Source organism: Mustela lutreola, chromosome 15 (genome assembly GCF_030435805.1).
Source record: "Mustela lutreola isolate mMusLut2 chromosome 15, mMusLut2.pri, whole genome shotgun sequence".
NCBI classification, from domain to species: Eukaryota; Metazoa; Chordata; class Mammalia; order Carnivora; family Mustelidae; genus Mustela; species Mustela lutreola.
This window is the reverse complement of record NC_081304.1, coordinates 35,912,385-36,034,280: the sequence shown is the minus strand read 5'-3', so window position 1 is coordinate 36,034,280 and position 121,896 is coordinate 35,912,385. Positions and strand designations below refer to the sequence as shown.

Below are 121,896 nucleotides of genomic sequence, written 5' to 3'. Positions count from 1 at the left end.
GCAGGGCATGCCACCTGCATCCAGTGAGGGAGAAGCCTGAACATCCTACAGTGCACAGGACAAGCCATCACAACGAATGTCAAGACTGCCGAGGTCCAGAAACCCTGTTCCAGTGGTGCTCAACCGGGACTACACAGCAGACACATTTGGGACCTTTAACAATCCTGATATCCAAGCTGCCCTCCAACCATTTACATCAGGTTCTCTGGGGGTGGGTCCCCAGTGTCGGTTGTTTCTGAAAGCTTGCCAGATGGTTCCAATGTGCAGCCAGACTGCTCTAAGCTGCTTGTGCTGGGGGCTTCTGCTCCACTTACGGGACCCTGTCGGAGGAGGACCAAACCTGCCTGTACAATTGACAGCAACCCTGCGCTCACTACCTCACAGGTCCAAAGGCCAGTTCTGGGGTTCATCGGTTCCTTTCTCAGAAGTGCACCGATGGGTCGCTGGGGAGGGGTTCTGGAGGGCCAGGGAGGAGAGAGGCGTTTGCTAATCTTTCCCTTGCCTCTCTGGGGGCCATGGCCAAGCTTCTCCCCAGGTAGCCACACAGGCTGCCACGGAAGACTGGGGATCGAAGAGCGAGGCTGTCACCTAGTGGAGGAATAGGACACAGCGGCCCAGGTGATTTTATTTGATCTTCACAAAGACCCCTCGCAAGGCAGGCGCAAAAGGAGGAAGCCCCCACTGGGCCAGGGTTTGAGCCTGGATTTGTACCTGTCTCATCCACAAGAGAAACCCGGGCCTCTCTCTACATTCTCACACTGGTTCAAGAGGAACAGGACACCTGGACTGGCCTGCCTGATTCCCTTCTGATGTCTTGACATCCAGGCAGGGCCCAGGACATCCTGGAGATGAACAAGCCGCCACCTCCAACCACAAGGCCAAAATCAAAACAGGAGACAACCTTCCTCTGGTCTCTTCTGTAGAGCTCCCTGCCCCCCAAGACAGTGGTTAGTAAACAGGAGCCTGGGTGCACGCTCGGGTAAGAGACTCCAGCACATTTGACGGTGAGAGTATGTGTGCCCTCACGCACACACAACTCAGTCCAAGTCAGCTCCCATTCTGCCTCTCTTGTTCCGATCCTGAGGACAGTCCTGGGTGCTGCGCCAGTCCAGGCCCTTCTGATGTGGTGGAGGGTTCTCGGGGGTCTTGGAGAAGGTGCTCTCTCTTCCGTTCCCCAGAGGAACCTTTCCTCTGGCTGCAAATGGAGTGAAGAAGAATTCCTGCACCAACAGACAAAAAGGCCAAGGGGAAGGGAGAGCATGGAGAGAAGGAAGGACCACTTGCTGGCAGTCCCTTGTTTTATCCTCAAAAGGATACACTTTCCCCCTCTGGCACAGAAAGTGACTGAGACAGAGAAAGAGAAACTTGTTTAGGGTGAAGGAGCTGTGCGTGGGGGATCAGAGGGCAGAAAGCCGGGCCACAGGAGACTCACCTGCAGCCACGGAGACATTCAAGGACTCAAGTCCAGGAGGCAGCTGGCGGCCAGGCAGGATGGTAAGGAGAAGCTGACAGGAGGCTTGAACTGCCAGGGACAGGCCAGAGCCCTCGTTCCCTGCAGGGCACAGAGACACAGGGTTAAGGAGGCCCCAGAAGGACACACAGGTGCTTGGAACATGCACATCTGAACACAGAAAAGCAGGGCCAACTACCTACCCAGCACTAGAAGAGTAGGCCGGTCCCAGAGGAACTCCAAGCAGCTAGTGATGGGAATATCAGAGGACGGGGAAATCTCAGGCCCAGGGCAGCTCACTGTGCCAGCCACGAGCCAGCCCTGCCGGGATTTGGCCTGACAAAGAAAAAAAATCAAGTTCTAGCTCACCAAACTTCCATCAGAGCCCCAGGCGAGGGGCTGGACTTGCCCGTATAGTCACTGATCCCTCAATTCAGTCAATAGTTACTAAGCCCTTAGAATGGACAGGCTCTGTTCTAGACTCTGGGGACAGGGCAGGGAACGAAATAGGCCAAAATTCCAGCCACCCAGCATAAAGGTGATTAGGGTGGGCCTCACTGAGGTGACACTGGACAGCAGGGGTGCCTGGGTGGCTCAGTGGGTTAAGAATCTGTCTTCAGCTCAGGTCATGATCTCAGGGTCCTGGGATCAAGCCCCACAGTGGGCCCTCTGCTCAGCAAGGAGCCTGCTTCCACCTCTCTCTCTCTCTGACAAATAAATGAATAAAATCTTAAAAAAAAGAAAGGAAGAAGGAGAATCTAGGCAGAGACGAGTAAATGCAAAGGCTGAGAGGCTGGTGCTTATGGGACATGTGTGAGGAGCAGCACACCAGCAAGGTGGTGGCCTGCAGGGAGGAAGCAGCTGGGACTGGAGAGGGAAACAAAGGGGTACCTAAGGCAGGACCGAAAAGGCCACTGGAAGGACTTTAGCTCTTACTCTGGGAGAGCTGTAAAGGCTTTGAAAGGTTTTGAGCAGAGGTAAGATGGTCTAACATGTTCCAACAGAATCACTCTGCCAGCTATGTTGAGAGCCAACAGGAGAAGCCTGGTGAGGTTGTTTCACCACTAATACAGGCAAGAGAGGCAGGAGTGGGAGCTGAAGCAATGGTGAGGCTTGGTGGGAATACAAAGATAACTTCAAAGTAAAACCAAAAAAATCTGCGGGTAGGTGGGCCATGGGTCGGAGAGCAGAAAGAAGAATCAAGGCCACCACAGCTAAACAAAGGGAACAAACCTTTGGAACCTTAGGCCTGGAACAAACCAGGTCTAAACAAAGGGATGCAGTTGCCCTTGCCTGGGCTGGGCAAGCCTAGAGAAGGAAATGGGGAATTTCAAGTGGGGAGTTTGAAATGCCCCTCTGATAACAAAAGTAGCTGTTGAATCTAGGGCTCACGAGTAATATCCAGGCTAGGATGTACACCTGGGAGGCATCCAAGTATAAATAGAATTTAAAGCCTTGAGACTGGATGAAACTAACAAATGAACACATAAGGAAACAGATCCAAGGACTGGGCCTGGAAGCCTTGAGGGGGTTGGCTGGTCAAAGAAGCCGCCAAATGCAAGGCAAGACTGCCCCCTTGTGTCCAACAAGAGAAGCACAGCTGAAGACGGAAACCTGGACCAGGAGTGGGGTTTCTTAGGTTTACCCCTTCCTGGATATCAAAGCTGTTTCTTGCTGTTGTTGGTGGTGGTTTGTTTGGGTTTTTTATTTTTTTTGTGGGGACAGGGGGAGGGAAAAGGCATAGATTAGTCTGTCCTTGTTCAAACACCCTTTCAAGCTGGGCCCCTACTGCAGGACTCCTGGCCACCAGCTTCCCACAGCTGATCAAAAACAAAAACAAAAACAAAAACAAAAAACATTTCCTGACAACCTACTGAGAAGGCAGTGAGGCTCTGAGGTACACTAGCCTCAGGGGCAAGAGGTACGCCTGGGGAAGGAGTGAGGTAAAGGGAATGAAGCTAGGAAATCTCTAACTTCAGATTCTCCTCTATTTATAATTTCGAAAATTCCAGGATCCCTCTCTTCCCAAAGGGATTTGGAAGGGCGTAGGGAACGATGCCAACATCCCCCCCTTCCTCCATCAGCGGCTGGATGAGTGCCCTTGCAGAGACCGAGCTTGGCTCATTTCTGTTCTTTTACTCACTGCCCCTCTCCCCACCATTACCTGTAGAAAACCGGCTAGGTCATCGGTGGAGAACACGTCCATCACCTCCATAGCCCCGGCGCTGGCTTTGCTGACTACCGGAGTGAGCGGGCAGCTGTAAATTTCCCCACGACCCACTTTAAGCTGGGAAATCTCAACCCCGGTGCCCTGCCCTCCCCTGGCCCCCCAAGGGTTATGGGTGAGAATTCTGACGATGGGGAGGCCTGGCTGAGGGATCAAGGAGCTTAGAAACTCGGCTGCGCCCCCAAATGGGGCACATGGGTCCTAAGGGACGACCGTGCCTGTTTCTCCCGGTGGTGATGACTTTATCCACTCCGAGGAAGTGAGCAGAACGCAGCACGGACCCAAGATTGCGGGGATCCTGGAGCCTCTCGAGGACGAGCCACAGCTGCTGGGGGTCGTCGCCTGGCCTCGCCTCCTCGACCTCTGTCCAAGGCCGAGGCTTCAGCGGACTGACCTCCATGCAAACGCCCTGGTGGACCTGGAAGCGGCACAGTGCGTCCAGCTTCTGCCGTCTGAGCCGCAGAACTGGGATGTCCCGCGCCTCTGCCACCCGGAGCAGCTCGGCCCGCTCTCCCTGCAACCCGGACCTGCCGGCCTGGAGCAGGAGTCTGGCCACGCGGCGACGGGCGGCCCGCAGGGCCAGGAGACAAGGGGACAGGCCAAACAGAAGTTCCTGTCCCCGCTCAGAGCGCGGGGTCGGCGCCAGGTCATCCAGCAGCAGGCGTCTCAGCTCCTCCCCGCCTGGCCGCTCTTCACGCCCCGCAGCTCGGGAGAAATGACGCGCGAGGTGGCGACCCGAACAACCCCAACTCGAGACCCCGACGGCCCAGAGCAGTGCCATGGCCATTGCCCCTGCAGCGTCATCAGGAGCGCTCACTGCCGCCGGTGCCCGCTCCCGGCTCCCCAATACGGATAAGGGGACCAATAGTCTGGACTCAATCGAAAAGACTAGCCAGAACCAGGGAGCGGAACCACAGCGGCCCCTCCCCGCCTCCCACGTGGGTACCGCACTTCCGGGTTCAGGCGGCCCGCCCCCTGCCCGCAGACGCACTGCGCTAGCCCGGCCGCCAGGCCGTGCCCACAGCGCCTCCCACAGGGCTGGATGATCATCGGCCCCACCTGTACCCGCAGCCGGCAGAGCCACCCCTACTGGCCACTTCATTCCGCGCCCTTCCAGGTCCTAAGAGGCCCCTGGAGCTGGAGCGCCACACTCAAGGCCAGGTGTTCAATGAGATCACTGGGAGTGACTCCCTCCCCACATCCAGCCCACCGCCCGGGTGTTGGTGATTTTCCTTAGAAACTTCTGCATCTCAGCCTCTCCACTGCCCTGTCAAACCCTCAGCATCCATCAGCGGGATCCCAGCAGTAGCTTCCTATCCCGTGGCGGCCGATTCTCTAAGTGACAGCTCTGTGCCTGTCCCACGCCAGCTGATAAGCCCAGGGGTCACGGGTAGTCTCCTTGCTCGGCACTTGGCTGATCCCGACAGGAGCTTCCTTTCCAGCCCCGTCTCACCCACGCAGTGTGTCTGTTCCGTGTGGTTCCCACAACACTGCCTGCTCAGTCAGACTCCTACCCTGGTCTCCACTGTTGTCCCCTTTCCTGGCTGGCCAACTCCTACCCATTTTCAAGACCCAACCCAAACCCACGTCTGCTACCTAAGATAATCCACATTCCAGGAGTGATGCCCCAAATCCACCCAACCTCCCACTCACCTGGAAGAAATTCTGAGGCACAACTGCCCCCAATCACAGACAAGGAGGAAGAACTGAAAGACACTCCAGAAGCCAAGGTAGGTTGTTGCAATTTTTCTTTTTTAATTCTCACAGTGAAATCCACTTGGGAGGCAGGCCCGGGTATTCAGCTGCCATAGACAGTGTGGAGTGATCACCCCGGTGGGAGCCAAGAAGCCAAGACTGGGCTGGAGAACTGGGATGGGGGAAGTGAAGGGGGCGGTGGGAGCAGTAGGGCCAGGAGAGGAGGAAGGCTGGAGCTTTGGATAGCCACTCCCATAGAAGGTGAGGGCTTCTCTCTGCCACCTTCCTGCTGAGGGTCAGAGGGAAGCCCCACTTTTGGCCACAGTCCCTTCCCCAGATCAAAAGGAAGAGACGGAAGAGAGCAAACAAAGGCCACGGAGCATAAGAAGGGGACCGAGAATGAGTTAACAGGTAAAATAATCAGGGACACCACCTCCTCTCCCCAGCTCACTGTTCATATTTGTGATGGGAACAATTTGATAAGATATAAAAACTTCGAGTTTTCTAGGCCCTGGTGGGGTGGGGAGAGGAAACGGAATCCAGGAGTCCAGAAATCAACACCTAAAATCCAGAGGCAGGAGCCAAGCTGTAAGGGGCAGGGAGGGAAGGCAGAGCGCCCCACAGGAAACTAGATCACCTGCTCCATGGGCCTCATCTGGATGTCTCCAATCTGTTGGAAGGCACAAGGCTTAAGGCAGCCAGGACGTTCTCCCCACCCCCTCAGGCCTCCCTGCTGTCCTCCTCTGAGATGGCGAGGCTCTTCCAGGGTGGGGGCAGTCAAGACCAGACTCACCTGGACGTGTGGAGGGGTGCTAAGGACATAGAGGACAGCCTCGGCCACATCCTCAGGCTTGAGACACTGGAAAGCACCGGAGCAAAGGGGTAATGTGAAAGCAGAAGGGACCTCCCACCCCTGACATCCTTTCCAGCGTGTTCACCCCCAACCCAGCCCTCTGGGAGGGATGACAGGCTGGCTAGAAGGGTGTGCTCTGAAGGCCAGGGTTCCCTCTGCCTTTATGGAGGGAGTGAGTGGCTCATCCGTCCCAGACAGAGGGCCCACCTTTATGCGTTCATAGGTGGCAGCTGCCTTCTCAGGGTCCTTGTCGTGGAGTTTGAAGGCGAACTGTGTCTCCACCACTTCTGGAGAGATGCATTGCACCAACAGAGAGGACCTGCTCAGAGGCCAAGCCGAGCCCCACCTCCATCCAGTCAGAAGCCAGGCCTTGGGGAGGGCAGGATGGAGACAGCCGGGCCCCCTCCTTCCCCAAGATGGCTACCCGATGTCCAGCAGCCACCTTGTCCTCCCCAAGCTGTGATGATCACAGTGACACCTGCCACCCACAGACCCCATATCAGGTTAAGGGTTTTACGACAGTATCCCTTAAAACATCATAGCCAGGTAGGGGTCATTGTCTCCATTTTACGAGTGAGAAGGCTGAGGCTTGGAGGGGCTGAGTGAGCTGCCCAGGGTCCTGTGGCCTTCGAGGAAAGAGCTCAGAGTCTGGGTTGCCAGCCATGCTTTCCCATGCCCCTTACTCTCCTCCCTCAGTCTCCCCCACTGTGTTCCCTTCCGGTCAGCCCCCGCCGCGCTCATAGGCAAGGACTGGGCAGGGTCATGCAAGCAGCAGCACAGCACTGTGCCCCTCACAGTCCAAGCAGTGCACCCTAACAGCATGCATGCGGGGTGGGGAGGGCCTGCGCCCACCCTGTCCCCAGCAGGGCTGGGCCGTGCCCTCACCGTGGCTCGGATGTGGGTCTGGGCCTCCCGAAGCTCTTGCCTCAGTCCCTCTGTCAGCGCGGTGACGGCATACTTGGTAGCACTATAGAAATGGATCACGGAGTGGGGTGACACTTGGTGACCATACATGCTGGGTGGAGGGAGAGAAGAGAGTGAAGCCGCTGATGGCAACCAAGGCCCCTGCTCCTGCGTCAGGCAGCCCCACCACTGGGATGCCACACGGAAGCCTGCCCGGGACTCCCGCTGGAGGCCACCCTGGGGGCCCGCTATGGTAGCTTCTGGGGTGCCAGCCGCTCTTGCCAGCCCTGTGCTCCCTGGAAGGCCAGCGAGGGGCCAGCACTCGATATACCCTATTCTGTCCCTTCCCGTAACTGTGCCATTTGGCTGTTAACCAGGTATTCAGTCCCTACTTTACCACCCATGAAACTGACACCCAAAGAGGTCAGATGAGCTGCAGCAGATCAGCTGGCTCAGTGGCTGAGTGGTGATCTGAGCATTAGCCCTTGGCCACCTGCCTCACCTGTTGATGTTAATGATATGCCCGTCATCCACCTTGCGCTCCTTCATGGACTGGTAGGCCTCCCGGGCGCAGATGCTGAGGCCCAGCACGTTCACCTGCAGGCCAGGGAGGGCAATGGGGCATCTCCAGCATCTCCATCTCAATTGGGCCCATCTGAGCAGGTAATAGAGCCGCAGAGCACCTCCCGCCCAGGGGAGTGGCATTCCAGAACAGTGTCCAGGGCCTATCAGAGACCACCAATGGCTCCAGGGTACCTTTCTCCCCCTAAGCCACCAGCCCCAGCTGACCGCAGTGCAGCTCCTCTCCCAAGGTGACCTTCTCTCCCTCCAGTTTCTGTAAACAGGAATGGAAACCCCCAAACCCATGCACGACCCCAGAAACCTCCCTGTCTTGGCTGTCTCCTCTGCAAACAGTAGAATATCTGCCTTAGAGAACCAGCTCCTTTTCCTCCCCAAACGCCCTACTCTTCTCTGGGTCTATGTCCCTGGCCCTGCTCTCTTTAAAAAGCCTACAATCCTTCCTAAGATCCTGTAAAAATCTCTGTCCTTAGGCACAGACCCTAGGCTCTCCCCACCCTACCGAGGACCCTCTGCTCCCTTCCTGTCCCCTCCCCTGCGACTCCAGCAAGAGAAGACGTGACCTTCCTTCCTTTTGCACCTTCCTTTACCCTCTGTTCCATCTCAAAACAGACTCGGCACAGAGGTTTTTTAGGGGTTGGGGTCCTTGGTCACAGGACGGCAAGGGGCCCCCCCCAAGCATATGGGGGCTTTCTGTCTTCCATGGCTTCTGCCAGAAGTGACCCAAATCCCTACCTTTCATGAAACAAAGGCCTGAAGCTCCTGCCAAGTGTCCCCTCTCCCCCCATGAGGACAAGCTTTCAGCAGGTCCTCATGTCTCTCCTCCTGAGAAGGAACAAGACCAGCCAGGACATCAGGTAAGGTATCAGAGCCGGGCATTGGGACAGATCACTCCCAGCGTGAACCTGCTTCACGAAAGGCTTTCAGCCCTGTTTCTGGGCCTCTGAGTAATGTATGTTTCTGCAGAGGACTCAACCATGAGGACACACAGAGTGGGAGAAACATGTTCCCTGGACCGGGGGTAGTGATTCTCCGAAGTCTGGTGGGGTGGGGGTAGAGATGTCTTGGAAGACAATCCTAACAGGTTTATATAATGTTGAAGCTGAAAGGGTCTTAAGGTTTTGATGTAAGTCTCTCATTTTACAGATGTGGAAGTTAAGGTCCAGGTTTAGAGACCTACTTCCTGCAGGTGAGGACCACAACTCAGATCTCTCAGAAGGCCTCATTTTCACAGCTCATTTTTTTAAAAAGATTTTATTTATTTATTTGACAGACAGAGATCACAAGTAGGCAGAGAGGCAGGCAGAGAAAGAGGAGAAAACAGGCTCCCCGCTGAGCAAAGAGCCCAATGTGGGGCTTGATCCCAGGACCCTGGCATCATGACCTGAATGGAAGGCAGAGGCTTTAACACACTGAGCCATCCAGGTGCCCCTCATTTTCACTGCTCATTGTTCCAATTTTCATTGTTCGTTTCCAGGCTGACACACCTTTTAGATGCTAAATCAACTGCATGAAAAGATGTGTCCCCATGCACACACTGCTTTCAACTTCTCAGAATACTTTTTTACCCTAATATTGCCCCTTAATATTGTCTACAGGTTGAAAAACCCATGTCCTGAAAACTATGTTTGGTCCATACGAAATTTAAAAAAAATTTTTTTAAATAAATAAAAATAAAAAATTATTTTCACTCCCAACATGTGCTGGAAGGTTTCATTCACTCAAAAAATATCTACTGAGTATCTACTGAATATCTATTATGGGCTGAGGCTACAAAACAGAGAATAAACCAGACAGAAATCCTTGCCCTAGGGCACCTGGGTGGCTCAGTTGGTTAGGTGTCTGCCTTCAGCTTGGGTTATGATCTCAGGATCCTGAGATCAAGCCCCACATCGGGCTCTCTGCTCAGCGGGGAGCCGGCTTCTCCCTCTCCCCCTGTCCTCCCCGCTCTGCTCATGCTCTTGCTCACTCGGTCTCTCTCAAATGAATAAATAAAAAATCTTTATTAAGGAAAAAATCCTCCCCTTTAGAAAGCTGAGGTTTTGGAAAATGGGAGGGGCAGGACGTCCTATAAAAACCCTAGGATCTGGTCCCACTAGCCCCACACCGCACTGCTGCGGCGATGCTGGACGTCAGCAGCTACCCTTGTACTTGGCCATATGCTCCCCCATTTACTGCAGACTCCACCTGACCCACCTCACTCATTTACATATTTACCCAGCCCCAGGATAAATGGAGTTTGGGGCCCTAGATATTGATGGTATAGGTGTGTTCACCCCAATTAAACGCAACAGGACTGCAGCTCATAGAGGCCAGAAGCCATACAGTGACTGGCAGGGCTGGGCGAGAACCTCGTCTCCTATCTTTTGGCTCCTTTGCTTCCTGGAAGACCATGTTCCCAAGCACTTAGCATGGTACTGACACAAGAGGGCATCCAATAAACACTTCTCTTCCCTAAGCCTTTCTTCCAGTAGGAGGAAATCAGCCTGGACTTTAAAAACTGCTCCTTTAAGGGGCTCAAAGGGAAAAAGAACAGAAAAGATATGCTACTCCTCCACTCCCTCTGCCTTTGGTAGGGAAAGAAGCAAGATGGGGGAGTCAAGGTGCCCCAGGTAGGAACCTGAAACTCCCTCGCACTAGATACCACCCCTCCCGCCCCGAGTAGCCCTCTGGTTCACAGAGCCCCGGCTCCCATCCTACCCCCAGCTCCTCTCTCCAGGCCTGCAGCTCTTACATTGAACATGTCCTTCCAGCCACTGGTACTGCCTGAGAGCAGGGTGTCGGGCCGGGCCAAGCCAGCATTGTTGATGCAGATGTCCACACAACTGTGCTGAGAGCGGACGGCCGAGAACATGGAGAGGATGTCCTCCTCACTGGATAGGTCACATCTGTGGGGGATCAAAGTCCCAGGATAGCCTGCACTCTTACATTCAGCAGCCAGCTCCTATGAAACCCAACAGGGGGCTAACTGCGGTGAGCTGCTCACTCCATCTTCCCGTCCAAGACAACCTTCCTCTGCTGTCACCACTCAGACAACTTGATCCTCTGGCAGCCACCTTCCAGCCACACAGATGTTGGAACTAACTCTTTAGTTAAAGTCCCCCAGAGTGAGGGGCACCCAGGGGAGTTGAGATCGTCAATGGAGCAATATCCTGATAAACCGAGTTATTGGGGATTCTTTCCTCTCCATTCCCTCCTCTAGTTGCTCCCAGAAGGCCTAGGTCTGAGCTGTCCCCCTCCGTCCAGAGTGCAGCCTGTTGGCTTTCAAGCTGGGCCCAACTGCCAGTCTCCCCTAGCCCTACCTCTAGGAAAGGGGAGGAAGTTGAGACAGATCTTTTCCTCTGTCCCACATGGTACCATCCTCTACCCTAAAATTTGGGGGGATATAATGAGGCAAGTCAGGTGGCAGGTGACCTTGAGCAGCCCAAGTGTATCAACAGGGACCTCAGCACACTGAGGAGCCGAGAGACAGACTAGAGGAAGCAGAGCCACTAGGAGGTGGCTGTGAGGGATGGGGTCATTCAGAAGCAGGAAGAAACCAAGCTATGTGGCCTTGGAGGCCAGTGGCTGGGTGCCTGAGCCTCGTGAAGGTGACTGTACCTGTGTGGGAAGAAGAGAGTTGGGAGTAGGAGGTGCTGTAGAGGAAGGCCAGCTGGGCCCACTGCCCTGGCCTCGAACCCCTTCCTCCCCAAATCGAGATGGGAATAAAGGGCTGGATCAGGTGACCTAGAGATTCTTTTCTGCTTTCACTTTGCTAGAGTTCAAAAGGTATGGTCCTCTGGGACTAGAAGGCTCCCTTGACCCCCCTTTCACCTACTCACAGTCACCTCAGGAGACAGGGCTTCTCTCTGTCGGAGGCCAGAACTCAAACTCTGTTTCAGTATCCATCAATAAAAGCAAACTAAGGAAGCCTGGGATTCTCCCTTCCCCTGGCATACAACTTCTCCCTCCCGTCTCCGGACTCAAATCCCCACAGGAAAGCCAAATTGGAGGGCCTGGGGACATAGTGCTCCCTGTCACTGCCTTCTCATTGTCCCACCTGCCCTCATTTATCCTCAGAAATGACCCGAAACCATGTCTATCCCCTCACAGCACAGGCATGTCCCCCTCATTAAAGGAGTCACCCTGAGGCTGGTGAGCAGCCTGGGATCCCCTTGGAGATTAGCCCCCCCCACCCCCCTTCCAGGCTAGTTTGGAGTGGGGGAGGAGGGAGAGAAGGCAGCAGGGCTTTAGAATTAAGGAATCCAGCAGTCTAAGTCCTGGTCTGCTCATCTAGGCTCCAAGGCAGGGCCTGGGCCCTGAGATCCTCATATTAAGAGAAAGGGAGGGGTAGAGTAGGGCAGTGGTATGGCTGAGTGACCTTGGGACTATCTAGGCAGCTAGCTATAAAGTGTACCTTTGGTCAGCAGCAGGGGAGGAGACAGTCCTCCTTCCAGTACACCTTCTCCCTCTGTCCCCACCCAAGGCCTCCTTCCGCAGGGACTCTGAGCAATGGTGAAGGTAGTGCTCACTCCCACACCTTCAGCTAAGCACTGACCCAAACCCAGAGAGTGAGTCCTGCTAGGAACAAATCTAAAGATGACCCTGATGGAAATTTCTCATCTTCTTCCTTCCGGTTACAACATGGCCAACTTGATTTCATTTTTCTCTGAGCTCTTGTCACTCACATCTTGGGGCTCCTAACCCCAGGTTAAGAGAAAAACCGGGAGTTCCAGTTCCACACTACTTTGTCCCCTCACGGCTCACATATTCCTTGCCCTATTTCACCTACTCAGTCCCACCTAGGACAGTGAAATTGGAGAAAAGTCTATCTGTAAATATCCCCCTGAGTAAGGGTTAATCCTCAAATTTGGGGGTGAGGAGAGGGCAAGTCTCTTCGGAGAAGCTCCATTCCCACCCCATCCCCACCCTCAGTCCTGGGTAAAAAAAAAAAAAAAAAAAAAAAAAAAGAGCCACTTTGCTCTACTTTGTGGGTCAGGTCTGGGGACTAGAGGAAACAACCAGTAGCCAATTTAGCCCCTGCGACCAGAGAGCTTCCTTTCCTTCTCCTTGGCTTCCCGTTTCCTCAGCCTACCGGAGCAGGCAGATAGGGAGAAAGATGCCAGGTATTCAGAGATTTGGTACACGGGAGTAGAGGCTGTTAGGAGTAGGTAGGGGCTCCTTAAAAGACGGGACTTTCTAAATAAATGGGAAGGGAGAGGCCTGTCCTACTAGGTATCCCTCCCTCCCACTCTGATCCCGTTGCAAATGGCCTTGGGGTGGTGGGCAAGGAAAGACCCCCGCTCAGACCCTACCGCGACGGAAACGACGCCTCCCAGAACGACCCTCTCCCCGGCGGGGACTTACCTCGATGTTGCCCACGGTGCGGGCACAGCCCACTACCTTCAGTCCCTGCTGGACCAGGGCCCGGGCCACAGCCGCGCCGATGCCCCCCGAAGCTCCCGTCACCAATGCCAGCCGGTCCCGCCACCGCTCCATGCCAGCCGTGGCGGTGGCCCCGAGCCGTGCGCCCACCTCGCTCCGCGAGCCGGACATTTGGATCGCGGAGCCTCCGCCACGGGTCCCAGGGGCTCGGCCGCTCTTCGATCACCGCCGAGGTAGCTACAGCAGCCGATCTACCTCGCTCCGAGCCGCGCCCGAACCCGCCTCCATTCCGCTGGGCCTCCACCCTCCGCTCTCCCGCGACCCGCCACATCCAGCCGGTGACGTCCGCGGCCTGGCCAACCCCGCCCCCAGCCTGAGGTTAAGTGGGAAGCCACGTCTCCCGCGGCGCCCGGCGGCGCGGGAAGGTCCCGGGACCTTAAGGTCTTGCTTCCCATAGGGGCAGGAAAACCGAGGTTTTAGCCGGGGCTTGCTCCAGGCCCCAGGCCGCACACTTAAAGTGACTCCAGCGCCCCCGGTGGCTGATGGGAAGGGTTCAGCCCAGAAAAGGAGGAATGTCTACGCTATCACAGCCCAGGTACGTTCAGAGACTCTCAACCCTACCTGATCCCTCGGCGTTGCCAGAATGAGAACGCAAAGTTAATAGTGGAAATACTCCCAAGTACACGTTTACTGGCCTACTGTCTCCAACTGTCCTAGGCGCTCCCACTCCCAGTGAAATAAATGATCACTATGTATACCAGAGATTAAGGCAATAGCTAGTATTTATTGAGCGCTGTGTAATGGGCATTTATGAACAATTTAAATATATTAGCAAATATACACAGCAGCCCTATGAGATACTAATTAGTTTTTATTTTATAAATGACTATACGAGACAGAAAAGGGTGAAGCATGGACTTTAAACTGTCCAGTCCTAGGCCAGGGAATGCGCTCCTCCTAATCTGCCTTCATTTCATTCTCTCCTTTGTCTCTTCTTGGGCTATTGGTTGTGCTCAGAGGGTGTTCACTTTGCTAACTACTGAGGATGTTCCATCAAAGCTCTGGAAACTGCCTTCCTTACCTCTGCATTCTTAATATAGCCATCCTTCCAAAGAAAAAACACCTCTGCCTAAGGAATCCTGCCACTGCAAGCAATAGTATAAGCAGTAAATGTGGCTGGTTTATTCATTCACCAAGTATTCATGTGCTTGGCCCAAGAATAAAGATTAAGATAAAATAAAACCAGCCCTTGCTTTCAGCAATCTCAAGAGAAAACTAGACTGCAAAGATGGCTGAGAGAGGTTTGGGCTTGGACCCTGGGGCTGTGGGAGATCCTTAGTCATTTTTTCTGGATTCCCGGATGAAAGTGAAGAAGTCAGAGAGTCTCATATTACTTCAGCCCCACCCCTACACAACCCTTAGATTTGAAATGGCAACCAAGGGGGTGTATCAAAGAAATGCCACCATCTATAAAAATTAAATCTAAGTTTTTGCTGTTGCCCACCTGAAATCTGATTAAATGGTAGAGAGCCCATAAAATTGACTCCAACCCCACTGCACAGAGAGGTACTGTGCCACTCTTTGCCTGCTACCCACCAAGTATTATCAACATGCAGACACAAAGCTCTAAGCACATGTGTTTACTGAACTAGGGACTCAACCATTTTTTTAAAATGGCAGCCAAATGCTAGTCCTGGGGGAATTTCTCTCCTTCATTACACACAGACAGCTGTGGAAGCAGTAAACTGTAAAGCCATAGTGACTTTATTGTTGGAAACCAGATAAGGAGCATGCATGCACTTACACACTGCAATGTGGTTAGCTCTGGGTGCAGCCTTCTAGTCCCATGTCTACACGCTACAGTAATTCCTTCTCAGGCAACCCTTGGTGGAAATTCTGCCAAGTTCTGTTTCCATTCTTCTAGTTCAATACGAATCTCTGAATTTAAGGTGCTTTATGTTAGGTATCAGGGAATTTTTAATAATAGAAATTAATGTCATGAGAAAGATGCTTATTTAAAGCTATCGCAGCAAATTTATTCTTTCAAAACACAAGACTGAAAACTGCTTTTTTGGCTGTCAACTCTGGTCAAGGGAAGAATTTTGTCCTCAACAATCTGTATCTCTATCCTCATTAGCAGTTCATCTGATATAAACAGTGGCCAAGTACCGAGTTCAAAAGTGGCAAATATTAAAATACTGCCACACATTAAGTAGAAACATGTACACCAATTTTTACTATGCGTATTAATAAATATTCTTTATTTTAAATTTTGCACATTGCGCTTTAACATTACATCCAAACATTTCTCAAGTGGATGTCTACTTTGTAAAACCATATATTCAGCTCATTGTCATTTCTGTACAGAAGTAGAAGTACAACATTACTTTTTGCCACTAAGTTGCTTTAGTAAGTCTCACAGGAAGAGAAACATTTAATGAAGAGAGATGGCTTAAATCATATGGCAGGCCTGCGCAGCCACGCAACTAAAGACACAAGCCTGAAGAAAGAACAAACTAATGAGGTTACCTCCACCGTCTCCCAAAACAAGAAAGAATCACATTGATTTAAGATAAAATTTTGCCATAAGTCACTAAATTAAGAGTTTTTTGAAAGAGAAGGCGCAGTAGTCATCTTGAGTGTTTCATTGAAAGACAGAGCTATTTTATTTATTTAATTTGCTCCAGCCGTTGTCAACCAGCCACTACAAATGGGCCTCTTGTGATCATTTAAGCGGCAGTATTTATTAAATTTCTCCTTCAGATGCTGTCGGTATTGTTCTCTATTGCTGTAGAAAGACTGGTTATTAGCCATAAATGACTGTATTTCATCTTGTGAGATAAAGATTTCCTCATCTGAAGTACATTCAGACTCATCCTGCAAATTAAAGCAGTAGTTAAGATCATGACTTATTTTAGGAATGCCAAATACTATGCTGATGGAGGACAGCTAAAAATTAAGGCAGTCTAGCCTTTTAATTTCAATTTAGTCACATAAAGTCTCTGATTGGACTGTTTACAGAACAAGCATCATGTCATTCTGTCTTAGAAAGTACTAATAAGAATAAAATCCAACTCAACTCAGTTTGAAACTCTGGATCTATAATTTGTCCTGGAACACCTATGAGCCTGACAGACTACCGACATGTCTTTGTCTTAAAAAATGACTAGGGGCACCTGGGTGGCCCAGTGGGTTAAAGCCTCTGCCTTCGGCTCGGGTCATTATCCCAGGGCATCCTGGGATTGAACCCTGCATTGGGCTCTCCATTCAGCAGGGAGCCTGCTCCCCCCACCCCATCTACTTGTGATCTCCATCAAATAAATAAATAAAATCCTTAAAAAAAAAATTACTAACTAGAGATGGTTACAACTAGTTACTAAATTTTAAATAACCAGACTGATCTGGTTTTTAACCATCTGGTCCTATGTTGAAACTTTTATCTCTACAAATTAAGTAAAATATAACCTTTTTAAAACTTATGAAATTTAACCACCATGTAAAAACAAACAAACAAAAAAACCCTGTTCTATAGAATCTGGTTCCATTAGGAGCCGAACTACTATACTGAAGATATAACACCCTTCTCTTTTCTTCCCCTCCTCCAAGCTCCACATTATGTACTGGGTTGCTCATAATCAGGCATAATTCATCTGAAGTATCAAGATGTGAAGTCTGTATAAAAGATTTTCCAAGTTCAGTTATGCCTTTATCCTATATAAACTGAAAGGAAGTAACCTAGAAGAGTGGGCTCTAGTTCAGATTCTACATATTTTCCTGGTCTGGAAGGCAGGCCATAATAAACTGACACTCAGAAAGGCAGTTTGCTTACAAATAACTTTCTCCAAGGAGGCAGATTCCTGGACATGATGCTAACTCTATTCCCCTCTCTCAACTATTCTCTCCTATCTTCAGAGACAAAAGAGGACAAGAAAATGTGCTCTAGAGCAGTTGCATAACTCGTTGAGGGGAAGAGCAGAAATGAAGTCACACACACACACACAAAAAAAAACCCAAAAGACTGCCCTTAATTTCTTAAAAGCTCCCCCACCCAGTCCCAACTTCAAATTCTCAAATATTGCGCCCTCCTCTTCTGTACCCCATAAGCAGTTATTCACAGTTAAGATATCCTTACTTACAAGGAGTTCAACTAAGCTCTTGGCACCTTTTCCGGAATCAGGACCAAATGACGGTTCTGTGGATTCTGCAAACTGTGGTACGTTTTTCCTATGCTCAAACCAAGGCAGTGGCTGCCCACCCTTTTCAGAACTGCAACAGCTTTCAGGATGTGCATCTTTGGTCTTGTCTCGGTGAAACACTGTGTGCACGGTATTTCCTGAGGTCTCTCGATTACCTGGATCTGTAATACAGCTTCCAAGCTTTTGGATCTGGAACCACAGCAAAGGATGTCTCAGGTAAAAAGAGAGGAAATTACAGCAATTACTCTTTAAATAAAGGGGGAAAGGGGCGCCTGGGTGGCTCAGTGGGATAAGCCTCTGCCTTCAGCTCAGGTCATGATCCCAGGGCCCTGGGATCAAGTCCCACATTGGGCTCTCTGCTCAGCAGGGAGCCTGCTCCCCAACTCCTCTGCCTGCCTTTCTGCCTACTTGTGATCTGTCAAATAAATAAAATCTTAAAAATAAATAAATAAATGAATAAGGCGGGGGGAAGGTGCATTAACTAATAGTGTGTTAACTTTTTAGAAGGAATGGGGAGTAACAGCAGCAGGTGGCATTCAGTAGGCGCTTACTACATACCAGATGCTATGCTATCCCATTAATACCATCTATCTCATTTCATCTTCTCGGAACTTAATCTGATAGGGACTGTCTTTCCTTACAGATGGGACAACTAACATCCAGCAAACTGCTCAAGATTACAGAGCTAACTCATTTAAAAGCATTACAAAAAATGGGGTGTCTGGCTGGCTCTTTTGGTTAATTGTCTGCCTTCAGCTCAGGTCTTTGTCCTGGAGATCTGCGATCAGGCCCCTCATCATGCTCCCTGCTTGGCGGGGAACCTGCTTCTCCCTCTCCCTCTGCCCCTCACTTGTGCTCTTGCTCTCTCTCATTCATACATACATACAAGTATTATGAAAAGAATGAACTGGATTTATGACTCAAATGGATTGCTGGTCAAATGACCACATCAGACACACATGCATACAAAACTCACAAGATGAGCAACTGATGGGAACTGCAATCTTTTTTTTTTTTTTTAGTATTTTATTTATTTATTAGAGAGAGAAATCACAAGTAGGCAGAACAGCAGACAGAGAGAGGAGGAAGCAGGCTCCCTGCTGAGCAGAGAGCCAGATGTAGGGCTCAATCCCAGGACCCTGAGATCATCACCTGAGCCGGAGGCAAAGGTTTAACTCACTGAGCCACCCAGGCACCCTGGGAATTGCATTCTAAAGGTACTCATTCTCAAATAATAATAAATACCAGCAACTAAGCTTCAGACTTGCCACTCCAAGGAAAATCGGTTGCTCTCCTCTCAACAGCAAAGGTTTAAGAATTTTAACTTACATGTTCATCACATTTCAACATCTTGCTTTTCTTTTTCTTTTTTTTATTTTTTCCTTTGGTGTTGTTCTCTTCAGAATTTGCCCAACATTCAACACAACTATCACCATCATCCTCTTTGTCTTCACAGTGATGAACACAAGAGTCGTCACCTGTAGAAATCCATAATCTCTTATTCATGTGCTTTAATCAGCCATGTAGTAGAAATAATTGGGAAGCTCATCTGAACCTACCGTGTTCATCATGATTACAAATGCCTTCAGTGCAGGCAACATCCGAACCCTCCCGAGAACCTGTTTCACTCCCTTCCATGCTAGATGAATATCCACAATCACTACCATTACAGTGTGGTGATAAGCCTGCGAATCAATCAGTTCAGAGTTACAATTAAGATACCAATAAACACATTACACAAAGAGTGAACCAACTGGAAACTACAGAAAAATTTCAAAATTGATGGCTTACTGAAAACAGAGAGTGAATTAAGTAACAAAAACATGATTAGGAGCTTACAGTTTTTTGTTTTCATCAGAAAATAACTGACTGAGCCATCCAGGCACTCCAAGAAAAAGGAAATATTAAGTGTCTAAGTTACAGGATCTCTAAAACTTTTTTTTTCTCTAAAACTTCTTATATCTATTTTATTTTTCAAGTTTTGCTTTGTTTGTTTGTTTTTTAAAGTAATCTCTATCCCCAACGTAGGGCTTGAACTCATGAGCCCAAGACCAAGAGTTGTATGTTTTACCGACTGAGCCAGCCAGGTGTCCCATTTACATTTGAAAAAAAGAAAAAAGAAAGAAAGAATACTGGGGTAGGGGGAAACCTGGGTGGCTCAGTTGGTTAAGCATCTGCCTTTGGCTCAGGTCATGATCCTGGGGTCCTAGGATTGAGCCCCACATTGCGATCTCTGCTCAGCACGGAGTCTGCTTCTCCTCTCTGTCAAATAAAATCTTAAAAAACAAAAAACAAAAAACTGTAGAGGCCCCTGGGTGGCTCAGTTGGTTGAGTGCCTGACTCTTGATCTCAGCTTAGGTCTGGATCTCAGGGTCTTGAGTTCAAGCCCCATGTTGGAGCTCCACGCTGGGCGTGGAATCTACATAAAAAAGAAAAAAGAGGCATTGTACAGTCACTTGAGCATCAGACTCTTAGTTTTCTCTCTCGACATGATCTCAGAGTCGACATGATCTCAGAGTCAGAGTCGTGTGATCAAGTCCCACATAAGGCTCCACTCTCGCACGTAATCTGCTGGATATTCTCTCCCCCCCCGCCCCACCCACTCGTGCTCTAAAATAAAAAAATAAAAATCTTAAAAAGAAAAAAACAAAACTGTATCTGGTTACCTTTCTTTATTTTAGGGGACCCCAAGAGATTGCCGCTGCTAGGACAGGTACAGGATGTATTTTCATTGGTAACAATGACTTCTACACAACCATTACCATCTTCAGTGCTGCCACAGGCTTTGCAGCTGTTTTCTATGAAGTCTGTTTCCTTTAAGGATCAATATTAAGAGATAGTAAAAAATCTTACCTTCATAATGGATACATTTTAATTTCCTTAACATCAACCAATTAGACAGGAGCTAGGAGGTTAACAATTGAAAAAATTATTCTCATGAAAAAAATCACTAAGCCACTGATCAAGAGTATGAAACAACTAAAAGCAAGTTAAGAGTTAATGGTATCAGGAAAGTCTAGGAAAGTAGTTCTCAAAGTGCAGTCTGCTGATTCCCTAGGTCAAAACTATTTTCATCCAGATATAAGATGTGACTTGCTATTTTCCACTGTATTGACACACTGATGGCACAAAAGCAATGGTGGGGAAAAGTTGCTAGTACTTAGCACAAATAAAAGCAGTAGCAATCAAAGTGTACTAATGGTTACTATATTCCTTACTTGACAAAGCACGCTTAGGAAATCAATAAGTGGATACTCAATAATGTCTTTGATGAAGACATTAAAATATTTTTATTAAGTATCAATTCATGAGTATATACCTTTTTAATAGTGTATGTGACAAAGAGGAAGTATGCTTTAATTAAAGCACTCTTGCTGCATACCAAAGTACAATGGTCTTCTCAAGGAAGAGCAGTTGAGCAACTGTTCAAGTTATGAACTAAACCAGGTGTTTTTTTTTTATCCTGGAACATCAATTCTGCTTCAAACAATGAGAGACAAACTGTGGTTATTCAGACTTAGACACTTAAAAAGACATTTTCTCAAAAAATGAAGTCAGCCCATCACCTCAAGGAAAACAATGGACCGTATTTGTGGTCAGTGATTAAAAATTCAAACTTTCAAATCACGATCAGAATTTTGAAAACTTATATAAATAAGCACAATAAGCTTGAAGTGTCCCACTACTTAAAGATCTTTCTGATGAGATCAGTAGTGCTTTTAACATGATTATGTGATATTATGTAAAGAAATGTCAGTATCTGGCAAGATCTGCGTAACTCAGTATATCTATATCTTTCAAATGACCAATTTCATGCATGAGTAAAAGATCTATTCAAAATGCAAGACTGACTAATGGACTTTAACTTAACTAAGTTATGAAAAGGTCACTGATAGGTGCCAGGTTCTGTATCATAACTAATCTTTAAGACACTACCTCTTGTTGAGTTGTAATGCTAAAGAAGAACAGCCACAACTATCTGAAAAAGTTTATATTAAAATATTCCTCCCTTTTCTGAGACCAGACTTTCTTCATATGCTTCAACCAAGCAACATATGGAAACAGACTAAATGCAGAAGCAGATCTGAGAATCCATCTAATTCCTTTTAAACCAAATATTAAAAAGATCTGCAAAAATATAAAATAATGCCACTCTTCTCACTTCCTTTTTTGGGGGGAGTGGGGGTGGGACATTTAAAAAAATATTATTCATGTTAACATAATAGAAGGGCTTATTTTTAAAAATAATTTTAAATTTCTCCATTTTAATTTCTAATACAGTGAATTTTGGTTAAGTATAATCCATATAAACAAAAAGCACATTGGGCCCTGTAATTTTTAAGAATTCAAAGGGGTCCTGAGACCAAAAAGAACTGCTCTAGGTCATGCATGGAGTTAATTTCCCCATTTGATCTAACAACACACTAAGATCGGGTACAAAGATAACTACTGAGGGGCGCCTGGATGGCTCAGTGGGTTAAGCTGCTGCCTTCGGCTCAGGTCATGATCTCAGGGTCCTGGGATCGAGTCCCACATTGGGCTCTCTGCTAGGCAGGGAGCCTGCTTCCTTCTCTCTCTCTCTGCCTGCCTCTCAGTGTACTTGTAATTTCTCTCTGTCAAATAAATAAATAAAATCTTTAAAAAAAAAAAAAAAAAAAAAAAAAAGATAACTACTGAATATTATAAAAAGAATACATGACATTAAAAATTTTGGCTTTTACCAATTATAGTAGGAAAAAAGCCAATATACAAGTTGCAGCTCGTCACATTCTGGAAAAGCATGGTAAAAATGCCAAAATCTAGCAAAAAGCAATACTACATAATAATGAGTCAAAATTATGGAATATTACCTTCTCTTGGCTTACTTCCTTTTCATCTGCTGCTTGTAAGGGAGTAGGAATATCACATACACATTTATTTTTTCGTCTATTCTTCCGTTTTTGGCGTTTCTTTTCTTGCTTGAGTTCTCTTACTCGTTCCTCCTCTGAAAATTCTTCACAAAGTTGTTCTAATCGGCTAATACCCTGTACTTTTTCCACAGTCATCTATTAAAAAACAAAATTGAGAATAAATATTGTTCAGAACTTCCTGTATTTTCCATGGAAATTCTCATTTGCTAATTCGATTTTTTGAACTCAGGGTTTTAACTCATGACCCTGAGTGAGAAGACCTTAGCTGAAATCACGAGTCAGACCTTCAACTGACCAAGCCACCCAGATGCCCCTCACTTGCTAATTTTAAATGATACCACACACAGACAGGTAATTCATGTTGCAATTTTACAGGGCATCCCCACAAAGAATCTTCAATTTTAATACTTTAAATGATGACATCTTAAAATCCATAGCAAGTGAATATACCATGAATCCCAACAGGAAAGGCAGACTTATACACACTCTTATTCCAAACTGGCAATATTCTAGTTTCAAATTCCAAAATTTTTAACACAGCAGAGTAAATATTCATTTCTTCACACAATGAGAAGACTATTTAACCTGATTAGATGATCTAGTTTCTGAAGTCACAAACATACAGAAAGAAAAGGAAACAGGAATGTGTTCACCAAGAACCAGTACAAATCTCCTCAGACTCCCCAGAACAATGTTTAAAGCTCATGGATGTGCTTCTGAAAAAAGGGTTTATAGCTTTCATAGTATTCTCAAAAGGGATCTGTGACCCAGTTAGGGTTAAGAACATGCCCTAGAATGTAACAAAATGTTCACTAGCCAATATTTTATGTGCTGACAGTGTAGAACTCCCCCCTCAAAAAAGTTACCAAATCATAAGCACTAAACCCAATACCAGCAATATAAAGAAGCTACTGGACATCGGCAGGCAAGCTGAGACTCATTAAAAGTTTCTAATTTTGGGGGCGCCTGGGTGGCTCAGTGGGTTGGGGCCTCTGCCTTCAGCTCGGGTCGTGATCCCAGGGTCCTGGGATCGAGCCCCGCATCGGGCTCTCTGCTCAGCAGGGAGCCTGCTTCCTCCTCTCCCTCTGCCTGCCTCTCTTCCTACTTGTGATCTGTCTGTCAAATAAATAAATAAAATCTGTAAAAAAAAAAAAAAAAAGTTTCTAATTTTGTTGCTTATTTTGGGGTTGCTTTTAACTTTCCATTAGATATATTTGATAGCAACATCTTGCTAAATAATCATAAACTTCAGTTTTCTACTCTGAAAGTCTAAAAACCAAAGCTGGCAGAATAAGAGGACTGAAAAACAAAGAAAAATCCACAAACCTCTTCTAAATTCCAATTCCCCTCCCTGAACGCCTTCAGATACATGACACTATGACTGGATCACAGGCCTCTGAGGTAAAATCAGACTGGCAGCTTAATATTAACATTCAGTCTAATAATGTGACTAAGCAATCTTAGACACTGAAGCAGCCCACTGTTTTTACCTCAAAACTCTTGCGTAAAGCATCAACACCAAGATAGAAAAGCATCTGCCATGTTTGCTCCTCTGCTCGTAGTTTTTGCCAGATTCGATGCAGTCTTTCATAAAGATGAATTCCCAAGCAGGTCAGAACTTCCTCTTGAGCTATATCTATTGTCTTAGCATGCCTTTCTCTTCGCCTGTAAAGGAGAATAAATCATACATAATAATTCCTAATACCCTTTACTGAAACACTAAGAGACAGATAAACTTCAAGTTCAGGTTTTAAAACACAATTTGCATATGTAATAACAAGCCAGTTATACATTCAAATTCAATATACATATAAACATAGAAGCACACATGTATATAACCAATAAGAAATACACATGCAAGCAGAATCAGTCCTAATATTGCTAAAAATAAGATAATTCAGGAACTGGCCCTGAAGAGAGATTATTTTGTGGCACAGAGAAGTTATATATGTGTCCAGCTCACAGGTAGGCATGACAGCTCCTTTCACCTTCCAATTTGAACAAATGCCTACTTGCTTTGTTTCTTTTTTTTTGAGGGGGAATGGAGAAATGCCAACGTGATTCAATCATGGACAAAAGCCCTCCAGGCTAGTCTTCAGTAGAAGTGTTCACGGAATTTCAGTTGTAAGTCTTCATGTTCTAAATGGCTAGCAGAAAGTAGGCACTCAAATGAGAGCTGATACACAAAACACAAAGGAAAATGGATTCAACTTATTCTAGAACAACTTTCTCGGATATTATTTTCATGACAAAGCCAGAGATAAAATTTTAGGTTCTTATACAATTCAGTAATAATATACACAGTTCATGAATTACACTCAATAAAGTATTTAACCCCTTGCCGCAAAGACCTTTCTTCCTATGCAAAAACCATCATTATGAACAAAATTTAAACATGGAAATGCATGGATGGAGGGGGTAAATCCCTTCTAATCATTTTCTGATGAAAATGATAATCTATAATAATGAAAGCAAAAAAAAAAAGCCTATCTACTTCAAGCAACAAGGAGCAGAGGACTGAAATGAACACCACACAACACTTTCTCCCTATTTTTACTCAGTCAAATGCATACTTTAAAGAAAGCAGAATCTTCAAAGGCACACTTTAATTTATACATATATCATATGTACTGAGGCAAAAGGAGATGGAAATAAACTTTCAGTAATAAAATGAAGCAAAGCGCTAGATAGCCCATTCTAGCAAATTACATACTCATACCCTCCTGCGAACTCTGGCTCAGCACGACCCAAGAGATGTGCAATGAAGTCTGTTTCACAGCAAACGTGTATGTGCCGTTCATGTGGACAGCACCGCAAGCCTTCATAAAGTGCAGCACAGTAGCCCTTCTCTTTGCTGCAATCAAGTTCACCAATAAGGATGTTGTATGCTCGGAGGACTTTATTTTTGCAATCAGTGCAAAACCTGTTGAAAAGAAAAACTTCAAAATTAAGAACTAGCTGCATAATTATTTCATGAAACTCGTTAACAGTGTACTAGACAATGACACTCCCCTACCATGTGGAGCATTAAAAAAAAAAATCTTCCAGACACATATTTAAAACATACACATATAAGAGAAATACAAATTTAGGGATTACAGTATAGCTAGATCTCCATTTGCAAATAAATGATTCTTAAATGAGACAGACACATGAAAACAAGAAGCCACAAACAAGTGACTCAAGAATCCCACTCCTTTCAACCTCTAAAAACAGTTGTGCCACCTTCATTCCGTAAACCTGAATCCAAATGTTGCTACGACATTTTAATATCTTACTAGTTAAACATAAGAAAGAGGGTAGGGGCAAGAAAGTGGCACATGTAGTTTTAGTTTACTAGTAATTCCCAAAAGTCAAATTTCTTTTAAAAAAACGCATGTTTCTCAATACATAATCATAGTATTGATAACATATACATAGATTTTAAATTTTTTTTTAAGATTTTATTTATTTATTTGACAGAGAGAGATCACAAGTAGGCAGAGAGGCAGACAGAGAGAGGAGAAAGCAGGCTCCCCACTGAGCAGAGAGTCCGATGCGGGACTCGACCCCAGGACCCTGAGATCATGACCTGAGCCGAAGGCAGCGGCTTAACCCCTGAGCCACCCAAGCGCCTGATAACATATACATAGAAATGTAGTCTAAATTTCAGTTACAAAAGTGTAGAAGAGAAAAAAAAGAATGTGAACATAGAGGATGATGACATTTTATTTTAGAAACCAAATATTATTCAATCAGAAAGAAAAACAGAACCTTGTTTCTTTAGCTTTGATTTCCTGAAACAAGAAAGAACTTAAGTCTGATAAAAAAAAAGATAATAAAATTAATAACTGCATCTCTGAGAAGATCAGCTGTGGCGGAATGAGGAAATTTTAATCTCTTTATATTCATTCATCTCCCTAGCTGGCCTCTTCTGTTACAATGGCTTCAGCCAACAGGTATACCTCTTACCTCTACAGCTCTTGTTCAAGTCTTCTGCCCTTGCCTGAGGGCTAAACCCATACTGTAAAATGGGAGACATCACAGATGTATAATAGGTAACATGTTTTAACTTCCTCTCCAAAACCAAGGGCAACATGAATGTTCCCTTACAAAACTATTAAGAACATCACCATTCATACAGTCACCCAGGAAGAAAACCTCAGTTAACCTCCAACTTCTTCTTAGGTCCTCTTTTAGGGTGGAGCCAACTGGTATCAATTTTTTCTTACATCTTTCTTACATCTCTTACAGGTCTTCTTTCCAATTCCCCCTAGACAATTTACCCTGCTCCTGAACACATACCATACAGACAATGGACTACCCTGAACATAACAGATTATGTCCCTACTTCAAAGTCTTGTTTCTTCTGCTTCCTCCCCACCCCTTTCCGCATCCTTTTCCATCTGCCTAAATCATGTCCATCTTTAAAGATGCCTTCTGCAATTCCCATAACTAGAATTCAGCCTTCCTCTATCTTCCTATATTTGCAATTTACACTTCTTACTTTATTTACCCTTATACTGCCACATATTAGTTGATTCACACATTTGTTTCTTGAAATGAATACATGTTAATATAGAGTCCCTAAGCCCAATTAGTAAACACAAGCAATAATGCTGACAAGTTAAATCACTGATGCACTAATGCTTCAAAAAACACAGAATATGCAAAAATTAACACAAAATGGACTAAAGACCTAAAGAGTAAAACATGAAACTACAAAACTCCCAGAAGAAAACACTGGAAGAAAAATTTCATGCACTGAATAGGTGATGATTTCCTAATCTTCAGGAAAATGTAAATCAAAACCACTGGATACTACTTTATATACATTTAGCATAGCCACTATTAAAAAAAATAGAAAACAACATGTGCTGGCAAAGATGTAGAGAGACTGGAACCCTTGATACTGGTGTTGCTGAAACTGTAAAATAGTGCTGCCAATAATGGCAAAGAGTATGGCATTTCCTAAAAAAATTTAAAAACAGAACTATCGTATGATCCAGCAATCCCATTTTTAGGTATATATCCTAAAGAACTGAAAACAGGATCTCAAAAAGATATCCGCACACTCACGTTCATTGCAGCATTTGTAGAAATAGCTAAGATGTAGGGGCAACAACCAAAATGTCCACTGATAGGGAAATGCAGTACATACATAAATGGACTATTACGCAGCTTTAAGAAGAAAATTCTGCATCATATGCTACAGCATGGATGAACTCTTAAGGACATTATGCTAAGTGAAATAAGCCAATCGCAGAAAGACCAATACCAAATGATTCCACATATGTGAGTATCTACAATAATCAAATTCATTAAACAGAAAACAGAACCCTGGTTGCCGGGGCTTGGGAGAAGGGGCTGATGGGGAAATTGTTGTTCAATGGGTATAGTTCCAATCATGCGAGATGAAAAATTCTTGAGATCTACTGTACAACAACGTGCATACAGTTAGCAACACTGTAATGTTCACTTAAAAACTGTTTAAGAAGTAAACTTACTTTTTTTTTTGCTACAATAAAAAAAAGTCTTCCCCTTGAGGGGGGAGAATAAAGACTTGGATGCAGAAATAACAAATTTTTCTGTGTTCTTGAGTTATAAAAGATTAAGTTTACAATTTCAGGTAAATAAATGGTTAGATGTCATAGAGCAGCAATAATAAAACTTGAAAATATTTTGCTCTTATTTTACTAACTTTAAATCCTCATAGTAGTTTAATCTTTGTACATAATCTTTAATATCTGTAATAATCATAAGTAACATAAGTAAACAGCAACTTAAAAATACTATATATAAGCTATAAGAATGAAAATGATTTTTCTGTTTTCAAAAAGAAAACTTGCACATAAAAGTAAAAAAAATTTTTAAGGCAGAGGTTTCATAGTTTAACACTTTATTTCTAATAATTTACTACCATAATACTTAACTGGCCAGTGTTATAAAATCTTTATTGTAAGTAGGCTCCACACCCAGCACCAAGCCCAGCATAAGGCCTGGATTCACACCCCTGAGATAAAGACCTGAGCTGAGATCAAGAGTCAAGACACTTAACAGACTGAGCCACCTTAGTTCCCCAACAAATTTTTATTATACATACCTCAAAAACTCAAACTGGACCTAAAACAAGAACTAGATACATAGGAATAACAAGCATTTGCAAATCTGGCATGCAAACATTCACTAATGTGCTTACTATATGCCAGATATTGGGTTTTTAAAATATTATATATAATACATTCACATTTTATTTATATATTTTTACAATTATTATTTTTAATTAACATACAACGTACTATTTGTTTTAGGGGTACAGGTCTGTGATTCATCAGTCTTATACAACACCCAGCACTCATCACAACACATACCCTCTCTAGTGTCCAACACCCCGCCACTCCATCCCCTCACCCCTCCAGCAACTCTCAGTTTGTTTCCTAAGATTAAGAGTCTCTTGGGGCACCTAGGTGGCTTAATCGTTAAGCCTCTGCCTTCAACTCAGGTGATCCCGGGGCCCTGGGATCAAGCCCTGTTTCAGGCTCCCTATTCAGCAGAATACTGCTTCTCTCTCTCCCACTGCCCCTGCTTGTGTTCTGTCTCTCCTGGTCTCTCTCTGTCAAAAAAATAAATAAAATCTTTAGGAGATAAAAAAAGAGCCTCTGATGGTTTGTGTCCCTCTCTGGTTTCATCTTGTTTCATTTTTTTCCTTTCTTCCCCTATGATCCTCTGACTTGTTTCCTAAATTCCATGTATCAGAGAGATTCTTTTTCTTTCTCTGACTTACTCTGCTTAGCGTAATAATGCCCTCTAGTTCCACCCATGTTGTTGCAAATGGCAAGATTTCCATTTTTGATGGCTGCATAATATTCCACCATGTGTGCCCCATCCCCCTCTTCCACATCTTCTCCATCCATTCATCTGCTGATGGACATCTAGGTTCTATTGTGGAACCTAGCCAGATGTGGACATCTGGCTATTGTGGAACTCCTGCCATAAACATGGGGTGCTGGATACCCCTTCAGATCACACATCTGTATCTTTGGGGTAAGTACCCAGTAGTCAATTGTTGGGTCATACGGTAGCTCTATTTTCAACTTTTTGATGAACTTACACACCGTTTTTCAGAGTGGCTGCACTAGCTTACATTCCCAGCCACATACTGTTCTAAGTAAGCCCGACTGTGTATCGTCTATCCCCATGACAAATTTAATCCTACAATTAATCCGTACTATCATTATTTTTGTCTTAAGAAAAGAAGGCATAGAAATGTTAAGTAACTTGTACAAAGTTATAATTAGTAGAACCCAGATTCAAAGCAATCTTTCTTAATCATACTTCTCCCCACCCTTCAGATAGTTATTAAGTAGATTCCACCTGCTCAGAGCCCTAAAATATTGCCACCCCAATAAAGGAAATATCTACAACCATTACAGGAAACTCCTAAACATTAGCTCTTATAACTAGTCATTTATCACCCCAAAAAGCTATCTTTTGGATGGACCAATTAATGTTGAATATAGGGATCAATTCATATTGAAAAAGGAAGCAATCTATAATGGACCTACATATTTAAATGTTTTTTGTCTGTATAATCCCTCTCTGTCAAAACTGCAAATACTTGACATATTCTCTACTCTCTTGGGTATAATCAACCAAAAAGGCAAATAAACAAGGAAGTTTGTAACTGAAAAAAGAAAAACACTGAATAAACTTAGTATGCAGATTAAGTCATTAGCTCATTGCCATATAAACATGAATCTTGATAAACCCTAGTTTTTATCATTCACGTATGTTTTCTAGAAGTATCCCTAAAGTAAGTATGTATTTATGTCCCAGGTCAAAGAACACAAAACCAAACACCAAACATGTGACAAATTTACATTAAAAGAGTACAGCTCCCTCCTAGAATACCATCTCTAGACAGCTCCCTTACCAGTTTCCTTTCCTACTGCACTCTCCCTACCTACAAATTTCCAAATGCTAATGACACTTAGAAAATTCCTTTGTAGGACACCTGGGTGGCTCAGTCATTTAAGCATCTGCTTTCAGCTCAGGTCATATCCCAGAGTCCTGGGATGGAGCTCCACATTGGGCTCCTTGCTCAGCAGAGAGCCTGCTTCTCCCTTTCCCGCTGTCCGTCTCCTCCTTGTGCACTCTCTGTCTCAAATAAATAAAATGTAGAAGGAAGGAACGAAAGAAGGAAAGAAAAGAAAAGAAAAGAGAAAATTCCTTTATAAAATGGTATTCTAAAAAGAAAAACCTGAAGTTACTTTTTCAGTACATGAACCACACAAATTCCAACTCTATTTTTAGGTCTTGACAAATGATTATAGAAGAAATTATTCAAAATAGTACTAAATGAAAACCACTAATTTAAACTTTAATTTTGAAAATGACAACATGAAATGCTTCTATCATAAAAACAAGGAATACTAGAGTTTCTAAAGTGATTCAGTACTTTCCCCAACTAAGTACACTTCACTGGCGTGGAACCAACAGGTAAAAAATACAAAAAGAGGAGATGCTGGCTCAACACAAGAAGGCTAACACTGAGAGTCATCCCATAAAGAAATGCTTATCCTAATATTAAGCTCTGCCTAGCACCAGGTATTAATGGGAAGACTGGAGTGCTATTATATGAAGGAGGTAAGAGGTCAATCTGGATAACTGAGAGAGCACTTACAGCACCTTCCAACTATATAGCAATGACCTTTAGACTCACCTGTGTTTTCGCAGGTAAGTTTCTAGTGTTTCTAAAAGACAACTAGAGTCGATTAAAACTACTTCATCCCTGCATTCTTGGGACATTAGTTCCCATACGTCCATCCAACAACCTCTGCAGAAAGAAACACATATTAGTGAAAGGAGGACTAGATAAACATTAAAACATTAAAAAAGGCAGAGTAAAGGATTGCTTGATTTTACCTGGCTGTTCCCTGGAAAGGTCCATAATGGAAAATGATCCTACACTTGCTGTCCTTCCTGTGGTCTTCACTACTTCTCTTATCTGTACTTAACTTCTCTGAACTGACACTGCTACTGCTCCCTTCACTGTAGTACAGTATAGTACAAAGCTTAGTGACACTCAGATAATCTGAAGGAATAATTTCTATAGTCTAAATTAAAATCATGAACTCTTTAATACATATTAGTATAATAAGTTTACAAATTTGTATATAATTACATATTCATTTTAGCCATATTAAAATATTAGACATATGCTCATACTTTTATATAAAAATTTCTGCTCAACTATTAAGTTTATCTGACACAATTTAACAACATTTACATTTATCAAGATACCAACTCATTAGATACTAAGCATTTTATAAGCAAATCTACTTGGAATGCTTTAAAGTCAACAAAGCTAAAAGAAATTATATTTTCATCTATAAAATTGTTCAATCTTCCACAAATTGAAAATTCTAGTAAGTTTTGTTCTACTTAATGTGATTTTATATCTAATCCATGGCAACAAAACTCAATGTTTTGTACCTTCACATTTATAATTAGCTGAGGGAAAAAAAAAATCAGATTAATGTAATTATGGTAAATACATTTTTACATTAACTACAATAAAATTTTACATTTACTAAAATAAACACAGCACACTAAGAGGAACATTTTACATTTTACACAGCCTTTATCAGTAATAAGTACTATATAAGTAATTTTTTAAAAACTTACTAAAACTTCCCAGACTCTCCCTCCCCCACAGGTTTCAGTGTGGCGTTGGTCCTGCATTTTGCTTTGTTGGCAGATGTACATTCCAAAAGAAATGTGGATCTATATTCCATTCAATGACAGTCTTCTTGATATTTCATGATTCTGAACAACTGACTCCTGCCTGTTCCTCTGCAGGTCTGCCTACAGTCCCAGAAATGTTACCTTGGATGCTTGAGATGGAAAAACCTCTGAATCTTTACTTAACCTTCTCTATATGCTGAATAGGTACTTCTCAACTCCCTGCCCACTATTTAAGTTCATCCATACAATTCAGCTCCCTATTCCCTGAAACAAGACCTCAAGCAAGGTTCAGCACCCTAATTTGAAACAAAGACCTCAACAACTGCTATCTTCCATGTTCTATCCTTCAACTCTCTATCCCCTTATTTCTTCTCTTTCTAATCATGCGTGAGCGATCCACAATTTCCTAAAACTGATTAACTCTCAAACTCAAGTTCTCATAATTCAGGAAAAGGTTCAAGAAATCAGTGTGGGGAATGATTATTATATCATCAGAACACAAGAGCATTAATCCAAGAAATACTTCTAAAAAAATGCTACAGTTAAAATTAAGACTTTATCTATAACCTCTCTCGACTTTCTATCACTCCATCCTTTCAAGATCAAGATTTCTGAAAAAGAAGTCTTTCCACTCCTGTACTTTCCACTCATAGCTTAATCCACCATAACCTTAGATTGCAATCACTTTTCTACCCATTCTTATCTGGATTGTTTCCACTCAACCACAGATTTAGTCATCAAGATCACCAATTACCACAGTGCTGCTATATCCAATGGACACTTCTGGGTCCTTGATGATTCAGGAGCATTCAACACAGCTAACACTCTTTTCCCTTGGCTTCCTTCTACCTCTCTGGCCACTCTTTCTCAAGATTCTTTACTAGATTCTTTTCTACCAATACGTTGAATTCCTCAGCATTCTTCTCTCTTACTCTACTCTCTCTCTAGGTAGACTTTATATACTATTCTCTAAGATAATCTTCAGTCTTCGGTTACAGGCCTACGACTGTAGCCTAGACTTTTCTTCAGGATCTCAAACTTACTCCCAAGCAGCCAATAACTTGGGTTTACTTGCATGGATACAAGAATACTTTCAAAAAGAAGACTGAGCTGGATTGTTGCCATTGATTAGGTTTCAACCTAATCAACTGTTAACACTTCCCTGGAGAATGTCTAAACAGAAAAGGGGGGGGGGGATAAACAGTTGAAATGTGTAAAATGGAGAGTCACAGTATCATACAATGGCAGTAGCCATCCAAAATGGAGGAGGGGGGAGTCTCGGCTAAGCACACTGTACTCCCTGGCCTGCTATCCATATGGAGTGTGGAAATACCTGAAGTACCTGAAGCTCCCTTAGGAGACAGTGCTCAAGATCAACTCACTGATTTCATAATTCAGCAAACAACCTTCTAAAACATTTGGCTTCCCATGCGGTGGGGCTGTTGCTGAAGGGGAGTGTGAAGTCTGTGGAGGTTTGTTTCTGTTTTTAAACTGAAAGATAGGAAAACAGAGCTGTATGCCAATTTAACACAAGTGGGTAATTGATAAAGCAGTCACTTGAGAAATGGAACCTGGAGCAAAGGTAGAAGAACTGCTCTTTGAAGGAAGGTACCAATGAACAGCTATGTAAGATGTTGAGGTTATCTGTTGCTCTTTTGGTTCCGCAATGAAGAAAATTCATAACAAGAAAATCAGAAGGCAGGCTTTTTGCAGTAGGTTACTACTCTTGTGGCTTTAGCCAACAGGTCATTCAGGTCATTACTGTCTTAATGAGAAAACTAGACTGAATTTTACGTTTGAAAGATAGGAATTCTCTAAAGAGATTTGTAAATCAGTTGTGTAAAATAATTTTCTTTCGATAACCACTTTAAGTTGTATGGAGCTTTACTGCAGGTTCAGAGTACTCGCACATTAGGTACCATATACTTTGTGGTTCAGTCTGGATCCTGATTCTAACAAATCCATTTTTTAAAAAGGCACTTTTAGAGAAAAATGTGGAAATCTAATTTGGGTATCAGATTATTATAGTTAACTCTTTTAAGTGTTATAATGGCAGTGTCATTATGAAAGAAAATGTCCATGTATTTAGAGATGGATGTGGAAATACGCAGGAGCAAAAAAGTGTGATGCCTGGGACTTGTTTTAAAATACTTCAGCAATTAAAAAAAATTAAAAAAAAAAAAATACTTCAGCAAAAAAAATAATAATAGTAATTAAAAAAAAATAAAGTACTTCAGCAAAGAAAAAGATGGATAAATAAAACAAATGTGACAAATCTTAATAACACTACTGAATCAGGGTGACGATATCTGGTAGGAAGGAAGGTTGCTGAATAGTCTTCCCTATACGTTAGGCAGTTTTCATAATAAAATTGTTTTAAGATTTTGTTCCTGAGTATAGGAAAACAAACAAACTTGCTAACAGATTATCAACATACCACCAATTAGTCATCCAGGTCTTTTATCAGGAAGGAAAAGATCTATACAACAATGATATTAGCACTACTCATGAGATATTCAAAAACTAATTTTTTAAAGGCAATCCAGTATTGTTTTATATCATCCCATTCTCCTCAAAACACAAGTTACTTCTTAGAAGCACCCCCTTCAAATTCAATACCTTTTCCTAACCACCCCCAACCTAAAGCAATTTTGTAGGGGGGCAAATGTAATAATGTGCTGGGAGATGAGGGCAAAAGTAGCCTTGGACATTGTACCACCTAACCAGAACAAAACTGCAAATTAGTTACATAAATATACATTGTTACAACTAATCCAAGACTTTTTTTTTAATCCTTGATAAATTAGGGAGACCTAGAGATAAGAAAGACAAGAACAATGATTTATACATTATGACTATTATACAGATCAAAGAATTATGTCACTACCTTGAAAAACTCAGTATTGGCTAAATAAAGATCTCAACTTCCTTCCTTTGAAACATATTTAATATAAGAAAAAAAATAACTCCAAAATAAAAATCAAATCTATACTGAGACCCTACACAGTCTCAATGCAAAAAGGCCTTACAGAATTAGGAGACAGATTTATTTTAACCTATGTTACAGTGTTAACTAATTGATAAAGCAAAACTAACTGGTTTTTTTGTTTGTTTCACTAAATACAATCAACATTTATAATCTTAACAATTACTAAGGATCTTGACAGTCAATTCTACTTACCCCAAAGGTTTTGGTTTGTGCGTATCTAAGGAGTGCAACTGACATCTCTTGTTCTTTTTACTTTTTGGAATAGCATCTATCATGTCATTAAGTTTGGACCTAATCAAAAATAAATCATTAAAAGTTTGATTAATATTCATTTTTCTTCAGAATTTTCAAAATCTGTTTACTACCTTTTAGTGCAAACGTGTATTTCAAGTATTATAGACACATCACTTACCTTGAAAATTTCTCATCAATTTCTAACCGAGAAGAATCCGTACAATTGTCTTCTCCCGTCCATTCCCAGTCTGTCAGTATGTTGAAAGAGACCTGTTCTATTCAATGTACTCATTCCCCCAGACTGCATCCGTCTTGTTCATCCCTATATCTGCGCTGTATCTAGCAGTGCACTTGACACTCAAATATTTTATGACTGACTGCTACCTCTCAGCAATCTTGCCCTGTTCAAACAATATCTAAATAAACACGATCCTTGATGAGGAACCATCAACAGAAATTTTACGCAAATACAGAAATGCCTACAGCTAATAGCCCACCCTGCATCCAACCAATCAGCAAAGACTATCAACTCTAACTTTTGAATTACCCAGAAATATATCATTTATCACCTCCACCATTACCATCCATTTCCAACTCACCTCTCTAGCTTAGTCAAGTGCAATAGCTGACCTCCCAAATGGTCTCCTTGCTTCCCATCCTTTGCCTTTACATTCTAGGCTTCACTCAGCAGCTGAAGTGATCGTTTCAAAACAAAGATCACATTATGTTTTCCATTCAAAAACCCTTAAGCCTTTTCTCAGGAGAGTAAAAATTCTCTCTACCACCACCTCTAAACAGAAAAGCCTAGGGCTTTTGTTGTCAGACCCCTTCTCATTTCCTATTTATATTCAGACTTTGGTGACCATCTCACATCTCACAGATTTAAATTATGTCCATGTGTGTGAGTGTGTGTGTAGTTTATACATAGTTCAAATACTACATATGTGCTGATGACATCAATTTTTATCTCCAGAGCAGACCTCTCTGAACTCCACCTGGATGCCTAATTGGTATCTCAAACTTAACAGGTCCAAAAGTGAGCTCTACAAAATTGCTCCTCCCATTCTTACCCACCTCAGTGAATGGAAACCAATGGTCCTGCTCTTTAGATCCCAAAACTGAGAATCATCCTTGATGTTCTCTTGTATGGCCAATCTATCCAAAAATTCTACTGGCTCATTCCTCAAAATATACCCAGGATCCAACCATTTCTTATTACCTCTGTGACCACCACATTGGTCACCATCTCTCGCATGGATTATTAAATAGCTTTTGTTTCTTCCCCTTCCACCATCCTTCCACTTATTCTCAACACAGAGGTCAAAGTAAGCCAAACTTCAAGTCAGACCATGTCACTCCTCTGCTCAAAACATTCCTAAATCTTCCCATCTTATTCAGAGTAAAAAAACAAAACAAAACAAAACAAAACCCCAACAATAACCAAAAACTCAAGATGGCACTACATAAGTAGGCCTTTTATTACTATTCCCTTCAATCACCTGGCTCCAGCCATAATGGCTTCCTTACTGTTCTTCAAACATGTCAGGAAAACTCCAAACTTTGAAACTTGACACTTGCTCCTCCTTCTGTGCCTTCCTGCAGATATGTACATGGTTTATTTACTCACTTCAGTAAAGTCTACACTCAGTGTCATTTTATCATAGAAGCCTTCCCCAATCATCCTTCATATTAATTCACCCAAACATTCTCATCTCTCTTATAACTTACCTGACAAATCATACATTTGCCTACTGCCTGCCTCTCTCCATATGAGAACAATATGTATAGTCACTGGCACACAGAAGATATTCAATAAAATTAATGGTTTTGGGGGCGCCTTGGTAGCTCAGTGGGTTAAAACCTCTGCCTTCGCTTAGGTCATGATCCCAAGGTCCTGGGATCAAGCCACTCACTGGGCTCTCTGCTTAGCAGGGAGCCTGCTTCTACCTCTCTCTCTGCCTGCTGCTCTGCCTACCTGTGATCTCTCTGTCAAATAAATAAATAAAATCTTTTAAAAAATTAATGATTTTGGACTCAAGCTTTGCCCCTACCAAATTTAGTAAAAGAGCCACCACTGTCGCAAAGTTTAAAATTTTTAACTAAGTCATCTAACCCCTATTGATTATACTTACCCATGTACATAAAATAAGGTATAAAGCTTCTTTGCATCAGTCATGCAGCTTCGAGTTACAGATAGGACTCCCTTGGGCCCTACTGTCAGGGGTTCAAGTGCAGGATTTCCAGACTCTACAAGCTGGGAAAAGAGGCGCTCCACACTGCGACGACAACCAACACATGGGACAAGCTGAGAAAGTGCACTCAATACTTCACGGGACGTCACCACCATGGCAATACTTAGATCTTGCTGCTTAAGCATGCTATGTCGCTGAGAAAGAGGAAGAGAAAAATGAAGAACAGTCCTTAAAAAAGACATAAAATTTCTCTTTATTACTACTCTGGTTCCTGTCCTTGTGTAGTGAGTACAGTATGGGCAGGGCTTGCCATCTCTATCTGAAACTGAGTCAGAAAAACAAGTCGGCCTTGCCCACGCTGTACTGAGTTTGCTCCACAAAGCCCTCTGTTCTAGCATCTAAGGTCTAAAAAACTCTGCTGGGAGGATGTCAGGGCTAAGTAGTTACATGCCTCAGCATACAAAAAGAAGCCCTGCCTCTGGAAATTCAGTTTGTTCAGAGACTATTAAGCTTAGTACACTCACTTGAAATAAAATTTTTAGAACGCCTGGATGGCTCAGTTGGTTAAGCAACTGCCTTCAGGTCAGGTCATGATCACAGGGTCCTGGAATTGAGTCCCACAGAGGGCTCCCTGCTTAGCGGGGAGCTTACTTCTCCCTTTCCTCCCTGCTTGTGCTCTCTCCTGCTATCTCTGTCGCTATCTCAGCCCCTCTTGCAAACAAATACAATTTTCAAAAAAAAATTTCAAACAAAGAAAAAAGATGGAATGCAGCTGTGCCATGTCTTCCTCTCAATTTTTAACAAGAACACTATATTTAGCTACTAGAATCAAGTTAGGATGGTGCTCATGCAAAGCAGCAATTCTCAACCTGGAGGTATGGACAGGTGTGTTACAGATTAGTGGGAGAGAACAAGGCCTATCAAACCTATATAAGAAGCCTGCAGTGAGTAACTAACAGGGTGGTGCATATAAATATTATCTGTTGGTTATGACAAGGTAGAAAAATAACTGAGAACCTCAGCTGTAGAGAAATGGGCAAAACTCTAGTAAATAACTTCTATCTGGATGGAGTTACAGTTATACTACAAATAGTGTTTCTAGCTTTACCAGAAAAGATGGATAAGATACTCCAAAGAATTTCCTCATATTTACCATTAATCTTTCATTCAAAGTTTTCTCCAAAAGTAGAAACAGAATTTTGAAGTACAGCAACAATTTACCTTCCATTATCTTGATTATATACAGGATTTTATAAGGTATCATACTGTTTAAAAATTAAATACAAATCATGAAGTTCACAGTACCAGGATTTTTTTTTTTTTTTTACTTGAACAAAACAACCACTACAGAAGAAAACCAACAAGTTCTCAATGAAAAGTTGTATACCCCGAATGAAAAGTTGTATACCCCGTCTTTCAAAAACAGGGAAAGATGGCTTGGTGAAAGTAAAGCCAAAGGGGCATGTACAACACAATACCACCAAATTTCTTTCATATAACAAGTGCATAAATATAGTAACAAGTACACAAATATGTAGCAATACTAAAAGAAAACAATTTCAGTGCAATCTTAAGACCCAGAGAGCCCCAGATAAAATGATATATTTAAAGCTAAAATTTTGAAATGACTCTTCAAAACACACACACACACCCCATTTAAAACATTAATTTTAGAAAAAATATTACCTGAATAAACTGCTTTAGTTGTGCACCATTATTCTGATGCCCATCGAGATTTAAAACATTGTCAGGGAATTCCATCACCATCTTAATATGCAAAAGAATGAAAATCAATTACTATATCCTCTTTGAACATGTGCTACAAACTATTTTATACACTCTGAGGACAAAAATAGATCCCTAAAGCAGGATTAGTACATCCCAGTCCTGTCCCCTGTCAAAAGAAGCTAAGACAATCACCACCACCACCACCACCCACAAGTTTCTAAAGGCAGGAATGGTATAATCATTAGAAGCAAGGACACTGCAGTCAGACAAACAAGAGTTCAAATCCCAGCTCCTCCACTTACAAGTATGTCATAAATCTGGTCAAGTTACTTAACCTGTTTGATTTTCAGCTTCCTCATTTGTAAAATGAGATTAAGTAATAATGTTTAATATCTCTCACAAAGTAGACTGTAAAGATTAAATTACATTTAATGGCCAATAATAATAAGTAAAACAGCCTGATATTTTACATTAAATATACATACTTTGAGTTATTCCTCTTAATTATTATTATGCAAATGGCCATACACATACAGATCACACAACATATATGAAAAACTCAGAAAAATACCTGGCATATACTAAATGTTTGCTCTAACCAGGAACAAAAGGAATACAGAGATATTTGTTCAATTATCAAAATTCCCTACCAGAGGAGGGATATAAAGCTTAAGGATATTTCTGCATATCAGATAATGGAGAATCACTAATTAGAACATGTCACTGATCTGTGACACCACTCATTTTAGAAAGTACCACAGTCACATACCACTAGGAAAAAGACTTTGTAACTGTTAGACGTCACCATATAAAAGAAACATCCCAGTGTCAGAGATGGTAAAATGTATAAGCAAAAAAAGTATGCCTTTCAAAACAATGAAATAAAGTAACACATTTATATCTTAACTAAAACATTGTTAAAGGTATTAAACATACTGTGCTAGGACAACTTCTATTTCCAGATGACAAGGACCACAAACTCCTACATACCCAAAGAGTGAAGTCATGATAAAGAGATATATTTGAGGCAAAAACAAAACACTAAAAATGCCCCAACCAGTTGAACATGATCTTAAAAAGATTCCTTCTTCAACAACCAGCACCACAAAAATCTGCTTTCTTAATAGACGTGACCATTCTTTTTCTTCCAGATTAGAAATGACAGCCCTAAAACATGCTTGTTCTAACAATACGTGAAGGACTAACAATAAAGTATAAACAATAGATAGATCTTCTCTTGATCTGATGTGGGGGGAATACAGGATATGTGAAGTAGAGACAAAAGGATACCAAGAACTCAACAATTCAGGACACCACTGTATTTCACAGAACCAAAAGCTGCATTACAAAATGATTCAGATGTTTTTAGGTGGGTACTTTCTTACAGAAAAAGAAAATACATGATGTGTTAGATGTGGCCTATCTCTACAGAGTGAAAAGGTAAGACTTTTTCCTTCATGTGTTCCTACCTTTCCCAAATTTATTACAATGCACATATATTGTTTATTACCAAGGGGAAGTTAGTGTTCCTTGCTTCCAATTCTATGTTCACTATACCAAATTCAGAGACATGCTTCCATCTCAAGAGCTTTTATTGTTCTGGAAGTTTCTTCTTCCACACACATAGACCATTATGTCCAAATCTTATAGGTTCAAGGATCAATTACCAATTTTCAGGTTTACTGACTTCTCTCTAGTCCTCCCTCTTACAGTCTTAATAGTATTTCCAAAGACTGGCAGTAGTAATAATAGAGACATTTAGTGTAACTTCATATATACTGGGTGTTGTTCTAAGCAATTTCGTATGTTAACCACTAGTACTAAGCAAAACTGGTCACTGGTCTGCTTTAACAAGGTGTTTCTAAATGAACAAGTGAGGATGACAGAAGTAGGCAAAAAAATCTAATGATCCATACTGTCCACTATACTTAATATTTAACAGAATCTACTCAAATTTTTAAAAAACTTAATAATCCCATTATTAGAAATCCTGGTCCATGAAAACATATAAAACATAAAAGTAGTTAGTAGTACTGTACAGTTAACCCATGTTTTTTGTCAGCACTACATGGTTTAAAATACAAAGAAACTGAACTGTCGAATCAGAAAAAAGGTATAGGATAAACTTTTAAAGCCACATAAACTCAAGACAACACTGCAGGTCAGTCCAAATCTACCACTTAAGCAACTAACACCTTGATTTGCATTCTCACTTGTTTGATACAAATATACACCATTTTACTACATATCAATTGCCACCATAAAAAAATTAAGATAATTACCTGTACTATTTTAAGATCAAAGCTACCAATTTAAGGAACATTCAAAGAATGCTTCTTATTTAACCAAATGAAGGTCTCTCTAGTCTGGTTTATAGGTAAAATCTTAAATTCTGACTCTGTATAAATGAAATTTTATTCTTATCAAATATGTTTTATTGTTTTAATAATTAAAGCAGAGCTCAAAGAACAAATCTAACATTTTGAGATCTAACGGCTGATGTTTAAAATACAATTTAATGGATAATACCTGCTTTAGGAATCATTTCTTTTTTTTTTAAGATTTTATTTATTTTATTTGACAGATAGAGATCACAAGTAGGCAGAGAGGCAGGCAGAGAGAGAGAGAGAAGGAAGCCGACTCCCTGCAGAGCAGAGAGCCCATTGCGGGCTAGATCCCAAGACCCTGGGATCATGACCCGAGCCGAAGGCAGAGGCTTTAACCCACTGAGCCACCCAGGCGCCCTAGGAATCATTTCTAAAAGGTACAACAAAGGACAGGGTTAAAAAATTTTTTATATCTTCATTTCAGATCATTTGATTTTCCCCTAACCAGCAGAGATAAATGTCAAGATTAAGTCTATTACTGTGTCTTTCCTGGGTTTCACTGGCTTGTATAATACTAAATTTTCTCTTGTACTTACTCTATACCACCCTGATTACAAACTCTGCACTCACACTAAATTATTCTGTTCTTGCCTTTCAAACACTGAGGACAATGGCTTTTTACCTTGGTGTTTTCTAGACAGTCACTATATGCTCTTTAACACTGAGAGAGGACAATAAGAAAAAAGGAAAAAGGGAAGGCAAAGAGGAAAGTAGCACTATTTTTTCCAATTCTTTAAAACCACTTCCTTGACTTAATCTTCAGATTCTAGGTCACCTAAAGGAAGACAGTCATGAAAAGTATTTCAGGTGTGGTTTCACAGAGGAATCATTAGTGTTTTGCTTCATGATGAGGTTGCCTTTCCCTAGCTGGCCAAAAATAGAACCAGTAATTGTCCTGCAATTACTGCTTTATAAAGTTTATTGAATCCATTACCCACTTTCACTCTTAAATATCTATCCTGGTTTCTCCTGACCACAAATAATCTGTTTTTAGCACATTCTCACAATCTCTAACCAACAATATTAAATTTGTCTTTATTAAAAGTCATTGTCACTGTAGCTTTACTTTTTCACTTTATCCTCACAGCTATTTGTAACATCTATCACCTTTGGTAAAATCAATTAAATATTTAAGAGTTAAAAGAAAACGTTAAGTACTAAATTTAAAAATGCTAAACACCTAATCCCCAAGTGAATATGCTACCATTTACTATCTTTTGATGTCTCCATTAAAATCCATTATCAGAGTCTCTGGTCCAATTAGATCATTTGAATTATCAGGAGAGTAAACTGCTTCCAAGCAATATTATAGCAATGTGACACTATGTATCAAGAACTTTACAAAAGGCTCTTCTCCTTTGATCCAGTAACTGTACTTCCAAAGCCTGAGGAAAAAATTTTTAATGCATAGACTTATGCATTATTTATATTCTTGTAATATTATTCATAGTCAAAAGCAGAATCACCCCTATATCCACAAAGGAATAATGATTAAATTATGGATGTCACACAACAAATTATTACATGGCCAATAAAGCTACTTAAGAATGACAAGAACAAATGTTCTCAGTATTACATTTAGTGAAAAAAAGCCAGATATAAACTGTTACAGTAGACAATACATCTCAACTCTGCATCTAAGTGTCTATGAGTAGAATTATAGCAAATGCTATAATTAGGTTTCGCTGGGATGTAGAAGGATAATTTTTTTCTTTGTTATATCATTATTTTTCAAGATTATTTTAAAAAGGGTATACATTTTAACTCAATTTTTAAAAATACTACTTAAAAATTGCAATTCTCCAAAAATATCTCTAAAATAAAATCCGTATTCTGCCCATTTGCTATTTTACAATTCCAGTAACACCAGAAAGCATTTTGGCCACATAGTGTACCACTTTCCTAAATATTCTTTGGGATTTTCTCAAATACACTTATATTACCTGTACTCAAGTATTCAAACCCATTTAGTTACCAAATGAGTCTTAAACGTGGATTTAACATACCGCATAAAAGAGGAGACTACTTCCTCCCATACAAGCTTCTCAATTTCATTTTACAAATCCAACCTAAAATCACCAGTAGAATTAAGGCTAGAGGGTTCAACTTTCTGTTACTAAAACGATACAACATTTATAACTGAACTGTGAAAGCTGTAACCAGACTTAACTAGAAGGCGCTAACAAGATTTTAAGACTACATGAAATAAAAATCACACGTTTTTTCAACGCATTACCTATTAACCCTAAGAACAAAGACCAGACCAAATGTTAACTTCAGGGATACACTGCCATCAAACTATTAGTGGACCAGTGCAGAGCATAAACTTCTGCTACAGGTATCTTCCCTCCCTCTTCTCCAACAGGTGTTTGCTCTGCATTCTTCTGAGTAGTAGTTAATAAAAAGTTCTGAAAGAAAGTTGTTTCCCTAAATATAAGACATTCTTGACAAGAAATTTCACTAAGCATTCCATGACTATGCACAAGTTCCAAGACAAAGCAATAAATAGTCCCATTCATTCCTAGTGATAAAAACCCTTCTAAAGAAAAACTGCACCTTTTCCTAAATAAAATGCTATTTTGAGATATTTAAATTAAATGACCCTAGATTTTATTGGCCTTGGTCACAAGTCTATAAAAAGAATATTCAACCACCAAGTTCAGTCCAATAAGAGAAATAAGTACAATAATGTATCACAGTGCAAGGTTACATTTTTTTCCATGGAAAATTTTAGAAATCAGTATCATTGTACAGAGAACAGAGTATAAAAACAACCACTGTTTTAAAGTGCTATATGACAGATGTGTCAATGCTGCACTCACAGGAAAGGTGGTTATGTGACCATAAGGAAGTGTCAGAAAGTGTCACTAAGTGTCTCTTAAAATGCTATAAATATGCAAATTTATTTTGGCGTTCCCTATGCTTTGATATTATACACTCAAAAGTAATCTTATGTCTAAACCCACTGGTTTTTAAACTTCAAAGGCATTCTGGGACAATAATCAAACAAAGTTGATACCAAATTATGTGCTCTAGAAAAGTGTGTAAGAGGAAGAGAAGAAAGTAACAAATGAACTCATATTAGGAGTTTTCAAATGGAGAAATGCATCATTTAATTTGATCAAAGTGCTAGTTTTTCTTTTTAACTTAAGATACAACTCCATTATACTTTTAATGTAAAAAATACGCAAATCGTAACCAAGGCATACAAGCACTTTCTAATGCATCAACACAAATTCTATTTACCTTTATGTCAGGCCAAATCATTTTTACCATGGGAAAAAAAATGCACTTTCTTTCCATGAAAAAAAAGATGCTTTCACATAAAACGTTCTAACAAATTAAGTCACCAAATCGCTCTTCTAATCCTTTTAAAAGTACTGCAGCTCAATCAAGTCTTAATTGAGACTGGCAAACAGAAAGGCATAGAGTGGCAGCTCTACAATGACTTGCATTTTATATAAAATTTGAAAAAACTTCAATAGATATTTGCAAAAAAAATACTCAAGAACAAAACAGAACTACCTCTGAAAAGCAAAAAGGCAAAGGTAATAAAATGAAGAGACTGAGTTACACCTATCAAAATAGGCAATGTATAACCCAAAGCTTCAGCATCATCAAAATGCAAATTTCAAGATATTCAGAAAAGGTTCATTTCATTTCTTAAGAAATAGTGGCAAGCAACTGCACTCATTTCCTGTTCAGATTCAATTCAAATTTCTGCCATTTCCTTTCAAAGGAAATAGTACAGCAACACAGGGCAGAGGGTCAGTAATGCTGTACTACCATCAACTCTAAAAAAGAAAACTACCCAGAAGTGGGTTTTGACACTTGAGATGAGCAATCAGCTTTTTATAATGCTCTTCATTTAATAATTTTGTTTTATTAAAAAAAGAAGAAGAAAACGTTACCTGCAAACTAAAAAACAACTACTGCCAAGAAAACCCATTTTGAAGAGTCATGGCCTACCAATACAATCATTTCGGAGAGTTTTAATGTACTAAGCAATATGACACTATTTACAATGAAACCAAATCATTTTAGTGGAATCTTTACTGTGCGAGAGCATGTCATTCCGCCCTAAGTAATTAAGCTTCTGTAGTGAGCTACAGTATTGAGAGAAAAAATACATAGGTAGCAGTGGCAGCTGCGACATTTCCAGATAATTAAGCTTCCCCGAGGGTAGGTGGATTCTGTAAAGGATAGGCCCTAAACGCCCAAGATCCTTCAACCCCACTCCGAGGCGCGTGCTTTGGCAAAAGCAGCGCCTCGTTGAGACACGGGGGAAAGGAAGAGGGTTCAAAAAGGAAGGGAAATCTGGCGAGAGGGGCTCGAAATGCTTACGAAGCGCTGGGCCAGGGGCCCGCAGAGGTTACCGTGCGACACACTGCAAAGGCGAGTTTGTGGGGCCTGCCGGAGAGAAGGCCTCGCCTAGGAGTTGCAACACACTCTTTCTCCAGTGCGCAGCGCTCGGCCTGGGGGAGGGGGAGGAGGGGAAACAGCTGCCAGGGGAGCGGCGAGCCCGGCCCGGCCCGGCCCGCTCACCGTGAGGGTGTCGTCTATGTAGAGGGGAATCTGCCTCCTCTCGAAGGGGAACTCCTCCTCCCCGTCCCTGCACACTGCCACCAGTCGCGCCATCGTCCCCGACGCTGCCGTTGCCACCGTCACCACCTCCTCCCAGCTGCTGCCGCCGCCGCCGCTGCTGCTCCTGCCGCTGCCGCTGCCGCCTCCTCCCAGCTCCTGCCTGCAACAGCCAAACCCCGCGAGCGTAAGCACCCGCCGCCGCGCAGCACTTTCGCCACAGGGGGGAGGGAGAGGAGCAGGAGGGCACGGGAGAGCCGGGCTGCGTTTCCCATCACCCGATTCCACACGCGCTCAGCCAATCAGCGCCGAGCAACGCCGGGACCCGCCCCCTCGCGCCGCTCGCCCTCCCCAGCCCCCACCCCCGCCGGCCTCCAGTCAGGGTCCAAAGGAGAGGCGGAAGGGACCCGCTGGCCCCGGGGCTTCCCCAGCCCGTCACCGGAGTCTCAGCTCCAGGACCCCACCCACGGCCTCAGCTCCACAGCCCACCTCCTGTTTCCCGCCGCCGGGGAGCCCTCAACCCCCAGCTGACCCCTTACTCCCCTTTCTTGGCGCGCCCCGCCCAGTCAGTCCCCAGGGCTGCAGTTGCCCAGCGCGACCCCGCCCCTGGGAGGGGTCGACCCCGCCTCAGCTCTGCAGAGTCTGTGGAGGGAGGCTCAGACCCTTTCCTCACCCTTCTCGGAGGAGGCTCCTCGGTTCTGACCTTCACCGTTTTCGTGGTCGCCTCCCTGACCCCCACCTCTGCTCCCCGTTACCGGCTGACGAGGCCCGCGTCAGGGCCGGCCTGGGCGGGAGCGCGGCTCCGAATGCCGTTTCCTCTCCAGGTTCAGTCAGCCGCTCGCGCCACGGGGAGTGGGGGAGGGAGGGCGGGGGACGTGGGGAGGGTGGGGCAGGGAGGGGCCGAGAACTCCGGGCGGAGCCCCGCCTCCTCTCGCGAGACTGTAGACAGCCGCTCCCGGGTCGCCTCTTTCGAAACCCTGCTGGAGGGGTGGGGGTGTTCCCTTGGGTATCTCGAACGCGTGGTCGACCCCCTCCTCTGAGTCTAGCTACCCAAATAAATCCGAAATAGGGCTGCCAGGAGGAGTGAATAGGCCCGAACCTCTGTCCCTCTGCCGCGCGGGCCTGGGAACCGCTCTCTTGAGGGCGGAAAGGGTGCGGAGCCGAGCAGACTCCGGGCCCACCCGAGGGTCGAGGCCCTGGGAGGACTTCGGTAAGTGGGGAGGAGCTGAGGCGCTTTCCAGGTCAGTGGGAGCGGAAAGCGGGAGTGAGGGAAGGGGAGACGAGCGTCTGGCGGATGAGCGAGAAACTCCAGGCTTGGTTTCCACGTACTTGACGCCGCTTTTCCTGAACACCCCGATTCACCCGGAGCCCGCCGCATCACTGCTTCCTTGCCTGCGATTGCGTCAAGGTCCCGCCGAGGGAAACTACCGGAGTGCGGATGCTTTTGCGTTGTAGTTGCTACACTAGAGGCGGATGGAAGACTGTGTGAGGAGAGGCTGGTCCACGCACTGCCCAGAGAAACTTCTTGGGCCGATTTAATATTAACTTAGGGACTCGGGACACGGATTTCCCTGGGCAAAGTACTGGGACGGGCCAGAGGCCCTTGTCTCTGACCCTCTGCTGAGCAGCAGAGCCGCTGTAGAGGCTGTTCATCCGCACTCTGCGTGCCACTGCGTACTCCTTTCCTACCTTGAAGGCTTTGGGAAGCCTGTTGTAAAGCCAAAACAGTCGTTGGGAAGTACTTTGCCTATGAAAGGCTTGATGATTTTAGGGATAGATCCATTTCCTGCTTTACAACTAACTAATCCTGATGACAGATCTGTATTTCCTGGTAGAATAGGCTAGAGCGGTGATACTGATCTGTAAAAAGGGTTTTCGTCATCACCTGAAATCTTAGACTCGCAACAACACAAAACCCCACAGTGCATCTTTAGCCATGTTGCCTTCTGACATTGTGTTGTCACTGTTAGGTTAGGTGACATAATAAACTGGAAGAGCCATTGTTAAGTCCCAAAGGTGTGATTATCCCGCAAGTACTTACTATTTGTGTCTTTTGGCCATGTTTGGAGAGCAGAACACGGGATCGTTAGCTTGGTTCCAAAAGGAATGTAGGACGAGCATGCCGCATCTGACAGGTGAGACTGCATAACCAAACTTTGGGCTTTTGAGAGAATCTTGTGTTTTATGTAAAAATACTCCTCTAAGAAAAAAAGAGTACTGTGGCTTTTAAGACCTAAAGGGCCTTTTACAAATACTAATGTACCTACTTTATATCTTTTAAACTTCTTTTGGGTTGTGGTTGGTAACGGACATTGAAAATGACAAGCTCAATATATAGGTGCTAATTTAAAGAACTCTGGTTATTGAGTATGCACTGGGTACTAGCAAAGAACAGAGTTTTCTCCCTGGGGGATTTGAATCTTAAGTTAGAAAAGGTATGAAAACCCAGATAAAAAAACATAATGGTACCACAGCAGTCTCTTTCCATCTGAGGTTACTTTCCCTGATTTGGATTTGTCTTTTATTAAGTAATCTCTGCACCCCACATGGGGTTCAAACTCACAAATCTGGGATGAAGAGTTGTATGCTCTACCAACTGAGCCTACCAGGCACCCCTGGATTTGTCTTTTAAATCCACTGAGCATGCTGCTTCATGTCTTTGGACAACACATAGATACTTAGTGAATACTCACTGTAAGGTTATAAAGGTGGCTAATTTGCTACATAAGTAAGTTCCTAAGGAGGTAAGGTGATAGCCTGGGTGCTCTAAATATGATAAATATTGAAGAGAAATGCTTAGAAAATTATTTCACTGAGAAACAATTTTTAGAGGTTTTAACTATCTTATCTTCTTAGTTTTCGAGCAGGTACTCATCTTCACTATTGGTCTAGCTTCTGCTAAAACCAAGACTGCTGCAGGAATTATTTCATGACTAAGCATCTGCCTTTAGAGAGCTTAACTCTTAATCGACAAAATAAGTTATTACTACATAAAAAAGCCAGCTGTTGCCTGTTTTTAAATTTCGATACAGCCATTGTGAGAGGCAATGTTGAAGGACTTGAAAGGCCAGGAGAACACAATCAACAGCAAAGGATATTTTGCTGGTACCTAGTAGCACCTAGAGTGATGGAGAGAGAATAAATTGTCAACAAAATACCTTTCTTTTTCTTATTAGATTCCCAGTGTGCGAGAGCCAGCCACAAGACTCAAGCGTAAAAGAGATAGGACTATTTTCCAAGCAACCTACGTTTAAAAGAAATGAGTACCGATTTATGCCTTATGTTACTTTCTGTATTCATAGATTATACACAGACTCCTAGGGAGCAAAATATGATTTTATATAATTTATACATCATATTGGACAATGCTCAATAAAAATAAAATGTCCTCTTCTAAACACAAGCTATTGATACATATTGGTAGATAGCTCCAGTTTTTGTAAAGTTAAAGTCATGGGAATAAGTCACTTCCTGGAGGTCATGAGTAGGATAAAGTCATAGACCAAGTTATATTCTTCCTTCTTTATCCCCTTCCCTTATCTGTCCTCAAAAACTGATAGTTGGGGTGCCTGGGTGGCTCAGTGGGTTAGACCGCTGCCTTCGGCTCAGGTCATGATCTCAGGGTTCTGGGATCGAGGGAGCCTGCTTCCTCCTCTCTCTCTCTCTCTGCCTGCCTCTCTGCCTACTTGTGATCTCTCTCTGTCAAATAAATAAATAAAATCTTTAAAAAAAACAAACAAACTGATAGTTGAGGGGTACCTGGCTGACTCAGTCATGAAGCATGTGACTCTTGATCTTAGGATTGTGAATCCGAGCCCCACTTTGGGTGTGGAGATGGCTTAAAATTTGTTTTAAAAAATTGATAATTGAAAAAGAAATTAGCCAATTAGAATACCTTTTGTTGTTTTCACTATGATAACCATGTTGTTTTGTGTGGTAGTAAAATCAATAGCAGAATGTTATTTAAATTACCCTGGTTGTCCAAATCTCAGAATCTGTGAATTTGGATTTCTTTCCCATGAGCTGACAGTGGGAAGTTTTGTTGTGTCTGCAAATACTTTCCCCACTTAAAATTTTTCAAAGGGAGCACCTGGGTGGCTCAGTCAGTTGGGTGTCTGCCTTCAGCTTGGGTCGTGGTCTCAGGTTCCTGGGATCGAGTCCCCTATCAGACTTCCTGCTCAGTGGGAGAGGGAGTCTGCTTCTCCCTCTCCCTGCTGTTCTTTCTCTTTGTCAAATAAATAAATAAAATCTTTTAAAAATTTTTTTTCAAAGGGAAAAAAAATTTCTTTTAAGGGAAAATAATGTCTTCAAGTTAAAATGTAAATAAGCCCCTTGAAGGCAGGGACTTTGTCTTATTTTCTGTTGTTTCCCTAGCACCTATACGTGGTACATTGGAGCTCAGTAATCTATGTCAAATGATCTTTTCTATAAACTAGAACCAAGTCAGAATTTTTAAACTAATTCTTCTGTTTTTATGAATGCTGTTTCCTTAGCTTTCTCTTATATGACTTTCATAACTGGAGGTAGAAAAAACAGAGAGTACACTTTGTTCCTTTATGATTCAGTATCCATAATTGTGAGACATAAACTTGTTGAGAGAGATTTAAGATCTAGAAAAGATGAAGGAGCAGTTACCGAAAAGCAGCAGGCCAGTTAGACAACATATTCATCCAGTCATCAAATAAATTACTTTTTTTAAATGAGAGAACAGTATGTTTAGTCTCCTCAGCCCTCCTTTGAATGCTTTAAACAGATAGGTCGTCGGGTATTAATCACTCTGACATAGCAAGAGAACCAATCACCTTTCCTAGTCATGCTTAATTGATAGGCTATAATCTTACTGGTTAAATTTCAAAAATCTTTTTAATTGAAAATAGAATCTGATTTTTGTTTTAATAGCTGTATAACTGCTCAACATACTGATTTCTTTAGAGAGAAAATTCCTTTCAATAATAGATTGACTCCAAATATCATTGATTATAGTTGGCAAAAATGCCACATAAATACTAAATTAGCCATCATCAATGTAACAAATTGAAGTAAGCTAATTAGTGTAATAACATGACTATTTAACAATTTTGGGAATAAAACAAATGCTTAACTAATTTAGAGGCAACTGATTAAAACCACAAATGCAAAACGTAATGTAAGAGGAAGAGCTACCTACAATATACAAATAATCCAGGTTCCTTACCAAGTATAAAATTAACTTGAGCATTCTGACCCTTCACTATTTCTGCAAAGATCAGATTTTTTCTTGAAAATAGAACACAACAGAAAGGCAGATTTTAGGGGTTTTTTGCCCACTTTTTAAGTTTATTTTTTATTTTTTAAGTAGGCACCGTGCCCAGCATGGAGCCCAATGCCAGCCCAAACTCACAACCCTGATACCGAGATCTGAGCCGAAATCAAGAGTAGGACCCTTAACCAACTGAGCTACCCAGGCACCCCTCTTTTTTGCCCACTTTAAACAATATACAGGGAACATTATAATTGGAAACTAAGGATTTTGTGGTTTTTAAATCTTAGTTTTGAACAGCTGGTTCAAAGTTCTGCTTAGAATTTTTAAATTCCCAGTAGGATATTAAATGTTAGTATAGCCATCATTATATTAAGGCGCCTGGGTGGCTCAGTGGTTTAGGCCTCTGCCTTCGGCTCAGGTCATGATCTCAGAGTCCTGGGCTCGAGCCCCACATCTGGCTCTCTGCTCAGCGGGGAGCCTGCTTCCCCCTGCCTCTCTGCCTACTTGTGATCTCTATCAAATAGATAAATAAAAATCTTAAAAAAAAAAAAAAAAGCAGCCTAGTACTTGACTTTTTCACAGGTTCTCTTTCCCTTTAACATGGTAGATTAAATGAGGTATGTCTGATATGGTCCCTGCCTGCCCTCTAGCTTATTACCCACCCTCTCTACCTTTTTCTGAGCTCCAGCCTTGAGTTCCAAGATGTGCAATTTTCCCTCTCAACTCAGGACCTTTGCTGAATGCTAGAATGCTGTTTACCCCTTCTCTTACCACATTTTAACTCCTTATCCTATCCATCAGCTCTAGCTAAAAAACAAAAACAAAAACATCCATGGGTGTGTGTATCTGGGTTGAGACTCAGACTCTTGATCTCTGCTCAGGTATTGATCTGAAAGTCTGAGTTTGAGCCCCATGTTGCGCCTCCCTCCCGCCGACCTGTGCTGGGTGTGGAGCCTACCTTAAAAGAAAAAAATCATCATCATCATCATCTGAGGGGAAAACTTTGACTCTACTAGATCAACTCTTGGTTTGACACTCTGGATAACTTGTACTTAATGACTTAACAGTTTATAATGGTTGTTCGGTGTCTGTTTCCCCACTGGATTACAAGCTCCAGGGTATCGGGAAACCTGGTTATTCGTAGCAGAGTTGGCTAAATATTAGTCTCAAAGTAAAACTATTGTCTTATAATTACTAGGCATGTAAACTACATCGTACAATTCAGTCCATTCTTTGGAGCATTTGTTTTCTGACTTTATAATAGGTATTTGATGATATATCAACACCTGCTTTTTTATACTTGGGCTATTTTAAAAGGTTAAAATTGAGCAGTAAATAAGTGTTGACAGGGGTGTCTGGGTGGCTCAGTTGGTTGAGTGTCCGCCTTTGGTTTGGGTCATTATCCCAGGGTTTGGGATCAAGCCCTGCCTCAGGCTTCCTGCTCAGCAGGAGGCCTGCTTCTCCCTCTCCTTCTGCTTGCTGTTCCTCCTGCTTGTGCTCTAATAAATAAAATCTTAAAAAAAAAAAAATTAAGAAGTTGACAATTTCGTGATCACACTGAGATGTTTAAATTTTATTATAGAAGTCATACAATAAAAAAATATAGAATGGTTTGTAATATAAAATGGAGAGTGAATCTCCTCCTCCCCACCACCCTCTAATCTTTCAGTGTCACGACTACAGTTTCTTTAAAATTACATGGTGTTAAGATACACTATAACAGTAAGCATCACTACTATTATGGAGGATTGAAACTCAATTCTATAATATGTTTAACACTGGGTTGCCAAAAGCCCATTTTTTTCACATTTAATATTCTCCCTCATTAAAGTAATATTTTTGTAACACAGGTACTTTGTACCCACATTGGTCACCAAAATTTTATAGTCTTATCTTGCAAGTGTAACACATATATAATTAAACAGTTGGTAAACATATAGAGATTGAGCACAATTAAGGCCCACAAGGTACTGCTGTGTAATGTATCTACTAACAGGTTGATCAAACCAGTAGTTATATTTGACAGCAAGAAAAAAATTAACTGGTTTCTGTTCATAGCTGTGATTAAACAAAGACTGGGTTCCTTTCTTTCAGCTTCAGAGACTAGAGATTCTGAATGCTTTTTATTTGTGGCAGATAACTGGATTGGTTTCCAAGAACATGGTACTATAGCCCCTTTAATTAGAAATTTGGCAAAACTCAAAATTATATCACACAGTAATAAACTACTAAGAAGTATCAGGCTAGAAGCAATTATCCAAATACAAAAGGCTAAATTGGCCATTCTCCGAGATACTACTTCTACATTTACCTGAACTATGTAAAGAGATATGAAGAGGCTAATAGCTGTCAGCAGAATGTGGTATGTTCCTTTTACCCAGTCTTTGACATGTGATCTTTTTTTAAGCATATATGACCCTGTTTGCACACCCGCCATATGAATTGCCACATATCCCAAAGTAGAGATTATTCCTTCTCGGTTGGCATTTAATAAACCAATCCTTGTGCCACTGCCATCAGTGCCATACAAAATTAACCTTTTCAGTGGGGTAAAGTCAAGGGCTAGCTGGTATAACACAATAATGCTAATGGCCATAATCCAGGATTTATTTAGAGGAAAAATACTTAAAAGCAGTGATGTTAACAGTTTCACAACTATTAAGGTAAAAAAAAAGTTCCAGTGAACTCCATACTCAGTTAAATGTTCTTGATAGCCTATGGATTTTATAATGACTAATCGTCCTACTCCTAGGAAGACTAGTGGCCAAACAGAGTACAATGACTTTGTAAGATAATAAAATCTGGACCCGTCAGTATATTTTCTCCTAACCTCTGGACAAACCATTGCAGTCCCAAAAATAAAACCTCCTACTCCAAAATCCATTGCTCCTGTCCCATAGAGCTCAGTTTTGGCAAATCTTCTGGGAAAAAGTGGGAAGTCCACAGCCAAAATGGCAATAGCAGTAAATGCACTGTTAATTACACGGAAACAAGAGATGGCTGGAACGTATTCTGATTCTAGACCAATTTTCAAGAATTTTTCAAGTATTTTCTGGACAGGCATTCTGGCACAGCAAGTTCTCCTGCAGTATATTTGATAGAATAGCCCTGCCCCAAGGATAATTACAGCAAGGTGCTCAAGGAGGACAAATGAAGACAAAATGGTCAAAGTGGCCACCAGGGGAACTATTAGGAAAACAAAGTCAGTGAAGAATCTAGTTCTCCAGGTATGTGAAGAGCACAAGTGCTGTGAGAGAATGATCAGAAGCCCTCTGCACAGGATACAGAATGCAGGTAAGCATAGGCCCTGGGTGACTTCAAGCACACTGGTTCCATTGTGGTTACTGACAAAAGCTTCCTTCATCTGCTTTTGAGACATTTTTTCTTCTTCCTGTGAAAATATGAGCAAAGGGATGCATTGGAAAAGTTCTTCTGGAATAGGCATATATATGTACAGGACTTGATTTTACTCTTTATAAAGATTTATTAGCACGTACGTGTGTGCAGGTAGGAGCAGAGGGAGAGAGAAACTTAAGTACACTCCTCACTAAGCTCAGAGTCCGACAGGAGGCTCGACTTTAAGATCCTGATATCATGACCTGAGATGAAACCAAGAGTCTGGTCCTTAAAACGCCTGCCCCACCCAGGGGCCTGATTTTGCTTTTATTCCTAGATTTCACAGCAGAACTTTAGGCCTAATGATTTCAAATCAGGGCAGGAAATAGAATTTGTGATTCCCCTTCCAAGGATTGTGGGAAGAAGCCTAACACCTCAGGATAAGAATGTCAGGGCACCTCAGTGGCACATTCAGTTACGCATCCAACTCTTGGTTTCAATTCATGTCCTGCTGAGATTGAGCCCCACCACTGGCTCTGTGCTCAACCCAGAGTCTGAAATTCTCTCTCCCTCTCCAACCAGTGCTCTCACTCTCTCAAGTAAATAAATACATCTTTAAAAAAAAGAAAAAAAAAAAAAGGAGGGGCCCCTGGGTAGCTTAGTTGGTTAAGCGTCTGCCTTGGGCTCAGGAGGTCAGGATCCCAAGGTCCTGGGATCCAGCTCTGCCTGGGGCTCTCTGCTCAGCAGGGAGTCTGCTTCTCCCTCCGTGCTCTCTATCTCACTCTCTCTCAGGTAAATAAATAAAATCTTGGGGCACCTGGGTGGCTCAGTGGGTTAAAGCCTCTCTGCCTTTGGCTCAGGTCATGATCCCAGGGTCCTTGTCATCAAGCTCTCTGCTCAGCGGGGAGCCTGCTTCCTCCTCTCTGCCTGCCTCTCTGCCTACTTGTGATCTCTGTCAAATAAATAAAATCTTCAAAATAAATAAAATCTTTTAAAAAGGGTAGGAATGTCATACCAATAGTATGAAATTACTGGTTAATGAGCTGTAGCTATCCTCTATATAAGGCAGACTCTCAAAGAAAGTTACTTTGGGATATAAATCCTGAAAATGGAATCAGAGAAATGAATTTTTATTACAAACATAATATGCTATTAAAATTTTGTAATGCAAACAAAACTAATGACTTCAAGTCAAATCAGAAGAGGACAGGGAGAAAGAAGTTACTTAAGTACACGCTGGAGTTGGAGACCTTGGTTTGTGTGTACAGCCTCTCTGAACCCATTGCCTCCAGTACAAAATACTAGTCCTCCAGTTACATCCTGAGCCCCGGGCTGCTCCCTACCTCCTTCACAGTCATGCTTTCAGGTTAGGGTGGAGATGGGTAGAGTGGATGCTAATCCTCGGGAAGGGGCGAACGTCCAGGAAAGGCCTGGATGTAGAGCACACGCTAGTATTCGTGGTTTCAAAGAGCTGTAAAACACCTCTCTCATATTTCAAAGTCTTTAAAGGGGCACACAGAAAGAACACGTTTGTTGACTAAACCAGAACCATGTAGAACAAATGGATGCATGCGTGCCTGACGGCCTGTCTGAGCCAGCAATAATTTCACAGGATAACAAACCGATCAGAATCGTCTGGCTTTTAGAAATAAAGGAGTCTTTGTCCTGACGGACACGCGCCACGGCCGCGCCGTCCCTTACACCTCCCATGCCTTCGATGTTCCGGCGCCCTGACGGCCGGCGGTCTACTTGGCCCGGGTTGCTTGACTCCCACCGCAGCCGCAGAGCCATGCAAGAGCAACCCACTTCCGCCTCCCGAGCCGCGCTTCCGGCCGACGTAGGGCAGCCTGCGCTTCCGGGCCGGCGGATTCCGCGCACGCGCGCGCCCCTGCCAGGACCCGAGCTCGTTTCCCAAACGCTTAAGCTCCGCGCGCCAATTCTTGCCTGTGGTGGGCTTGCCGCGCCCAGGTCCGTCAGAGGAGCCCGGAGCAGGCGTGTCACGCGCTCCACCGCCGCCCCTCGAACCTCACGACGATTCTCTCAGAGTGGTGGGGTCAGGGGGCCCGGCTCAGTGTTCCACCACGGCGTCCTCTACCGAAGGACCCCAGGCCCTGTGAGACCCTGGAGGCCCTGCTTCCCGCGCCTCTCCCACGGGAATACGGGAGACCAGCGTCTCAACCCCATCTTACCCCAGGTTCTCGAAATACTTTGCCCCAGCTGAGCCCCTAGTTCCGACCCCGGCATCCAGAGCGGGCCACGTGCGTCCGGAGCCCAGTGCGCGCCCCGCCCCGGGGGAGGAGCCGGCTGGCTCCAGGCCACTGGGCCCGAGCGGCGGCCGGCCGGTGCGCTCTGGCTTTCCCGGCTTCCTCTCCTCCCCGGCTCGCTCCCGCCCTCTCCTCTTCCCTCCCCTCCCCGGGCTCTTCCCGCCGTCTCTCCCAGCCTGCTTTTCCAGTCGCGCCTGGCGAGGGCCGCGCACTCGGCGGCTCGGGCCGTGGGACTGGTGAGTGTCACCCCCAGCCCAGGTTCGAAGCGCTTCGCGAGCCCGAAAGGGCGAGGAGGCCGGTTTGCCCCCGGAGCGCTGAGGAACGGGGGGCATTTTCCTCTCCTTTTTCCAAAGCGCCTTTGCCTACCCTTTCTCATTTCCTTTTTGACTGTCTCGTATTTCAGCTCTTGGCCCTTGCCTAGAAAGAGAACCTTTCAGGGTCCCCATTCCACCTCTCCACCTCGGTGGAAGGCGGCGATCCGGGGTCGGGAAAAGGTTTCAGCTGGGAGGCTGAGTCCCGTCTCCTGCCCTTATTGTCTCACTCCTTGGGACCGGGGAAGGGGCTGCTGGCCCGGATAAGCGTCAGGGCAGCCGCGCCCTTGGCTGGGGTCACATCCACCTTCCTGGGAAGGACACACTCTCCCCGTACCAGGTGCTTCCGGAGCGGCATCCCAGCCCTAGTCCCGGCGGGCACCTCGTCCAAAGAGGGAGTCCTGGTTCCCGCTGGGAACCCGGGGGCGGGTCCAGCTGGGTTCCCGGGACCCTTACCCAGCTCTTCTCGCTTGCCCTCCCACTGTCCTCCAAGCCGGGGACGAACTAGCTGGGGAGGAGGAGGAGGAGCTAGTGATCAGGTTGCCTCTTGCCCTGACTCGGAGTTTCATCTGCGTGTTACCGTCTCCTTTCTGTCCACAGTGGTCACACCCTTTCCAGAAATTCTTGGCTGGTAACCGCGAAGCTGGGAGAACTGGAGAAAACCGCTCTAATCTGACTTGACTCTGGCTGGGTACGGAGGCTGCATCATCATAACCAACATCTGCAAAGCGTTCTCTGAGGTACTAGCCCAATTGATCCTTACCTCAGTATTCTGAGGTGTAGGTATTAGTATTCCTTTTTGCAAACAAGTAAACGGAATAAGGCTTAGAGAGCTCTTGTGATCTGTCTTGGAGGAGTTGTGGGCTTTGATTTCTAACTCCACTACCTATTATGCTCCCCCTAATCCTCTCTTTTAAAATGAGCTTCAAGTTGAGGGAGCTTTGTTCTCCTTGACTCTCGGGTTGCCCTCTCCATGGCTGTCCCTTATGTGGTCATGTCCCCATATGGTCAATGTCCAAGGTGAATATGCCCAACACATTCCTGATGCTCTTCTCTGTCCTTTTTCCAGCTTGTATGAAGTCCCTATCCCTGAAGTCTTTCACATGCTAGATATATTCAGAGCCTCAAAGAGTCTCTGCTAGGGTCAGTCCATTACAGACACCCCTCATCCTCATCCTTCCTTGCCAGGGAGGTGTAATGCCTGGGAAATTCTAAGTCTTAGGGTCTCTTAACAGATTTTCAGAGATTGGCCTTGGTATAGCCTCACAATACCCCCTTCTCAGATTTTCCTCCTCTGAAATCTTTGCATTTTTAAAGTTGACACTGGACTGTTCTTCCTGACTAGTGTCCCCAGATGGATTATCCATCCTCTGTAGTCCTTACTAGTAATAACAATATTTCCCCTCCGACTGAATATTCAGATTTATACTCCATGACATCATTGACCTTCACAACTACTCCTTGTGAGGTAGATTTTACTACCTCCATTTTCAAGATGAAGGATGAAGGTGGTCCAGGAAGGTGATCAGTGGCTTTTCTGTGAATGGGCTGTGATTTTATTCCCACACAACTGCTTTCCTAGAGCATCAAGAATTGACTTCAGCCTCCCTGGTCTATCAATTACTCGCTATACAAAAATAGGATCTTTCTGTTTACTGGAGAGGGTAGGGCATGAGACTTCTCTGTCTCCCAGTATCTCCATCCTCCACAGCATTGATTCAGAACATATGCAGCCCCACCCCAAACCTCTCTAGTAAAACTGGCCCTGAAGAGCCTGGGGAGCCCCTGGAGGCTCTCATAAAAGTTTCCCCTGTTCCCTAATTGTCAAGGGATAGGACAGACTTTCCCTCTCTGCCCAGGCTCGCCTTGATTCTTGTTTTGATTCCCCTTGCTTGGTGGGAGGAGCATGAGTGAGTCACCCTGAAGAAACCCTCACTTGTGTTTGGCCCTTGTCTTCTCTCTCATGTCATAGGCTCTGAGGTGACTCATCTCAGATTCCTCCAGAACTGAGCCTTTTGCTGGACCTATGTTCCAACTTGTGCCTCCATGACCAGGTGGATAGCACTCCTCGTGCCTGTGACCCAGAACCCTGGCTGACCACACTGAGGCAGGATGCTCCAGCAGGTAAAATGTCACCCTTAGGTAACCTAGGCCCTGAAGCATCTAAGGCACTTCCCACCTGTCAGTTAGGTGGCTGGATGACGTTTCTACTTACCCTGACCTGGAAGGAAGGGAAAGATCCCTTAAAGGTCTTTCTTCTTCTCACTCTTCACCCAGTCACTCCAGTGCCTTTCACCTGTCATTGAGAGGCTTTTCTTGATACCTGATTTGAATCTCTCTTACTGTGGTCTTTAGCCCTTTTTTCTGAGATGAGTAAGATGGGACGGTAAGATGGGATGGGGAGGGGACTCCTTGGAGTACTTTGGTGACTTCACAAACCTGAACCAGGGAAGGAGTCCTGAGAGATGTCCCTGCCAGCCTGAACTGTTGAGGTACAGTGAAGGTCTGAGGCTTCCAAGAGGAGGTATTCTTTGAAGCTGAACCTTAAAGAATGTGTAGGAATTAGCTAGGTGGAGAAGGGAAGTAAGCAGTCCAAGCAGAGGTGTCAGTGCAAAATGTGGGTGAAGATATCTGCATGGAAATATAGGAGTCTAATGAATGGATCATGAAGTGCATGGTGAGAGGTTGCTATTGTGGCCCTTACGCCAGGCCTCTGCCTCTCTAAAAATTCTACTGTGGCCCCAGGCCTTCAGGAGTCCAAATCACCCATCTCCTATCCGTATCATCCTTCTCATGCAGCTCTCACTCCAAAGAGAATGCCAGTAGATAGATATTTGCTGCATTTTTATTTACAAAATGTGGCCAGGCACTGGGCTGAGGCAGATGTTTAAGGTGATCCCTGCTCTCCAGGAGCTCACAGTCTGGTGGAGTCCTAGGCAGGTAAGTGCCTGAGACTTACTAGGATAACCAGGTGGAAAGCCATCCAGCCTCAAGGGAGCCCTGGTAGACACTACTGCTTGATCATCTTCCAGACTTTTGTCTTATGGAATGAGCTTGAGACTGGGGAGAAGCTGGCAGGACAATTGTCTGCTCAGGGCTTTTTTTGTGTTTAACTTTTTTTTTTTTCTTATTAAAAAAGCAGTAATGTTCATCATAACCATACTGGCAGCTGCTCTGTGTTGAGCCCCACCTAAGTAGTAGGTACTAGTCTAAGCATTTTATGTGAATAATTTTGTTTAGTCCTCAGGTAGGTTACAGTGTTACATGTACAGAGCTACTATATCCCCATTTTGGAGATACAGGTCAGAGAGGTTATGTGACTTTTTCAAGGTCACATTCACCATAAGCAATGTGGAAAATATAAGCAACAAGAACATTAAAATTACCTGTAAGTATACTACCCAGAGATAACATTTTAGAAAATATCCTTTTTCCCCCTAAGTATATATTTTTAAAATGTTTGAAGCTATCATACTTTTTTGTAACCTGCTTTATTCCTTTATAAGGATATACTATAAATTGTCCACCATTAGGACATGTGGGTTGTTTTCAATTTTTTTACCATTATAGATAGCTCAATATATACTGAATATTCCTATGGCCTTTACATAGCATCATTTTCTAAAAGAATTCCAGGCTAAAGAGGTATGTGCTTTTCAGGCCTTGATATATCATTGCCTAATTAAAGAAGAGCTGTTTTTAAAAGAATAATAATAGCTAACTTTGGGTGCATATACCAGGTACCTTCTCTAAATCCTTGATGTGCTTGTTAGGGTCTGACGTAGGTGCTATCAGCATTCCCATTTTATAGATGAGAAAAACTGAAGCATAGAGAGTTTTAAGTAATTTACATAACATGATGCAACTAGTAAGTGGTAAAATCAGAATTCAAATCCAGAAAATCTAGCTTTAAGGTCTAGGCTCTTGACTATTATACTCAGCTGCCTAACTAGTTGGATCAGAGCTGATCTTAAAATATGGCTTGGCTTGTGATTTCCCCCCCTCCATCCCCAGAGTAGAGTGATTTGCATGGTTCCAGCCATGGTCTGACCTCAGCATTTATCCTAGAGGCCAAGAGCCTACCTTGTGAATTATGGTAGGCCTACATTCAGAGAACAGGCAACATCTTTGGAAAGAAACTTGTTGCTGGGCCTCTCAAATAACACTTACCACCTTGGGAACTTTGAACTTTTTGGGTTCACTAATCTCATTGAAACCTACACAGTCGTATTATGGACTCCCTTCTCCAAAAGCAGATTTCAGCCAGGTACTACTGTCTTCTATTCCCCATCCCATGTTCACTGCAGTCTCCAGAGAGATAAGAGGAAAAATGAGAAATATGGAAAGAAGAAACATGTGGAAAGTGTTGGCATCAAGGATCGTACAGGCGAAAGAGAAACAGCCTTTTCCCCTTGGTGCCTATTCTTAACCTCATCCAATTCCAAGTCAGGCTCCCTGTCAAGTGGACCAGGGCAGAGGAAGTTAACTAAATAGCCAGGCTAAATTTAAGCCCAGAGAGCCAGGTGATGAAGGCATGGGGCTACGTCACAGCTGGTTTTTTATCACATGCTAAATGTTCTCTTTCAAAAAACGCCCAAACCATGGTTTTTTCCTGGGGGAGGGATGGTTTGTGATTCCCTATAGCAGTCCCCTACCTTGGTCCTCACCCCTACCAGGCCCAGTAAGGCTGGTGGCTGGCCAGCCTGGAAGCTGGCACTCATTCAGAGGAGAGGGGATAGCATTTTTTCATTTACTGAGTACACACTGTGTGCCAGGCACTAAGTGCTTTGGGTGTCTCTTTATTTTTCTGTCCAGTAGCTCTGCAAACTGGTTTTATTTTCCTTTATTTACAAATAAAGAAGCTGTGGCTCAGAGAAGTTAAGTAACTTAACCAGGCTCACAGTCTTAGTATGTAGCAGAACTGAACATACTGAACATATGTGGCAGAATCTAACCAGATTATGTTAGTAGAAGCCTGTTCTCTTTCTTCAGGCCCTCACCCCTGTATTACTGCCAGCTGGTCTCAGTCCCAGCTTTCATGGCCCTCTTCTCATGGCTTCTCAGGTTAATGGTCACAGTTCAGGCTCTGGTGCCCAAGGTGGGGAGTCCCTCAGAGAAGACCTGCAGGAGTTCCTGAGCGGGGAAGCCCCGCTGCACCAGCTAGATGACCTCACCAAGGTGAATCCTGTGACACTGGAGACAGGTATGGGCCTCCCTCTCCTCAACAATGCCGTCTCCAAAACAGCCCTTGGTGCTTGCCCGGCTCAGTTGGTGGAGCGTGCCACTCTTGATCTTGGGCCTGTGGGTTTGAGCCTCGTGTTGGGTATAGAAATTACTTAAAAATAAAATCTTAAAAAAGGTGCCGTCTCCAAGAGCGTGGAGATGATGTGGGTAGTCTGCACAGCTTTCCCTGGTCAAGCCAAGGCAGGCAGGACCTCGAGCCAGATAGGCTGCTCCAGACCTCTGCCTGGCAGCTGCACACAGACTCCCCAGGGCAGACTTTGCTCCAGATTTGGGGCTCATCTTAATTAGATCTTGTACCTATTCATCAGGGAGCTGCTGGGATCTAAAGGCACTTGGCTAATTGCTAGTAGCACTGTTAGGCCAGTGTTTGTGTGGGCAGTTGTGTCTATATTTGAGCCAGACTTTGCTAAAAGTGCCTCTGCCTCAGTCTTGAGGTGTTTGCAGGCTCGGTACGCAGCAGACATATTCTACACCAATGCTGGCTGCACCCTGGTCGCTCTGAACCCTTTCAAGCCCGTCCCTCAGCTCTACTCACCAGCACTGATGAGAGAGTACCATGCTGCTCCGCAGCCCCAGGTAAGACTCAGCCACATCCTGGGCCTCAGGGCTCCGCCATATCCCCTAGGCCTCCTTGCAGCTTCCCCATCATCATCCATCTATTCACCAGCCATGCAGTCATTCAGAGTTTGCTGGTGCCACAGCCCTGCCCACCAAGGGATTGAAGAATTCTGGATACAGGACAGGTGCAAAATGAGATATAAATAAATATTTGTTTAACTGAGTTTGGAACCTAAAATAAAAAGATAGAATAACGGATTTTTTTTTTCTTGTTTGTGACGTTATTAATAGGGACAGATTTATGAAGGTATATTTGTGTATTTAATGAACCTTTTTGAGGGGGGAGAATAAATAAGGAAGGCCCTAGAAAATTCAGCACTTGTTCCTCTCCTCCAAGAGGAATGAGAGGAATAAATTCTGGTGGGGTTGGAGTTGGAGCAGGCAGCAAATAAACTAGCTGGTGTTTAAGTGCATGATGTCCTCAGAGAGAGGGAAGAGCAAACTTGCTGGCAGGAAGGTTACTGTCAAGGAGAGAGACAGCAGATGAGATGGGAAGATGAGACAATCCAGGGCTGCTGGCGAAGGGTCTGAAGCAGCACAGCAGGTGCAATATATCCATGGTGCTGCTCCCCCAGGAGTGGAGGGACTGACTGGAGCCTGCCATGGGGATAATTACTCTGGAAGCTGGGGGAGTCAAGTTCAGAAAGGTCAAACAAGATATAGGGAGCACAGGGGTGCCTGGGTGGCTCAGTGGGTTAAAGCCTCTGCCTTCGGCTCAGGTCATGATCCCAGGGTCCTGGGATCGAGCCCCACATCGGGCTCTCTGCTCATTGGAGAGCCTGCTTCCTCTCTCTCTGCCTGCCTCTCTGCCTACTTGTGATCTCTGTCTGTCAAATAAATAAATAAATTCTTCAAAAAAAAAAAAAAAAAGATATAGGGAGAACAGTTGGAGGCTTTTAACAGTCCAGGGAAGAGGAGGCTGGGGCAGAGGCAGGTGCAGAGAGGGAAGGCTCTGTCATTATCCACAGCAGTGCCTTCTCTCCAGGAATCTGTGGATAGATGATGATTGCTGGGTGGGCCATGCCGGGCTGGCTAGGCATTGTGCAGATGGCCTGGCCCCCCAGAAGCTCATGCATGGTTAAGTGTCTGAGTCTTCCCTGAGAGCCCATATCTCACTGAGAGCCTCTTCAAAAGCAAAAGCCATGTCATGGTTTCCTGTTTCCCCAGTGCCCAGTTTAATGCCTAGCACATTGAGGATAATTAGTATTTGTAAATGGAAAGAATAGTGGCCTTGAAATTCAAGTCACATGGTTACAATTACTTGCTGAGTGGCCTTGGGAAGGTTATTTAACACCTCCAAACCTCAGATTTCTCGTCCATAAAATAGGATTAGCTACCCAACTAATGGATAGATTTTTTAGGCAGTAACTTATAGGAAAGTTCTTTGCATGCTGCAGAGTACAGTAACACAAAATAATAAGCAGCAGAATAAGAATAAGACATAAGGTAAGATAAAATGGGAGGACAAAGTGTTAAGGTTATAAACTGGTAAAGGCCAGCACTGCTTCCATACTAAGAGAAGGTGAGTGGATACAGCCATCATAGGGGTCCCACAGTTGGGTCTAACACTGTTATATCCAAGGGATTTTTCTAGAGGAAACCTGGCGCTGCTGTTGGCAGCCTCCCCTCTCAGCCGTCATTTGATCAACCACTCCTTGGAGACAGGCGTTCCCTTATGTGGCCTCTCACCCCTTGATGTTTTAGAAACTGAAGCCCCACATCTTCACTGTGGGTGAACAGACCTACAGGAACGTCAAGAGCCTGATTGAGCCAGTCAACCAATCTATCATTGTCAGCGGAGAGAGTGGTGCTGGAAAGGTAGGAGGGCCTCTTTCTTACCCTGTCAACTTTTTGACTGGTGGGGTGGGCAGAGAAGAAGGAGGTCATTCCTTGTGGAGTCGTTTGCTGCCTAGTCATTCCCAGATAGGCTGGCTAAAGCAGGGACTCAGCGTGCAGTGGTAAGCTAAGGCAGGAAGTCAAGACACAGCGTTTTAGTCCAGGCTCTTCCACATAACACTGGGTGAGATACTTTTTCTCTCAGTCTTCATTTTTCTCCTCAAAGGTCTCTGCGCTGACACCACTGGAAACAAAAGTCAGCTGTTGGGGATTCCAGAATATGGTTAAGAGGTTCTGCAAACCTCAGTTCTTTGATTTGTAACATGACAGGGATAGGAGGACCAACTTGAAAATCATGGGACTCCTACGAGAGTTAAATGGATCAGTGCACGTAGGCACTTGGTGGCACACTTAGCACGTGGCAGCACTCTAGAAGTACCTGGGGTTACTGGTGGGAAAAGGTTTAACGGAGTAGTCCACCCACTACATGGGTTGGCCATGATGGCAAGGACTGTGCATTGGGCCAGCTGTACGGAAGGACAGAATCATTTGATGCAGTCTTGTGGCTCCAGGTTCCCAAACCACAACAGGTGAGACAGAATGCTACACCGGGCTGGTTCAGGAGTTGCACAGCTGGTCAGAGGAGGCCACCAGGCCAGACCTCATCACCTTCTTGCCAAGGCTCACCCAGCCACTCCACCCTTTCCACAACGCTTTTACCATCACAAGGGATTTTTTTAGACCATAAACTGCCTCTGCCTATACTTAACATGTGAGAGAATTGCTGAGCACTGAGTACCTGCCAGCTTCTAGGCCGTGGGCTAGCCACTAAAGAATGGCAGGGGACGGGACGCCTGGGTGGCTCAGTTGGTTAAGCAGCTGCCTTCGGCTCAGGTCATGATCCCAGCGTCCTGGGATTGAGTCCCACATCGGGCTCCTTGCTCAGCAGGGAGCCTGCTTCTCCCTCTGCCTCTGCCTGCCATTCTGTCCACCTGTACTCGCTCTCTCTCCCTCTCCCTCTGACAAATAAATAAATAAAATCTTTAAAAAAAAAAAAAAAAAAAGAATGGCAGGGGAAGGAACAAAGATGAAAAATGCAACATACGGCTTCCAGGGAGGCTCTTAGTTCACTGGGAAAGACAAGGAAACAGGTGAAAATAGTAAGCTGCAGGGATGACAGCTTGGACTTGGGTGTAGAGAAGATCTTCAAGAGCTCTTTCAAAGTGGCCAGTGCAGTGGCTCATACCAGGCTCCTAGAGGAAGCGCATCGTCCTCCAGAATTGCTCTGGGGAGCAGAGGCGGACCTGGCCTGAAACCCATGCCACCGGAGGTCAGCAACTTTATTGAGCAGTCGCTATGGTCTTTTGCTGGGTCTATATATATATTTTTTTTAAGCTCATTTTTTTTTTTTTTAAGATTTTACTTATTTTATTTGACACAGAGAGAAATCACAAGTAGGCAGAGAGGCAGGCAGAGACAGAGGGGGAAGCAGGCTCCTTGCTGAGCAGAGGGCCCGATGCGGGGCTCGATCCCAGGACACTGAGATCATGACCTGAGCCGAAGGCAGCGGCTTAATCCACTGAGCCACCCAGGCGTCCCTTTAAGCTCATTTTTAATAAGTAGTAGCATAACTACATAGTTCAAAAGCAATACCGCAAGGCTTACAAAGAAAAACAGTAGGGGCACCTGGGTGGCTCAGTGGGTTAAGCCTCTGCCTTCAGCTCAGGGTCATGATCTCAGGGTCCTGGGATCAAGCCCTGAATCAGGCTCTCTGCTCAACAGGGAGCCTGCTTTCCCCCTCTCTCTGCCTGTTGCTCTGCCTACTTGTGATCTCTCTCTCTGTCAAATAAATAAATTAAGAAACAAAAAACAAACAAACAAAAAAACAGCAGCCCTACCCATATCTACAAAGACTGTCGCTCTCTTCCAGAGGCAACAACTTTCACATCTTCTAGCATTTTATTTGGGCATTTGCGTCAGTATTTTTTTTTTTTTAAGATTTTATTTATTTATTTGACACAGAGAGAGATCACAAGTAGGCAGAGAGGCAGGCAGAGAGAGAGGGGGAAGTGGGCTCCCCACTGAGCAGAGAGCCCGATGCGTGGCTCCATCCCAGGACCCTGAGATCATGACCTGAGCCGAAGGCAGAGGGTTAACTCACTGAGCCACCCAGGCACCCCGCATCCATATTTCTAAACAACATCCTTTTATTAAGTTTTCAGTTTTTTTACCTTATCGTTCATTTTCAGGTATGATAAAGATTTAGCCCTATTTCTCTGCCCCCAGATACATAAATGTCACAATTTCTAGTTAATATGCAGTATTACAGCCATGTATATATTGCTCATAGCAAAGCAGTATAATAAGCTGTCCTTTCTTATATAATTTTACTTGCCCTCTACTTCATAATCGCCCTGTTTTTTTCACTTGTTTAGTTTTTGTATACCTATTATTAAGTTACTACTAAACCTATCACCAAAGCTGCATAACACCTGTCCACTGGCCAGAACATCAGATCCTTTTTTTTTCTTGGTGATGTTCTTCCCAGAGCTCCCAGATCTCTGGCTCCCACCTAGACTGGTGGCTGTCAGTGGGTATTGCCACACAGTTACTACTTGGGAGCTTCTCTGCCTCACTCCGGGATCCCCCAATTGCCCTTTGTCCTATGACAAACCCCTGCCCCCAGAAAACCTGTTGCTGGAGCCTGCGGCTTCAGTTTCTTAACGGCCTTGTTTTTATGGAACATGTTCTTTAGTAGCTTCTTGGAAAAGGTACATGTGGGCAGATTTTTGAGTTGTTGCACCTCTGAAAATGTTTATTTTGCCTCAAATTTTATATGTTGGCTGGATTTTATAATTCCAGGTTGGAGACCATTTTCTTTCCAAATTTATAAGGTTTTTTCCTTCTCTGTTCTTTGAGTGTTGTGACTGAGAGTCCCAATCCATAATGGTGATTAGTGTTTTGGTTTGTTTGTGTTTTTGTTTTTGTTTTTCCAAAAGCTTTTACAGTCTTAATTTTTATTCATAGGTAGTAAAACTCACAGTGCTATGTCTTGGTATGGTTGTTTTGTTTTGTTTTGTTTCATTTGCTATGCTGGATATTTTGTGTGGATTTTTTTAACCTGTTCTTTTGTTGGGGGAAATTTGTATTACAGCTAACAATTTAATAATTTCCTCCCTTCTGTTCTCTCTTTTGGGATCTCCTGTTAGAAAGAAGTTTGATTAATTATCTAATATTCTTATTTTTCTTACTTGTTCTTCTGTCTCTTAATATTTTGTTTTACCTTCTGGGAGATATTCTCTACCTTCCAATTTTTTGGATTTTTGTTAAAAAAAAAAAGTTAATTCTGAGAGTTCTCTCTTATTCTCTCAATATTATTCCCTACTGCCCCACCATCCTGGTCTTATTTCACATATCAGTATTTTTTTTTTTAAGATTTTATTTATTTATTTGATAGAGATTACAAGTAGGCAGAGAGGCAGGCAGAGAGAGAGAGGGGAAGCAGGCTCCCTGCCGAGCAGAGAACTGGATGCGGGGCTCGATCCCATGACCCTGAGACCATGACCTGAGCCAAAGGCAGAGGCTTAACCCACTGAGCCACTCAAGCGCCCCAAGTATTTTTTTTTTTTTTTTTTTTTGACACAGAGAGAGAGATCGCAGGTAGGCAGAGAGGCAGGCAGAGGGGGGCCTGGGAAACAGGCTCCATGCTGAGCAGAGAGCCCGATGCAGGGTTCGATCCTGAGATCATGACCTGAGCCGAAGGCAGAGGCTTAACCCTCTGAGCCACCCAGGTACCCCTCAGTATCTTATTTTTGAGGATACTTCATGATTTTGTCTTCTGCTCCTTGCATTGACTTTGTTTCCTTCTAGTTCCTTTTCCTTCATTTGTTGTGATATTTGTCATTTGTATAAAAGAGGTTTATCAAATAGTTGATGATCACTGTTCATATTTAAGTTTCTGTTCATATTTAAGAATAAGGCTTTAAATGCTTCATTAAGCAACTGATTAGAATCTTCATGTTTATAGATAGGATTGTCAACCAGGGAGCCTCACTGTAGGTAGCTTTTGAAACCTGTGGGACCCTGAATGTCCACAACTTTTCTCATAAGCTTGTCAGGCTCCAGAAAAGATTCTTTAACAGAGATATGGAAACTATAAAGAGTTAAATGAAAACGATAAAAAATAAAAGTATAATGAATAATTGTTTCATGCTTATCAACAGACCAGACTTGCAGATGAATACATCCGTAAATTTGAGAGTAAATCAATAGAAATAATTCAAATTGAGAAACAGAGAGAAGCACATCTGAGAGCTGTGGTACGGTAGCCCACGGGCTACCATAGTTGTTCTTGGTGCACCAGGAGAAAGAGAACACATGGATCAGAGGCTGTACCTTACACAATGAACAAAAGATGAAAAGCACAGATCCAAGAAGTTCAGAAAGCAAAAGCAGATGAATACAAAGAAAACAAATTGCTGGAAACCAAACATAAGGAGCAAACTTTTAGGGGAACCAGCAAAAAAGAAATATTATGGAAAAAGGAACAAAAATAAGAGTGACAATGGGCATCTTTCAAAACCTGCAAGCCCAGGGATGCCTGGGTGGCACAGTCAGTTGAGCATCTGACTCTTGGTTCCAGTACAGGTCATGATGTCAGGGTGGTGGGATCAAGCCCTGCGTGGTGGGATCAAGCCCTGCTCCACACTCAGCAAAGAATCTGCTTCAGATTCTATGTCCTTCCCTCTGCCCATCCTGCTCATGCTCTCTCTCACTCTCTTGCTCAAAAAATAAGTCAGCCAATCTTTAAAACAAAAACAAACAAATAAGCAAAAAAACCTGCAGGCCCAAAGGTAGTAGCAACATCTTTAAAGTGCAGAAAGAAAAAAGTGCTGAAAGAAAGTATCTGTTGGGGCACCTGGCTGGCTCAGTTAGTAGAACATGTAACTCTTGATCTCAGGGTTATGAGTTTGAGCCCCACATTGGGCATATAGAGATTACTTAATAAATAAGAAAGTTGGGGTTGAGGTTTGTTTCATTTTTTGTTTGTTTGTTTGTTTTTAAGAAAAAAATATCTGTCAACCTAGAATTCTGTTACGAGGAAAAATACCAAAATATCTTAAAAAATGTAAAACAAGGGATGCCTGGCTGGCTAGTCAGTGGAGCATACAACTCTTGATCTCAGAGTTGTGAGTTCAAGCCCCACACTGAGCTTTGCTTTAAAATATTTTACTTTAAAATTTTACTTTAAGATTACTTTTTAAAAATTTTTTTTTAATTTTTAAAAAATGGAAATGAGGGGCACCTGGGTGGCTCAGTGGGTTAAAGCCTCTGCTTTCGGCTCAGGTCATGGTCACAGGGTCCTGGGATCGAGCCCCGCAATAAATAAATAAATAAAATCTTTAAAAAAAAAAATGGAAATGAAATAAAGACGTTCAGACAAAAGTTGAAGGAATTCATTGCCAGTAGGCCTATACTACAAGGAATATTAAAGTTCTTTAGGCCAAAGGAATATGAAACCATGTGAATATTGGGATTGATACAAAGGAGTAAAGAGCATTGGGGATGTGGTCAGTTTTAGCTGTGAGCCCTCAGAGACACTGAGTAGCCTGCCCAGGTCAAGGTGGGTTGTCGCTTCTCCCAGCTTCCTTCATTTCTTAAAGGTGTCCTCTGGAACTAGGAGCAGCAGAAGTGAAAAACCCCCCACTTCACAGATGGGGGAATTGCCTTGCCCAAGGACACAGTTGAATTCAGCATTCCCTCATTTGGTCAGCATTGTGCTTGGAGAAGAGGGCTCTGGTGGGCCCCATATCATGAGGTACAGTAGGAGGGAATGTGGACATGGCTCCCACAGGGTGGTTTCTGCCACAGACATGGACGTCCCGCTGCCTGATGAAGTTCTACGCTGTGGTGGCTGCCTCACCCACATCCCAAGAGAGCCACAAGATTGCAGAGAGGATTGAACAGCGAATCTTGAACTCCAACCCTGTCATGGAAGCTTTTGGTGAGCTTGGTGTTCTCTGCATAGTACCTTGATTCTGTTTCCCCTGGGATTTGCCACTTCCCAAGGAGAGGAGTAGTGCTTTCAGTCCATCTGTGGGAGTTGGAGGATGAGAGTATCACTCACTGCCTTGGACCCGCAACCTCCCAGAGTGCCCTTGGGCTCCTTCCGTTAGAATCACCCCCTCCTCTGGCCTAGGCAGATGTAACAGAGTGCCAGAGAGGACCTTGTGGCTCACCTTGTTCAAATCCTATTCTTACATATGGTTTCCTGAGGGTTCAGAGAAGGGGACTTGTCTAAGAATGCTCTTCAGTGAGTGTCCATGTTGTGACTCGAGCCTAGGTGCGTCTGGCTGGGCCCACAGCTGTCCCGAGGCAGAGCGGATATAAGTCTGTTGTACCTAGATGTTGTCTAACTCAGTAGTGACAGCTTGTTGGTTTTGGCCCTTTCCCTTCAAAGAATACAGTCCCTGACCAGCTAGGCTTGCTCATTCCAGTTCGTTGCCAAGAAGCTCTAACCCTCCTGAAACACGTTTGCTGAAGCCCAAGTGCCCATTCCCTAGTCCTGTCCCCTGTGACATGGAAACCCATAAAGGGGCTTTTGGGTGACTTGAGGATAGGGACGTGCCCTTATCCCGGCCCATAAGAACCCGGTCACACTGGGGGAGTGGTATGAACCTAGGTGTGATCTGTAGGGAATGCCTGCACCCTGAGGAATAACAACAGCAGTCGCTTTGGGAAGTTCATCCAGCTCCAGCTAAACAGGTAATGGCTGCTGCCACTCTGGCTAAGGGGAGGACGGGGATGGGGAGTCTGAAAGTGGCTAGGGCTGCTTCCAGCCTGGGCTGCTCCTCTGGGCAGAACCCTGCCCCTCCTGGCATGTAATGTTTGTGGAATAAATGAACCTGAGGGTGATCTTTGAACCTGGAGAATTCTAGCTACTCCAGCCTCTAAAAGACACTGAGGCAGTGTGCTTATCATGGCCTATGAATTCCTCCTGGCTTCTACCCTGGTTCAGGGGCTTCCAGTTAAACCACCACCTCTCTGGATTGCACCCCTGAGCTTGAAGCAGGGGTTTCTGTTCCTGCCTTGACTTGGGACAAAATGGTATATAGAGGCCTTGGCCCTGTCCACCTGAGCTGGTCACAGGGGAATGTTCTAGACCACCCATGGACCTGCCAGGTGGTCCCTAGTGCTCAAGACCCACTTTGACTAGGTGGAAGAGCTTTGGGGAGAGTGGCTATGTTGCATTCTGGCAGACATTAAGTCCTTAATAAATGCCTACCTGGTTGTGCCCAGGGCCCAGCAGATGACCGGAGCTGCAGTCCAGACATACCTCCTGGAGAAAACACGAGTGGCCTGTCAGGCGTCCAGTGAGAGGAACTTCCACATCTTCTACCAGGTTTGTGTCCAGCTGGGCCCACAGCTGCCCAGATGTAGGGTAGAGATGGATCTGAGCTTCCAAGCCCACTTCTCTGCCCACCAGGCCCCAGGCCTGACACACCGCTTTCAGTGATGCCGCCACTTATTCCTGCAGACTTTCCGTGACTCTTCTGCCCCACGCTGGACCTTGGCTCCCAGAATGGTTTTGACCTGGAGATGCATTTGCTTTCTCTATCAGACCAAAAGGTCCTTGACACTGGGACTGAGTCTCCCTCATCAGACCAAGGACTCTTAGAATGGCACCTGTCTCCAGCAGAGTGAGAACTTCCCTAGAGCTACGTCTGATGTGTCTCCCATCAGGCTTGGGGTACCCCAGAGCCTGGATAGGATGTCTCCTGCTCATATGGACCTGGGCTCCCCAGACAGGAGTCGTGTTTTCTTCATCAGACCACAGGCCTCCTCAGCAGGCTGTTTTTGCATCAGGTTGGAGACATTCAGAACTATTGCTGCGACTTTTGTCCCTGGGCCTGTCCTGGGCTCTATGCCTTGGCTCTCTCACCTCTCAGCCTTGTGATACCAAAGCATTTTTCCTCTCGAGGCAACCCCGGGCTTATGCAGGCCTGGCTTCCTCACACCCTCACCTCCACCACCTGCCCACTCCTCCCCACAGATCTGTAAAGGAGCCAGCATGGACGAGAGGCTCCAGTGGCACCTCCCCGAGGGAGCAGCCTTCTTTTGGCTGCCCAACCCAGAGAGGACCTTGGAAGGTAGGGGGAGCCTTGTCTAGCACCCTGGCTGGACTGGCCCATCAGTACCCACTCACCCTCTGCACAGGGCCTGCCTTCACCCCTCGATGCCCCTGCTGACCTCTGGTCCTGACCCTGGGCTGTGACTTGGATTCCTTTTCAGAGGATTGTTTCAAGGTGACCAGAGAGGCCATGCTTCATTTGGGCATCGACACCCCTGCTCAGAACAACATCTTTCAGGTTAGAAGAAAAGGCACATCTCTTCTGTTTGGCAGAGGTGGTGGATGGGTAGCCCCTTTCATGGGTCCCTTCTCTGAACTCTGAAGATCTAGGGCTTGAAGCCCCACTGTGCAACCTCTAAGGAGTCAGTTACCCTCTGTGCTACTGAGCCTAGATGGGGTGTCAGGATGGATAGGGCATAGGGGACAATGATTGACTGCACAGATGCGGTGGTTAAAACCTAACACAGTGGTTGGGGGCTCAGCGGGGGGAGGGTGAGGTGCCTAGGTCAGTTACTACTGCAGTGATCAGAATATAGAATAGAAACTAACGCTATCACAGCTTCGTCTAAAGTATTCAGACTTTAACAGACTTTTAAAATCATGTTCATACCTCTTAGTCCACTTGTTTTTTTCAGTAGTCCTACACATATGGAGATTATTCCCATTTTTATGCTTGAAAAGACTAGAGAAGTAAAGTGACCTCTCTAGCCCTAGGTCAGACATCACTGACGGTTTGTATCAGATGTAGGTATTCCGACTTCCCACTTTTCCCTCCTCTCAGAGTGTTGACCCAGGTGAGCTGGGCCCACAAGTGGCCTCCCTTCTCACCCTCCCAGAGCACCAGCGGGGATATATAGGGTGGGTTGGCAGCAGCCACAGCGAAGTCTGTGCGGGGGGAGATGGTGGTGCACTGGGAAATGACCTCTGCCTCTGGATGGGGGCTGCTCAGGCAGGAGGGGGTCATGGCCTGTATATGCACTGTAGGGCTAGAGTTTGGCCAGAGGGAAAGCACATGGGGACAACCAGGGCAAGTGGACAACAGTTGGGTTCTGGATAACAGTGTTGACCTTGCAGTATCCTGACCCTCTGCCCACTGGGCATGGCAGTCTTCTCCGAAGGTAGGCTGTGGCCTCAACTCTAGTAGCATGTAGAGACCCCCTGCTTGGAACCAGACAGGGACGGTAGGGGAGGTCCTACTCCCCCAATAAGGGTCTGAGAGCTTTCAAGTTGCTGGACTTGAGTCTCTTCTCTGTAGCCCCTGGGGACTCATCCGTGTGGATCAGTGAGTGCACAGTCCACTGTAGAGTGTGGACTGGGACAGAGAGCCCACTACACAGTCCCAGATTCCACCCCAGGCTGAGCTGTCAGAAGCCCCACAATGCTGAGAAAAGGCCAGAGGGAGCCAGGACCAAACCCCCACTGGCCACACAGCAGTGAGCCTGGCACCCAGGTAACAGTGGTATTGTCACAGCCTGCCCCTAGAGAAGGGGAGGCACAGGGACAGGCAGTGGGTGACTTAGGAGCTCTACTGGCTGCCCTGGGAGGCATCTGAAGTCAGACTGCCTGGATTCTCATCCTACTTTCGTCTTTTACTAAGTCTGTGGCCTGTAGGCTTGTGATTTGAAGATTTTATTTTATTTTTTAAGTAATCTCTACACCCAATGTGGGACTTGAACACACGATCCCAAGATTGAGAGTCACACACTCCTCTGAGCCAGCCAGGACCCCTGTATGAACTTCTCCCTCTGTCACCTCTGTCATGGGCATTATCACAGCACATTCCTCACTGGTAGTTGACAGGACTAAACAAGGTGATGCCTGTAACTCTTACAGAATTGTGCCGGTGGGGTCCCTTCTCAGGGGGCATCAGTTAGGAGGTTCTCTTCTTACCCTGGTACTATTCAGCAGGAGACGGGCCCTTCCTGGGCGAGGCTCCAGCGCTGGAGAAAGAGCTCACACCATGTCCTCTCTTGCCCGCTCAGGTCCTGGCCGGACTGCTGCACCTCGGCAACATCCGCTTTGCCCACTCTGAGGACGAAGCCCAGCCCTGCCACCTGACAGGCGATGCCAAGTGTGAGGACAGGGTGGGGGCCTGGGGCTCGGGCTGTGGTTGTAGCGCCAGGGAGCAGGGCCCACCCTGTCTGGAAACGGGCTAGTGTGGGCGGGACTGGGTGGGGAGGCCTGAGGAGGGAATTCGGAAGGTGATGCTCTTGATGAAACTGTGGATGTTGGTCCTTGCCCCATCTCTGGGAAGACAGCATCGTCCCTATCTTTCAGATGAGAGAAAAAAAGAGGGTTTAAAAGTGATTTGTCCCACATGAGTCAGTGTGGACTGAGACCGAGAATCCTGGGTTTAAGTCATGTCTCTGCCTTAGGCAAGTCCCACTCACCTGAACCTAGGTTTATTGTCCCGTTGGGTGGGTCATGGTTCCACTGTGATGACTTCCACGTGGTCTTGTGAGAAGGGCTGTTTGGATGGAGGGTGATGTGTCCCTCTCAGGCTCTCTCAGGACATCAGCCTTGCTGCTGCAGCTTCCAGAAGACCCGCTGCTGGAGACGCTGCAGATCAGAACCATCAGGGCAGGCAGGCAGCAGCAGGTATTCCGGAAACCCTGTTCCCGAGCAGAGTGCGACACCCGCAGAGACTGTGTGGCCAAACTAGTCTATGCACGGTGAGCAATCAGGCCCTGCCCTCATTCCACATTCTCCGCCTATCTAGAGCTGGACCAAGCACCCTCAGGCAGTATGCCTAGGTCCCTGGTGAAGGCTTCTAGATAAATCAGGCACATTCTTCTCCATGCTTCCCAGACCCTTCCCAGATCCTTGGGACTGCAGGGAGTGGCTTCTGGGTTTTCCTTGAGCAATGCCTTTGACCTTAATTCCAGAGTCCTCTGCCTGGGGAAGTTGCCACAGTCTGGGTGAAATTCAGCTCATTGTGAAAGCATAGGAGCCTACCTTGCCCTTGGCCATGGGTGAGGAAAGCCTGCCTGACTCTGCCTGCGGAGCAGGCCTGGAGGGCAATCTGGGGCCGTCACAGTTCCAGGCTTAGACTTCTGGGTGAATTGGCTCCTCTGTTTCCATGTGCCCTCGTACTTCGTGTCTTTATGTTACCTGGGGATAATGATAGATGGAGGCAGAGTGTGGCCCACTATCTTGCACAGCATAGTGTGCCACAAGTGCGAGCCCAGAACATGGTGAAGGTGGGGTCCTGGCCTTTCCCTGGTCGGTTATTTGGGCATCTCCACCCTCTGGCCATGTGGGTAAGGTTGATTTCTCACCATGGCTTTTGAGAACCTTCAGGGTACCAAGTAAAGGTATCAAGGGCCCAGAATCCTCCAAAACTATGGGACCGAGTATATGCATGTGCTTATGGGAACTAAGTCCCTGGGGAGAGAGGGTCCCCCCGCTTTTGTGAACTTCCCAAGAGGCATTACTGGGGGAATAAGATCCACTGAAATGAAAATGGCCCGTGGCATTTAGGCTCAGGCCTACCCCCATTCAGCAAGAGACTTCATTCCCACTGCCCCAAAGCTGATTTCAAGCCAAAGACTTTTAAAGCCTTTGTGTCAAGTCACGGCAAAATGAGCAGATAAGATAAATATGACTTTGGCCACAGACAGAGTGAGCCTGTGTGAAATAGAACATTTCATACAGGGTTACTGTATCAATTGGTCATTTGTGTCTAGTACCTCAGATGGGTACTTGAATCCCCTGTGGCAAAAACAGAAACCAGAGCCTGATTGCAGTAAGTTGCAGAGCAGTCACTTTAAGAAAAACTGTAAGAGGCCCCTTAATAGTACCGTACATAGTGCTGAACGTGTCCCCAGGACAGTGACTGCCTTGTCTTCTTGGGGGTAGGGGGGAATGGTCCAGAGTACAGGATGCCACTTGGGGCCACTGCGGGATCAAGTGGGGGCATGTGGCAGGGTCTCAAGTTCTAGGCACTACAGGTCTGGTTTTGCAGGGGAGTCTAATGAACTTGGTTCTTTGCAAGCCTAATGCAGGCCTGCTCATCAGTTCCTTCCCTTCTAATCAAGACACCAGCTGAGTGTCTGGCCAAGTGACTGATGGGAGATGCACTCCCCATCTAGCCCCAGGGTCTCGTCCTCTGTTCAGCGTGCTGGCAGGACAAAACAGATTTCTGTCTTGTCAGGGGACAGGCACGACTATGGGGTTGCCAGGTTTGGGATACAGGCCCTTCGGAGCATGGCACCCTGGCTGGAGGAGCAGTGCTGCTGTCCCTCAGGCTTACCTGACCTCTCACCGGAGTCCTCTCTCCCTCCATCCCCATCCCAACAGGCTGTTTGACTGGCTGGTGTCCGTGATCAATAGCAGCATCTGTGCAGACCCTGCCTCCTGGACCACTTTCATAGGTAGCAGGGGCTCACCTTTTTGGGAGCACTCCTTCAAAAAAAGAACCATAGTGTCCACTGTGTGACTCCGGGCAGCTCTTTTCCCTTCTCTGCACCATCTTGTCCTCAGCCACCAATGTCTGGGCAAGATGGCTCATGTTCTCGGTGCCCACATCTGACCCGTCGGTAGCTCTCCAGGCAGACTCGGATGGTATCTTGTCTGTGAGGGCCCCTCCTCCCCTGAGACCCTGGTCCAGCCTCAGGAAAGCAGTTGGGGGAGAGGCAAGATAGCTAGATTAGAGGGATTTGAGGGACATGCCAACATGGTTGGAACTGGGGTGGAAAAGTCAGGGAGAGGAGGAAGTCAAGCTCAAATATGGGAAGTTTGCTCAAGGGACAGTGGCATTTTAGATACCAGCTGGGCTGGTGAGATTAAGGCCCTCCAAATTGGATTGGACACAGAAAATGTTCTCTAGGCCGCCCCTCAATCCTCATTCAGCCTTTATTCCTGCTCTGAATTCTGAGGGGCCATGAAGTAGAGATGGGCCCCACCCCAAGGTGGGGTGTCTTCTGTGCCCACCGCCGGGTGTCATGCTCATTCAACTCCATCTCCAGGCTGCCAAGCATGCACCTTTGTCCCAGGCTCCCACAGTCCCCCCAATACTCCTTCTGCCTGGGCAGCAACCCCATAGGCTCTCCACCATCCTCTCAGGCCTGCTGGATGTGTACGGATTTGAGTCCTTTCCCAACAACAGCCTGGAACAGTTGTGCATCAACTACGCCAACGAGAAGCTGCAGCAGCACTTTGTGGCTCACTACCTGAGGGCGCAACAGGTGAGGGGTGGAGAGCTTCTTCCGGGGGCTTACCAGGAGCCTTTTGCTCCTTCTTTGATGCCATTCTGGAATATGCTGTGGTATTGAGACCAGCCATGGATGAGCCATCTTGGCCTCAGATCACGTTTGCCTTCTCCTGCCATCTTTTATTCCCTAGGAGGAATATGCAATTGAGGGCCTGGAGTGGTCATTTGTCAACTACCAGGACAACCAGACCTGCTTGGATCTCATCGAGGGGAGTCCCATCAGCATCTGTTCCCTCATAAACGAGGTGGGGTCAGCTAGTGTGCTGAGCACCAGAGTGGGGCCTTTCTGGGGCCTTGGAGACTATACTGTGCCCCTGTGCCTCTGTCTTCCCCTCTGCCAAATGGGTTTGCTAATCCCTATGTTCCTTCCCTCTCAGTGTCACTGTGATGCCTCTGTGACAGCTCTGCAGTTGGGGGGGGGGGCACAGGGCATGGGGACTGTGAGGGTTGTGGCGAGCCTATCTCGTGTTTGTGGCTGACCACCCATCGTTTTCCATGCAGGAATGCCGCCTAAATCGGCCAAGTAGTGCAGCCCAGCTCCAGACCCGCATCGAGAGTGCACTGGTGGGCAGCCCCAGCCTGGGCCACAACAAGCTCAGCCGGGAGCCCAGCTTCGTCGTGCTGCATTACGCGGGGCCCGTGCAGTACCACACCGCAGGCCTGGTGGAGAAGAACAAGGTGAGGCCAGGCCATGGCTTGGGGAGGCCTGCATGAAATGAGGTGTTGAGTTACTGCTGCACATACATGGAAGTTTCCAGTCATGCACTCTCTCTCCTGAACATCCTCCCAGAATCCAAAGTCACTTCTTAGGCCTACCTGCATGAGGTCCCTGATAATCAGGGATGAGCTGCCCAGAAATGACTCCTGTCACAGTGGGGCTCCGGTGAAGCCATCTTCTGGGGCCCTGTGAGCAGGACTGGCGCACCAGATGGGTGCATGCCACCTGCCCTTACCTGCTGCCCTTATCCTTTTCCAATAGGACCCTGTCCCTCCTGAGCTGACCAGACTCCTACAGCAATCCCAGGACCCCTTACTCAAGGTGCTTTTTCCTACTGACCCTGAAGAAAAGGCCCAGGAGGAGCCCTCTGGCCAGAGCAGAGCCCCTGTGTTGACTGTAGTGTCCAAGTTCAAGGTGGGTCTGGGGGTGCTAATATGTGCCTGGTTCACTCATCAATCTCATATATTTACCAGGCATCTCCCAGGGTGGGTACTGTGTGCTGGGGACCACTGATGAGTCACAGAAACATGATCCCATCCACATGGAGTTGGTAGCCTCACAGGGAAGATCGAGATGGGAAACTGACAAAGAGACATATAATTGACATGATTGAAAGCCTAGGATCTTGTGGGTGTGTGAGTGAGGGCCTCTTACCCACTGCTGATAGGGTGATCGTGGACAAGCAATAGTTCCTTGAACCTCTGTGCCCCATTCCTTCCCAGTTCTCCAGCGTCCTAGTCCAGCTGTCCTTGGCTGGTAGACTGGCCATGTACCCCAGCACCTTTTGCTTTCTGCCCCCTCTCAGCCCTTGCACATTCTGCTCCCCCTTCCTGGGACGCCTGTTCCCCTGCCCCTGCTATTGCCCCCAAACTCCCACCCTCCATACCCCTTGCCCTAGTTGATTCCTTCTCCTCCTCCAAACTTCAGCCTGATCATCACCTCCTAGAGGAAACACCTTGTGGAGACCAGATTTTGTTGGGACTTTCCTGCCTAGCCTCAAACACCCCACTGAGGGGGGCCCACCCCATGTCTCTGTGTCCCGTCAGACCCTGGGTTCTGAGCCCCAGACTGACCATGTCATTACCCCAGCACAGGTCCCCCGGCACACAGGATGGGTTTCATGAGAGCAGCTGTTGCCTGAATGAGTGGCAGTGGCTTCTGAGATGGTGCTCTTCTAGGAAGATTGCACCGGTGAGGGTGAGGGGAGAGGAGCAGAGACCAGCCAGGTGTAAGATAGCAGGTCAGGAAGATCCCTGGAGGCAGGGGATGAAGAGCATTGGGAGGTCAGGCCAGGAGGGTGCTTAGACTCCATGAGCACGTCCCATAATTGTCCCAGGACCCTCACAGCATCCCCGTCTCCGAGCTGTGAGGACCGCTGGGGGTGTTGGAGGCTGTCACTAACCAGGGCCCAGCTGATGTGCGCCGGCAGCCCCAGTCTGTCTGACCAACAGTCTCCCTCCTGCAGGCCTCCCTGGAGCAGCTTCTGCAGGTTCTGCATTGCACGACGCCCCACTACATTCGCTGCATCAAGCCCAACAGCCAGGGCCAGGCGCACAGCTTTCTCCAGGAGGAGGTAATTCACAGAGCTGGAGCTGCTTTGCAGCGAGTTCTATCTGGCCAAGGCCCTGAGGGATTGAAAGCCAGAACTTACCCTCCAAATGGAGTAACCAGAGTGCGTGTCTCAGGCTGTCCCACATGAGGGCGTCTTGTATTCCCTGCTTTGGCAGCATGGTCATGTATGGTTTCATGGTCTGTGCACGGCACAGTAAGCTAGTCAAGATGTCCCCCTGCATCTGACGCTCTGTCACTGGCTGTGCCCTGCTGAGACCAAAGCTGCCCTGTGGGACAGGTGACTCTTGTGATTCACTGAAAGCCTGCGTCGCCTTAGAGTCAGCACAGTGCAGCCATTTCTGTCAAGTTGTTGCTGATTTGCACAAATGCAGTCGGCCAGCAGCTGCCCTTTGTTCAGGGTACCGAGCTCTGTGGTGTGGATGAGGTCTGAGTGCTGCAGAGTGCTGGAGAGGGTCCCACAGCCAAGTGGTCTAGAGTTGAAGGCCAGGATCTCTCCACTCAGGTCCCGAAGAACCTTTACAGTATGATCTCTCCTCTCTCTTGGCTGTGATTTACTCTGTTGTCCGCAGAATATAAAATAAATAGAAAACAGATTGGGTTGGGCTGCATGGTGAGGCAGAGCCTCTGCGCTGGCTGGAGGGCTGAGACAAAAGTAGGACCAGCACTTGCCTCAGCTGCATCCAAAGCCAGGCATCCGATAAGGGTACCTGGGGCCACCTGGACCCTTTCTAGCAGGAAGATCTTGAGGTCCCAAGGAGTATACCCCCAGCAGCCACACCTCTGGACAGCCTGCAGGTTCATACCTACCAAGACCAGGGTAAGGCCTCAGAGGGCAGAAGGAGTGGTATTTCTGACCTGCTGGCCCCATGCCACAGGTGCCCATCCTGTCTCCACCCTTGCAGGTCCTGAGCCAGCTGGAGGCCTGTGGCCTTGTGGAGACCATCCACATCAGTGCTGCTGGCTTCCCGATCCGGTGAGTGGGCTGAGCCAGGCACGGGGCAGGACCAGTGCTGGGGTGGAGCTTGGGACTCGGGCATGACGAGCTGCCCAGCCCAGAGCAGGAGGTGGAGGTGAAGAGAAAGCAGCAAGTCTTCAGAGGTCAACCTGGAGCTCAAGAGGCTTCACTCGTTCATTTCGTTTATCCGTTCACTTTCTGTGTACTGTTTTGTAGCAGGCACTGTTTCCGGTGTCAGTGAATAAGGAAGGTGAGCCTCTGCCTCTTGGGGCATCCGTTCCTATGGACATACAAGAAGTACAAAGTTAACCAGTGCTAGGAAAGAAACAAAAAAATGCTGCTCGGTAGACTAATGGGAGAAAAGAATCTTTGGGCTGTTGAGGGAGGGGCCCCTCTAAACAGCTCAGGCCTCTGTTAAGGAAAGGTTTGGGGGAGGAAACCGCAAGCACAAAGCTCCCAGTTTAGGAACTAAGATGCTAACGTGACAGGCGCATAGAGACCTGGAGGAGAGCGGCCGCATGGACCCCACAAGGACTTGGCAGTTTGTCCACAGGGCCTGGAAGCCGCTGGGTGTTGTGAGGAGAGAGTGCTGTGCGCACATTTATGCTCTGTGGCTGCTGTGTGGAGGCTGGACATAGGGGTAGGAGAGAAGGGACATGTTTAGAGAAGGCTGTTGCTGGTGTGCAGGCAGGATGGTGACCCAGATGAGGGGGCAGCCATGAAAAATGGAGTGAAATGGGGGAAATTGGAGTACCATTTCTGATACAAATGGGATTGTGGGTTGGTTGACCGTGGGGTGTGGGCAGGGGAGCAATCAGCTTCCAGGTCACACAGGAAACTTCCAGGCTTCCATCTGAGGCTAATGGATGCATCAGGAGGCAGTTCCCTGAGATAGGATGTCTGGGGAAGGCACAGGCTGGAGGTGGGATGGGAGGAGAGACAGGAATGTGACCTTATCAGGTTTGTAGCGGCTGTAAGACAGGCTTAGGGCCCAGAGCTTTGGGAACTAGAGTGCGTGAGCATCTGTCTTCATCGTGAGCAAGGAGGAAGTCATGGTGGGGAGAGAGAAGTGCTCTGAAGCTGTTCCCTGAGGAACATTCACATTTATAGAGAGGGTAGGTGACAAGAAATCAGCAACGGCAACTTGGCAGGAGTCGTGGGTGAAGGAGGAAGCCAGGCTTCCGGGGGTTGCGGGGGCTGAGAGAACTGCATGAAGACGGGGGCCAGTTGGGCACCTCCCAAGGCCAGGCAGAGCACTGACTGTTAGATTTGGTGGCGTGGTGTTTGCTGACGGCTGCAAGAAGAAGCACACGGGAACAGCGCTGGGGACAGAAGCCAGACTCAGGAGGAGGAGGTAGAGACAGATACAAGGTGTCACCAGCAGTTTAAGTGTTGCAGTGGAGGGGAGCAGAGAAATCAGGAGGAAGCAAGGGAGGCTCTGGGGTCAGAAGCCACAGATGTGACTGACTGCATACACACCAGGAGCCATCCAGCTGGGGAGAAGCCTGCAAGTTCCTTTGGAAGGAGGCAGGCCGCAGTCCCCTATGAAAAGAGCGAACAGCTGTTTGGGCAGATCACCTTGGCAGGAAAAGCAGACCCAGTTTAAAATGGTCTCCACTGGCTTCTGTGAATGACCACAGTCCTCCCTCCAGAACCACACCGCATCCATTCATCGCGGGCACTCTGAGGGCAGCGCCTCGCTCCACTGTTGAGTAGATTAAATCAAGGAACTCCCGTTGGCCCCAAGCTCTGTGCCAGGCTCACAGATGAAGTCACTTCATTTCTTCTGCCTCCCTCGGCTTCCAGGATCCCTCACCGGAACTTCGTGGAACGATATGAAGTACTGAGAAGGCTCTGTGCTCGCACATCCTCTGGCCCCCACAGCCCATCTCCTGCTGAAGGGCACTCCGGTGAGTGGGGCCCGTGTGCTAGTCAGGTGTTCAACCACAGTTGACCGAGCTCCTATCCTGAGCCATCTCGGATGGGGCTGGGCATTCAGAGCAGAGGAAAACACAGCCTTGCTCTCCTGGTTCTTAGCTCAGTAGGGGAAACAAACTAAAAGAAGACAAATACTAGGGAAAGTGGAAAGGCAGAGCTGAGTACAGAATGCCGTGGGTAGTGCTGGGGAAGTGTGAATCAGGGAAAGCTTCCTGGAGGAAGTAGTGTCTGAGGACAGATGGCATTGGCCAGGTGAAGAACATTCCACATGACAGGTAATTGGATGGAGGGCTGCATGCAGGAGACAACACTGTGTGTGTGAGGAACTCCAGGCCAGAGTTGCTTCTCCATAAGGAAGAGAACAGGCATGTCACAGAAGCCGAGCTTTATTCTCTGGGTAGATGGAGGCACGTCAGAGGAGGAAGAGAGGGACATCAGCCTCATGCTTTCTGGAGACCACTGTGGGGCCCCTATGGCAGGCCATGGGAGTGAGGCTATTCATGCTGGCCAGAGTCAAGCTAGAGGTGTGGGCACAATGGGCAGTGTTAGGAAGAAACTGGTCAGACTGTGCCTGGCCAGTGGGGAAGAGAGGTTTGGGGGAGCTGCTGAGCCCCATAGGGCTGACTTGAGCTCCAGGTTCCTGGAGTCATCCTGTGGAGGCATCTGCAAAGCCCTCGGCAAGCTCTAACGTCAAGGGAAGGTCGCATGTGGCCCCAGTTTGGGGGTTGTCAGCATGCAGGGTAAGCCCCCTGCATAGGTGGAAGAAGAAGAAGCCAAGGACAGAGTGGGAGGCCCCTGCCCAGCAGCAGTGGCTTCCACACACACAGCCCTGCCCTGGAGCCTGGCAGACCTGGGACAGTTCTGCTTTCCCTTCTCTCTCGGGCACAGTTTTGTCACTTGCCTTTCACTCTTTTCCCCCACTTCTTTCCTTCCCCTCTCTTCGTGATCTGCTCTACTGCTGTGTCTCATGCCCAAAGCCCCCTTCGCCCCTGGTTGATTTTGCGGTTTCTCGTCTGCGGCATCTTCTTTGGCAGCCTCTGTCTCCAGAGAGGCACTGGGCAGCAAAAGGTGGTCAGAGCCCTCAGGTAAATCCTCTGTAGGAGCCAGCCCTGCACGCTGCGGGAGGGCAGGCAGGGGCACCTGTTGGGCCTCCCTGGGACTGGGATTCATTCGCCCTTTTCTCACGTGGCAGGAAGTTGAGGGGTCAGGCAGAGGGAACGGCCCAGCTGCCCTACTTGGCCCTCAGCATGTTTGGGGCCTTGGAACACATGCTTGCAGAGTAGCCTGGGTTTCCAGATGGGGGTCCAGGCACCAAATACCCTTTGGCAGCTTGCCCAGGGAACCCACAGGCATGGAGGCTGTGGGCCAGCCCAGGGCCCAGCCACAAGTAAAGATTTCTGTATGCCTCAGAACACCAGATGCCTCCCCCCAAAAAGGGTGGAGAAGTGGTTAGAGGCAAGAACAGGAGCAGAGAAGCCTGTGGAGTAGTGGGGAGACCAGAACCGGTTTCTCAAGTCCACAGAAGTGTGTAGATGACCAAGAGCTGATGGGACCTCCATCTCCCATCCCACAGAAAGGTCTCCATGCACCGAGGTGGCCACTCTGCAAGCTGTTCTCCAGGACATCCTCCACACTCTTCCAGCTCTGACTCAGGCAGCAGCCATACTTGGTGACCCCGCTAAGGCCATACCAGCCCCAGTTCACTGTGGCAAGACCAAGGTGTTCATGACGGACTCCATGGTAAGCTGGTTGATGGTGAGGAGGGGAGTTCTCCGAAGCCAGCCGCTTGCTCTCCTCAGTACCACGGGATCTGGAACCACTTCGGGGCCATGGGAGGAGAGGCTGAGACCCTCAGCGGATACCCCTTCTCCCAGCTGGAGCTTCTGGAACACAGACGCGCCCAGGTGCTGGAGCAGTGTGCCCGCCGCATCCAAGGCAGCTGGAGGCGACACTGGCATCGCAAGCAGGAGAGGCAGAGGCGGGCGGCCGTGCTCATCCAGGCAGGTAGGAGGTGCATGGGCCTGTGTGCAGACCCTGCGTGATCTGAGTTTCCTGCAGAACCTTATGCCAAGGCCGTGTCCGAGCCTCAGCACATGGATGGCACGACCCTATGGTGCACTGGGATTCGAATTCCAACCCACCTCACCCATTGTCTCCCCAGTCCAGTGAAAACCAGGTCACACGGCTGTCTGTAGGCAGCAGAGACTAAAAAATTGCCTTTAATTCCCCTTTCCCAGACCTAGAGGGTGGCTTATGCCATCTTCCTTTGCTTCCACAACAAATCATTATGTGCTGGGTCCAGGGCTTGTAATGAGTTTGAGAAGATCTGATTTATCAAAGGAAGAGACATAGAAAGCATATTCACAGCAGTCTTACCTTGAAAATACTAGAAACCACTCACATAGCTGACCGTAGTAAAGTCATGGTTATGTCATGAACCAAACTTACAATACAGCCAAGAAGTCTTTTTGAAGAGTATTTTAAATTTAATGGAAAACCTCTTCCAATGTGATGTTCAAATCAGGATACCAAACTGCATGTCAAGCGCGATGCCACCTTCCTCAGGTGTGTTTCTGTGTTTACAAGCCTAAAAAAATCGTGTAAGCCAACTGTAGAACTCTGCAGTGGTCAGCTAACAGGATTTGGATCTGTCTTTAAACTTTTTAGTTTTCTAGAATCCAAACTATTAATAGTGAATGGAATAGCCCCTTTTCTGAATGTAAAAAAACGAGAAAATGCTCAAAGTGCAAGAGAAGGAAATGAAAATTGCGACATGATCAGTCTACCATAGTGGGCGCATGGTGGGGTCTCAAACAATGTTTATGAATTCTTAAGGCCAGTAAGTAGCTTGAGCTGAGGATTTCCCCCTTGTTCCCCGGGCACTACCTCGGGCAGTGCCTGAGGCAGAGGTGAGTTTGCTCCCCGCTGTCCTTCCATACGAGGTCTATCCCAGCCTGACACTCTGAGTGGCCTTCCAGAGCTTTTTGAGGGCCTTTGTTCTCTCCTGTAGGCGGCAGCGTGGGCTGGCCGTTCACCAAGGAGGCGCAGGTTCTGGGCAGCTCGGGCGTGGCTGCAGGGCCAGGCTTGCAGAGTTCTAACATTCCATTTACTTTCTTGTCTCTGGGCAAACCTGCCAGCCATCCGTTCCTGGTTAGCTCGGAAACAGGTGCAGAGGCTGCACACCGCCGCCACAGTCATCAAGCGCGCGTGGCGGAAGTGGAGAGTGAGTATAGGACTCCTGTGGGCAGAACGGGTGGTGGCCGGCTGGCACCCAGCGGCCCTGGGCTGGAGTGCTCGCCCGGCACTGCATGGGACACCACCTGTCCCCCAGGACACCTGGGGTGCAGAAAGGGCAGCATCAGCAACTCTGGGCACATACTAAAAATCATGGAATTCTGCACTTTCAAGGGGTGAATTTTATGGTCTCTCAAGTAGATCTCAAAGCTGTTACTTTTTTTTTTTTTTAAAGATTTTATTTATTTATTTGACAGAGAGAAAAGCTGTTACTTTTAAAGTAGCAAATATAAGGCCTGAGCACAGGTGCCTTGGGCACAAAGATGTTTGGCCACAAGGCCACATCTGTTTGAAGGCATCCAGCTGTTCAACAGTCCTGTGCCCTTCCGATCACCTTGTTGAGCTATCTTATTATAGTTTGGGTTTCCATTAAGAACTAACAGATTGATGGGGCACCTGGGTGGCTCAGTGGGTTAAAGCCTCTGCCTTTGGCTCAGGTCATGATCCCAGGGTCCTGGGATTGAGCCCCACATTGGGCTCTCTGCTCAGCAGGGAGCCTGCTTCCTCCTCTCTCTGCCTGCTTCTCTGCCTATTTGTGATCTCTGTCTGTCCAATGAATAAATAAAATATTTTTTAAAAACCTAACAGATTGGGGGCGCCTGGGTGGCTCAGTGGGTTAAGCCGCTGCCTTCGGCTCAGGTCATGATCTCAGAGTCCTGGGATCGAGTCCCGCATCAGGCTCTCTGCTCAGCAGGGAGCCTGCTTTCCTCTCTCTCTCTGCCTGCCTCTCCATCTACTTGTGATTTCTCTCTGTCAAATAAATAAATAAAATCTTTAAAAAAAAATAAAAAAAATAAAATAAATAAAATAAAAAATAAAAACCTAACAGATTGAAAGCTATAAAGTGGCATTCTCTTTTTTTAAGATTGGAATGGCCTTCCTTGCTTCGAAAGAACTGGATGGTGTGGAAGAAAAACACTTTTCTCAAGTTCCCCTTCCCACGGGCTCCTTCCTACTGCCACAGACACAGACCAGCCTCCTGGCAGCAATAATCCGCCTCTGGCCCCTGGGACTGGTCCTGGCCAACGCAACTGTGGGAGTCCGAGGCTTTCAGAGAAAGCTGGTGGTCTGGGCCTGCCTCCAGCTCCCTGTGGGGAACCCCAGTAGCTACCCGGTCCAGATAGCACAAGGACAAGCTGGTGTCACATCCATCCGAGCACTGCCTCAGGTAAGCTGTGTGATGGGACAGCAGTCCTGCCCACCACGGCTCTAGGTCCCTCACACCTCCTTGCAGAAGGCAGGAGCCAAAGCCCGAGTCCGCAGCAGGAGCAGGACTGAGGCAAGAGCTGTTCTGACCAGGGAAGCCACAAGCCTGAGCTTCCCAGCTGGCTGTAGGTTTGGGTGGTTTCCATCATTACAACTCAGAATTTTCTAGAGTCCTCCCACTTTTTATTTATTTTAAAGATTTTATTTATTTATTTGACAGAGAAATCACAAGTAGGCAGAGAGAGAGGGAAGCAGGCTCCCTGTTGAGCAGAGAGCCCAATGCGGGGCTTGATCCCAGGACCCTGGGATCATGACCTGAGCCAAAGGCAGAGGCTTAACCCACTGAGCCACCCAGGCGCCCCCCCATTCCCCTTTTATAAACTGTCTGGCTTCTCCTCTGAAATCTCCATTTAATTAGTCCCACTTTTTTTAAAAAAATATATTTATTTATTTATTTGACAGAGAGAGAGAGATCACAAGTAGAGAGGCAGGCAGAGAGAGAGAGAGAGAGAGAGAGGAGGAAGCGGACTCCCAGTGGAGCAGAGAGCCCGAGGTGGGACTCAGTCCCAGAACCCTGAGATCATGACCTGAGCCGAAGGCAGAGGCTTAACCCACTGAGCCACTCAGGTGCCCCTAATTAGTCCCACTTTTTGTGGTGACAGTTTATTGTCTCAAATAGCACTGAAGTTAGCATCCTATTTTCCTCAAATTATTACTTCGTTTATCTCCTGCTCCAGCTGTGCAGATGACAAGCAGGTAAGTCAGTGGTCCAAGAGCTGTTTTTATAGTACAAAAACACAGCCAGGGAAAGACTCAGCCAACACACATAATGGGCTAATGCTCAACCTGCCACATGAGGTCCCAGCAAGGGTTAAGTGACACAAGTCAGAAGGAAGGAAGCAGCAAGTTTCCATACCTGAGGAATTACGTTAGAACGGAACCTAGAGATCTCCATGACAACACATGGGTCAGCCAGATAAACAGCAGTGGGACTGTTTGCTCTGCCAGTTTTAAGCAGTCTTAGGACTATGACAGGCAACACTCTTAGAGGAGAGAGCTTGCTCATCCATCACACCAAGTGGATGTGAAATGTTGTATTTTTAATTTGCCCCTCATTTAGAATGAGCAGAAAGCCTGCATTCAATCCTGCTCCTGCTGGGACCCTGCTATCAGTGCTTGTCCACACCTCTGCGTTTCTAGCACTGGCGCTGTGGGGCCCCGAGAGGACTCGCACTCCCGGGATCTGGGGTTCTAGCAGTCTCTCTCTCTCTCTCCCTAGGGCTCGATCAAGTTCCACTGCAGGAAGTCTCCACTGCCGTACGCCGACATCTGCCCTGAACCCTCACCCTACAGTGTTACTGGCTTTAATCAGATTCTGCTGGAAAGACACAGCCTGGGCCATGGGTGAGCTCTTCTCACCTTCTAGCCTCACCTGGCTGGGCAATCCTTTGGTGCCTTTGTGTCTACAAGGCCTTTCCTGCCAGCTGCTTTGCCAAAGACATTTAATCCACACAAAGATGCCAAACTACTCCCACAGCAACTCCAAGCACTTGTGACCAAGCAATGTGTTGCAGCCCCTGCACTAGGGGCCTGGGGCTCCCCTCTACATCTCAGGCCCTGACAGCTGTCGGGCTGGTTAGCAAATCAGGGCTAAGAAACCTCAGGACCACAGAGGATGTCCCCCATTTTACTACCTTCATAGATCCAATGCAGCAGGGTAGTCCATCACTACAGTGGGGCATCCCAATTCCCTGCAAACAGAACAGGTGGGTCAGCTTGAAATTAGCCCCCAAATTTCAATTAGAATATTTGCATTTAGTTCCTTTAAAAGGAACAAAACCTATTTTTAATATGTTGATTTATTTAATGTAATAATGTAACAAAAGTGTGAATACAATTTACCACAGAATTACCATGTCCTGATTTTATTTAGCAACAGTGAGCAAGTTTTAACTCAAATGGGTATGAAACTTGACCAATCATGTGATGTCTAAACTGTACCAAAATTAAAATATCTAAACACCACCATCTGAATGTCCAGTTCTCCCTCCATCAAGGGTTTGTCACCTTGAGTATCCTCCTCTTGTCTGAAACCCACGCCCACAGTGCCGAAGACAAAGAGCTTGTGCAGCCGGCCTGGAAGTCAGCACCGTGGCCGAGGGCCCCACGCTAGCTCTTCTGGGGGTCGCAGGCAGGGTGAATGCACACACATGTGCCAGCAAGCAGCTCGGGAGTTCAGCTCACGAATCCTCCTCCCGGGATGGCTCCACGATCCGTAAACAGCAGTCCGCAAACTCCACAAACAAGGGCTCCTGCATGCAGGCTCGCATGAGCTTCGCCTTATTGTCACCCTGATCGAGGCTGACCATCAGCTGTCGAAGGTGCGGGTTGAGCAGAAGGCTTCTCAGTGCTGCAGACTCGCCTGAAAAATGAGCGAGAAAGCCGATGTGGGTTCAAGTGGGGACAGATGGAGACGGCTAAAAGCTAAATGCGTCCAGTGTAGTACCCGTCAAGGGTGCTGCATGCCCTAAACCTTTAAACCTGAGAATGGAACCCATGCTCCACGTTAACAAGGTGAGGTCACCAGAGCAGCTGATCTCCCAGTTAAAGGCCGTCAGATTCTTGTTCTCAGCATCCCTATAAAAGTTTAACTTTATGCCATTTCAACTAGGAAAAAAATACCAGCACATACACAGAGAACAACATGAATTTGTTGGCACGTTGTTTTTCATGGGCCTGAATGTTCTCCCGGGTGAGGAGAGTTACACCAAACAGTCTGAGCGCTGTGAAGGCCAGCGCACGGCCCTCACACTGCAGCCTTGGTAGCAATGAACAGACACGGACATCTGCCTGCTGCCTCAGTTTACAAAACCATCCACGCCTGCCCTCGGCCTCACTGCCGTGGGACTGGGTGCGTGGCAGTGTGGGCCTCAGGCGACGGAAACAAAACCTTCCACATGCAGGAACCACATTGGCCTGTTCATCACAACACTTCACAGAACTGCCCCCAGGCCTGACCATGTGGGCCTACAAAAACGCCAGGCGTTATGAACACCGGTGTCCCTCTAAAAATCTGTCTGCTGGAGTGACCAGACCACATACGAAGCACGGGGGAGGTGGGAGCGAATGCAGGCCCCTGCCCTACAGGCTGGCGTGGGAGAAGTTACCATCAAGTATGAGTGGTGTATTTCCAGGCCCCATGGAAAGGTGAAAGTGCTTGCTTCTGAGAAAGACAAAAGGTCAAGGAAAGTTAAGGTGAGGAAGGGTAACCTGAACCAAGCCTTGAGGGAGAACTCTGGCGACCCACAAAACCAGCAGGATTCTAGGCAGGGAGGTGCGGAAGCCCCAAGTGTTTATGGAGTCAAGTGGCCAAAGGGATCTGCATACCACACTCCGTTAGGGAGACCCCTGAACACCACAGGTTTGAGCTGCACGGGTCCCCTCCTACACAGTGTTCTCCCATCAATACAGTGTTGTAAATGTATTTTCCCTTCCTTGTGATTTTCTTAACATTGTCTTTTCTCTCATTTACTTTATTGTAAGAATGCAACATGTAATACATGGAACATACAGATCGTGTGTTAATTGACTTAAGTTATCGGTAAGGTTTCCGGTCTACAGTAGGCTATTAGTAGGTAAGTTCTGGGGGAGTCAGAAGATAAATTTTCAACTGCAGGGTAGACGAAGGGGAGCCCTACCCCTGTGCAGTTCAAGGGTCACCTGTATTTAGTAACTTAAAAAAAAAATCAGACTCTATACATTGAATTAAATAGATTAGCGGTTGATGAAGAAGCAAGCATACACACTTACCTAAATTCTTTAAATTCTGCAAAGACACTCTGTCCTCTTCCTCATCACTATTGAGAAAGTCAGCTACAGAGTCGTCGTCATCTTTGGAACAGAAAGCACAACTAATTATGACTAGAAACAAAGCCTGGGCGCCAGACTTGAACAACTCCCAACAGATAAAAGTGCACATCGGTGACAGTAGCAAGGGGAAGCAGGTACTGACAAAACAAAAATGACCTTATCTGGAATTCATGACTTTTCCAACATTCCTCTTTTTGGGGAAGGAGGGTGAAGCCAAGAATTGGGAAGTTTAACAAATGCACCCTAGTGTGTTCATATGCTTGTTCTTTTTTTTTAAACCATTTTTTAAGACTTTATTTATTTATTTGACAGACAGAAATCACAAGTAGGCAGACAGTGAAGCAGAGAGAGAGGGGGAAGCAGGCTCCCCACTGAGCAGAGAGCCCAATGTGGGCCTTGATCCCAGGACCCTGGGATCATGATGTGAGCAGAAGGCAGAGGCTTAACCCACTGAGCCACCCAGGCGCCCCTCACATGCTTGTTCTATGTGCTTCTCTGGTCGTTAGGCCAGGAGCCTGATTCTCCAATCCCTATCACCCCAGCTCTCCTCACTATGGCTCCAGCCCTGGCGGGGGACAAAAAATTCGGTGCTCGGTAAAAACCTGCTAACATGAATACCTTGTGTTTTCAGTATAGTCAGAAATTTCTGACATTGCCAAAACCCAACAAGGAGGTTTCTCAAAGGGCAGAAATGGGCTATCCCATGCTGTGAATGTTCAATACCTCTTTGCTGGCACCAGGAGGGACTGCCTTCAGAGGCTGGCATGGTGCCTGACACCCAGGAGAGACTGTAGTCTGCAGTGATGGCTGGGACGACTGCGCGTTCCCACAATAAGCTGGGAGGTGCCCCAACAGCAGGAAGGGGAGGTTGGCCCAAGGGAGCCTCCCACATGAGCCTGGCTCAGGTGAACCGATGTTCCAGTCAGGGGAAACCTGAAGCCATGACTGGAGAAGGCTCCTGTCATTAGGGTGTCCCCCTCCCCCAAACACCACAGCCAGCTGCCTCTCACACCCTTACTTCTTGCCCTCAGGCTGCTCTAGACTACGCAACAGGGGCCCCCACTGCTAGTGCTCTGGGCTATGGAAGCTGTTCTTAATGAAGCCATCTTTCCTGACTCCCTGTCCCAACCCACATCTCTTTCCTTTCAGTTATTACCTTGAAACCCTTTCAAGGTTAGTTTTTTTGAAGTCAAGCAACCCACCTTTGTTTTCTGTGGGCTTTACAGTTTTTGCCGTAACAGCGGACCTTATTTTTTTCTCAGCAGGACGAGTTTCAGGGTTGCACTGCTCTGAAAGAGACATGAACAGATGCACATCACCTCCACTTTAGTGACAAGGCCACACTGCCCCACCGAGCCAGCTTCTAGTTGGGAAACATGTATGTGGTTAGGGATGGGGGGGGGTGGAGATGTATGCAGAGAAAGTGAGGGATCCTATCAAAGGGCAGCACTGAGAAAAGCAACCCTGGGCCTGGCAGAGGATGGAAGAAGCAGGCCTCACGAACCTGAAAGCTGTCCCCATCCTCCTTTCCCCCGCCTAACCTCGCTGGGCTCTCCCTAGAATTAAGTGACACACTGACTTCAATTAGCGAACAATTTTCTCAGCAGTTTCAGGTACCAAATTTGCATGTACCACATGCCGCTGGGATGACACAGATGAAAGTCATCAGGCCCACCTCAAGGGGTTAAGCCTTAGGGATGGCAGCCAGAGACCTGGATAAGAGTCCGATCGATGTCACCTGAGAGGACTGGAAGACCAAGGGGAGGCGCTGCCAGGTGGAAAGAGCATTCCTGACAGAGAGGTCTACAGCTGGACCAGAACCCTGGAAGAATAGGGTCGTGTGCAAGGACAGTGATATGCAACTAGCAGCTGACTGACAGGGGAGGACTGGCAGGTGGCTGGGATGCAAGTGGAGGAAGCAAGAGCAGAAGAGGGCCACACAGGAGGCTGCCCTTTCCTCCCAAGAGCAGTGTCTCTCATCAAAGGCACTGTGATGTTCAGGGTGGAAAGGTCTTTAACAGTGTGAGATGGTCTCACACTCCACAGGGTGTTTATTTGCACCAACACCAATTACCAGAAGTGCCCCCAACCCTCAGCTACTGTCACAACAGAAACATTCTCGCAATGTGTCTCCATATAGAGAGCAATACCCAGGCTAAGAACCACCACCTCCCTCTGCTAGAGAGACTGGAGTTTTCAACAAGGGAGTGAATTACTCAAATGTGCATTTTAAGAGAAACCCTGGCCGCAGCAGGGCCACACAGTGAAGAGCTCCTGATTGCCCCGTACTGCCCTAGGGGTTCTTAGAGGGGCCACTCAGGACCGCACTGCCAGAGCAAAGCTTACCAACCCGGCTCCCCAACCCAATTTTCAGCAAAGCAGTTCTGCTTCTATCTTGAACAGAAAAGTTTCTTTTGAAAATGCTCAAGAGGGGTGCCTGGGTGGCTCAGTGGGTTAAGCCGCTGCCTTCGGCTCAGGTCATGATCTCGGGGTCCTGGGATCGAGTCCCGCATCGGGCTCTCTGCTCAGCCGGGAGCCTGCTTCCTCCTCTCTCTCTCTCTGCCTGCCTCTCTGCCTACTTGTGATCTCTCTCTGTCAAATAAATAAATAAATAATCTTTAAAAAAAAAAAGAAAAGAAAAGAAAGAAAATGCTCAAGAAATACTAGGGTAAAAAACAAAAACAGCAGGGGGAGCCGTACAGCTTGAAACATACCTCTAGGCCAAGGACTGAGAGGGGATCACGCTATAGGCAAAAAACCAATAAGGCACTTCAATAATCAGAGTCAACTCAGCATGAGGTCATGGGAAAGGGTCCCTGAGGACTAAGAGGAGGCTCCAGATTGGAGTTAAAATATAGACTTAGACAGTACTAACCTCCCCTTAAGGTAAACAGATCTACCTCGTTGTTTCTAGCCAGGGATTTAAAGAAAAAATTGCTCTTGTTAACTGCAGCCAGCGCAGCTTTTGAGAATACTAAGAAAAACCACTAGGGTTGACTTTGGCGGTCAAAGCAGTTACCTATTTTGGGGGGCAGAGGGGGGCGGCGGTCTCTGGAAGGAAATGTATAGCAGAAGTTTCTGACTGGTCCAAGTCCCGGGAAGCATTCACAGGCAGAGATTCCCTCTGGGGCTCCGAGAGGATTGAGGGAGGCAAGGCCGGGAGAGACGCGGCGGGACGTGAGGGCTGCCCGCGCGAGAAGAGGGGCGGCTCGGGGGCGCGGGGAGACTCCGGGGTCTTACCTTTGTGCTTCCGGAAGCAGGTCACGGAGCAGCTGTAACAACAGAGGCCACGGGCCGCGTTAGCCCGGGAAGTCGCGCGGACCCTCCCGGGGTCCCCGCTCGGACCCCCGACGCCCCGCCCGGTCCCCTTCCAGACGACACCCGCACTCACTAAGGCACACGGCAGGCGGGGCAGCGGTATTTGGGTTTCTCCAAGCAAATCACGCAGACGACGGCGCTGCAATTGAGCGACGCCATAATCCCTCCACGGCCTCTTCTCCCGGGACGCGCCAGAGTCTGGCCGGGAGTCCCCACGTGCACGCCCTTTTTTCCTCGCTTCCTTAACCGGGACCAATCGGCGCGCAGCACTCACCGGCAGTCAAAAGCAATGGACTGATCCTGCTCATTGCTCCAGTCCTGATAAGTAGAAAGTAGATACACTCGATCCTTCGGCTTCCCGGAGTAGGTCTCGTAGTCCTCCCTACGGGGGTAGCAGGGAGAGGGAGAGAGAGAAAAAGGCTCCCCACTGAGCAAGAAGTCCCACGCGGGACTCCATCCCAGGACCCAGGGATCATGACCTGAAACAGACGTTTAACCCACTGAACAACTCAGGCGCCCCTGACTTAGACTTTCTAATTCTTGCAAGGGCACTGGGTCCTCCCCCTCGACATTCCATTTGCTTCTATCTAGCAAATGAGAAATCCAGCCCCTGGTCCAGAATCGGTTAGATTGAGTGACACACACATGCTCTTCCCTGCTTAAGCCCTTTTTCTCTCAGGAAAGAAAGCTGAGGCTCCAAGGCAGTAGGCAGGCACAGTCTCTGCCCTCTGTGAGCTCAAAGCTTAGAGTGGTGGCAGGAGGGAGAAGAGATCGTCTTAGGGTCCTGCCGGTGCTAGCCTTCACTTGCATGGCCCAGAGAGCGAATGCCTCTTCAAATCTTGCATTCCGGGCTCCTCACTCACTTGGCTTGGTCATGGAACAGATGAGTGAGCTCTGGCCCAAAGGAGGGGATTCTGGCCTAATGAGTCCAGATAGATGAACTGCGATGGGCCTTGAGTGGCACCTCAGGCTTTAGGAACAGTCATGTTTCATTAGCAGCCTGTGCCTCCTTGAAATCTTTAACACCGCCCAGCCCAACCAGGGCTGCCACCGCAGCCTTAAGTCATTCTCACTCCCAAGTCCCTCCTCCCTTGTGTTGAGCCCACTAGCCCTCAGGATTCCACTACTATAAAGGCTCCACATGATTGTCATTGTTTTTGCAGATAACCTGGTAGGACCAAAGCAATTGTTCGAGTCTTGGCTCAATTCCTTCCCTGGCTATGTGACTTCTACAGTCTCTGAGATCCCTCACCTATTAGTGTGGATGTGCAGGCCTGATGTCCTGAGCAGCCGAGAAGCAGAGAAAAGACCACGTGTAAAAATGTCTGTAATCTGAGCAGAGCCAGAGTCTCAGTGATTGCAGGCTGGGGCTTGCTGGGTGACATGAAGGGACCAGATTCCAGACTGGCTCAGATTCCATCCCGGTATCTACCTCCCTCCTTGGAGACACTTCTGACAGCGACCTCCACTGGCCTTGCCCAGCACTTAGCCAGGAAGACCAACAAACAGGTATTCACAAACAGCTATAACCTTGAAAACAAAGTAACTCCGAATTACTGATGGAAAACAGGATCGGGACGCCTGGGTGGCTCAGTCATTAAGCATCTTCCCTTAGCTCAGGTCATGATCCCAAGGTCCTGGGATCGAGCCCCAAATCAGGCTCCCTGCTCCGCGGGAAGACTGTTCTCCCTCTCCTACTCCCCCTGCTTGTATTCCCTCTCTCCTGTCAAATAAATAAATAAAATCTAAAAAAAAAAAAAAAAGAAAGAAAGAAAGAAAGAAAAGAAAAGAAAACAGGATCAAGGGAGAAATGGAGTTCTAGCAGTGTGGCAGAAGTGAGGATTTGTAACTTATGTAGAATATATATGTAAATAAATAGATTGAATGTTTTTAAAACTTTGTAATTTGAAGCACTACAAAGGATTTATTTGATAACCCAGAGTCTGTAACTCCTGGAGCTCAGGTCCCAACCCTGTAAGTGCAGGTGTCGCCCCCAAGTCCCTCAAGGCCAGGGTCCCGAAGCGCAGGTCCATCTAAAAGGGTTCTGCTGTCAGCCTCTATGAGCCACCTTCGGTGGGCCTAGGCCACTATCCATCTCTGCTTTGGATGTGCCCAACCACCCTGGGGATGCTGTTCAATCCTTAGTGCTGAAGTAGCATGGACCCCGACCTGCCCCACATGCAGATGCTCCCGGGGTAAACCAGGACCTGCCTGAAATCTAAGACATGTCCACACTGACCCAATAATCAGCGGCATCTCCTGTATTCTTCAACACTTGTGACCACCCCAGAACCATCCCAGAAGGCCCATGCTTACCTGGGAAGGCCAGAGAAGGTCAGTGATTTGCCCAGGACACAGTTGAATCCTGTGCCCTGTCTCACACCTGGTAGAAATCTGCTGACTGTGGACATCACCACCACCCATTCCGTATTTTTCCTGTGAGTTGTCTTTGGAGGCTGAGGCCATGGAGAGTCTCCACAATTTTCAGGGCTCAACCCCACGTCACCCACAACCAAACCACGCTTATTCCTCTACCTTTGGGTCCAGAGATGGTGACTTCAGTGAAAAGAAAGTTTCTGGAATTCCTTCCATGCACATTCCACGCAGTAAAGGCAGCCTTCCCTCTACTCTGGGAGACACCACAGCATCCCAAAACAGTTGTACCCCTCCTGCTCCAATGTCCAGGAAAGAAGGCGGCTCGGCGATGGTGATGAGGTTGGGGAACATCAAAAGGCCAAGCAAGGCCAGTATAGATCTTCTTGGCAGTGGCCAGTTCAGAAAAAAAAAAAAAAAAAAAGACACATAAGACTCCAGGCCCAGCAACGCACGTCCACACTGATGTAGTCACCCTTAGCAGCACCCTGATTCTTTCTGGACCCCCCTCCAAACCCATCCTAGCAGCTGTCTAAGGCTGCCTCACACCTCCCAAGACCGACCTGGAGAGGGGTGGGGTAGAATGATTTTCAGAGCTCTGCCACCCCGCAGGCGCTGTCCAGCACATTCCGGGGACCAAAGCCAAAGCTCTGCGTTGCGTGTGGAGGTCCAGGCCCGCCGCTCAGCACCGCCAGAGGGCGCTCCAGGTCCAGACTGGCCTGGCGCCGCGGAACTCGAGCTGGATTGAAGTAAACACCCGCTCCCCGTCAGAGCCAAGGCTGTCTCGCTGCACAGGGGAGGGTGAATCCAGGCATTGGCCTCTTTGTACCTCGAACATTGCCAAGAGGCAAGAAAAGCGTGGAGGGCGCGGTGCTGAAGCCAGCCACCGGATGGGCAGGAGTGTCTCCTCCACAAAAGCAAGACCCTTATCTGCAGAGGGTTCCAATAGCAACTGTCATTCCAGCGGCAACTCCCCGATGCTTACCGCCCAACGCTTCCTGGCATTTCCAAGGGTGGAGATCCAGCAGCAAGCTGGCCACCCACATTAACCGATGAAAGTTTAACCGTGCTTTGGGAGCATGGGCTTACTAACCAGGGCCTGAGCCACTTCCCTGCACCTTCCCCGGTGCCATGATGGGGTGCACTGAGCTACCTGTTCTGATTATCAGAGGCAGGAAGTGCATAAGGTTGGGCTCTTTGCTGCCTTGTCATATCTCAGCTGCTGCTGCTGCTGCTTCTTTAAGATTTTATTTATTTGACAGAGAGCACAAGCAGGGGGAGCAGAGGAAGAGGGAGAAGCAGGCTCCCTGCTGAGCAAGGAGCCCAATGAAGGATTTAACCCCAGAACCCTGGGATCATGACCTTAGGGGAAGGCAGCTGATTAACCAACTGAGCCACTCAGGCGCCCCTCAAATCTCAGCTTCCCCAGGGCATGGGGGACCCAGGGTCAGCACCAGGAGGAGTGTCTGAGATTGGGGTATTTGAGGGCCTTCTGCCTCATTCTCATCTACTCCTCCATCGCTGTTTCTCCTCTGGTATCTAAGTAGTTCAGACGGTAAAGTGAGGTTGCTGGTGGGAATCAAATTAAGGAGGCCCGAGGTTCAGGTGGAGTGGAGTGGTCGGTTTCCAACTCTGAGTGTTATCTTACAGCAGTAAAGAGATATTCGTTCCCAAATTCTAGACAGTAACAGTCTGACCTACAATTAGACTTCAAGGAGAACTTCCAGACAGCAAAAGGGATAAAGAATAATTGCATTAGGTATGCCTGGGTGGCTCAGTCAGTTAAGCCTCTGCCTTTGGCTCATCGTGATTCCAGGGTCCTGGGATCAAGTCCTCCATCGTGCTCTCTGCTCAGCAGGGAGCCTGCTTCTCCCTCTCCCACTCTCCCTTCTTGCGCTCCCACTCTGACAAATTAATTAATTAATTAATTAATTTTAAAAAGGAATAATTGTGTTATTCCCAGTCTCAGAGCTGTTGAGAAGGCACAGACAAAAGAACTCACCACTGTTTCATAAACATATCCTACCACCCAAACCTCACACTTTTCTCACACCCTCTCCCATTTGCAGATCCACACAGATCCCACTTACACTCCGTAGGACAGAGATCTAAGGAATCAGGACTTCCCAGCAAGATTCTCCAGGAAGCTGGGGGTCCCACGTGGACAGGGAGTGGATCTGGGCTTTGCACCAACCTCATATCCATGTGACGGAGAAGCACAGGAACTCCACTCAGTAAGGAGCAGAGAAACTGAGACCCCAAACTGCCTTCCCCCTTCTCAAAAATAAAGACCAAATAAAGAGCCCAAACAGAAACCATGAGGATTCTTCACTAGCAGATCTGCACCAGAAAGTTATAAAAGCCAAAGGAAAATAATATCAGATTGAAATGATACCACCACACACCGGGTGGAACGATGAAAATGAAAAAGATTGGCAATACCCAGTGCTGCGAGGAAAGAGGCTGCTGGAGTCTGGAGTTTTGTGCCCCACCCCCCAAATTCATACACTGAAATTCTACAAAACCTAAAACAATTATACATAATGGAAGAAGTAACATACTAGTTCCAGGGGTGCCTGGGTGGCTCAGGTGGTTAAGCGTCTGCCTTCTGCTCAGGTCATGATCCCAGAGTCCTGGGATCAAGTCCTGCATCGGGTTCCCTGTTCAGCAGGGAGCCTGCTTCTACCTCTCCCTGCTGCTACCCCTGCTTGTGCTCTGTGTCAAATGGATGGATGACATCTTAAAAAGAAGAAGAAGGAGAAAAAGAAGTAGTAGTAGTAACATAACAGTTCCAAATTGTATCGTAGTTCCGAACCAAGACTCTAGGTCGGAAAGTAACCCACTGAACTATTCGTTGGCACTTACAGACCTGTTGTCACAGGTCTGTCCTGTGACAGCAGACCTGGCGTCCGTATGTTTCCTGCCATCTCCGCTTAAGAATGAACCAGGTGCGTTTGGGAAGATTCGGGGCAGGTATAAACATGGAGCAGCAGCTAATGTACTTTTTGCAAAACAGCAAAACTTCAAAGACATTTTAAAACACTATTGTTATCTCTGAGGTGCCTGGATGACTCAGTCTTTAAGCATCTGCTTTCCACTCAGGTCATGATTCCAGGATCCTGGGATCGAGCCCCGTGTCAGACTCCCTCTCTCGCTGTGTCCCTCTCTGTCAAATAAATAAGTAAAATCTTTAAACAACAACAACAACAACACTATGTTATCTCAAAATAACTATTTAGAACCACATGCATTTTCAATAATCGTCTGTAAAGATGTAATTTCAGAAAACCATGAATTTGAATAAGAATCCAGAGTCAGATAATAGTTTAGATGAAAGAAAACTTTCATGAATTTAGAACCTTCTAACCCTTTAGAAAAATCAAGTGAAATATTCCTTTGTCATGGGATCATGATGAGATGGTTTCCAAAAGGCCATAGTCACAGAAGAGGTTGCCCCTTCCTTACGAGTTTGGGAAACATGGACAAGGGCATTTTCTTGCCACAAAAGAGACAGAAGAAGCAACAGTGAGAAAAAGGTACACAGATCTAGTCTGGACATCTTGGAAAAACCATGTCGTCAGCTTCAGTTCCTGGAAGTCTTTCCTTTCAGGTCATCAGGTGGCCAGCAGGTCTCCAGGCCAAGTTTGGTGCTTGCTTTAGGCGTGTCACGTGACTCCGTGAGTCTGTTCCCTGTTCTTCGATGGCACAAGAGTTGGTAAGTAGTTCCTGAAAAGAACCTTTCCAGAGAGGTGGAAGAGTCTTTCTGGAGGTCTTGTCTTTACTTTCAATTTTTTTATTTTTTAAAGATTTTATTTATTTATTTATTTATTTATTTATTTATTTATTTATTTGACAGAGAGAGATCACAAGTAGGCAGGGAGGCAGGCAAAGAGAGAGGAGAAAGCAGGCTCCCTGCGGGGCTCAATCCCAGGACCCTGAGATCATGACCTGAGCTGAAGGCGGAGGCTTTAACACACTGAGCCACCCAGGCACCCCAAACAGAAATTTGTTTTTAAAGTAATTTCTACATCCAGTGTGGGGCTCAGACTCACAGCCCTGAGATCAAGAGTCGCATGCTCTACTGTCTGAGCCAGCCAGGTGCCCCAAAGCATGGTTATTTTTAGTAGAACCTTAATTTGAATCTTGATGGGGCATGTGCTGCGGGTTCTACCCGTATCAGTTGAGGTTTTTGCCTGTAAAGAGGAAGGTAGCTGACCCAATAGGAATAAACGATCAGGGTCCCCAGACTTGGGTCAGAGATGGAGCAATTAAAGGGCCATTTAATTCTCCTGGTTTGGCTATTTTGATCACTACCATCAAATTCTAAAATTATTTCCTCCTTTTGGGAGAAATTTTGGTGTGATACTTTTCTAAGAAATATCAGCCCAATAAATGAGTAGGGGTCAGAGGAACTAAGGAGAAAAGGGTGTGTATCTCTCAAAGGGCTCAGAGAAAAGGGAACGTGTTCCAAGGCAAGAACCTGTTGAAGTTTACAGAGACCTGTGCTCCTTGAAATGTTTTAACCATTCAAGCCTTCACCCATCTCCACAGACATATGGGGCTACTCAAGGTGACAGATTCCTTGTGGAAAGAAAACTTGACATGACATTTGCTTACTGCCAAATGGTTGTTTTGAAACATTTCGGTTTTTGGTATAATTAAGGTAAACCACATAAAAGATTTTATCATTTGGAAATGTTTTCTTTATTAAAAACTAAGGTTTGGTTCCCTTTCAAAAGTAACTCTGTGCCAAATTCCTACTTTCTCCCCAGCCAAAATTTTAAGTCACCTTTCATTTTGGCCTCCCCTGAGTGATTGCACTGTTCTCTTCCAAAGAGCTCATGGGGAATCTGTAAAAATGCTGTCATAAGATGTCATCGAGGAAATTACCCATCAATTAGAAAAACGTCAAAGAGTACCTAAGTAATGGAATGCTAATCCTCTGTACGCAAAATGCAAATTATCCCCTAATTCATCTGAACATTTGAAGAAATTCTAAGTAAAATGACCCCATGGAAAGTCTCTGGCTAGAATAGATCTCCAGCGAATGGACCTGTGCTTTCCAAGCAGGATTTGATGTGATAAATCCAATCTCACTTTGGGCTTTGAGTTCACTGACGCTCAGTGGACACAGCCTGTAAGGGACACGGACAGAGGTCAGGAAGATGTGCAGCCTTAGCACAGGCCCTGGGAGTACCGTGGCCTAAGACAATTCCCAGAGGGAAGGCTGCAGGGTGGGTTGGATCCCACATACAGGAGGAACATGAGACCCAAGAGGTGCAGTGACTCACCTGAAGTCACCCAGGTTTCCGTGACAGAGCCATCCTTCCACCTCAGGCCTGTATGGGGCCGAGTCTCCTTCCTGCCTCCCCACGCCCGATAGATACTCCCTACGCTACGCAGAGTTGGTGAAAGCAGCAACCGCCAGCAGCCTCCAGATATGTTTCCAGGTCAGCCAGGAACTAGCTGCTAATAATTTCAGCTTCAAACAGAAAAAAGAGAAAAATTTAAATGTCATTAGAGCTGTTAGGTATCTGTCTCTGATCTGAGCCCAGCATTCCAGGAAAGGTTTGAATGTATTTTCCATAAAGGTTATATCCTAAAGTCAGCACCAAAGAACTCAGAAATGACCTTGAGAAATAACCCTCGAACCACCCGTAGCTTGAAGAGATGGCTGGCTCTTGCCCCCTCGGCACTGCACAGGCTTCTCCTGTCATTCCTGCTTCTAATGATTTCTGTTATTCCCTCTGGACATTTTCTGAGGAGCTCAGGATCTGGCCATTCCGAGGCGTCTTGCCATCCCACCTGTGGCTTTACCTGGACTGACCTGGAGCCCCCGTTGCTGTGGGTTCCCCTGGGCAGGGTGGCAAAGACTGCTTGGTGGTGAGTGGGATGACCTTCCAACCTGGAGTTCCAAACCTCCTCGTGAATGCTTACGAGGCCAGGTGCACCTGGCCCTCTCACTGCCACCATGTAGGAGTAAAAGGTAGATGAAACCGGCCAGCCCTGTGAAGGCCCAGTGGGTCCCACTGCCTGCCCTCCTGCGTTCACGGGATCTCCAACTTAGAATTTACCTGAGTGCTCTGACCAGCTGCCCAGTGCCTCTCTGGAGACAGAGGCTGCCCAAGGGGAGACTGCAGATGATAAACAGCAACAAAATCCATTATAAGCAAGGGTGCCTGGGTGGCTCAGTCAATTAAACGTCTGCCTTCAGCTCAGGTCATGATCCCGGGGTCCTGGGATCAAGCCCCACGTCAGTCTTCCTACTCACTGGAGAGTCCACTTCTCCCTCTCCTTCTGCCTCTCCCCCTCATTTCGCTCATTCTCTCTCTCTCTCAAATAAATTAATTAAATATTTTTTTAAAAATCCATTATAACCAGAAGCCAGAGGCCAGAGTCACTGAAGAGGAAGTAAGCCATGGAGAAGAGGGAGGTTGGGGGGGTTGGGGAGTCAAAGTGACAAAACTTTGCCCCAGACTCAAGAAAAACCAAACACACTGTCTCAATAGGGCCCGTGTGGGTGTCCTACTATGTGTAGACAGGACTCACTTCCTACTTCCAATCCCTGTGCCAAGAATCTGGTCCTCCTGAAGAGAGATCACACTGCTGAAAATGGTCAGTGGTGGTCAGGAAGTGGCAGCAGGATAATTCAGCCCCTTCCCCAGCTCCAGCCCCTGAATGGGAGCTGTTCACTGATGTGGGGACTAGAGCTGGCTTCCTTCCCTGGCTGGGCACCCCCCCCCCGACAGAGTTGTGGGGGGGTGGTTACCTGCCTTTTGAGGGATGCAAACAGCCTACTCCATAGGCTCATTGAGGAGATGAAAACCATGAGATACAGGGTCCCCCAGTGTCCCCAGTAAATTGATCACTCTACTTAGATCCCCACCTACCCCATCAGGCTGATTCCCCACTGGGCTGTGGCTCCCAGCGATGCCCAGTGACTGGGCTCTTTCACAGACTACAAGCAGATAAGACCTATACAACTCACTGGCAAGCGGTTCAAAACAACAGTGATGATAACACATATGAGTGTGTGTACTCAAGAGACAAGGAGGGAAGGAGAAAATGAAAGCAGAAAATAGAAGAAACTTGGCAAAACATTAACAAGAGCTCAAGAGGAGCGATGGGTTTACTGAAGTTCTTTGAACCACCTTCTCCAGAAAGTTTCAGAGTATTTCAAAACAAGAAGCTTTAAAAATTAGCATAGCGAGCAATCAGAGTTTCCAGATGTGCCCCTCTCCTGGTTTCGTGGAGTTTCCTCACAGCATGGCTCCCAAACGCCAGTCTTCACTCCCGCCTCAAAGGAAGAAACCGAGACTCCCTCCTGCCCCCAAGTCAGGGAAGACATCAACATCTCAGCAGTTGCATAAGGGAGAAGAAGAACAGCAAGAAGCAACTGAACATATTGATGAAGTACAAGATGAAACAGACAGACTTAATGAACAAGCCAGTGAGATTTTGAAAGTAGAACAGAAATATAACAAACTCCGCCAACCATTTTTTTCAGAAGAGGTCGGAATGGATCACCAAAATCCCCAATTTGGGGGTAACAACATCTGCCAACCATCCACTAGTGTCGGCACTGCTTGGGGAGGAGGATGAAGAGACGCTGCATTATTTGACAAGAGGTGAAGTGACAGAATTGGAAGATATTAAATCAGGTTACAGAATAGATTTTTATTTATTTTTTAAAGATTTTATTTATTTATTTGACAGAGAGAGAAGGATCACAAGTAGGCTGAGAGGCAGGCAGAGAGAGAGGAAGGGAAGCAGGCTCCCTGGACCCCGGGACCATGACCCGAGCTGAAGGCAGAGGCTTTAACCCACTGAGCCACCCAGGCACCCCTAGAGTTTTTTGTTTTTTGGTTTTTGGCTTTTTTTTTTTTAAAGATTTTATTTATTTATTTGACAGAGAAAGATCACAAGTAGGCAGAGAGAGGGAGAGAGGGAAGCAGGCTCCCTGCTGAGCGGAGAGCCCGATGCGGGACTCGATCCCAGGACCCTGAGATCATGACCTGAGCCAAAGGCAGCGGCTTAACCCACTGAGCCACCCAGGTGCCCCTAGAGTTTTGTTTTGATGAAAACCCTTACTTCAAAAATAAAGCTCTCCCCAAAGAATTCCATCTGAATGAGAGTGGTGATGCATCTTCAAAGTCCACTGAAATCAAATGGAAATCTGGAAAGGATTTGATGAAACATTCAAGTCAAACACAGAATAAAGCCAGCAGGAAGAGACAGCATGACGAACCAGAGAGCTTCTTCACCTGGTTTACTGACCGTTCTCATGCAGGCAAAGATGAGTTAGGAGAGGTCCTCAAAGGTGGTATTTGGCCAAATCCTTTACAGTACTACTTGGTTCCCCATATGGATGATGAAGAAGGGGAAGAAGAAGAAGAAGATGATGATGATGATGATGATAATGAAGGATCAGAAGATATTGATAAAGAAGGAGATGAGGATGAAGGTGAAGAAGATGAAGATGATGATGAGGGGGAGGAAGGAGTGGAGGATGAAGGAGAAGATGACTGATGGAATACTAATGGATTCTAACCTTCCTTTTTAAATTTTCTTCAGTCCCTGGGAGCAAGTTGCTGTCTTTTTTCTTCTTCTTCTTTTTCTTTTCTCCTCTCATGCTCATTCGCCCCATTTTTTGAAGTCTCCTTTTTCTCTCCCTTTCTACCATGGTTTTCAGCTTATTTGTGGTGGGGGGGGTGGGTAGGGGAGGGAATACCTTGAGCAGAATTACAGTGGGAAAAGAATCTCTACTCCTTTTTGTTCCAAATTCATTTTTGTCCTTTCCTGTCTCAACAAAAACAAAAACTTTATGGAATCAACACCAGACTTTTTTCTGTGGGAAAAAAGAAAAAGCTTCTGCTCCCTTAGCTCTCCTGGAAGCTGGAGGGTGCTAGTCCCCTGTGTAGTAGTCCATAGAATTCTAGCTTTTTTCCTCCTTTCTCTGTGTATTGGGCTCAGAGATTACACTGTGTCTCTATGTGAATATGGACAGTAAACATTTACCAACATGTGCCTATCTACTTTCTCTTGTTTGAAAAAAACTTTTAAAAATGGGGTTATAGGGACGCCTGGGTGGCTCAGTTGGTTGAGCGGCTGCCTTCGGCTCAGGTCATGATCCCAGCATCCTGGGATTGAGTCCCACATTGGGCCTCTTGCTCAGCAGGGAGCCTGCTTCTCCCTCTGCCTCTGCCTGCCATTCTGTCTGTCTGTGCTCGCTCTCTCTCCCTCTCTCTCTCTGATAAATAAATAAAAATCTTTTTTAAAAAATGGGGTTATAGAAGGTCAGCAAAGGGTGGGTTTGAGATGTTTGGGTGGGTTAAGTGGGCATTTTGACAACATGGCTTCTCCTTTGGCATGTTTGTGATGTTTAGCGGACATCCTTGCAGTTTAAGATGACACCTTTAAAATAGAGCTCTCTCCTAATGATGACTTGAGCCCTGCTATTCGATGGGAGAATCAGCAGAACCTGTAGGATCTCCTCTGGAATTGACATTCTCTATTGTAATTTTGCTCCTATTTATTTTTAAATTTTCTTTTTGTTTCACTGGAAAGGAAAGAGGCTGCTCAGTTTTAAACGTTAGAAGTGTAAAAGTTGCTTTGTTACAATAAAACTAAATGTGAAAAAAAAACCTAGCATAGCTTTTAAAGAGTGCCCCCTCCTGCATTGGGGTCTCCCCGGGACCTTTCTGATCCTATGAACAGGCTAAAGCGGCACTGCCTTCAGGTCTCATCTGATGGCGCAGTATCACCCGCCTCTACCCTCTACCCAATCCCTCCACTACTCGGAGGAGGAACAGTGCATATCTGCACTGCTTCTTCCCAGTCACATCCAAATAGTTCTGTTTCTCCTGGTAGCCGAGAAACGACCGCTCTCTCAAGTCACATTCTCCTCTTGTCACCTGAGAACCTGTCTTGCTGCCTCAAGGCTGGCTTTCTGGGAACAGCCACCCCTAGGACAGTGTCCAAAAAGGTACCCAAGGCTGCCAGGACCTTGAGAGCACGTTTGGACGTCGTGGCTCGGCAGCATAATGCTATGATAAAGGCAATGAGTGGAGAGGTGACACAGACTGAGAGCCCACAGGCCCATAGCAGGTAAATTTAGGGCTGCTTGTTTGGTGGTTTTTCTCACAGGTTTGAGCTGAAATGAGATTTTCCAGATGTTTCAGGCCCTACCTAGTGCTGGCCCTCCCCTGCCTCGCTGTGTGGGTTGGGGCGATTCTCAGGCCCTCCCTGGGCCCATCGTTGGTCGTAGCGTTTGCTAGATAGGGTGGCTTCCTAGGCAAGGATCCAGCATCCCCGGGAAGACGCTTCACCCCGCGTTTGCACAATGCCGTAAGTCCAGGCACTGGCTAATGCGGATTGGTGGCGCTGGGTCACGTGACGCCTGCCTCTTGCGCTGGGACAAGGACACCCTGCCCCTCACCCCAACCCCAGCTCTGGGCCCACCCTGGAAACTCCGTCCTGTTCCTGTCTTGTTCCTTCCGCGCGAAAGGTCTGCTTAAGAAAGGACAGCCGTCCCTGCCGCCCGCCACCAGCTCGCCCTGAAAGGCGCTGTCCAGCCCACGGTGCTGAAATGTGCTGGGCCCTGCCGCCGGAGAACAGAGAATAATCAGTGGGTCCCTGCCTACAGCCACCGTTCCCAACCCAGCGGACTCCAGGCCTTGTTCACACGGGCCTAATAATCCACAAGGATGCTTGTTCGCCTCAGCGGGCTTAAAAAGAATCGACTTGGAGGTCCGAACTTCCCAGAGCGGGCCCAGGGAGGGCCAATGTTTTCAGGGGCTACTCAGCATAGGAAAGCGGACTGTACTCAATTGCCATGCTCCAATCCAGAGTAAGTAGGCATTCACACATTATGGGTATCTCCACTGCCCTCTCCCCGCTTGTCCTATGAGCTGTGCGGGGAGACTGGGCCCAGGGGAGAGTCCCCTCACGTTCCAGGAACTCGATTCTTCCCACCTGCATCCAAACCCGGTAGGCCTGCTACCTGAAGACGATGAGGTGAGACGATCCCTGGAATTCCTCCTGTATACACTCCCTGCAGTAAAGATGCTTCTCCCTCCACTCTGGATGACCCCCAACTTTTGTGGATGCTCACAACCCCTCCCCCCACCCACCCAATGCCCAGGCAGGCGGGGGAGACCAGATGTTCCCAGTGAAGGGCTCTGCAACTTAGAGTCTGAAATCTTGTCCCCAGAGGAGTAAATGGCACAGCATAATCACAATGGCAGTAATGTTGGGTAGCATAAAGAAACTGCATATATATAGCTCCTGGGGCAGAAATTAGTCCAGAAAAGAGGGCCAATAGAACCCCAGAAAGAGCAGCCAGAAGACTGCACTGGTGTTCATGACCAAACCCACACATGCCCTGGCTTGCCCCGGGATCCCTTGAGTGACCCTCTTGGCAGTCCAGGGCCCAGTCATGCTTCCTTAGCATCAGCTGGCCTCAGTTCTGGCTGGAAGAGAGATGAGGTACCAGTTGAGGTAAAAGGGTTTTCAGAGAGTGCTCCAGAGTTGCTGAGCATATGGTCAGCACCTAGCAAATATTCTCTTCATAGATTCATGAAAGGACCCAAGTCCGGTGCCTACAAACACCAACAACTCCAGTTTGAGGATCTCCAGGGTATTGAGAGCATTCTGGCTGAACATAACTTGCAGGGCCCCAGAGGACTGTGTACTAGTGGAAGGATAATTCACACCAGGAGGAAGGGCAGTCAGTGGCCTCAGGACTGTTGAACCATCCAAGAATGAAGATTCTTAAAATTGCACTGCAGAGTGAATCATGTTGCTTGACTCATGAAACCTACCCCTCTCCTTATCCAGGGTGCTTGCTAGTACACCCTGGGTGAGTGTCTAAAGATGGGCCATGCTGCTCAGCACACACCTGCATGGGAGGGAGTAGACACTCAACAAGGAGATAAGAAGGTCTAATCCCACCACCCACCAACACATGGGCTCCGCAGAGTGACCTCCATGGCAATGCATAATAACTAATGTCACCATGGGCATCATAATGACCCCAAGAGGCAAACTGGATATTAGCAAATCAATTTTAGGCAGATGGGAAGACAGAGGGGCAAAAGAAGGCATGGGACAGTCACCAAAGCCCCTGAGAAAGCCTAAAGACCAACTTCTGGTGTTCAACTCACCATGACACTCTCCTTCCCATCCTCTGCTCTCCACTTCATCCATCAAGGGGTTGATGCTAAGAGAGGTCCCCTCAGTCAGATCCTAACAGCTCTGGTTACTATGGTAGTTAAAAAACCACCACTCTAGGCTCTCAACAACATAATCCTAGGGGACAGGAGGAGGGTCCATGTGGCCTGAGGGCCAATGTGCCACCCCTTGGCTGGCCCCACAGCCAAGGCAAGGACTCAAACAGCATCCAAAGAAGAAAGGATGCTGCTAGGAAGGCCATGGGGAAGGTTGCGGGCCTTGAGGAAGTGCAAATGTCTTCCAGATTTGATTGCCTCCCACACATGCTAGGCCCTTAGGCCTAGTGAACCACAGCTGGAATTTGAAACTCCTAGTGCACCTTCTATGCCATCTCCCTGCCTTCTTCTCACTGGGACCCCCAACCTCTACTGGATCCTCTCCTCTGCCTTCTCTGATAGGCAGTGATACCAGGAAGGGTCTGCAGGGACTCTGGGTACCCTAGATGTCTGTGGAGATTAAACCCAACACAAAATAAGGCTTAATCAACAGCAATGGAGAGCAAAGACAGGAAAAGTTCTCTTCTTGCTAGGCCTGAAAAAGCTGTTGCTCCCCTCTCTTCCCCTTCACCCCAACCCTACAGGTCCTCCATGGGTTACTGAGGGAATCCTAGAAGAGTGAACAAGGCAGGGAGAAGGCTAGAGGTAGTCACTGGAGTATGACGGGGCCTCCTCAGCAGAGTGAGTAAAAGAACATTTTGCCTTTAAGTACTTTGAAATAGCAGCAGACACAGGAAGTACAAATGGTCCCTACAACGCAGATGGCATATGTTCTCCTCCAGCCTAGGGGCCCCACCTCCGAAAGCCCCACACACATGAGCCCAAGCTCACACCAGCAGGAGGCTGGGACCAGAGCTTCTGTGGCCTTCCCAAGTGTGCTAACTTGCATTCCTGTGGGTCCCTGAGGCTCCCACTGAGATTCTCAGTGTCTACTGAGGAAGAAAAATCACAGCCCCTGACATTCACAATTGATCTGACATTCACGGTTAGACCTCAGCTTTGCTAGGAACTGGTCAAACAGAGCCAAGTATTTTCTTCTCCTGTTGGACATAAGCAATATGTCAGATAAGGTTACTCTGAGACCATGATAAAATGAGAAAAATAAGGCCACTTCATAATTTTTAAGCACAGACAAAAATAAGATCACCGAGCTGACACCCAGCAAATATCAAACATACCACTCTATTGGCTACAATGAGTGACTGGTATATTTTTTAGCAACTCTATTTTTTTTTAAGATTTTATTTACTTATTTGTCAGAAAGAGAGAGAGAGCACAAGCAGGGGAAGCAGCAGGCAGAGGCGGAAGGAGAAGCAAGCTTCCCACAAGCAGGGAGCCCACAGCAGGGCTCCATCCCAGGACCCAGGGATCATGACCTGAGCTGAAGGCAGACGCTTAACTGACTGGGGCACCCAGGCATCCCTTTTAAAAGCAGCTTTATTGACATATAACTCAGATACTGTATAATTCATCCACTTAAAGTGTACAATTCAGGGCACCTGGCTAGCTAAGTCAGTAAAGTACGCAACTCTTGATCTCAGGTGTGTGAGTTTAAGCCCCATGCTGGGCATAAAGCTTACATTGAAAATTAAAAAAAAAAATAAAGCTTACATCGAACATTTTTTAAAAAGCGTGCAATTCAGTGGCTTTAATCATATTCACAGAGTTGTGCAACCACCACTGTGGCAAATTTAGAACATTTCCATTACCCCCAAAAGAAACCAAAAAGAAACCCTGCACCCCTTAGTCATCACCTTCAAATCCTCTCATCCCCTAGGCAACCACTAATCCTTGTCTCATAGATTTGCCTGATCTGGACATCTCATATAAATGGAATCACACAATATGTGGCCCTTTGTGACTAGCTCTTTCACTTAGCATCATGTTTTCAAGTTTAATGCACACTGTAGCAATGCATCAGTAATTCACTTCCATGATGGCTAATTTCATATGTCCATTTGACCAGGACACACACACACACACATACGTGTTTGTACGTGTACATGTGCATATAGACCTTACTGGTTCTGCACAGTGTGCACCGAGAAGCTTAACCTTAACCTTCATGCCTTTGCCCCAATAATTCTACTTCTATGAATGAACTAATTCCACTCCTAATGAAATAACCAAATCGAAAGACTTTATTTAGCATTATGCTCATAGCAATATTATTTTAAAAACTAAAAAAATCAGAAACGATCCAAGTATCTGATAGCAGAGGAATGACTCAGTCATGGTACACCCTTCATTCCATTTGTGGGTGTTTAGAAAAAAAATTCTGCAGGAAAATACAGCAAAAGCATGGGGGGTGGTGAGGTTATAGGTGATTTTTAGTTTCATCTACAAATGCCAACATGCTGAGTCTAATGTTATACAAACAGCATTTCTCATTTTGATACAAAAGTACCAGGTATACCTCCTCACACAAGGAGATGGAACCCTCATACACTGTTGGTGGGAATGTAAAATGGTACAAACACTCTGGAAGAAAGTCCCACAGTTTCTTAAAATGTGAAACATACACCCACCAGATGAGCCAGCCACTGAAGTAATATTCTTTTCTATGAAGGTTGTGTTATGCTTCTTCATAAAGGTCATATTCTATGCTCAGCACAATAGCAGAAGATATTTAAAAAAAAATTTTTTTTATAAGTAGGCTTTGCACCCAGGTTGGAGCCCAACATGGGGCTTGAACTCATGACCCTGAGATCAAGACTTGAGCTGAGATCAAGTCGAATGCCTAACCAAATTAATCACCCAGGTGCCCCTCAAAAGGTATTTTAAAAACAAACGAACACCTCCAACTGCCCTTAAGCCTGGAGAAATAAATAACTGCACTTTAAGAGGTATAAGGAGTTGGGACCGGCTGGGGGCCTGGCCCTCTCGGGCTCAGTTCTGGAATGGAAGAGAATGAACTGCCTGCACTTTTGAAATTCCTCCTCTCTTTTATTTTTTGCCTGCCAATCCTCCATTGAATTTATCCATGATATGACTACCACAGGAGAGAATGTCCCACCAGAGCTCCAGGCCCCACTCAGCCCCTGCAAAGGCGAGGCAGGCAGCCCGCCCCCCTCAACTCTGGCAGAAACCTGCACTTCCGGAGCTTTAGCTTTGGATTATTTGTACGCATACAGCGAGGAATTTTCCAGAGTCCCAATACTTCTTAAAACCTCCCAGCGAAGTGTTCTGGCATCTCCTGTGAATTTTTAATTAATTTTGCTTCCAGAGAATTAACTAGTCCTATTTTTGTTGACAACTTGTTCTGTAAAATGGCACTGCATTACGTAACATGGCTTTTTTGGTGTTGCAATTTGTTTTTCAAATCTTATTACTCTAATTTATCTCCCTCCCCAGCTGAAGAAATGATGACGCGGCGGTGGGGGGAGGGGTTGGTAGTGAATGTTGCAAGGCCATCATGCTACTTTTATTATGGGCAACCAAGGAAGAACGGGAATATGCTTGGAGGCAAACCCCCAGAGTTCTGGAGTGTAGACAGGCGTTCAGGAACCTAGACGCCCCCCAACCCTGCTTTGGGCACAGAGGGCTGCTTGCTGTGATTTCTTCTCAAAAGCAGGGCTTCTCAACCGGGGGGTGGGGGTGGGGTGGGGGGGGCTACAAGAGCGGGTAAGACTAATGAGACCACTGAGCAGGAGACCACAGGGCCTCTGAGCACAGCCAGGGGACGACATAAAGGGCAGGCTTGACCAGACTTAGAACCAACTGCACTGGGGAGTCAGGGGACCCCTGCCCCTGCGACAGGCCTCCTCACTCGGGCTTCAAGTACCTCCTCCAGGCAGTGCTGACGCGGCACGATGCCCCGCATCCTGGGGACCCGCCTCCACCTGCTCTCCGCTTGCCCCGTCTTTTCTGGGTTTCCAAACCAAAGCCAATGCACACTCCATAAGGCCTGGAGGGGAAAACCAATCGATTGTCCTGCTTGGTCTTCGACACCCAGAAGCCAAGCGTCGTGCACTCGATGCGTGGGAGGCCCTGGACCTGAAGGAGGGACGCCTGCCGAGTTGGAGGACCTTGCTCTGTGGTTGCCTCCTGGGTGGTTGGGAGGTCGAGATTCCGAGGCATATTAGGAAATTGTTCTGGAACAGTTCAGGTCCTAGAAGAACACCATCCCTGGCCCTCCCCTCCCCTGCCCCCAACCTCACAGTGCAGCTTGGGGCAAGTCATCTCTTCTGTCCGGGTCCTTTGCTCCACCTGTACAACATGAATAGGACAGAACAGTATGGTCCCTCATTCACACAAACCCAAGACCAATGTCAGTGGTCTCACCTTGGCCATGACCTTCTGAAGCTCTTGGAGCAGTAACACATGCAGCCAGGTTTTCCCCAGTTCTGGTGAAACTGAGGCTTAGAGGGGAAAAAAATGGGGGGCTTGTTCATGGGCAAATATTTTGCTCCTGTTACATTTCTGGCCCTGGAATGGTGCTGGGTGCCCTGGGAGAAACCAGGGTGGTCCTTGCACCACCAGTGAAGGGCCATACTTCCCCCATCAGACAGTGATCTCCCCAGGGTGGGAGTTGTCCTCTTAATCCAGGCTGCTGTCACCAGGAAAGAAGTTGGAAACCCCAAAGGTCTGTATGCTTCTCTGCAGTGTCTGCACGCTTCTCTGCAGTGTCTGCACTGACTGCCCCACAGACACTTTCAGAACTCTCCCCACACATTAGCTACACGATTTTACTCCTTCATGGGCCTGGGCTCCCCTCGGTCTGCCACTGGCTCTCTCTCACCCACACACAGATCTACAAGGAACCAGTGCCAACTGGATGCTCCCGTGGCACTGCCCCACAGGAACTACCTTCTCCTGGCTGCCCAATCCTGAGAGGGAAGTTTTTGGGGGAGCCCCATGCAGCCTGAGTCAGCCAGAATGCACCCAGCCGGCCTGCCCGGGCTTGCCCCTCTGCTGGGATTCTTTTGCAGAAGTTTGTCTTGAAATGACCAGGCAGGCCATGCTTTCCTGAGCACCAAAGTCCCACCAAGAAGAACACCTGAAAGACCAGGAGAGCGCCCCAGAGGCAGCTGAAGTCAGGCTGCCCTAAGTTCAAATCCTAGCTTCTTCTTCCATGACTGTGTGGTCTGTGCTGGTGATTTAACTATTTCCGGCCCCATCGGTATGGTGGGCGCTGTCACAGCACACGCCTCCCTTCTAGTCAGTGATGGGATACAAGCTGCTTGCATTGTGCCGGCAGGGTCCCTTGTCAGGGGGCGTCAGTTAGGAGGGTCTCCTCTTACCCTGTTACTGGGACTCTGTTCAGCAGGAGACGGGCCCTTCTGGGGTGAGACACCAGCCCCGGAGAAAGAGCTCACACTGTGTCCTCTCCTGCCCGCTCAGGTCCTGGCCGGACTGCTGCACCTCGGCAACGTCTGCTTTGCCCACTCCGAGGACGAAGCCCAGCCCTGCCACCTGATGGGCGATGCCAAGTGTGAGGACAGGGCAGGGGCCTGGGGCTTGGGCTGCGGTCACAGCGCCAGGGAGCAGGGCCTGCCCTGTCCGGAAATGGGCCAGCGTGGGTGGGACGGTAGGGGGAGGCCTGAGGGTAGAATTTGGAAGGTGATGCCCTTGATGAAACCATGAATGTTAGTCCTCGCCCCATCTCTGGGGAGACAGACAGCATCGTCTGTGTCCTACAGATGAGAACAAAGAGGGTTTCTAAAGTGATTTGTCCCACATAGGGCAGTGTGGACTGGGATGGAAAATCCTGGGTTCAAGTCCTACCTCTGACATTTCAGGGGCCTTTTGTAAGTCTCCTCGCCTACCAGGACCTGAGTTTCCTCAGTCTGTCTGGCACAGCACAAGGGGACAAGTGTCCCACTGGATGACACAAGAGGCCCATTCTAGGCAGACGGGAAGACAGAGTGGCAAGAGAGGGCATGGGACAGTCACTGAAGCCCCAGAGAAAGCCCAAGGACTCACCTATGGTGTTCAGCTACCTGTGACACCCTCCTCCCTGTTCCTTGCTCTCCATCTTCTTCCTTCGTCAAGGAGCAGATTTTGTCCCCTCTGTCAAATCCAAACACCTCTGCTCATCATGGTAAGTAACACCCACTCCAGGTCGTCAATAACAGAGTCCTCCTGGGGAGGACAAGAGCAGGGCTTTTCTCCCCTGAGAACCAACATGCACCCCCTTTGGCCAGCCTGCCAGGCACCCAAGAGGAAGGAAACTGCCAGTCAGCCCCCACGGCTGTGGGGGAGGGTGGCTAGAGGAGGTGCAGGTGCATCCCACCCCTGCTGGGCCCTCAGGCGGTGAGCCGGGAGCGTGGCTTCACCTTCTCATTGCTGTGCCAAGCCCTTTTTGGGACAAACGTGGATCCAAACACCTCCAGCAGGCCTGGCAGAATGAGGGAAACTGAGGCACCACCAGAGAGGGTTTCCCCAAAGGCCAAGGTAGGAGCTCTCCCACCAAACTGAATGATTGGCAGCCTAAACATCTACACCTGACCAACATGAACCAGAAGCAACCCACTACCAGGGTGCCTGAGGACGAGGTTAGGGAATGCGATGCTGGGCGGTGAACAGAGCAGTAACCTCTTCCCCATACATACCCAAGGTGGTCCATGCCCTCTCTGTGAGCCCACAGCAGGCAGAAAGTCCCAATGATGAGGGAGAGGGGAAGCTCAGGGCATCAAGGCCCATGCAAAGGCAACACAAGGAACACGTGAATAGATCATCAGGTGTAAGTGATCTCAGGGGCCAAGGGTGACACATGGTGAGAGGCCCCTGCCCACTACTGGTGGCATGGTCATCGAGATGTCCTAATCACAAGCACTTCTGTGATCTGGCCCGTTCCCGACTGCCAGGTACATCCCCAATCTCTGCCTTGAGCCAGAACCGGTTTGCGGCTTCCTCCAATATCCCACACTCTCTCCTTTTCCATGAGCCTTTCCAGGCACATACTGTTCACCTTCTGGTATGCCTTTCTTTTTCATTTTTTTTTTTAATGCTTTTCAACCACTGCCCCCTCGACTCTATCCTCAGTCCCATCCTCCACATCATTTAGTTAATTCGTTCTCCTTATAACCCCAGCTTTACCATCAGCTGCCACAGAAGGACCTCTCGAGACACCGAGGTTTAGTTAGTGCCCTGTTCCTGCCCTGGTATCAGTCCCAGGCATGGCCACTATGACCCATTAGACTCTTAGCTTTAAGAGAGCAGAGATGGCTCCGTCGTAGCGCTGACACGGCTGCTGGCACACAAGTGTGGTCATCAAATGGGGCATCCCAGAACACATGAGGAACCTAGCCTGGGGACCCCGATCACAGGGCTGGGAGGGTCTATCTAAATGTCTGATCCAGTCAACAAGCCCCTGGTTTGTCCTCAGCTGTTCCTGGGTGCTTTCTTTACCTTCTGAAGGCTTTCTTGACCCATGCCCTGCAGGGCCTACACAGCACCACACTCCCTACATCCTCTGCACCAAGCCCAACAGCTGGACAGGCACAGACCATATACCAGGAAGAGGGAATTCACATAGGACCTCACCTCTGCACAGAGACTAGCTTGGCCGTGGCCCTGGGGTGATAAGGAGCAGGACCATGGACATGGTGTAGTCTGTGCACTGCACAAGGGCTTAGCCAGTAAAAAATATGGGCTTCCACCCAACCTCCCCCAGAAAGAGACAGCTTTTCCAAGTAATAGGAAGTCCCCCTCTCTTAAACCACTTATAGGCTCTGTGTCTGACTGGGATGGGTGAGCCTTCCCACATAAACCATGCCCCAAAAAACCCAAAAAACAAAGAAAAAAACCACTTACAAATTAGCAGTCACTTCTACTTCCCCCCAACACTGCCTGCCACATGCAGTTACGGATCCACTTTCTGTCTCTCTGGATCTACCAGTTCTGGACATTTCTTTTTTTTTTTTTTTTTAAAGATTTTATTTATTCATCAGAGAGAGAGAGAGAGTGATCACAGGCAGACAGAATGGCAGGCAGAGGCAGAGGGAGAAGCAGGCTCCCTGCCGAGCAAGGAGCCCGATGTGGGACTCGATCCCAGGACGCTGGGATCATAACCCAAGCCAAAGGCAGCCAATCAACCAACTGAGCCACCCAGGCATCCCTGGACATTTCGTATAAATGGAAGTATGCAATATGTGATCTTTGGTGACCTCTCTTTAGCTCAAGATTTTCAAGTTTTCTCCATGTTGTAGAGTATGTTAGAATTATCTTTTTTTTTTTTTTTTTTTTTTTTTTAGATTTTATTTATTTATTTGACAGAGAGAGATCACAAGTAGATGGAGAGGCAGGCAGAGAGAGAGAGAGAGAGAGGGAAGCAGGCTCCCTGCTGAGCAGAGAGCCCGATGCGGGACTCGATCCCAGGACCCTGAGATCATGACCTGAGCCGAAGGCAGCGGCTTAACCCACTGAGCCACCCAGGCGCCCCTAGAATTATCTTTTTATGACTGAATCAGAGTCCACTAAATGGACATACCATGTTTTACTTATCCATTCGTCAGTTGGTAGACATCGGATTATTTCCACTTTGTGGCTACTGTAAATAATTCTGTTATGAACAGTCATGTAGAAGTTTTCGCCCGAACATGTGTTTTACTCCTCTTGGGTAAAGACTTAGGAGTGGAATTGCCAGGTCACATGGTAACTCCATGAGTAAAAGTAACCCTTTGAGGACCTGCCAGCCGTGTTTGTGTTTCCCCACAGCTCATGCTGACCTTGTGCTACCCATGCTTGGTCCTCCCCAGCGCCCTTTCTGCCAGTGCAAGCCTTTGACACATGGGGTGGGGGGCGCAGAACCAGTCTGCGCTCAGCAGCCCCCATCTCGTGGCCGGCATCACCAGTAGAGCAGCCCTACTATTTCTCAAGTCTTTGGGAGTAAAGCGTGGTTGCACTTGACCAACACCAGAACGAGGAGACTAGAGCTAAGTTTGAGAATTATGTTTTCTGGCTGTGATCTGGGCTGCAAAAGGATCAGATTTTCTGTGGTCATGGTGGTGGTGGGCGGAGGGTGGAAAGTGATCTCCCCAATCCATTGATGTCTTAGAAAAACTCTGACACTGTTTAAAAAAAGAAAAAAGAGCAAAGAGAGAAAAGGAAAGGAAAAGAGAAGAAAAAAGAAATGAAAAGCAAAGCAAAGAAAAAAACTCTGATGCTGTTAATTTGAAACTTCCGGAGCTTCCCTGGTATAATCTGAAATAAGCCCCCCTATGCAGAGGGCAAGGAGAGAGGTTAAAAGAGGCAAACCTTTCTGGTCTGATAAGCAACGGAACTTCCATATGAAGCTTGTTTTGGCCGGCTGCATGGTGAGTTTACCTCCGTACCCACTGATAGAATCATAAGAGTTTACAGAAAGGCTTTCACTGGGTTCAGTCACATGCACCATCGAGATGGTCTCATCAACACCTTACTCTCTCAAGGCCGTGTCTTTGGGCAGCTTCTCTGTGGGATAGGCAAGCAGCTGCGTGCACATTCCAAGGACAAGGGAGGAGGTGAGGAGCCTCCCTCTGATTGTCTGGGTCTACCTACCTCGCTGGGTGACTTGGGACAAATTACCGCCCCCTCTCAGGGCCTGGAGACCTAGTTGTAAAGGGAATTCAGAATGTCCCGAGATCAACCACGTTATTTTCATAACATTGCCAATACATCTTGCAGCTGGATGAGCCTGGGTTTGTCCCAGCAGTCGGGTCCTGAAAGGCACTGCACAGAAATCCTCCTGGGGCGACCCTGAGCCACTGGCCTATACGGACCCATCTTTCTTCAGTGAGACCACCCACAGTGAGTAAAGCAAGACAAGGCTGGTTCATTGACCCATATTTGCCGAGCTCTGGCTGCATAGCTCAGCTGTGGAAGAAGCCAACCTGGTTGGTTCCTGAACTGACAGAGCTCAGGGCCTCAGGGATGGGAAAGGCTGATCTGGGAAGAGACAAGAAGACCACACCCAGGGACATCTGCCTGGGGAGTAGGGAGGGGGGGGCGGGGGGGGGCCAAGGGCTACAAGCTAGGGAGACCCCACCCAACTGGAGGTGTTGGGACCCTGGCCTGAAGGGATGTACAAGCTTGATCGGGAAGGGTGTTGTGAGCAGATGGAATCAGGAATTCCTGGAGACTGAAACAGCCAGGAGGGGGCCCCCAGATGGGCGCTAGCAGACTGCCTAGAGCTTGGTTGTGGGCGGAGACGAGAGGGACAGGTTGGGTGTATGGCAGTAAGGAGCGGAGGCCTTGTGTGTAGATGGGGTCATGTTTAATGGAAGTCCAAAGCCTCATCCTGGTCCTGGGGTGCAGATGGGTATGCCTGCCCTCCCATGACCATAAACTGCTGCCCTCAAGTGTCTCCCCTCTGCCTCTGTCCACTCATTTCCCGCTTCTGACAGGGGTGCCCCACGATGAGCCATGGAGGCTCTGGGGACAGGGTGGCTGCCAGGAGGAGGCCCAGGCTGCGACGCTGCTCTGCTCCCCTCCCATGAGACATGGAATCTGAACCCTATCATTTGCATGTCTCCTGGAAACAGTCCACAGCATCCCCCTGTCACCAAGTCAGCACAGCTGGACCTCTCTGCCTCCCTCCCCCAGAACAGCCGGTTGGCACCTCCATTTCTCCTCAGAGGTGCCTCTATCTTTCCTTCCAATTTGAGGTGTGAGGTGGAGGCCGCACACCTGGGCCTGCGGGAACAGGAGGGTTTGTCACAACAAGCACTGCAACCAGAGTCTGGAAGAGCCGCCAGGGGTGGGACCACGGCTCGGCGTCCATCTCCTGGCTGCACGGTCCTAGAATACCAGCCTCCCTCCTTAGACTAGCTCCATTCAGGCTCCGTCCCTCCCCCGTACCCCCCATCCCTGACCTCAAACTCTGGCTGATCCCCTGAGCACAGGCTCCGAGCCCCATCCACCCTCTGGGGCTTGTGGCCCTGGCCCAGGGGCTTGGCGCTACTGGGCCCACTCCTCCACCTTGCTTCCCAGGGTAACCAGAGAGGGTGTGGGGCTCTCACCCACCCTACAGAGCTTCAGCCTCCGCCTCAAGGGTGCTGTCCATTTCACAGTGCTGAAGCTCCTGACCACTCCCATCTCTACCAGGAGCCGCTTCCCCTACTGTAGCCTCCATGCACAGTCTGACCCAAACTCTAAGACATGCTCACTATAAGACATGTCCAATAACCTGCATGATTTGAACTGGAAGCATGTGGAGTCCAGAAGAATGTGACCCAGCTGAGGGCTCCAGAAGGGGCTGCTGGTCCATGGGTTCTCTCAGGCACCATGGCAGGGTTCCTGACCAGCCCTAGGAGGGTGGAGGCCCAGCCATTGCACCCCACCCCACCCCCACCCCGATCTGCTACAAAGTGGAAACACAGAGCACCCCATTCAAAAATTGTCAAGAATGTCTAGAGCGGAGATGCCCGGGTGGCTCAGTCGATTAAGCATCTGCCTTTGGCTCAGGTCATGATCCCAGGGTCCTGCGATGGAGCCTGCTTCTCCCTCTCCCTCTGCCTGCTCTCCCTGCTTGTGCTCTCTCACTCTCTGTCAAATAAATAAATAAAATCTTAAAAAGGAAAATGTCAAGAGGGCCACAGCGGACTACTCAAACAAGTGCAGCTGCCCTGTGTCTACACAAGTCCCACACTCAGGAAGCCAGCCCTGCCCATTCCCATCCCACAGAGGGCTCACTGAACTTGAACTACATTTTTTTTTTTTTTAAAGATTTTATTTTATTATTTATTTGACAGAGAGAAATTACAAGTAAGCAGAGAGGCAGGCAGAGAGAGGAGGAAGCAGGCTCCCTGCCGAGCAGAGAGCCCGATGCGGGACTCGATCCCAGGACCCTGAGATCATGACCTGAGCCGAAGGCAGCGGCTTAACCCACCGAGCCACCCAGGCGCCCCTTGAACTACATTTTAGAGTTAACTTTGAGATTACTTACTACGGCAGCCACTCGCCCCCCACCTCCTTTGGCTGCCAGAGTGAGGGAGGAGGCGGGCAGATTATTCTTACCATCTCGCATGTGCCTACATGTATCTCCTACCAGAGGCAGGAGGTGAGCAATTTACAGCCTTGCTAAATCCCAGCTTCCATCTGAGGCTTGCACACCTTCCTCCTGTCCCCGGGGCACGGCGGAGCCGGGGCCACACCCGAAGGAAAGAGCTAGGGCAGGGTTCTTGCTGACACATGCTCAAGGCCCTGTCTCAGTTTCCCTTCTGATATCTGAGAGTAGTTCAGGTGTGAAATGAGGTTGCTCCAGGGGTCGTGGTGGGAAGTCCCTTGAAGGGCG

At 46.8% G+C, this 121,896-nt stretch overlaps 6 protein-coding genes and 1 pseudogene across 26 annotated transcripts; 2 read left to right on the top strand and 5 right to left on the bottom strand.

Annotated features, from left to right (window-relative positions):
* Nucleotides 1-592: 592 nt before the first annotated feature.
* On the bottom strand, nt 593-4,628 carry MRM1 (mitochondrial rRNA methyltransferase 1). Of its 2 annotated transcripts, none has more exons than XM_059148457.1 (5): nt 3,896-4,628; nt 3,615-3,708; nt 1,654-1,786; nt 1,433-1,552; nt 593-1,195 (listed from the first exon to the last, which is right to left on the bottom strand). In XM_059148457.1, the coding sequence occupies exons 1-5, from the start codon at nt 4,462-4,464 to the stop codon at nt 1,038-1,040; spliced, it is 1,074 nt and encodes a 357-aa protein (XP_059004440.1). In that variant the 5' UTR covers nt 4,465-4,628; the 3' UTR covers nt 593-1,037. The 2 variants fall into 2 exon arrangements, with proteins under 2 accessions (XP_059004440.1, XP_059004439.1); XM_059148456.1 differs by having other exon boundaries at nt 593-1,220; nt 3,896-4,627.
* Nucleotides 4,629-5,408: 780 nt separating this feature from the next.
* DHRS11 (dehydrogenase/reductase 11) lies at nt 5,409-13,610 on the bottom strand. 2 transcript variants are annotated; one of them, XM_059148459.1, is made up of 7 exons: nt 13,054-13,610; nt 10,442-10,651; nt 7,631-7,725; nt 7,111-7,240; nt 6,433-6,594; nt 6,166-6,231; nt 5,409-6,042 (listed from the first exon to the last, which is right to left on the bottom strand). In XM_059148459.1, exons 1-7 carry the CDS (start codon nt 13,240-13,242, stop codon nt 6,001-6,003), a joined length of 894 nt encoding a protein of 297 aa, XP_059004442.1. In that variant the 5' UTR covers nt 13,243-13,610; the 3' UTR covers nt 5,409-6,000. The 2 variants fall into 2 exon arrangements, with proteins under 2 accessions (XP_059004442.1, XP_059004441.1); XM_059148458.1 differs by having other exon boundaries at nt 5,409-6,231; nt 13,054-13,607.
* A 1,692-nt stretch (nt 13,611-15,302) lies between these two features.
* GGNBP2 (gametogenetin binding protein 2) lies at nt 15,303-46,877 on the bottom strand. 6 transcript variants are annotated; one of them, XM_059148442.1, is made up of 15 exons: nt 46,688-46,877; nt 45,979-46,177; nt 39,005-39,085; nt 37,259-37,512; nt 35,085-35,183; nt 31,082-31,207; nt 30,879-30,992; nt 24,891-25,100; nt 23,668-23,842; nt 22,118-22,312; nt 19,934-20,081; nt 18,827-18,952; nt 18,597-18,745; nt 17,208-17,456; nt 15,303-15,948 (listed from the first exon to the last, which is right to left on the bottom strand). In XM_059148442.1, exons 2-15 carry the CDS (start codon nt 46,069-46,071, stop codon nt 15,745-15,747), a joined length of 2,223 nt encoding a protein of 740 aa, XP_059004425.1. In that variant the 5' UTR covers nt 46,072-46,177; nt 46,688-46,877; the 3' UTR covers nt 15,303-15,744. The 6 variants fall into 6 exon arrangements, with proteins under 6 accessions (XP_059004425.1, XP_059004426.1, XP_059004427.1 ...); XM_059148443.1 differs by having other exon boundaries at nt 24,897-25,100; XM_059148444.1 differs by lacking the exon at nt 45,979-46,177.
* Nucleotides 46,878-52,808: 5,931 nt separating this feature from the next.
* Nucleotides 52,809-57,651, bottom strand: PIGW (phosphatidylinositol glycan anchor biosynthesis class W). 7 transcript variants are annotated; one of them, XM_059148450.1, is made up of 2 exons: nt 57,505-57,651; nt 52,809-54,647 (listed from the first exon to the last, which is right to left on the bottom strand). In XM_059148450.1, the coding sequence occupies exons 1-2, from the start codon at nt 57,523-57,525 to the stop codon at nt 53,127-53,129; spliced, it is 1,542 nt and encodes a 513-aa protein (XP_059004433.1). In that variant the 5' UTR covers nt 57,526-57,651; the 3' UTR covers nt 52,809-53,126. The 7 variants fall into 7 exon arrangements, with proteins under 7 accessions (XP_059004433.1, XP_059004437.1, XP_059004435.1 ...); XM_059148454.1 differs by lacking the exon at nt 57,505-57,651 and adding an exon at nt 56,782-56,878; XM_059148452.1 differs by lacking the exon at nt 57,505-57,651 and adding an exon at nt 56,537-56,857.
* Nucleotides 56,928-89,919, top strand: MYO19 (myosin XIX). Of its 5 annotated transcripts, XM_059148439.1 has the most exons (26): nt 56,934-57,092; nt 57,768-57,907; nt 59,140-59,291; nt 62,232-62,370; nt 62,839-62,987; nt 64,734-64,847; nt 70,737-70,869; nt 71,561-71,630; nt 72,165-72,267; nt 72,919-73,015; nt 73,158-73,234; nt 74,979-75,069; nt 75,497-75,668; nt 77,296-77,369; nt 78,061-78,182; nt 78,340-78,453; nt 78,710-78,886; nt 79,188-79,340; nt 80,392-80,499; nt 81,401-81,471; nt 83,260-83,363; nt 84,965-85,131; nt 85,266-85,395; nt 86,529-86,614; nt 87,551-87,853; nt 89,171-89,919. In XM_059148439.1, exons 3-26 carry the CDS (start codon nt 59,280-59,282, stop codon nt 89,297-89,299), a joined length of 2,895 nt encoding a protein of 964 aa, XP_059004422.1. In that variant the 5' UTR covers nt 56,934-57,092; nt 57,768-57,907; nt 59,140-59,279; the 3' UTR covers nt 89,300-89,919. The 5 variants fall into 5 exon arrangements, 4 of the variants coding, with proteins under 4 accessions (XP_059004422.1, XP_059004421.1, XP_059004423.1 ...); XR_009347942.1 differs by lacking the exons at nt 85,266-85,395; nt 86,529-86,614; nt 87,551-87,853; nt 89,171-89,919 and adding an exon at nt 84,369-84,476 and having other exon boundaries at nt 56,928-57,092; nt 84,965-85,094; XM_059148438.1 differs by lacking the exons at nt 56,934-57,092; nt 57,768-57,907; nt 59,140-59,291 and having other exon boundaries at nt 62,205-62,370.
* On the bottom strand, nt 89,801-98,156 carry ZNHIT3 (zinc finger HIT-type containing 3). Of its 4 annotated transcripts, none has more exons than XM_059148461.1 (8): nt 98,016-98,156; nt 97,396-97,834; nt 96,332-96,361; nt 95,354-95,461; nt 95,002-95,033; nt 92,964-93,050; nt 91,702-91,782; nt 89,801-90,313 (listed from the first exon to the last, which is right to left on the bottom strand). In XM_059148461.1, the coding sequence occupies exons 2-8, from the start codon at nt 97,488-97,490 to the stop codon at nt 90,132-90,134; spliced, it is 615 nt and encodes a 204-aa protein (XP_059004444.1). In that variant the 5' UTR covers nt 97,491-97,834; nt 98,016-98,156; the 3' UTR covers nt 89,801-90,131. The 4 variants fall into 4 exon arrangements, with proteins under 4 accessions (XP_059004444.1, XP_059004445.1, XP_059004446.1 ...); XM_059148462.1 differs by having other exon boundaries at nt 97,396-97,837; nt 98,016-98,145; XM_059148463.1 differs by lacking the exon at nt 96,332-96,361.
* A 6,562-nt stretch (nt 98,157-104,718) lies between these two features.
* Nucleotides 104,719-105,981, top strand: LOC131816855 (protein SET-like; annotated as a pseudogene).
* The last annotated feature ends 15,915 nt before the right edge of the window (nt 105,982-121,896 follow it).

Bases quoted from the DNA above. Each gene is read 5' to 3' on its own strand.
- MRM1 (XM_059148456.1), bottom strand. From the start codon at position 4,464: ATGGCCATGGCACTGCTCTGGGCCGTCGGGGTCTCGAGTTGGGGTTGT. The intron at 3,709-3,895 runs GCACGGTCGTCC...GGAAATTTACAG, and splicing joins ATCACCACCGGGAGAAACAG to CTGCCCGCTCACTCCGGTAG. The intron at 1,553-1,653 runs GTAGGTAGTTGG...TGTGCCCTGCAG, and splicing joins GCCTACTCTTCTAGTGCTGG to GGAACGAGGGCTCTGGCCTG.
- DHRS11 (XM_059148458.1), bottom strand. From the start codon at position 13,242: ATGTCCGGCTCGCGGAGCGAGGTGGGCGCACGGCTCGGGGCCACCGCC. The intron at 10,652-13,053 runs GTAAGTCCCCGC...TGGGTTTCATAG, and splicing joins GCACCGTGGGCAACATCGAG to GAGCTGGCTGCTGAATGTAA. The intron at 6,232-6,432 runs GTGGGCCCTCTG...GGTGCTTTCCAG, and splicing joins CCACCTATGAACGCATAAAG to TGTCTCAAGCCTGAGGATGT.
- GGNBP2 (XM_059148442.1), bottom strand. From the start codon at position 46,071: ATGGCGCGACTGGTGGCAGTGTGCAGGGACGGGGAGGAGGAGTTCCCC. The intron at 37,513-39,004 runs GTAATATTTTTT...CCTCTTTCTCAG, and splicing joins AACTAAAGCAGTTTATTCAG to CGACATAGCATGCTTAAGCA. The intron at 20,082-22,117 runs GTAATATTCCAT...TGATCCTTAAAG, and splicing joins AGGAAGTAAGCCAAGAGAAG to GAAACAGACTTCATAGAAAA.
- PIGW (XM_059148449.1), bottom strand. From the start codon at position 56,383: ATGGCTCTGCGGCTGCGGTGGGAGTCAAGCAACCCGGGCCAAGTAGAC. The intron at 54,648-56,293 runs GTAAGGGACGGC...ATATTTTCACAG, and splicing joins ACATCGAAGGCATGGGAGGT to GAAGAAGAAAAAATGTCTCA.
- MYO19 (XM_059148439.1), top strand. The intron at 75,070-75,496 runs GTGAGGACAGGG...TGTCCCTCTCAG, and splicing joins CCTGACAGGCGATGCCAAGT to GCTCTCTCAGGACATCAGCC. The intron at 83,364-84,964 runs GTGAGTGGGGCC...CCCATCCCACAG, and splicing joins TCCTGCTGAAGGGCACTCCG to AAAGGTCTCCATGCACCGAG.
- ZNHIT3 (XM_059148461.1), bottom strand. From the start codon at position 97,490: ATGTCCACAGTCAGCAGATTTCTACCAGGTGTGAGACAGGGCACAGGA. The intron at 93,051-95,001 runs GTAAGACCCCGG...TGTCTCTTTCAG, and splicing joins CTGCTTCCGGAAGCACAAAG to AGCAGTGCAACCCTGAAACT. The intron at 90,314-91,701 runs GTAAGTGTGTAT...CTCATTTTTCAG, and splicing joins GCAGAATTTAAAGAATTTAG to GCGAGTCTGCAGCACTGAGA.